General features: G+C 38.5%; 4 protein-coding genes across 15 annotated transcripts; 3 read left to right on the top strand and 1 right to left on the bottom strand.

Moving 5' to 3' along the window:
* Nucleotides 1-4,087: 4,087 nt before the first annotated feature.
* msk (importin-7 msk) lies at nt 4,088-37,865 on the top strand (the record flags this gene model as incomplete). 4 transcript variants are annotated; one of them, XM_069322606.1, is given in 22 exon segments in its annotated part: nt 4,088-4,323; nt 6,337-6,495; nt 8,238-8,394; nt 8,777-8,961; nt 11,193-11,366; nt 12,800-12,945; nt 13,667-13,830; nt 14,514-14,633; nt 15,685-15,873; nt 16,130-16,285; nt 17,211-17,379; nt 22,151-22,231; nt 22,364-22,455; nt 23,430-23,573; nt 24,428-24,592; nt 25,354-25,490; nt 26,333-26,478; nt 27,021-27,089; nt 28,284-28,405; nt 28,849-28,987; nt 32,107-32,250; nt 36,776-37,865. In XM_069322606.1, coding segments are annotated over 22 exon segments (3,159 nt in total), but the record flags the coding sequence as incomplete, so codon positions are not given.
* A 9,605-nt stretch (nt 37,866-47,470) lies between these two features.
* Nucleotides 47,471-72,930, top strand: Cul5 (cullin 5). Of its 4 annotated transcripts, none has more exons than XM_045742517.2 (17): nt 47,705-47,819; nt 49,429-49,626; nt 50,385-50,594; nt 50,829-51,011; nt 53,422-53,622; nt 54,544-54,705; nt 56,912-57,005; nt 58,870-59,000; nt 61,008-61,175; nt 63,411-63,548; nt 63,947-64,071; nt 64,691-64,824; nt 66,097-66,269; nt 68,344-68,505; nt 69,395-69,513; nt 69,843-69,966; nt 71,699-72,930. In XM_045742517.2, exons 2-17 carry the CDS (start codon nt 49,609-49,611, stop codon nt 71,891-71,893), a joined length of 2,337 nt encoding a protein of 778 aa, XP_045598473.1. In that variant the 5' UTR covers nt 47,705-47,819; nt 49,429-49,608; the 3' UTR covers nt 71,894-72,930. The 4 variants fall into 4 exon arrangements, with proteins under 4 accessions (XP_045598477.1, XP_045598473.1, XP_045598475.1 ...); XM_045742519.2 differs by having other exon boundaries at nt 47,795-47,843; XM_045742520.2 differs by lacking the exon at nt 47,705-47,819 and adding an exon at nt 47,946-47,962.
* An 11,850-nt stretch (nt 72,931-84,780) lies between these two features.
* Dbp45A (putative ATP-dependent RNA helicase Dbp45A) lies at nt 84,781-94,162 on the bottom strand. Its single transcript, XM_045742516.2, has 9 exons — nt 94,005-94,162; nt 92,765-92,958; nt 90,918-91,096; nt 90,666-90,831; nt 88,892-89,068; nt 87,450-87,611; nt 86,888-87,064; nt 85,669-85,805; nt 84,781-85,082 (listed from the first exon to the last, which is right to left on the bottom strand). Exons 1-9 carry the CDS (start codon nt 94,141-94,143, stop codon nt 84,938-84,940), a joined length of 1,476 nt encoding a protein of 491 aa, XP_045598472.1. The 5' UTR covers nt 94,144-94,162; the 3' UTR covers nt 84,781-84,937.
* Nucleotides 94,163-94,719: 557 nt separating this feature from the next.
* Nucleotides 94,720-128,155, top strand: LOC123758303 (uncharacterized). Of its 6 annotated transcripts, XM_069322604.1 has the most exons (10): nt 94,765-94,982; nt 100,506-100,577; nt 101,322-101,496; nt 101,626-104,353; nt 104,408-105,910; nt 116,017-116,173; nt 118,621-118,763; nt 122,088-122,195; nt 122,852-123,065; nt 125,491-128,155. In XM_069322604.1, the coding sequence occupies exons 2-10, from the start codon at nt 100,543-100,545 to the stop codon at nt 125,552-125,554; spliced, it is 5,127 nt and encodes a 1,708-aa protein (XP_069178705.1). In that variant the 5' UTR covers nt 94,765-94,982; nt 100,506-100,542; the 3' UTR covers nt 125,555-128,155. The 6 variants fall into 6 exon arrangements, 4 of the variants coding, with proteins under 4 accessions (XP_069178706.1, XP_045598471.2, XP_045598470.2 ...); XM_045742515.2 differs by having other exon boundaries at nt 94,760-94,982; nt 101,626-105,910; nt 116,023-116,173; XM_045742514.2 differs by having other exon boundaries at nt 94,764-94,982; nt 101,626-105,910.
* Nucleotides 128,156-133,710: the final 5,555 nt, after the last annotated feature.

The following is a 133,710-nucleotide window of genomic DNA, read 5'->3' as shown; positions in this document are numbered from 1 at the left end:
ACCTGGCTAGGGTTGCCTGGTTGGGGCACCTGGCTAGGGTGCCTGGTTGGGGCACCTGGCTAGGGTGCCTGGTTGGGGCACCTGGCTAGGGTGCCTGGTTGGGGCACCTGGCTAGGGTGCCTGGTTGGGGCACCTGGCTAGGGTGCCTGGTTGGGGCACCTGGCTAGGGTGGTGTGGTGGTGCCTGACTAGGGTGCCTAGTTGTGGCACCTGGCTAGGGTGGTGTGGTGGTGCCTGGTTGTGGCACCTGGCTAGGGTGGTGTGGTGGTGCCTGACTAGGGTGCCTAGTTGTGGCACCTGGCTAGGGTGGTGTGGTGGTGCCTGGCTAGGGTGCCTGGTTGTGGCACCTGGCTAGGGTGGTGTGGTGGTGCCTGGTTGGGACACCTGGCTAGGGTGCCTGGTTGGGGCACCTGGCTAGGGTGGCTGGTTGGGGCACCTGGCTAGGGTGCCTGATTTTGGGGCACCTGGCTAGGGTGCCTGATTTTGGGGCACCTGGCTAGGGTGCCTGATTTTGGGGCACCTGGCTAGGGTGCCTGATTTTGGGGCACCTGGCTAGGGTGCCTGATTTTGGGGCACCTGGCTAGGGTGCCTGATTTTGGGGCACCTGGCTAGGGTGCCTGATTTTGGGGCACCTGGCTAGGGTGCCTGATTTTGGGGCACCTGGCTAGGGTGCCTGATTTTGGGGCACCTGGCTAGGGTGCCTGATTTTGGGGCACCTGGCTAGGGTGCCTGATTTTGGGGCACCTGGCTAGGGTGCCTGATTTTGGGGCACCTGGCTAGGGTGCCTGATTTTGGGGCACATGGCTAGGGTGCCTGATTTTGGGGCACATGGCTAGGGTGCCTGATTTTGGGGCACATGGCTAGGGTGCCTGATTTTGGGGCACCTGGCTAGGGTGGCTGCAATGCAAATAACATGCCCAAAATTTTGAAAACTGCTTTTACAAACTGGTAAAATTTTATAAGATGCCAAAATCTTTTAAGCCCCTGAAGTTTTTTTTATTATATATACTCACCCCCCCCCCCTGCCTCTCCATTTTCCTCCCATTGCATTTGTGTTTAGTTAAATTGTTAGTTATCCTGCTGAAGGTGCTTGAAGTTTAGCCCAAAGAGAGACGACCAGAAGTGATAGCAGGGGTGACACACTGAAACTCGTTCCCTGAAACATGAATGTATCGGAACAAGACAGTAAGCATCCCATCCATCCAGGGAACACTAGTAAGTCCCACACTAGCAAGCCTAACGATGTGAACCTCCATGATTTTTAAGTGATCTGTTTTGAAAGGGAAGAGAAGGCATATTTTTAACCAGGATGTCATCTTGCACCCAGACCTGGCTCCCTTCCCATGTGATGGCTGCTGTAACTCAGAACTGTGAGGGACAAGGTAGCTGAGAGCCAGCTCTCAGGCTCACTGTAAGCAGGTGTTGGTCAGTAACAGGTGGAGATCCCACATTCACGGGAGTGAAGAGTGTCTTTGTGAAATCCTTGGTGCAAACAGTTGAAAACATCAGAGGTCCATGGTTGTTCAACATCCTTCCAGCAAGCATAAAAGATATTGCCAGAACAACGATGGACATCTTCAAGAGAAAACTAAATAGTTTTCTTCAAGAAGTGCCGGACCAACCGGGCTGTGGTGGATATGTGAGCCTGCGAGCCGCTCCAAGCAACAGCCTGGTTGACCAAACTCTCACAAGTTGAGCCTGACCTCAGACCAGGCTTGGGGAGTAGAACAACTCCCAGAACCCCGTCAAGCAGGTAAGACCTCCAATAAAGAATGAACTGTTTTGAGAAGGAAGGAATGCCAGTTGAAGGCAGTGCACACGTTTCCTGTGGTGGATATGAGAAGACCCAGGAATGTAAATTAAGTGTTGATCCTGTGTTGTTACAATGTCCAAATCTGGAGCATTTACCAGTGTCAAGTTGGAGAGGGAGGGTAAAATAATGTATACTGCACACGGAAAACAGGGCTGCTGGAGAGGCTTAAACATAAAGAAGAATCTATAGGTCAGAGAGATTTAGCTAGCAAGGAGATTGACAACAGAAGAGTTCAGATTTGTGTCTATTTGGCATGGAAAAACCCAGGTACCTAGTTACTGTTAACAGTGGCATTAGGAGAAAGAAAACATTCGTTTGCCTTGTTCGGGTAGAAGGTAGACACAGTAGTCGCTTCTGTATATATTTATTGACTGAGATAGCAAGGTATATATCTGCCTAGCCGAGGTCCTTCTACTCTGAGTCTGTGAGGATAACTGAGGCTGCTGGGAGCATGGCTGATGCTCCTCTGTCTGGCATGACGTCAGAGGCCTACTCGCCTGCGATTGGTTACATTTCAACTGACAGAATTTGAGTATAACAAACATATCCATCCATTTCTCTCCCGCTTTGGAATCAAACCTGGGGTACTAGGCGAGTTGAATGAATCCAACTCTGCTTCCAGGAGTTACAAGAGACTGGATGTATTAATATAAAGCGTGTGCTGCCCCTTTTCCCAAAACTTAAGCATCCTCTCATTATAATACTTTGAAAAATGTAAGGCATTTTATAGTCTGCTAAGATGTGGGGTTTGGAAAACACATGTGCCAGTGGTTAAGCAGATAACCATTGTTTCACTCATTGGTGTGTCAAATTATGCAGAGTTTACCTAGGAAGAGTTGAATGTTTCAAAATTGTTAATGATCATCCATATGTGTCCCACCTTTTGGGTTAGAGATGACAGTTTCCACCACCAGGGACTCTCACATGCCAACAAGGAACACTGGAGAGAACATCACCAGAGTCAGGTTTACCAAAACTACTCAGTAGCAGGGCCTGGAGAGGCAGTGTCCAAGTGGAATGGATTGCAGTAAATTTAGCATAGGCAGGAAGCTTATGATGCTGACTGGTCACGAATGAATCCACCTGGTGGTGTAATTACCCAAGTGTAGTTACAGGATGAGAGCAATGTTCGTGGTGTCCCATCTTCCCAGCACATTTGTCATATAATGCTTTGAAATTACTGATGGTTTTGGCCTCCACCACCACCTCGCCTAACTTGTTCCAATTGTCTATCACTCTGTGAAAGAATGTTTTTTTATATTTCTCCAGCAGCTGTGTTTCATTAGTTTAAATCTATGACTTTACTTACTTGGTTGTGCTTGGGTACAAGTGCCTAATTTGTTGTCATTGGGCAAACTACAGTTTTTCATTGTTCCATCTTTTCTCTTTAATCAAAGTACAGTATGTAGTTTTTGTTTTACCTGTGCTTTCTGGGCACTTTTACTTGGTTTGGAGCAATTGTGGGTCACCATGGTGTTCAAAAGGCTTATGAAATTCAGAGGCCTCCTAGGCCTCTGGGTGTGTTTAGTATGGAAGCAAATGAACTGGGAAGCTGTTGAGGGCCATCCCAGAAAATATCTTGATACTATGCTCACCATTAATCAATCCAGGACAAAAATGATTTGACTGAGCAGTGTAGGCAGGTGGATGGTAACAACCACTGTCTACAGATGCTGCCAGAGTTTGGATCTGATACTATATATGGGCAAGCAGGCTACGTGGTGATGTCCATACCACTGCAGACATTGGTTTGAAGGTTCAGAGGATGGTGTTGATTGCATGTTTGCAGCTCAGAGGTTCAGAACTCTGGGATTCCTTTTACAGGTACTTGAGGTTTACTTTTGCTTCATTTCTTGGTAGGTCCATCCATATACAATACTATACTGTATACAGTATGCAGAAGTCGTGAATATTACTTCTGCCTTAAATACTTCTTTTTAAAACTTTCCATTTATTTCTTCTTATCCTTTATTCTATTAATTTTATTTTTCTCATAACATGTGTAAGAAGTTAACAATTTTTTTATTACAGATTAGGTTCAAATACACACTTTTTCTGTTGTGAATGTCATGTTTACATAAAATACCATAAACATTTGCAACAAAATGTGTACACATTACTAATTAAATAAAAAAAAAGAATAGTTATGCACTGATTTTATCTTTTCCAATAGTTTCATGTAATTCCTGCTCATTGAATACTCTTAACAAGCTGTTGTCATTACAATAAAACTACAATAATTCTAACAAAGTTATTATGTCTGCAATCTTTACAGATGAAAAAAATAATTGGATTTACACCAGCCCTCCTTCAAGTAGTGATGATGGGAGAATTAGATATGCCTGTACGTCAAGCAGGAGTAATTTACTTAAAAAATATGGTGGCACAATACTGGAAGGATGCAGAGTATGAGTGTGGTGAACCCAAACCTTTTCATATACATGAACAAGATCGTGCCATGATCCGGGATGCCATAGTAGATGCAGTTGTCCATGCTCCAGACTTGGTGAGGTAAGGCTTTTTGCTTGTGGGAAAATACACAACAATGAATTAATTACTGAATATCTTTTAATGATAAATATTATGAAGGATTGTTTACAAATGGGATTCCAAAGTATCTGCTTGTTAATTTGTGTACAATCTAATGACCAAAAAAATACAGTGATGCTTGATGAAGGAATGTTTTTCTTGGATTCTTGTCTTGGAAACTTTTGGACCAATACTTTGATTTTCACCTGTTAGTCTCCTGTGCATTGCCTAAACTCAGTTTGCTGGGCCCTTCCGGTATTTCTGTTTTTCTATTCTGGTTTCTCTGATTGCCTTATTTACTGTTGTTGCCATGCTTGTCTTATGATGTCACTGATTTCCACGTTTGTTTCTGCCAGTAAATAAGTGTTTTGTTAGAATTTTTTTTACTTTGTAATGATGTCACTCAAATGGGGAAAAGAGATAATGTACAGTACAGTTGTTATTTTAGGAATAATGATGACTTGCAACAGGGTGAAATAGTTTTGTTGCAAACTATGACACAATAACAGGGCTGGAGATTTGACCAAATCACACATCAGGAGATGAAGAAACAACGTTTCGTCTTTTCAGGTCCAGGACACACCAAAATGTCGTTGTTTCTTCTTCTGATGTGGGGTTTGGTCATCATAATTTTCTTAATTTTGTACATTCTGTGTACATGTTTATTCCTGATAATCGCTATCCACGCCTCGCAGCTCGTGAACCCGTGGGTGTATTCGAATCCACTTTCTGGTGATCTCGGTAATGGCAACCAAGTAAGCATTGGTCTCAAAATGTTGCAAGGTGTACTGAATGGTCTAGATTCTTGGTGCAAGGAAGTTTAATTTTACCAATAGGTTTTAATTTGGCATTTCTTCTGGATATGAGATTTGAAATGGAATTTGGATTAGTCATTGTACAAGGTATTTAGGCCTGGTCAGAGGTCAGGCCATGGAGACACAGATCCTAGCAATCGTCAACAGGTAGGCAAGAGGTAGGTGGTGGTTGGAGCATTGAAATGACTCTGAACTGGCCCTTGATTGTCCTCATTGCCACTGTTTCATGCTTGGATGTTTTGAGGACTTATGTGAGCTATTCACTCTAAGCCTTGTATTGGTGACTTCTTGTGGTGACTTGGTATTTTGGAAAGTTCTTATTTGATGCAAAGGTTGCCTAGAGCCTGGCATGTGAGCAGTTCCTGGATTGACCTTGGCTTCTGGCTTGTAGACAACAAAGGGTCTGCTAAAAAAGCATTTATAATTTATTATTGCCCTATTTTTATCATGTTTAAATATGCTACACATGTAAATACATACATAAGGCATGTGTATATAGTGTAATAACAGCACGAACAGTATGGTGGGAGGAGGAATGTTGGCGAGTGAGGCAGCGTCGTTTGTTGACTGGTGTGTTGGTGGCCACTATGCTGTTTTGATGCACCATACCAGCTTAATGGTTCGTTATTGTGAACAAAACATGCAGATACTTTTATATAACGTGTGTATATACTGTAGTGTAAAAACGGCAAAAATATTTTTGTATTGTTTAATGACCATAATTCAATCACTAATATGCACACCATACTTTTGAGTATAGCAATGGTTCACACACTTTATTATATAAATTTATTACACTACACATTATTGAATAATAATACTACAAAAAAAATCAGACATTGAAATATTTAGGTAATACAGTAATATCTTTGTGGCAATTCCCATCTGATGACTCAGGTGGAGGAGACTGGCCCTGGACGTGTACTGTGTCAGCTCCACAATCTTGCCAGACTTCCTTGCCCTATTGCGGCCAAAATATGTCGCCTACGATTTTTGTTATTATTTATCCCGTGATCAGGGAACACATTTTAACAATCTTAGTTTTAAGATTGTTAATTTTGTTTTGTTTAAGATTTTTTTCCCTTCTATGGAGAAAACTATGTTTTTCTTGAACACAGCGGTGTTGTCGGCTATTATTATCAGCGCCCAGAGATTAAACTAATAATTGGTTATGTTACAGAGTGCAGCTGGCTGTGTGTACATATCAGATGGTGAAACACGACTTCCCAGGAAGATGGACAACTATTGTTGATAAAATAAGTATATACCTCCAGAATCCAGACACAAGTCTCTGGAATGGCAGTCTTCTGTGTCTTTATCAACTTGTAAAAAATTTTGAGTGAGTGTAAATTTAGTTTAGTACATATTCCAGTTAATTTAGAGAGTGAGATTGTTGTGGTTCCAAGATGTTTTAGTAGTTATGGGCAATTAGAATGATGTGGTGGATGCACATGGCATTCCAGTATGAAGTAAGGGCTGCACACTAAATGTGCTGTAATAAAAAGTTATCTACTAATACATTTGTTAAGAATAAGAATGTACATAAGTGCTCAAGATCTAGGTTGAGCTTGGCTTTGTAGATGTGTGTGTGTTCCTTAAGACAGGATTAATAACTAAGACAGTGTGCAGTGGGGGGGGGTTGTTGTTGCAAGATAATGAAATGGTAATAAATATCAGTTATAAACATGCAGAAAAAAGCATTAAAATATGTTTTGCAGAAAAATGTTAAAATATATATTCAAATATATTTGATATAAAGTAGGTAAGAGAAATATATGAAACCTGTCTGATCAGATATTAGTGGTATACAATGACATTGTATGGTAAATTTGAAAGTCTTAAGTTCAATTTGCTAGTCTCTGCATGTGACTAACTAAATGATTGTTGCCATGTGGGAGGTATTCAAGAAATATTTTATTAGAATTTTTTTTTTTTTTATATAGCTCAGTTTGACATTTTGAATGAAAGGAAATGCTTATAGGACAAAGTTAGTGCCAAGAACAGTGTAGGATTAAGACAGAATTCTGTGAATGTAAACTGAATGAGAGAAGAGACAAAGTATATATGGATGGCAAGAGTTAGAGAAAAACTAAAAATGTGAGAATGCAGAGCATGTTATGTAAGATTTCTTAATCTAGACTTTAAGATTGTGACAATGGTAGAGAACATGTTGGGCATTATTTATCTTAGTATGGTACCAAAGTTCCCTAACTTCAGACACTGCACAATTAAAATATTAAAAAAAAATTTTTTTGTTTTTTGGCGAATGAATACTATTTCAAATTGAAAAGTATGCTGCCTTGATCATTTTCAAATCAACTAAATTCTGACTGATATCAGTTCCTGAAATTTGTAGTTACATGTTGAATATTTCTTGTATTCAGAAAAATAGTAAATATGGATGAATGAATGATACAAGTGTTCTCGAACTCGGTATTTAGAATAAATACTTTTGGGAGCGATAGTGCGATGTGTTCCAAAAATCCTTTATATAATGATGTATACCATTTGTATCACTATTAATACAGTAGTAGCTTGATATCAACAATGGACATTCTTAGGGATTTGCATGCAAATCTCAATTTCCTTAAATTTACAGACAATAGGATGGTGCTGGATTCACTCTGGGTGAACCAGAATGTCATGTGATGGTAAGCAGTCAACACGAGTTAGAAATGGGATAAGTGGGATTCGAGTTATTTATAAGGCAGTCTCATAAGCAACAATGTTCTTTCAGCATTCTCCTAAGTTTAAGTTATTTGATTAAAGCCAAAGGTTGGTAGCAAATAGAACAGTTTAGAAATATAACTAATACCACTTCCACATTATGCTCATGTCTAATGTTTTAGTCAAATTAGTTTGAATTTGCCGAGGCCTTTATTTTTGGTTGATAATCTTTTCTGAAGCAGTTATGTATACTGTTTTAGAGACAAAATCAACCTAGAGCAAATCAGGAACACAGTACTACTAGGACCTGTACCTGGGTAGTTTCCAAGACCCTGATACAAAATAAGGAAAACAAAAAATTAGTGCAATGCATTTCATAGCTTAGATTTTAATCATGCAGTTTGGTTTTCCTAGATACAAAAAGAAGGAAGATAGAGGTCCACTGCACGAGGCAATGAGAATGCTACTTCCAATGTGTTATGAGAGGATGGTACACCTACTGCCAGACCCATCCGAGCATTCCACACTACTACAAAAACTCGTCCTAAAGATATTTTATGCTCTAACACAGGTAATTGTCATCAAATTAATTTTGGTTAGAAATGATTAATGTTTTCTATTTAACACTTTCATATTGATGTCTAAAATTATTATTCTTAGGTAGTCTGTAGCTACATATATTGGGAGCTTTTCATAATGTGGGGATTTCCATGTTGTGCCTTGCTCCATATTTTGAAAATGGCAATTTTGCTAAAGTAGAAAATTTAACTAGTACTTAGTTAAACACATTACAAAGTCAAATAAATATTTGTAAATATGACATGTTAATGGCACTACCCTGTAATTTGTTTCAACTCTTGTATGTATTATTTTTGGTCAAAGCATTAGGGGGTTTTCTACTTGTTAGCAAAATATCTGTGAAAATTTTCATCTTTAAAATTTTTTCTCTGCAGTACCACTTGCCTCTAGAGTTGCTGAGTCGTGAACAGTTCACTGAATGGATGGAAGTCATACGGCAAGTTGCAGATCGTCTGGTACCAGATCAGACTTTGCAAGTTGATGAGGAAGAACGACCAGATTTACCATGGTGGAAGATTAAAAAATGGGCTCTTCATATCCTGGCTAGAATATTTGAGAGGTAAGGATGACCTTTTTGTAGGTGATACTTGATCAGGTGGGTTGTGATGGCTGTATTGTATCATTGTGTAAATATTTTTTACTTGTTGAAGAGCATAAAATGTTGGAGAGATATTGTGACCAGGACATTAGGAAGATAATTAACCCTTAGACCGTGCATATTGGGGGTATACAAGTGAAAAATATTTGAATTATGTAATAATAACTTAAAGTTAAACAAGTCTCCAACTCATTGGCTTCAGTGTCGTGAAGCTTTCATCAAAATATCTTCAGAAATTGATTTTAGACAAATTTACAAAAATAAGAACATTTTGTTGATAAGGAGAACAGCTAGTAACTGGAACTGAAGGATCATTCGGTAATGAAAAGATGCAAGCACCTGACGCTCAAAGAATAGTACCGTAGTAGTAAGAAGTGTCCATAAAGTGGATATGCAGTTGATGCCTTTGTATCACTGCTGAGTAATGCATAACAACTCAAATAATAATAAATAACTGTTAATATGCTTTATTTTGTTATATATCATATAAATACATTGTCCAATGTTTATATGTTACTTTCATCAATGTTTAATCAATGATTATCAATGATTTTAGTTTTTTCTCGTTTGTTTATTATCTGATTTTGTTGTAACCTTTATATACTGGAGAATGCATGTTTTCCAAATTATGTGAAGATAGAATGAAATTGGTCAACAAATAAATCAGTCACAACTCCCAAAACTTGGGACTTAATGTTTTTTGACTGATTTGTTCTGATTTCAAACTATTTTCATTGTCTCGAGGTTGTTTTGATGATTAGGGACCATAGTAGGGCATTTTCACTTATATAAAGTATACCCTAAATATATCCCCTAAACCATTATAATATACCTATATTTTGTGTTTTTTGGGGGTTATTTTTTCTTGAATTCATTTTAACACACCTACAACCTTCATGTATTCAAGTACGAATGCCAAACAATGTTAATTAAAATATACAATTAAATTAATGAATTAAAACTACCTTTATTCATGATTGATAACGTCAACTTCAATTATCCCTGAAACTAGAGTTTCAACTTTGAATGGCTTCCAAAATGTCCAGTTTTTGACTGATTCTCACTATTTTGACGTCTGCTCAGCTGTCTGTTCTGCAATCCCTTCAGAATGGATTTTTCATAAACTATACATTTGGAGTTATAATTTTTTTTGTCTAAATTGGCCGCATATTTCAAATGCTCTGTTGACGATTTTTGTTACAGTAAACTATACTGAAAACCTATATTCTAATTTGATGAAAATGAAGATCATATGCTATTCTGAGAGAATAATATTATTAATGAACAATTGGTGATAGTTCATATTTTTTATTCTGAATTGAAAATCTGAAGTTTTCAATATTCAATTCTAAAATTAATTTTGATTCTCTTGTTTTTCAAGTTAGGCTGTGATCATTTAGACAGAGTTGGAGCATTTGCCTAGTTGATTATGCCAAAAAAATTGGAAAGTGTATGTACAAGTTTTAAAAACTTGTGTTAAATTATTTTGTCAAATCATATACTGTATGTATGTATTGTGCGGTCTAAGGGTTAAATGGTTATTTATTTTTAGATATGTGGATCAATATATTTTTAAAATCAACTGCTGTCTTAAGCTATTAGATGTATGGTTGAACTCGTTGCCTAAGCAAGTCAAGTACTTCTTAGGTTTCATGTTCAACCTAGAGCACTTCAAGAATACAATACTACCAGGAGCCATTCTTTGGTGGTTTCAAAGTTCTTGAGACAAAACAAATAACTTGTGCTTACTATTTAACACCATTAAAGGCTCTAGCATGTAGAGCCGTCATGCAATTGCTGGAACATCTTTACCCTGTATTTACCTAAATTTAATAATTTGTTTGTCATTATTATCTGTATGTGTGAAAACAAAGTAATATTTACGTTTTAAACTTATTTTGCTCCTTTTCTGTCTTAGAATGGTGCCGTTTTGGAGGGCAGCCTTATGTTGAATTCTTCCTGGAGGTTTCAAATAATGTTCCAAAGATTTTAATGAATAGCATTATCATGTTTAATTATGTAAATTTTGTAGGGAGGAATAAGGTGTTTGCATTTGGAGGCAAATGTGAAGACTTTGCAAATTCTTTATTCTCATTAGTAATATCTGGAGTACAGTTGTATCGCTGAAAAATGATGTTTAAGCTATAAAATTCAATATTTATGCAGTCTTCCTAAATATTTGTCTATTGCAGATATGGTTGTCCCAGCACAGTAAGTAAAGAATACAAGCAGTTTGCCGTTTGGTTTATCAAAACCTTTACACAAGGCATTCTCCAGGTACTAATGAAGATCCTGGACTTGTATCGTAATAAAATTTACATCTCGCCTCGGGTGTTGCAGCAAACTCTTCATTATTTGGAACAGGGGTGAGTACATAATTATATCACAAGTTCATAGGCTGCGAAAGTGTGTGTTAGAAGAGAACGGGTGTCTCCTGTGAACATTTTATAAATGAATCTCGGTGAATTTGAGAGATGGTCAGTAAAATGAAAATAAAGGTTTTTTTTTTCATGCTTATCAAAATACAGTAAAGCTACATAGTAGTAGAAAATGTGTGGTTATGAATCAGAATTTGTTTAACTTGCAATAAATCCTTATAGCTTTATTCATACTGTATTAGTATGTCCTACTGATAATCCTTAAAATTAATTTTGTTTTTGCATTTTCCTCCACATGCACTGTATATCTAAAAAATTACTTTAGTTTGAAATGTTAAAGTAAAATATGCTTGGCCTGCACTGCCAATTGGTTGTCTAATAAGAGATACCGTGTGATGCTGCTCCTCCCTCAAAAGTGCTATAGTGTTAATTGCTTAATGATTTCCCTGATAATTATCTTTATCCCACTCCCTCAAGATTTGCCATGTCCTGTGGTGATGTCGGGAGAGCATATTGTTTTCTGCTTTAGACCTTGAAGATGGGATGGGCGTAACTATCATTTGTGGTACAGTATATTAGCAAATGATAGTTAGAGGCACCTGGTGGAAATAGATGCAAGGAATACAGTGGGATCAGACCACTCGCTAGACAACCAAAATTGGTAGCAGAGAGAGGTACTGTTTAACACACTTCATAGCAGTGTGTCGACACCTGGAAGAGTGCCAATGAAAGAGGAAAGATCGTTCATAGTGAATGGGGGGTTTAGATCAGAGAAGACAAAAGGCCATTACAGTTTATTAGGGAGACAAATGTACGTATCGAAAAAAAATAATATTGGGTTGTGATTTAACACGAGAGGCACACAACAATACAATGTCAGCCGTGTAAGGAAGACTAGCTAACATGAGAATGGCTTTAAAGAAATTTGGCAAGATTTGTACAGCTCCGGCAGTAAACTATCCAATTAAGCACAAGAAGAAAATGAAAAATGTCAAAAGATTTGCCATGCGATGAGTACCAGAGATAAGATAAGCTCATGAGAAAATAGGTCAAAAGATAATGATTACATTGCATAAGATACTGAAGGAATAGAAAATTGGATTAAGACTCAAGCAGGTGAGAGTGGTAAACAAATGGAATGAATTTCAGCCAACTACCACTGGTGGAATATATTCCCATGACTTAAAAAGGAAAAATATTGGGAGGTATAGATGCACTAGGTACAATAGCTACGATTTAAGGCTGTTACGACGATCTCGATTTCAGTACACACAAGTAGGCCAGCATATTTTACACCAGTGTTAGTATTTTAATAATACTATGTAGTATTTTAATATATAATGGTTATACCATTCTTGATTACTGCATGCTATCAAGAAATTAATCTATTTAAATGACTATATATTTTTTTTTTTTTACAGCGTGGGTCAGTCTATAGCATGGAAACTTCTGAAGCCTCACATGTTATCAGTGGTTCAAGATGTGCTTTTCCCCCTAATGTGCTATTCTGACTCGGATCAAGAACTATGGAATTCAGACCCATATGAATATGTTAGGGTTAAATTTGGTAAGATGTCTTGCTGATGTAAATCTGAAATTTAAACATTCTTAATTATGTTGGACATGAAATATTGTCAGATTAATTTTATCTTCTGAGTAGGTAGCCATTCTTATTTGTAAGGTGAATCATATTAGCTGGCCTTGACCAATTAGGTTTAATTTCATCCGAGTTACATTAGGATTGGCGCTATGATGCAGTGAGTTGCATCCTGGATAGTTTGAAGAGTCCAAATCTAGATATGAATGATCACCAACTTCATTTTTTATCAGGTCATAAAAGTTTTATATATTTGCTGGCAAGCAGTGGTGGGAACTGATTCCATTTGCAATCCACCCCTGAAACAAAAGGGTGATATTATTTAAATGAATCAGTCATTCCTTATTTATGAATAAAGTGCACCTTGCACATTATTTGCAAATGAAGTTTGAATTTTATTCAGGATTAGCTTTTTGCATTTCCTGTGCTTGGAGTGAAAGGGTTAAGATTTAGGTTATATTAACGTTTAGCATCTTGCTAGGCACTGCTCATAAATTTTGCTGTTACAACATTTGAAGACTTATGTGTTTGGTTATAAATGAGGAAAGATTATTAGTACTGTGTAACAAACATTTTTGATTGTATATTTTGTTTAAACTACTATGTATCATATATATGCTATTTTATATCTTTCAATATGTCAAAGTCCCACTAATAAGTCCCACTAATATTGTACTTTTCTTTTGTGCAGATATATATGAGGACCTTGTGTCTCCTGTGACAGCAGCCCAGGCGCTCCTTTTATCTACTGTGCGTAAGAGGAAGGAGATGCTGGAGAAAACTATGATATTTTTAATGCAAGTGTTGACTACACCCAATGTTGATCCAAGACACAAGGATGGTGTTATGCATATGGTAATTGCATATTTAGTCTTACATTATTGTACTAAATAAGCGGATCTATCTTGATTTGAAATGGTTTTCCAGTTGCGAGCTTCTCTTAAATATTGTAGCTTGTCTTTTACACATGATGCTCATGCTGACATGTATACATTGGCTGCACATGGAAAGCTGGGAGATCTAAAAATAGCATTCAGGAAAAAAAAGACAAGATAAATTTGCAATAAGGCTAGTCACTACAGTAGAGATGCTACGTAACACAGTAAAGATGTTACTTAACACAGTAGAGATAGTACCTGAATTAAGAGGACTTGGTTAAGGTACTAGATGGGAACTAAAACAACTAGAGGCATGCTATAAGGAGCTTCCAGTGCGTAGTTTGCAACCCCTTGAATGCCAGCATTTGTTCATAACAATTTTGATTGCCTTACACTGAGATGGGAGTTTGAGCAGATACTAAGATCTTGACTAGGCAATTGGACCAGAATAGCCATCTCTTAAAATAATGCAACCAGCAGCGATATTTCCTACTGCTGGAATGTTATGTTGAATATTATCTTAGGTGAGATCTTTATTAGGGGATGCAGTAGGACCTTGTCTTTTGGGAGTAACCGAGTGTGATAGCTCAGAAATAACTGTAAATTTTAAGGAAAGCTATTATGAGTGTAATTCAAGTTTTCTTCTTTTCCTTTATGTAGATTGGCACAATGGGAGGTGTATTGCTCAAGAAGAAGATCTACAAGGATCAGATGGAAACTATGATTGCCCAATATGTCTTTCCTGAGTTTCAGAGTCCATTTGGCTTCATGAGAGCACGGGTAAGTGTAGTGTGGTATTCTAGTCTTAAATAATCTTGTAAAAGGTTGTAAAATGTGGAGAGGAAAGCTAACAATATTTATTTTGGCTGACTTTACGTAATACAGTACTGTGTTCATTTATTGTTTCCAAAGAAATTCCTAACTCCAATACTATAGTTTCCACCTTTTTTTAATATATATATATATAATTTTATTTTATTTATTTGTGCTGTTTTTGCAATATCTGGAAAAAGTCAATGCACATTGGTTTCAAACTTCCATACTTATGTATGCTGGTGTGAACAAGTTGCATATTATTATTGGGTCATGCAGCACCCTTTTTTTAACTGATATATTGGGAGGAGAACAGCTTACTTGTATGAGGAAAAGATTTCATTTAATACTCGGACCATTTGAGACAACTTCACTTTGCAAGGTTCCCCCCCCCCCCCCTCCCCTGTTATTATGTATTTCGAGGTTGGCTCTAGAGGCTAGATTATGCCCCGTGTTGACGCGGCTAGATGTGCAGTAGATTGTAGTTTCAAAGTGTTATATGACAAAGAGTGCTGGGAAGACAGGACACCACGAGCGTAGCTCTCATCCTGTAACTACACTTAGGTAATTACTTATGATTAATAGACAACTATGCCCATAGGGACATTACTTGTAGGAACTTGCATGTATTGGTCATTGGACTGTGCAGTTTCCACATATTCTTATGTTCAGGAACCAATGTTACAAAGATATTGTTTTTCACCTCGAATATCACCTTTCTTTTCCTTGCCTATGTATTAAAGTACTATATTGCATTGATTATACTTTTGCTGATGTGTTAACACAAAAGGGCTCAAATAATTTTTTGTTTATTTTCCCTTCGTGTTTATATATTTTCACATTCATCATGTTAATTTCTTAATGATTTCCACTCAATGTATGCAGGAATGTGTTTTGTTTTATTGATTTATTTATTCTAATTGTTCCCAAAAATGAATTAGTGGATAGTTCTTGAAGCAGTACAGTATACTAATTAAAATATACCTATTGTACATCTAATGAAACAAAAATCTTTCAGGCTTGTTGGATCCTGCAAAACTTTGATGAGATTAGATTCAAATCGGATCAAAACATTATGGCAGCCATGAACTGTATTCAGAATTCCCTACTCAATGATCACGACCTACCAGTCAAGGTAGAAGCAGCTATGGCTCTTTCAGCTTTCCTCGCCTCTCAAAACAAAGCTGAGAAAATAGTGGAACCAAATGTGAGTGAACTCCATTGTTAACTTTATAATGTGTTTATTGTTGTATCGATTCTTGAGAATTTTTTTCATTGGCCTGTTAATAATTGTAAACTTTAAGTTCCATATTGGTGACAAGTTTCAATATTTTCACTCTGCTCTTTTAATAATGGGCATATGAACATTTGTAAAGAAATGCCTTTTCCTCATCTCATCTGTTTAATAAGTGACTTTGACTTTTGTATCAAGCTAATGAATATGCAATTATTATGATTTCCAGATTAGACCAATTGTTCAAGAACTACTTAAGGTCATAAAGGAGACTGAAAATGATGATTTAACCAATGTGATGTGCAAGATTGTCACCACCTACACTGACCAACTGACACCAATTGCTGTAGAAATGTGTACTCAGTTAGCAGCAACATTCCAACAGGTGATTAAAAGCAAGTTTTCTGTTGTAATGAATGGGTCTTCTGTTACACACACAAATCACAATAGCGTGATGCATCAAATGAACAAATCTACAAGGGATTCGAATCTATGTCCGAGAGCAGCGTTATAAGCAGCTTTACAAAAAGTTACAGCATCTAGGATGCTCTCAGACGTAGGTTCGAATTCTCGTCACGACCCTTGTGGATTTGTTCATGTATCTTCTGTTTTATTTATTTGGATCGTAAATTTATTTCTAAATCCAACTGATGATTACTCATTTTTTTTTACCCTATATTAGCCATGGATAGTTTTCAACATGTATTTAACTGAATTTATCATTTAGACATTTTTTGAAGTTTGTAACTCGGGCAGAATGTAACCAGATATCATTGGGAGTACTGTTATCTGCCTTTTTCAAACTGTATTGGTGAATGACATTAAAAATTTATCTTGAAAATAAACATGCTCAGTTCCAAATTACTTTAGTTTATATTATCTATTTATTACTAAATTAAATTTGTGTGCTCTTTTAGGTGGTGGTGTGCTAAATAAAAATGAGGAACACTTTCTGAAAATGTTAGTTTGGAGGTAATTTGCATGAGTGAGCTAATATTTTGAGGCCATATAATTGGGTATTGGGCCATTCCAAGGTTGAAAATGGAGTATTTGCAGGGCCAATACAAATATAACTTCAAGATGACCAATATAAAGAGCTAACTGGAAGAGTAAACTGTTCAGATAAGGGATATTGTTCCTAGTCCCTTTTTCAACTTAATTACCAACTGCCATTTTTTAAGAGTCCATTATTTAAATTGCTTTGCCATTTTTTCTTTACTGATTAAATTTGTTAGCCATTAAATTTGGCTGTATATTGAAGGTGGTGATTATTTTGTATGCTTTGAAAGCAAGAATTGTTATGCTTCTAGGTCGTGGATGCTGAAGATGGTGCAGATGAGAAGGCCATAACAGCCATGGGCTTGCTTAGCACAATTGAAACCCTAATCAACTGCATGGAAGAGAATCCTAAAATAATGGAACAGATTGAACCAATTACACTGCAAGTTGTTGGTCTTATCCTCACCAAAAATGTGATGGGTAAGTTTTTTTTGCCATATTGCTTTTTTCAAAAATACAATTCCATTACATATTATCAAATTGTTGCTTTCCAAGATTACAAGATGGCTATATTTATTCAATTAAAAAATATAATTATAAATTTCAGGTTATTTGCATGTCGGCTTGATAATTTCAGGAATTATGTATACACTAATGGTAAAGGGAAGATTCTAAATGGATGCCCATCAATTTTTATGAAGTGAAGTTTAGTGCTCTATACTTTATATGCAGCTTCTTGTAACTGGAGTATCTTTGTTAGTACTGAATCATGTTTGCTCATTAAGTTATTGAGAAGGTTGCTTAACCAACTTGTACTTTTAGTGCTTTCCACCTGTTAATTGCAAAGAGACCTTGTACTTTCTCAACATATTAGAATGAGTTCTTAACCTGTCTTTCTTGCTATAAATCACTGTAATTCTAGTACTAGGCATATTACAAATATCTAAATTCTTCAGGTTCTCCAGTATGGATTCCATGCTGGAGAAGATTCCTTATCCTGACCTTCCTAGTCCTAGATTGTCGTAATGGCTTGGAACGCACTCTTGATTGAATTTTTTTTTTTTTTTAAGTAGAAATATCCTTTGTTGATTTTTAACACTCGTTTTAACTGCACCCCTCAGAGTGCTGTTATTTTCACAAGTTGACTAATATGGGTAGTGCGGTTATCATACTTTGATTTAAACTATTATTGCCCGTTGACCAGACCACACCCTAGAAAGTGAAGGGATGACGACGTTTCAGTCCATCCTGGACCATTCTCAAGGCGATTGTGAATGTATTATTGCCTGGGTTTTATACCAGTGCTGCTATTATGAACATAATAGCTCTATATGGATGTAGTGGAGTTTACCAGGACCAACGACGAAAATGCTGCTATCATTTCTTGATTGTGGTTATCGTCGCAGGTGTTGCAACATCAGCAATCGTCATGGTATAAAATTTCATTATAATATATATACTGATATTTATACATGTATACTGATTCATACGGTTTTCATAACTGTTTGGGGTTGTAATCATCAATTGAACATTGAGGAACTATAGATGGCCTATTGGCCTTTATATATAGGAGCTGCCTTATATGGGCCAATTCTTGTTCCCTCGGTTGTCCCCATTGTTTTACATTTTTATAGATATATTCATACATTCATTGTAGGCTTAAATACATGTTTACAGTTCTGTGGCAAACCGCCCCAGAACTGCTAGCAGGCATCCCCCCACAGCCCCAGGAATCCGCAACAGAGGCCCCGGGGCAGACCCGTCCTCCAAGCCCTCTGCCCTTAAAGAAAAGGAAGTCTATGGGAAAGGCAGTAAGAAAGTGCCACTGGTAAGACCCAGAGGCCTTGGCAGGAGGAACAGGCTCGAAAACCTCTTGTCCCCAACCCGAACGGTTGGTGTTATACAAACGAGCAGTCGCCATACGAGACGAATTATCGGCGATTGTTACCCAAAATGCTCGCCATTTGAGGCGATCGTCACTCGAGATTCTGCTGTATCTGTTTGCAGTTTTTCAATGTCTTCTGCAGAGGTAATTTTCATGCTGATTTTTGTATCTGCAAAAGGATGACACAAAGCTGTGACTTGTATTTTTGTCTATATCTGATATGAGAATAAGGAACAGCAGTGGTGCAAGGACTGTACTTCGAGGTACAGAGCTTTTAACTGCGCTCGGACTCGATTTTATTTGATTGACTGTTACCCTTTGTGTTCTGTTCGACAGGAAATTGAGTATCCAGCTTCGCACTTACCAGTTATACCCATGACCTAATTTTGTGTGCAATCACTCCATGGTCACATTTGTTGAATGCCTTTGCAAAGTCTGTGTATACAACATCTGCATTGTTTTTCTTCTAATGCCTCAGTGATTTTGTCTTAATGGTCAAGTAGCTGTGAGAGGCATGATCTTCCCACTCTGAATCCATGTTGGCCTGGATTGTGGAGGCCATTGGTTTCCATGAAACTAGTGACCTGGCTCCTGATCACTCTTAAAGCTGGTTTGGCCATTAAATCACAGTCAATTAAAATTGTTAAAGGTTAAATTTAAAGGTTAAATTCGGCCATACCGTATTAATTCCGTCTGCCTGTGGCTCTAGAGGCATGGTGGGGTGAGTAAGTGGTGTCGGGAGGGTGGGAGGGACCACCAGGGTACAGGAATTACCATTAATTTTAGAACAATTAATCTTAGCCAAAAACAAATGAAATAAGTACTAGTAATTATGTAATAACAAATAAATAAGTTTCCTAAAAGCAATGTGCACAGGCTGAAGTTTCCTTCAAAAATATTTAGTTTTTTCCTCCTGGCGGCCTACGTAACGTACTATAACTGCCCCAAGTGGGCCCGTCCAACACTGGTCAACCCATGTGCTCCCGTCCCTCGTGTTATACCACAGTGCTGCACCAGTAGTGAAATATTTGTTTAAACAACTTTTTTATTTTCATAGTAACTTTAAACATTTATGGCCAAGACTATGTAGCAGCATCAATCGTTCTGGAGCTGTTAAGAGGAAGAAGGTTGTCCTAGCAATTAAAGACAAGTTACGTGTTGTTCAACCAGTGAGGCATCACAGGCAGCCAAATGCCTTCAACAAGTGAGGCGCCACAGGCAAGCCAAGTGCCGTCAACAAGTGAGGCACAAGCAAGCGCCCTCAACAAGTGAGGCGCAAGCAAGCGCCTTCAACAAGTGAGGCGCCACAGGCAAGCCTGTGGTGCCTCACCTTCAACAAGTGAGGCACAAGCAAGTGCCTTAAACAAGTGAGGCGTCACAGGCAAGCCAAATGCCTTCAACCACTGAAGCTTTAGTAGCTGGCAGTCAAAACTAACTTTGCTTAATGAACTGTACAATAATTTTAAGTGTTAATTTTAGTATTGTGTTAGTATAGGTTATGTAAATTGTTAAGAATTCTTAACTTAAAGATGTGTGGCATCAATCAAGAAGACGAACACCAACAAGGTAAGTTGAGGTTTCTAATTGAATGTTTAATAATTATATGTGGCAAGGCAATTCAAATTATGTTTGTAGTATAAAAATAGTTGGAAATGGTCACTTTTGGACTCGTAGGTGAAAAAGTACCATTATCCGAAAAATGTGAAAATCCGGCTGGGGGTCCTTCCCATATAATCCGGATGATCGAGTGGAGACAGTATGTATTGTTTCACACACCATTTACACAGTAACACTGTATTACACACTCAGTACTTCGGAAGTGAGTAATAATCAACAAAGTAGTCCATGGTACACAGCGCAACTTCGCTCTCGTTGCACCAAGTACAGATAGATTTCGCTTCCGGTTTCTTCGTTGTGTGCGCTTGCAAATAACGCACTCACGTACACCCTTGGCATTAGTACCTGTAGGTGTTTTGTAGCCAAGCTTGTAAAACGTAAGGTAGTCGTGAAAAGATCGCTTTGTATGGTTCCCACACAGGAAGAGATTCAGCTAGCCTCCAAGAGTGTCCGTCAGTCAAGAAGAGATTCAGCTATTCTTGAAATTATCTGGAAAACACCACCATGGAAGCTGCTAACACTGTTCATCTATGCTATTTGTATCAGATGCATCATCACTGAACACAGAAAACAATTCATTTATGTATCATCTAAATAAATTGGAGATAGCATAGGTGGGCCAGGGTGGCGCTCAGAGCTACAATTGGATATGGTCGCTGTATCGTCCTCATAGGTGCTGTATAACTTGCATCCGACCTTTGTGTTAGGTCCTTATTGCACCTAGCTTCACCAAAATTATGACTTATGTTCTTCAAACAATAAGGTTTGAATTTCACCGACAGAGCGCGATCTTTCAACACCGCGTCAGACAGCTGTTTCGGAGCCAGAAACGCGTGCGCCACCCAAGGTTGCTCATTCAGTACTAACCAAGCCAGCAGCCCTAGGGCATTCTGGGATTTTTTTCCAAGATGGCTGCCCCTCTCTGGAGGTCCTAAGAGTCCATTTCATACACAACTAACCCCCCACACATTTAGAATGGGTATGAAAAAATAGAGAGTTTTCTCGGTTGGTGCAGTTAAGTGGTTAATATACAGACCTACTCCTCCACTTGCCCTAATTACTGTCACATCTATATAGATTATAATTTGGGATCCATATTTCACTATCATGTGGTATTTTGTGTGGGTTTCTGTAAATGCACCAAATATTGAGTTCAATTCTATTAGGGGGCCATTTATGAACTTCATTTCTTGAATTTGGTTTTAGACCTTATATGTTTGCAAATATGAATGATTTCCCATATTGCGTGTCACTTCTTGTGGGCTTTGGTAGTTCTCCCCCTCTCCACCCAGGTCCAGTGTGTGTTGTTTTGGTAGTGTTTCGTCCAGTTTCGGTAGAAGTACGGGTACGGGTAGTAGTCCAGGTGTAGTATGTACCTGTGTACTTGTTGATAATTTGTATTCTAGTCTTGTGGGTCCCTTCCCTCCCTCTCTCTGTCTGTCTGTCTCTCTGGCTCACGTGTGGGAATATCCAAAGCTCCTCTTTTGGTAAACACTGTACATTAAATTTGTTCCTGATGTCATCCTGTTTGTGTACTGCCAACATTTAGGAATAGACAGGATTGACAAAAACAGGCCCTTTTAATTGGGAGAAACAGAACAAGGGTGGAAGATTGAAACCCAGATGAGACATTCTTTTAAGAAAATACTCACATTATATAGTTGATTAAAAAGTGGAGTGCACAGATGTTCTAGAAACCATATCCTTCCACAACTTCGAGTCATTACTACTGTGAACTTGAACATCCAGAGTGGGGACCAGTAGAAGTAACTGTAAGGCGGGGCGCAAGGAGGCAGTGTTTCGAAAAGTTGTCCTTCACAAGGATTGGGGGTACGTCCCGTGACACTTCAAATAATTATGTATGTAATTATTTTCATGTTAAAATTGATCTTTCACTAGCAAGAACAAATCCAAGAAAGATTCCTTTTATATCTGACACTATTTTTATTTTCTCTCCTTCAGAGTTTTATGAAGAAGCACTTGCACTCATTTATAGCCTTACGAGTACAAGAATCTCTCCAGACCTTTGGAAATGTTTCGAAATGATGTATCAGGTAAGTGCAGCTGACTTCATAAATTTCCCTTTGAGTTTGTTCTGAATGTTGCCTCTTTGGCCACTGGTATTTCACTTTCCACCATAATTGAATGCTTTTAGTGCTAAAAGTGACTTTAGCCACTCCATGCTTTACAGACTTTTAAGTGTGATAGGCAACTTTGTTCTTGTGCTAAAAAAAAAATGGTTTAATATATAGTGGTGCCGTTAAGCCCTATACAGTAATTGTTAATGTATAGCCCCTATTTTTTCTTGCTAGAAATTAAAAATGTAACAAACCAACTTGAAAGTATTGGAAGAAAAGGAATTTTGTTTGACTGACCCCAAAATACTGTGCATATTATGCACAGAAGTTATTTGCTGTACCTATTATATGCATTGGAAACTCGTAAGGCTTTTGATAGGTACTTGAACTACACCATTAATGAAATTTCTGTACATTTTAAAATGTTAATTTGTTGTGGTATAAAGTACATAAAGAGTGCTCCCTTTTTCATTTTGGAAATTAGTGTTGAACCTCTATAGCCTGGTATTCAGTTGCTTGGCCCATTTAGTATTCATTCACTTTAGAGAAACCAAAAATTTTCTGAGGATTGCCTCAGGAAATATAAGTGACAAAGAAATGGAGATAACAAGCAGAAATGAAACTTGCAGAATGGAAGTCTTTATTGACATAGTAATGTGTATCATTTTAAGTGGAATTGCAGTGAGTATAATTATTGACAAGGAGTCTCGGTAGGGACAAAAAAGGGAAACCTATTTATATTCTCCTAGAAGTTCTGTGGGTGGCCTCGGCCAACCAGTGTACGATTTACTTAGTTCACTGGAATGATTTATTTCCATTTACTCTTGTCTATTTTAAACACTTTGCTAATTATTCCATCGCTTGAGCTCTTGCAGTATCTTTTTTTTTTTTTTTTTTTTTTGTATATCCAACTTTTTCAAATAGGTTTTGTAAATTCTCTTATCATGCAGATGTTCCGGAACGATGGCTTTGACTACTTCACGGAGATGATGCCAGCCCTGCATAATTACGTAACTGTTGACCCGGATGCATTTTTAAGCAACGAGGCTCATCTTTTGGCAGTATATGAAATGTGCAAGACCATACTAACGCAGGTTTGTATAACATGACATTTTTATATGTCAATATGTTGAATGTTGGTTGAATGCCAGTGATATATAATTTATTCTGCAGTCAGCCTGGTGTTGTTTGTTATGGATAACACAAAGCATACTTTAATATAGGGCTGTTTTATGACATGGCCCCCCCCCCCCTCCTCCCCAATGAAATTAGCTTTCAATTTTCCTGTGAGTTGGTATGCATGTAGACGATGAGTCAATAACGTGGCTGAAAATATGACCAAACCGCACATCAGAAAATGCAGACATAGCGATGTTTCGGTCCGTCTTGGACTATTATCAAATTGTGTAATAGAAAGAGGAAGGGACAGACAAATAAAATAAGGCAAGCAAGGACACATTTTATTGCTCTTGCACGCTCCCGGGTAACACGCTCTCACTTTCTCTGTTGCAGATGGTATACCGGGCTTTTGGACTTTATATGCTTTTAGTCCTGTAGAGAATTCTATTGGGAACACATTGATACCAAATTGAAAAACCTAGGATGAGAATTGAGATGACAAAGTTGAAAAGAGTATACACTTTTCAGTATTACCGCACGCTCCTGTGGAATGCTAGTGGTGCACCGTGGGGTGGGGTGGCATTCTCTCGCCCAATGTGCCAAAGTGTTAACCAAATGTCAGATTGATGTGAAATTTTAATTTTTGGTTTTTGAGACCAACACAACTTGGAGAAAAATTCAATGGGATTTGATGTTGGGCCCTGTCATAGAATGACCCTATACTGGACTTTTAAAAATGACATCCTTGTTTATTTCTGTGAAATCATGTTCCCTCACTGGGAAAATATTACTTGTGAAGATTTTGGTTATGCAATACTTTATTTTTCAGGACTGTTCGGAGGATGATGAATGCCATGCTGCCAAGCTGCTTGAGGTGGTGGTTCTGCAGTGCCAGGGTCGCATCAACCAGTGTTTGGGGTCAATAATTCAACTGGTAGTAGAGCGACTGCTGCGAGAAGTCAAAACTACAGAGTTGCGCACAATGCTATTGCAGGCAAGTTTGTTTATTTGCACGATAGGTTTGTTTGGCTTTTAAAAATGTTCGGTGTTGGTGGCTTATCTTCAGTCACGACATGCTGTGGCCATTAACACTTGTAGTGGCTTCAGCACATTTTGAGTTTCTAAAGTTAGGTCGGGTATGATAGTGTCCTTGATTGCTTTCATATCTGGGTTACTGAAAAAATTGGCTAAGGTAGGTTTGCCAAGTGCAGTTGACAGGGCTCTGTAAAGTGTGTGGCCATTATGATAAATTCATCAATCTCTTAATGTCGGGGACTTCCTACACTGCTGTTTGAGCTTAGCAACTAAAATATTCATGGATTATTGAATATTAGTAATAGTGACAACAGCAGGGCCTCCCTGAAAGTTCCTATGGACGATACACAGTAAGAGAGTGGCACTCGCATGACTTTGGGGAGTGAAGCCGCATCACCTAGTTTTGACAGCAACAAATTTTCTCATCTTGCAAGACCCAAAGACAACTAATATTGTTTTCCATGATTTTTCCTGTAATCTCATTCTATAACTTAACAAGTATAAAGGATTTTCCTGGCAGTTAAAAACAAAACAAAAAACAAAAAAAAGTGAAGGGCTGATAAATTTGACCCAAAATGCAATGGCTTGGAATTTGTAAGTTTCCTGTATTGTTCAAAGGAAAAGTTAAAAATATTGATTTTTCCCAAATTATGGCAATTTACAGATATGCTGTATTTTTGTGTGTAATTCAGGCTTATCACAGTTAAGTGTTTGTTGCAGGTAGTAATAGCAACACTGTATACTGCCCCAGACCCACTCCTACAAGTTCTAGAATCTACAATGTTACCCAACACAACAATAACTCTTACGTCGCACTTCATCAAGCAGTGGATTCATGATACAGACTGTTTCCTTGGGTAAGTCTGAGTAAGATTGGTTTAGTAGCTGGCTGCACCCAGCATGCTACAAGGCTTGCTTATTTGGTTTTGATGAGCCCAGTAGGCTCTGTAACCTGTACAGCAGTTGGTTAAGTGGTCAAGAGGCAGGACCAAAAAGCCATAGCTCATCCCCCACAAGTATAACTAGGCAAGTAAAAGTTTGCTTCCTTTGGCAGGGTTAATTAAAATTGAGCAGTGGGTCGAGGCCAGAGCCCAGGCAGACCACACATGATTGTAGGTTAGGATAGAGCTAGTTCTTATTCACCAAAGTCACTGATAAGTAAACACATTCATATAATAAGCTTGTCTGACCTATCTACCCCCTCTGTAATATCTATATTTTAAATACATGTATGGATATAAAGGAGGGGCTAATTTTATTTGTCCCCAGAAAGTATACTTGCTGATATTTTAGCCTGTGCTACGTAAACTTTCAAAACTGCGAAGGCATTTCAAAAACGGCCTTTCATTATTTTTAAATTAGCACTGCTATTAATTTTGTTCCAAATTGTTTTAATAGTTACGAGAATTGACATTCCCTTTCTAAGACTGAGGCATTATATTGAGCTGAATAATAAAGCAGGATTAGTGGTTCTTGGAGAATCCTCTGGTAACTGCCTCTTATAATTTTACACCTGTTCAAAGTGTACGAATAACTATAGTATGTAGAACACAACACAAATATTTCACCCCCCCATTTATGAATGATATTGCCTTTGGTTAGAATAAAATAAATGCTTTGCACCACCTCATTTAATGTAATATTGTTTGAATTATGAAAATTGGAAAAGCTGCATTATTTACTGATAAACATTCTACAGACTTCACGACCGTAAGATCTGTGTCTTGGGAATGTGCACATTGCTTCAACTAGGGCCAGAACGCTTGGGAGTTCTACAGGAGTGCCATAAGGAAATTCTTCCAGCTATGCTCTTGCTGTTCCAGGGTTTAAAAAGAGCTTATGCAGGTAACTTTGAAATTTGCTTTGGTTCTTGTCTAACAGTGTGCTTGTTTTTAGGGATTATAATTTTGTGGGGGAGCCGCCGCCACCCCTCCTTCCCTCCCGTACTTGCCATATTTACTTTAAAAAGTTATGAATGGAATTATTGACATTGACTACCTCTTCAATTCAGTCTGTGTTCACTAGTATTCTGAAGGAATAGCAACTTGAATTCCTGTGGCTTGTTTGTTTTAAAGTTTTCACATAACCTCTAGTTCTACTTCTCGGTTAAAATTATCTAGCTTGTCTGCATTATGGTTTTTGGTACAGTATTTTGTACATCATGACCAGTTTGCTCCTGGAACTTCGCACCAGTGTTTAACTCCCATTGTCTGGAACAGAAAGGCTCTACTTAGCTCTGAGTTAAAATTCACAAGGGTTAAAAGGTCTTGGTTTCACCATATTCATGCTAATTATTTTGGTAAAGTAGGTTTAGTGAATACAATGTGTTACTGCATATTGAATATATTGAAGCAAAAACACTTTAACTAATACTTTTACAATTGCAGCAAAAGCCAGTGAAGAGGATGACGATGACGACGACGATGATGATGATGACGATGAAGATATTGAACATGGTGAGATAGTCTTTTAAACCTCCTTACCTCTCTCTTTGTTTATTGCTTATTAATTTTTTAGGTAATATTGATAATGTGAAAGATTGTCATTTATGTATTTGAGCATGAATGGATTGGACTAACTTTGGTATGATGGAGCTCCTAAAGGAAGGCTATGTAAGCACGGGCTACATGCTCTTATGGCCACAAGCACTAGGAACAGAGTTATTTGACACCCACCAGATGGTGATCAGTGCCTTTTTAGTTACAATAATGTACCTCTTCACTAGGGTTATATTGAACACACAACCTTTCAAGATACACTTAACATGCACTTTACTAACATCTGACACTTGTCAGATGGTAAATGTGTCCATGATTTTTCAAATAACTTTGTACTTGACTTATTTAAAAATAATCTTTGTTTACTATTGCATATTCAAATTAGGTGCAGGGTGAGGCTTGAATTTGTGAGCCAGGGAGCGTGTCTTGTTTTCCGACCGTCCCCTGCAGTCGCTTGTCCCTCGATAGAATTCTTGGTGAATCGGATACTTTTGATATCGTTCGCCTTATGCGTTTCTGTTCTTGTATTGGAATCCTTGGTGATATTTAGCGCCCTCTGATTACTCTGCACATTTGATGGTGCTACATAGCCTTCTCGGTTTGGTGCCATCTTTTGAAAATTACTTACTTGTGAACCAGGGCTGGTGGATGTTCAGTTGAAACATTTGTTATACTGTATATAAGAGTTGGTTGGTAAATAAACTCACTAAGATTAAAGAAAGATAAGAATTATGGATGATGATGATGATGCTAAAGACTTCAAAAGATTCCGTTGTATTGAGTTCAGGCTCGAGAAGTTGTAGAAAATTATTGTGGCTCAATATCAAAACAAAGGACTGAGGTTTGCAACACAAGTCCAAATACTGATTAAAATCTACAGACATCACTGTCCATGTTTGAAAATGACTCAAAATGTGTATTGTGAACTCCTTAAATCAGCGTAACCAAAACGCCTTTCCTAACCTTCCATAGACCGATTATATATCATAAAATTTATTGAGGAAAGTGTTTTACAGATTGAAGATTGATCTTGTCGGTTGTGTGCTGTACAAGTCATATACTGGCTAATAAGTCAACATTTCATTCATTGCTTGTGATGGAGGATTTGTTGAATTACTGATGTTCTTGACATTTTGAATATCTTGTTTGCAGAAGTGCTAGAGAGTGATGAAGATGAATTGGATGATAATGGTGATGAGTATTTGGAAAAGTTGGAAGAGAAAGTAAACAAGGCTTCAGCTACAGCACAGTTTACCATAAATACTTGCATACAGGTTTGTCTTACATTAGAAGCATCCCTTCCCCCCTCCCCACATATATTATGTCACTATATAGTAGATCAGCTTCACTATTACTGGCTTGAGTAACACAGTGAGTAGCCAGTGTCTTTGGGTATGTGTAGGTATATCCCTAGGGAAAAAAATGCTTTAAAATTAAGGCTAAAAATCAGTAAACCTATTGCAAATGAAAAACTGTAAGGATTATTAAGTTAGTGTTAATATAAAATTAAGTAGACCAGACTCATAGAAAATACCTTCAAAGCCTCTATAATTATATACTTACATAAAAGTTCCTCTAAATTTTACACTAGTTTTTGGTATTATACCCATTTTAAATGTTCTTAATATTTTCATATTAAATATGTGAATCTTCTGTTATGGTTGCTCACTTTTCATTTAGGAAATTCATAGCAATAATTTTGGTTAATTTGATTCAGGATGATGACGACGATGATGATGATGAGGAAGGTCTGGATGAAGAAATGGATGAAACTGCATTAGAATCCTTCACAACTCCATTGGACAAAGATGACTGTGAAATAGATGAATACTGGGTTTTCAAAGAAGTCATGCAGAGTTAGTTGACATCCATTCTTAAGCATAGTTTTCTCCTCGATATTGTATATACAGGGGTACTTCGGTTTAAGAATTTAATCCGTTCCTGGAGACTGTTCGTAAACCGAAGCGAATTTCCCCATAAGAAATAATGGGAAATGAATCAATCCATTCCTGGCTCCCCAAAAACTTCACTTCAAAGTAAATTTTATATCTATTTCACCCAAATCTACACTACCAAAGTATGTTTAAGTTATTACTTACCCTTGCTGTTGACTCCTGTTGGCATATGGAAGGTGGTGAGTTGGTGGAGAAGAGGAGAGGTGTTACTGTTTGGAAGGGGAGTCCCCTTCCATTATAATGTCAGGCAGTGAAGATTTTTCTGGAGTGCACTCTGGCATGTTTTGCTTGCATACCACTAGGTCCTTGTTGTGGTTCACTGCTTGATTTTCTCACTTTTGCTCTCACAAGTTGTGTCTGCAAGCTCTTTGAGCGTATGGTAAATGTCTGCCTGATGTGGTTCTTGGAACACCATCACCACCTCTCCTTCTCAGTTTGGTTTTCACAAGTGCCACAGCACAACAGATGTCCTGGTGAACTTGGAGGTCTATATTCGTACTGCTTTTGCTGTGAAGACCTCCGTTGTTGCTGTCCTTTTTGACCTGGAAAAGGCTTATGACACGACTTGGAGATACCATATTCTGTCCCAACTTTGTTCTTTTGGCCTTCGTGGTAATCTCCCTCTCTTCCTTCAAAGCTTTCTCTCTCTCGTCGTACCTTTCAGGTCAGACTTGGTACCACTCTCTGCCTCTTTTCGGCAGTATGAAGTTGTACCCCAAGGTAGTGTTCTGAGTACTATTTTTCTGGTTGCCCTCAATGGTCTTCTTTCCTCCCTTCCTACTGGCATCTTCGCTCTTTATGTTGACAATCTTACTCTTTGCTGTTAGGGTGATGATTCACCTCTCCTTCAACGGCGGCTTCAACTTGCGATTGATGCCGTGTCATCTTGCGCCACCAATCATAGCTTCAAGTTCTCTACTACTAAGACTTGTGCCTTGACTTTTACTCGGAAGCGAGTCGTTTTTCGTCCCTGTAACTTTATGGTCGTCCCCTTGAATACAATGATTCCGCGAAGCGCTTGGGGTTATTCTTTGACACTCGTTTGTCTTGGTTGCCCCATATCTCTTACCTCCGTGTTGAATGCTCTAAGGCCCTTAACCTACTTAAGGTTTTGTTCCATACTTCTTGGGGAGCGGATAGCGCTCCTCTATTTGCATTCCTCCCTCGTCCTGTCTAAACTTGATTATGGTTGCCCTGCATACTCTTCTGCTTCTCCTTCTACTCTTCACCGTCTTGTTCCGTTGCACCATATTGGGTTGCGCCTCGGCTCTGGTGCTTTTCGTTCAACTCCTGCCCTCAGCTTGTACACTGACACTGGCTTCTTGTCTCTCCAGGACCGCCGTGATCGCTACAGTCTTCGTTATGTTTCGCGATCCTTCCAACTTCCTCACTCTCGCTTGTATCGTGCTTTGACTTTTACCCCTCGTGTAGTTCATGTTCCTCTTCACCTCCCTCTTTCTGTCTGTTTGACTCGCTTACAAGATTCTCTTTCGCTTCATATTACCAATGTTTCTCCTCGTATTGTTCCATCCCTACCCCGTGGAGGGTCCCCCTTCCCAAATTTTGTACTTCTCTGACCGGCATTACTAAAGCTTCTACCCCTCCTACAGTTCTGAAACGCCTCTTCCTTGAGCACTTTTCTTCTCACTCCCACTCTGTTCCCATCTTCACCGATGGGTCTAAGTCTGCTGACGGTGTGGGCTACTCTGTTGTTTTTCCTAGCCACACTTATATGTGTCGCCTTCCTCTGGAGACTAGCATCTTCACAGCAGAACTTTATGCTATTCTCTATGCTCATCGTCTCCTGCTTTCCCGGTGTCAGTCCTCCTTCGTGGTGGTAGTTGACTCTCGTAGTGCCCTCATGGCTTTAGGGTCCTTTAATCCAGTCCACCCGGTGGTCATCGAGATTCAACATTGGCTGTTTCTTATCTCCAGTAAATTTAAGTCGGTTGAGTTTTGCTGGGTTCCCAGCCATGTTGGCGTCTTTAAATGAGCGTGTGGATGCTGCCGCTAATGACGCTATCCGCACTTGTCCCATCTCACGTGAAGGTATTCCTTATTCCGATTTTTACCCAGTTATTCATGCCTCCATCTTTGCCCGCTGGCAGAGTTGTTGGTCTTCTTTTATTGGTAACAAACTGCGTACTCTTAAAGAGTCGTGTGTCCCAGTGGCCTTCCTCCTGCCACCCTAACTGGCATTGGGAAACGGCTCTGGCTAGATTACGTATTGGCTATACCCGTTTGACTCACGGTCACTTGATGGAGCGCCGCCCTGCTCCTTATTGTCCAAATTGCATTGTTCCTCTTATGGTCGTGCATATCCTTGTTGAATGTTCTGACATCTAGGATGAGCGTGTGTCTTGTTTTCCGACCGTCCCCCGCAGTCACTTGTCCCTCGATAGAATTCTTGGCGACTCAGATACTTTTGATATCGTTCGCCTTGTGTGTTTCTGTTCTCGTATTGGCATCCTTGTTAATATTTAGCGCCCTCTGATTATCCCGCACATTTGATGGTGCTACATAGCCTTCCCGGTTTGGTGCCTTCTATTGATAATTACTTGCTTACATATCAGTTTATGAGGAGTATGTTAATTTTACTCATTGCACTGTTCTTATTTAACGACGTGAGTGTATCGAAGTATGTTAGCCCTCTGATTTGATAAGTCTGCCTAATTCCATTTTTATCATATCTACTTTGGTGAATGTTTAAGATACTTCAAATGTTGGTTAGATTCACAAGTTGTGTGTGTTTTGAGTATGTTGCTCATAGGCCACTGGTCACTTCTGTAAAGATAAGGATGGCTAGTAATTTAGAACTTAGGAGATAATTAGTGGGAAAAATTGAAAGCTGGAGGCTTCTAAGCATTTGCAAATAAATATTATATTGATAAAACTATACTGATTTAATTGAAGATATTTTTGGGTCTTTAAAATAATATTTTCAGACAATGGGAAGAAGACTTAAGTATCATAGTGTGCTTTGTCATATTATCTTAGTGTAAATACCAATTTTTCATCAGGTCTAGAGAGCACTGCCCCAGTATGGTATCAAGCATTGACAGGAAGTCTTAATGCAGATCAGCGGAAAATAATGCTGGAAGTGGCAACACTAGCAGACCAGAGGCATGCTGCAGCTCAGAGCAAGAAGATTCAGCAAAGTGGAGGCAAGTGTATATGACTTTAAATGTTCTTGTTTTCTCTTAATATGCAAACCTGATGCCCAGCAGGTGCCGACTTCCATTTCTGTCCACATTTTTTGGTGTTCCATCTTTTTATTATGTATTGTACAAAAATTCCTTTTATCTTAGGTTATACAGTTTGTACAAATATTCCTCTAGAATATACCAGTACAATAGAGTGGACCCCAACTATAATGCAAGTTAAGTTCTTGGGAAACGGCATGTTATCTAAAAATACACTACTAATCTGAAGGACACAGAAAATAGGGTAAAGTTCCTATTAATGGCAAACTTCATCACAGGCATACTTTACCAGGTTTTAAATTGTGTGTGGGAGGGGGGGTCTTACCTATCAGTGACTGGAAGATAGGGCCCCCCCCATTGTCACTTCAGTATTTTTCTCTCTAGGTATACACAATTTTCAGGAACATGATTCCCTCTGCCCATCACATACCTTTCGTCTAGTGAGTTCACTTGGTTGCTTTTATGTACAATTTCATCAGCTTTCTAGGGCACCTAACAGCTGCGTGGACAGCGCTTCGGATTCGCGGTCATGAGGTTCCGGGTTCGATCCCTGGTGAAGGCGGAAACAAATGGGCAGAGTTTCTTTCACCCTGATGCTAATTTTATCTAGCAGTAAATATAGGTACCTGGGAGTTAGACTGCTTCCTGGGGGTGTGTAACAAAAAGGAGGTCTGGTCGAGGACCAGGCTGCAGGGATGCTAAGCCCTAAAATCATCTCAAGATAACCTCGAAAGGTAATTTTCCCTGTTCACCACAGGGTTGTTAGGAAATAAGAAGCGCAGAGCCCGACGGTTAAATTTACGATGATTTCTTAATGAAATCTTACAATACTCTCTGCCAGCCTGTTTTGAAAACCACTTGTATTATTTTCTTCACTAAAGCCAACAAAATCGATCTTTTTGTATTGTATTCATCCATGTTGGTAACCATGTTTATTATTTTGGCTATCAATTTGATCCTACCCCTGACACAAAACTTCTATTCCATTATTTCCCTAAAAAAAACTCTTGAATATTTTCAGCAATTTATATGGCCCCTATGGCCTGCTGTTCAACACTACTGGAATGATTCTTCCTCCCACACTTCTGACAGATGGTGATGGTAACTTTTCTTAATTATATATTTCACTCTTTCAATTATTTATTTTATCATGGTTGATCTTCAAATCCTCTTTGCATTCTTGTTTCCTGAGACCAGGCTGGGCTCAGGGAGTACAAGAACTCCCAGAACCCTCTCCTGGTATACTTGCATATTCATCAAACTGTTCTTTAATACGTAAGACTAGTTTTATCCTGGAGCTCCTACTGGTACAGGTGGGCACTTTAATTTTGTATATTCCCCTTATATTTCCTCTAGTGCCACAATGTGGCACTAGAGGCAGTGCTCAAGGTCACAACTGCCTCGAGTCAGCTACAATGCATTATGGTCTCTGTTTGTGGTAAGTAGTAATTGTGTGCTTGAACCTCCAAAGAACCTCTGTTCATCTTCCAAGAAATTGATAAAATTTAAAGTTGTTTAATTTAAAATTAATGATAGGCAGTGGCGATCGAGTCTTTCATCTCACAGAGATGAAATATTGTGTTCACTATTTTTGTTAGTGATATAACATACTCTTAGGGAAGACATGATCATCAGCTACAGAATTCTCAGGAATTGACAGGGTGGACAAAGACAAACTATTTAGCATGAGTGGAACAAGTGGTCACAGGTGGAAACTTGTTTTAATAATTTATCATTTGACTTATTTTTACAAAGCTGATGAAGATTGTCATCCTCTGCTGTGCTTGTATTGTATTAAGTATATTATAATACTGTTCATGAATTCAATTGAAGTTGAAGATCGCAATAAAAATAATAAGTACCTGTACTTCAAAACTGAAGCTGGCCACATGAGGCCACAGTAAACAACCAGGACACTTCGTATGACATGGCATGTACGTGTCCACCCCCCACACCCCCCCCCCCCCCCCTTCCCTTCCAACCCACCACACCCCCAAAAAAAAACCTCATATACTATAAAAGGTATTTACAAATGACAAATTTTATAAATTATTTCCTAATATTTTCTTAATTGTAATTTGCTTGTGCAGATGTCACAATAACATGGCTGAAGAATGTTGACCAAATCACATTTTGCAATTTGCTTCATTAAACTATAATTTTTTAAATATTAAAGATTTAGTTGATGACTCGTTGACAATCGAGGTTGTTGGCTGCTTGCCATGTGTGGTTGCGCCAATGCCAAAACGAACTTGGTACTGGCCAACTGTTTTAATGACTGCCAGATCGGTATATGAGGCTTGCGTTACTGGTCTCCAAACCAAAGTTAGAACCAGCAGAATACCAAGATGTTCTTATTATCGAGTAGTTACTATAAACATACGCACACACATGCATGCATATTTATTATCTTTTAAAGTAACTTGCAAATTCAGAGCATACATGTAATAACCCCTCTTTTTTTATTATTATTATTATTATTATTATTATTATTTTATTATATCCTACACGAGTTCATCTGAAGTTTGACTCACTCGCCCCATTCTTAAATAGTTTAAATTGTTAAAACTTGGAACATGCCCATTTTCAAATCCTGCCACGGCCCCGTGCATCTCGACTGTTTTATTATAGGTCCGTTAGTCTCTTTAGAACTTCTCAAATTTGCACAAAGCCAATGTTATGCTGCTTTTAGGTTTTGATGAATTGACATTTTTTAATTTATTAAATTAAATGTTATGCAATTGGTTTATTTGGAGCCATCTGGCCTAGAATTTTTTCTTCCAATCTGGTGACATGAACGGCATCCACGTTTTAAAATATTTGTTAAAAATTTAAATTTCATCCTATCAATCTGGGAGTGGTTTTAAAATGAGCGCCTTTAGATCGCGCACAATGTGAAATGTTAAAATTCCATTTATTGCTCTTATTATTATGGGACTAGCTTTAAAATACGCGCCAATATTCGTTTTGCGCCTACGCACAATACAAATATTGATGTTATCAAACTGAGCGAGTATACACGTTAGGTTGCGGTGTGCTAATTGGTGCTCGTTCACGAGTAACTTTAGGCTTTGCTAAGGAGAGTCACTCCGGGCTTTTGGACAATATATGCATATACACCTGCAGGGAATTTAATTGCGAACACAAAGATACCAAAACGAACGACATAGCACGAGAATTAAGGTGAGAAAACTGAAACGAGTATACACATTTCAGTGTTGCACACTCGCCCAGCACCGCCTGGGGCAAGACGTCAGATTTGCAGGGCACACGCCCACAGTGCAATAGTGTTAATTGAACAAATTAGGTCAACACAACAATAACTAACTACCATTACTGTAATTATAGTGTCACAGAACACAACCACGGATTGAAAAAAATAAACTGTGGAAGCGGGAAATAGTTTTCAGCACTTGTGCTCCTCTCGAAGTGATGAGTACTGCTTGGTTATGGCTCTGCCCTAAAAGGAGCTAAAGTGCTAAATATATTTTTTCATTACATTTACTACACACACATTTCACTTCACATATTTTTCAAATTTACTATTTTTGCACTTCAGGGTCATGTGCTTAATGCTATTGCAGAATATGTTAGTGTCATTAAATATTACAATTTTTGGCAGAGATGTGTAGTGTTAATAAAAAAACACTGGCTATTGGGCAAAACAGGCATAGCCATCTTGATCTACTAGTGTAGGTCTTGCTTTTAATTATAAGATTTAGATATATAATTTTATATATAATGTAGTATGTGTAATGGGGGGGGGGGGGTTATAGGTCATTATCTTGATTGTGCTTTGAATAGTATATTGTAGTCTTTCTGTATATATATACTGTATATATATAAGTTTCCCTTAAGCATCAGAACAATTATTCATAATTAATTTCTGTGGCAGCAGTCTTGGTGGGGACGTCTGGCAGTTCCTTGGATGCACACCCCATGGTAATCTGATACCTCCACCTTCCCCTTCCCTTCCTCCCACATTCCCTGCACCTCTCTTGCTCCCTCTTTAACCTCCCCTACCTCCATCACCACTATCACTCCACATACACACATCATTGTGTACTCATTAAACCACCCTGTTGGTATCCTTATCGTACCATGTTGCTGCCATCACTGCCACCACCACGCCACCAACCCCCTGTTTGTATCGTGAGATATGTCAGCCTGGGATACATTTCTCACTCATCCTTATGCCATCGAACCATACCTAGTTTAAAGTATGTCCATGTATTACTTTATGGGAATTCAGACCTAATCTACAACTTCTGGTGAGTGGAATGTATCATCTTTGTTCTTTGTGCATGTTATCTTGTTAATTGGCTTTCATGTTTTCACATTTAATTTTCCCCCCCCTGTTAGACCCTGGGAGTGAGACTCCCATTCACACAATATCACTTACACACATACTTCCAATTTATAAAGGAGTTTACTAAATTAGGATTTCTTGGTATGATGGCTTAAGATTTCCTTTCATTTTTTCCAGGTTATAATTTTCAACAAACTGCAGTTCCTTCAAGCTTCAACTTCGGTGGATCTTTTGGCTCTTAATGCAAGTGCTCCAAACAGCTTAAGCTGTTTGTTTATTTTATTTTATTTTTATTTTTTAGTGCCTTAAACATATGTTGCAGGCATGACCGAAGAGTCGTATATTTGGACAATGCATCATAATATGTCGTTTTATTCAGTGATGTAACTCCATACCTCACCACCTTGTGCAGGTGCTGCAGTATAGGATGAAAATTTGTCTTGTATAAAGCTCTTTAAGTGTGCACATGTTTCCTTAATACTGACAATAGCCTGCCATTAATCCCTGCCCCTCCCTTGTCAAGCTCCTGAATGATATCACTTATACACTATCCAAATTTTGTCTTCCTTTATATTTTTCTGTATTTTTAGTAGTATTGTTGATTATATTTCCCCCTCTATCACTACCACTTGCAGGGATGTGCCTGGGTTACTGCTTTGTAAAAGTTGTTTAAAAAATTGTTATATACAGGGTCATAGGAATAACCTCTGATTTAAAGTGTTTTCATTTCTCAATGCAACAACCCAGAACATCCTCTGGTATTTTTGTCCCCCCTCCCCTTGGCTTTGTTGTCCATATCTGCTGTCCCTAAACTGGAGCACAGGAATGATCTATGTACAAAAGAGTAGCCCTGCCTCTTGGAGCTGACCACCATCTGATGTTGGTGTTCGGCCAGCTGAGCCACACCATCCAACATGCGGCCTCGAGCTATTAGCATGTGGATGGTGTTGCTCAGTCTAGAAGAAGAGACCTATAAAAAATACAGTTAGTTCTGTAGGTCGGTGGGGAGCGAGGTGGTCCGGGCTGCTCTCCACAATAATCCCTGGAGTGGATTTAGATGATCCTCTCCATCTGTTGAGTTTTATTATGTACCCTCCAGGATATATCTAACTTAATGAGTTTCTTTATTTTTTGTGTAATATTGTACTCTTTAGTAGGTCTGGGTTTAAATATTCACCTTTTACTATTACTCATTACTGTGATTTTTGTGATTGTATGAGCCATTTTACATCTATCACCAATATTATTAAACATTTGTTGAACTAAGCATTATAAAGAACATTCTCTCCCTAAATCTAGAGTGTTGGTAAGACACTGCTGCACTGTTGATGCAGTGTTGACTTTCTATTAAACGGGTAACTGGCGTGCTGTTGAAGACTGCTACGAATATACTTTGTTTTGCCATTTCTAGTGCAATATTTTTTTTTTTTTTTTTTTTTTTTTTTTTTTTTTTTTATACAAGAGAATGCTCCTGCCAGTTCACCCTCTACCTGTTACTTAATGCAATCAAACTTTGCCTTTTAAGATATTAAATACGGCTTGGTTAACAAGTCCCGTTATCATTTCGTTGACGGTATTGTGTGAGGGGATGGTAAGTTCTGGTGGTTTTAAAGTTGATTAGTTTTGTACATAAACCTTTGGCCTGTGATGTTGGCATTGTAGAATTGTCTTACTTCCAATGTAGTAATTGCAAGATTAGAGCAAATGAACAGAATGCCAGACACGAGCTTTTCTAGTAAAATTACTATGCACCGTCGGATGCCTCATATTGTTGATAATATTCGAATTTGCATCGGTGCTGGTGAAATGGTGTTAGCATATTCTTCTGTAACCAGAATAGTTTTCATGCAACAGTGATTGGAGTATATTTCATATGAATGGTTAAAATATCATGTATTAGATGTTGATCTTAAAGGCATGTGTGTGTGTGTTTTGCCACTGTTTCTGCAATATTTGTGGGAAAGTTGGTCATGGATTGGTTTAACATAAAGCACAGGTAGGAGAAAACCTCGTCTGTCAAATATATTAAATGTTAACTGCCTTTGTATTTTTTTTTTTTTTTTTTTTTTTTTTGTTAAATATAATTAGCCACTGGACAGTTTTCTCCTGGTGATTAAGTGGCTCAGGAAAATTGTGTTGCAGCTACATGGTCTTGTTTTGTTGTAAGGATCATCCCTGTTTCACTATGGAGGTGCACACAATGTATGCTGCCTCCACACTATCTAGTCCACTCACTCTGAAACCATATTTGTTGAGCTTCTTTATTATGGCTTATTTTGTGTGTATATGTATATATATATATATATATATATATACCAAGGGTGTTCTGTGTTTCTTTTGAAAGGGAAAAGTAAATTCAAATAATTGTTTATGCGATGGTAAAGTTTAAAATAAAACCTCCCTTTCAAGTCTGCATGGGTGATTTTTGGGGAATCTTGGCACAACTTGTGTGTCCTGTACAGTAACTTAATAGGAGCTCATAAATTGTGCAGTCTTGCATTGTGCAGACTGTGCCGACTATTGATATTTTTGAAGGCCATCTGTGATAATCTTTCTTGGATTGTATTCAACTAGATATTAATAAATTTATATTTTGGACACAAGTTAAGATACATTCACTTTATAAAATGGTGAGATTCTTAACTGTTCTTTGCAAGAGAAAATGAGCATAGATGAAGTGTAGCTTTTATTACAATTGTTGTTTTGCCAATAGAAATGCTCCAACAAATCATTTGAGACTAATTACGCTACATGTATGTTCAGTTCACACAGCACGTTCACATAGGTGTCCATCTGGACCCACAGACATGGTGTTCGAAGTTTTGCTCATTGTATTGTATACCTGCACTATCCGATGTGCTTTGTTCATATAGTGTTGACATACTCTCCTGTTTATGTTGCTCATGTGGTTTTGTCACACTGCCCAGTGTGTTGGTGTTGTAGCATTGTCATACTGTCCAGTGCACATTCCCATTTGGAAGTGTCACAGTGGCCTTGGCCTGCAGTAGCTTCAGCTATGGGCCTTGTAAATACAATGGTTATTGTAAGTAGAAAGAGAGATTTATATTTTTATACAAGACGCCACCCCTGCGGAGACAACTAGCGTTGCTAGTCGCCGCATTGACCTCCATTAGCTGTTGCTATGGGTCAGTGACGTCCCTGCCTCGTTTGGTTGGTCTTCGATGCTCAGTACTTCCAGCACATTAGGGTTACACGGGGATCATTAACGTATATCATGTACATACATAGGCCTTCATCATCATAGATTGCTACCATTCATTATTATATAATAGGTATGTCTGTGGATCTTTGTAAAAAAAAAAAATAAATATTCACCTGTGTGGTTCTTTGAATTATCTCTTTTTTTTTTCACTGTATGAGAACAACAGTTTTGTATCTAAACTTTGCTCTTATTACAAGTAGTAAATGGGCATTCTTAAGTTTTAACACATTTTCTCTTGGTCTAACTGTGGAAAAATTAGTCCCTACCTCTTTAAAAAGTTGGCATTTGCAGAATTGCATTCAGCCTTTGTTTTAAGATCCCTGTAATGCATGTACCATAGATGCATGTGTGTGATTGTAGGGAGATAGTGTGTGTGTGTACTGAAAGCAGAGAGATGACTAGCCATCATGGCGGGGCGTGGCAGCCCTCATGGACACGCGACTATATTAGCGCTGCTACGGGTCGCATTATTTATTTTGTTATTCTCCACTCGTAGGATATTGACCACTCATCATTGTCGCTTGCTTACTTGTCATATCTACCATTATGTGGCGACCTTAACGATTATATGATTTTGTTACTGTCGCCACACTCTTGATGTCTTTATTTCATCTTGTAATGATCATCGTCATTGGCACCTCCACCATCTCATTGTAATTTTTTTTTCATGGTCTTGTTGCAGACACTGTAAGAATCAGTCATGTTGCTTTAATAAAATTAAAAGCGAAAGTTAATTTTGTATTTTGTTTATCCTCCAGTGTTAGGGAATCTTTGGTCTCTTTTGAAATCTTAAGTTTAAAGTTAAAAAGCTCAACTGGCAGAGATGTTTTTTGCAATTGTATAAATATATATATATTTGTTTTCCCCACTAACAATATAAACAATTGTTGACATGAACTTAGAAATGAGTGATGTATATAATGGAGTAGTAGGGCTATGGGATGAAGGTGGTGGGCAGGAAGACTGCCCCTTTGCTGGATATTTGTAGTTGTGAAGAAACTCCTCGCACAGCTTACTCAAGTTAGAACTGTTTCATTAGCTGTGTTTTGTGATTGTAATCTGGCATAACCCCAGAATGTGTAGTATATTGAAGGTATTTAAATTTGTGTAATCTCATGGTATGGTTAGTTAAAATAATTTAGATTGCCTTGTCCTAATTTTTATATGTATTTTGCCAATATCTGTCTCACCCCACGAAAGATAAACTACATTTTTTTCCTAAATATATAGATTCCAAATTATTAGCTAAATGTTTCTCATGACGAATTTGTTTGATTTAGACTGCTATATATGGCCAGCCATGATAAGTAGATTGAGTTTGCTGAATGGGCGATTCCTTTCAGACAAAAGTATATTATTGGTTTGTGAATTATTTGAAATGTGGGTGTGGACGTTACTAGAATGACAACAGTTGCAAGAAATTTGAACTTAATGAATATATTTCTTTAAAGCTGAAAGATATAGTGAAATTCTGCAAAGTATTTTGTATTGCTTTTGACCTTGAGAGAATTCCGGGAGTAGTTCTATACCTCAAGGCCGGTCTGGGGCCAGGCTTTAACTTTGGATAATTGGGTCCAACACATAGCTGCTTGGAGCGGTCCGCATGGCTAAAGAGTACATATCCACTACAACCATCCCCGTTGGTCCGGCACTAATTACAGGAACTTTTTTAATTGCATGTTGTTCATCTTTGTTCCGGCAATATTTTTTTACACATGCTGGGAGAGTATTGAACAACCTGGCCCTCGGGAAGATGATTGGGTGCTTTTGATTTTGAAATAACTAATGATTGATTTTGAAATAACTAATCAACCTGGTAATCTAGGGATACACCATCAGCCTCGCATTGTTCTAGGAGGTCTCACTGTACCGTGATGGTGATGGGTGGACACTTCTGCTGTGTTCTAGAAGTCTTGTTACAAATCGTCGGTTGAGGCAGGCCGAGAGTTCGCAAAGTACCATAGGTCTTGTATATACAAGGAGCAGCCTAGTTAACACAGGTCTGGGGCCAAGACTTTTCCTCAGATGCCCAGTTGAGCAGACGCCATTGTGCAAGGACACTTCAGCCACATTTTCTAAGGAGAGTCCCAGCCTAGGATGACTGATAATGCTGGAGTAAGACGTGCAGTGAAGTTGTATAAAGGCAAGTGGGGGGGGAGGGGACCTTCGACAAGCCGCCGGCTTCCTGTCTTCGTCGAGGCTACTAGAGTTAGTGGCCCTCTGGTAAATCAGGTATGCAAGCACAATAGTATTGAACCGCCTGGTCCTCTGGAAGATGATTGGGTGCTTGCTTCTTGAAGTAACTAATCATTGACGTTGATTGACGGTCGAGAGGCGGGACCAAAGAGCCAGAGCTCAAACCCCGCAAACACAACTAGTTGAGTACAAGCCTGACTTTGGTTACCCAGTGAGGCAGGCAATAGAGCAGTCTGGTGCCTACTGCATCTGGGAAACATTGGTGTGAGCAGTGAAAAGTTACGATTTATTTCTCCTGACATTAGGAATTTTTAATTGGGCAGTGTAGTAGCCCAAGTGAGGAGAGACAATTATAGTGATTTATAGAATGGTAGCCCTCTGGTAGGAGCCACTGGTATCCAGCTACGAGTGTTTAATTGTGGTCTCTTGGTGAGAACCACTCGGTATTGCACTCAGTCCAATGTCCAATTGACTTGCACTATAAACTACTCACTCCTGGTTCAACCTTAACGCCGAGCGGACGTCTGGATACCTCCGCCTGGGAGCCGCCGGCTCATGTCCTGTTTTCGCGTTTTGGCTTTGCTACTGCCGTTTGGCATCCCTCTTATAACGGTCCGATTGTACGACGCCTGGCGCACATGTCGCCTTGGGTCACGGGATTGCTGGTAGATTTTTTTTGGCGGCGTGTTCTGGCTGGTTCTCCCGGCGGTGTGACTGTGTCCGGCGCCGGCTTGGCCGAGAGGTGCCGGGGGGGGTTGGTGGGTCTTGGTGGGCTCCTGGTGTGCCCTCAGCCGTGGTGGGCGGCCGGCTTCTGCTCTGCCGGGGAACACTGGATGACTTTTTGCGTTATAGTTGGGGGCAGAGTTTTGGTTTTGCTACCCGGTGTTCTCTGTGTGGGGCGGGGCCGGTGCTTGTCGCCCTGAGGGACTCCTGGGGACTCCTGGGGCTCCCCATTCATCTGTCTGACTGTGCGTTTATTTGCCGTATGGCATATTAGTTTCTAGTGATTGGCGTCACTCGTTTCGCGTTTTGGCTTGGCGTTTCACCTTTCCAGGCTTCGCGATTAACCCTTCACGGGTACGCCGGGGCGAATCCGATCCCTGGATCGTCGTCGCCCCTATATCAACAACAACTATAAACTACTCTGACGAGGCACCTGGGTGTCTCATTATTGCGCACCTGCAGTCACCGGTAGGTAGTGTGGATTATACCAAGCCTGCAGTGACCATCCACACCAGTGAGTGGAACAGTGATGGACACCATCATCAAGCATCAGTGGTGTGTGGGAGTGACGAAAGTTTGCCCTCCTGACCGTCCTACATCAGGTAGGGAACTAGTTTAACATTGTATAGGTCATAAAATAGGAAATTCATCCATTTTCATAGCGTTTCTGCCCGAATCGCTATGCTTGCTAGTGGCTTTACAAAGATGTAAAATCAATGTTATGTACTCTCATAAACCCAATGTACCTTCGTGTTTATATATATAAATAAATGAATAAATAAAAGGTTCAATCAAAGAGACATTATAAGCTTCAAAGACATTCGAAATATTAGTCTGCCCTCCGAGAAACTCGTAGGTCAACGTTCTCTTTTTCGTTTGTCTAGCTAACGTCAGCAAAACTTTTAATTCTTCCTCTAGGAAGGTTAGGGACTACATTTAAGTTCAGCTCCCTTACTCTTTTTTTTAACCAATTAACTCTTATCCTACGCCTATTCTTGTGGACCTCCCTCGAACCCTAGACCAATCCGCTTTCACACAGCTCCTCGACTTTTAGGCCAAGACCCGGCTTTTACTTTTAGAGGGATTTAGACTAGATTAGGTTTAAAATAGGTTAAGTTCAGGTTATTTAAATTCAACGCTTATTAAAGTGGAAATTCCCCTAAACACACTGCGAATGCAACACCATTAGTAATTGTTCATATTCACTACAGGGCTGATATAGCAACATCAGAGGAAGTTGCTAATCTGCATAATGTTATTAGGGCGGCATCAGAAACCCAAACCTTTATATTACAGGGAACTTCAACCACGAGATAATAGATTGGGTAAATTTAACATCACAAGCAGAAGAACAATTTCTGACCTGGTACAAGAATCCTTTCTCCCACAGCATGTGGCAGAGCTCACTCGAGGGTACAACATTCTAGAGCTTGTGCTAACATCAGAAGAGAGCATGATCAATCATATTTATGTTGAGGAAAATCTCGTGTGCGGGGCAAGTAGCACGGAAGTAGCTGTTGTTGTTGTTGTAGATTACAAACAAATACAAATATTTATTTAGGTACAGTATATACATACAAGGTGAGATACAAAACGTTGATGGATTTATAGATAGAGCTAGTACATACAATGCCTAAAGCCACTATTACGCAAAGCGTTTCGGGCATGAACCAAACTGCGTTATTATATACTGGAATGTGACAAAGTCCATGAATTCTGAGATACTGTAACACCATCAATGGTGTCCAAGAAATGTGTAAGTACTTTATTCATAATGATGTACTGAAAGGAATCTTAGCGAGGTATCCACAATTTACTTACTGTAGGTAATGCTGCACATGACTGTAAAGCTGCCGCCCAGTTGGGTGAGTGTGGAGCACATGACTGTAAAGCTGCCGCCCAGTTGGGTGGGTGTGGAGCACATGACTGTAAAGCTGCCGCCCAGTTGGGCGGGTGTGGAGCACATGACTGTAAAGCTGCCGCCCAGTTGGGTGAGTGTGGAGCACATGACTGTAAAGCTGCCGCCCAGTTGGGTGGGTGTGGAGCACATGACTGTAAAGCTGCCGCCCAGTTGGGTGGGTGTGGAGCACATGACTGTAAAGCTGCCGCCCAGTTGGGTGGGTGTGGAGCAAGACTAGTACCCAGCAAACATTTTCATGTTTTTAAAACATCCTAAAAACGACATTTCATTGTTTTCAGCACGTTTATAATTACGTTTAGAAAAGGTTTTTTGAGAACTTTTATATACAACCTTAGAACGTAAATAATTAACATTTCTAAAAACTTTTTTATAATCTTTTAATTACCTACATTAAAACTTTTAGGGTAAATTAGGGTATAATAATTTTGTAATTCATATCTGAAATAGAAAGGGAGAGAAAGAAAGAAGACATATCTGAGAAAGAAATGGACATCCTATATATGTATGTGCAAATTACAAATAAATAGGGTACAAAAAGAGAATTAAAATATTATATTTATTTAATTAAGAATGAGTAATACAACAAAATATATGTAATAGCTCGAAATATATAGACTATATCTATAACAGAATATAAAAGTAAAAATTTAAAAATCTATAAAAATCTATATATGCAATATGTGAACACAATAGATTTTGTGATCAAGCAGCCTGTGATTCATGTCATGCTGAGATCAGTCTGACGTTACAAGCAGTTATTGTTACTTAAAACTAAAACAAGTAAAATTTTCCGAGTATACATATAACACTATAGTTTTTCTATGACTAATAATAAAAATCTATTAATCAAAAGTTTAGGACTAATTAACTAAAAATAAAAATCTACAAGTGAATGTAAACAGTCAAGTATAATATTCATGTAGAAAGAGAAAGAAAAAGAGAGAGAAGGAAAGAAAGAGAAAGAAAGAAAGGGAGAAAGAGAGAGAAAGAAAAGAAAAAAGTCATGTATAATATTCATATTAGCACCATGCAATATAACTTAGATTAAGTAAAAATCTCAGACATTTTTAAATCAAATGAAATATGAGAGCCAGAGAGAGAGCGAGAGCCAGAGAGAGAGCGTGAGCCAGAGAGAGAGAGAGTCAGAGCCAGAGAGAGAGAGTCACACAGTTATAACTGTGTGACTCACCATAGATGTAAAGTGCCTTGTATAGTGACTCACCATAGATGTAAAGTGCCTTGTATAGTGACTCACCATAGATGTAAAGTGCCTTGTATAGTGACTCACCATAGATGTAAAGTGCCTTGTATAGTGACTCACCATAGATGTAAAGTGCCTTGTATAGTGACTGTTGTGAGCCTCTTGTTGAATCACTTCTGATATTAAAAGATTATTGAAGTGTATATGTATTTGTGTAAATGATTGTATATATATATGTACATATATTTGTAACATTAATAATTGTGTAGCTAGCTTCAAAAGATTGTCATTTTATATATATGATATATGAGTTATATGACAGAGTGCTGGGAAGACGGGACACCACGAGCTAAGACGAGACACCATCTCATCCTGTAACTACACTTAGGTAATTACTTACTTAGCTAAACGAACTATGGGGTTCAGTTCGTGAACCGATTATGTACCTCTGTATCCCTTTCCATCAGCACCCACGGGATGGGTATGGGGCGCATAATAATGAAATTAAATGATAAAAATGCCTATATCAGACGTAAAACCAAAACAAAAGTCACGGTAGGACCCTTAACAGATAAGAATAACCAAGTTATAATTAACGATAAAAGGTGAGCCAACACTGAATGAATACTGTACATCAGTGTTCACACTGTATATAATAGACAGCATCATTACCCACAGAAATGTCTGAAGGAGTTGAAAAGAACGAATTAAGGGATATACACATAACAGGCGACATAATCAGAACAATCTAAAAGGTTCAAAAGCACCAGTTCTGGACGGAATTCAATCTAAAGTCGTAAAGGAACTGGCGAATGAGCTATGCCTACCATCGAAGTTTCCTTTCAGAAAATCTCTAGATTATGGAATAGTTCCCCTAGATCGGAAATACGTAAACGTCACCCGTATTTTCAAAAAAAGGCAGAAAAACTCAGCAAAAACCTACCGTCCGACCAGCTTGACATCACACAACTACAAGCTGATGGAGTGAATCCTAAGGGTAGGAATTATTCGCCATCTCATTGTGAACAATATTGAAAAATCAATGCAACAAGGGTTTGTTAAAAATTGATCCTGCCTTACAAACCTGCTCACATTTTTTGGAAATGATAACCAGCTATTCAGACAAAGGACTTCCAGTAGATGTAGTTTATATGGACTTTGCTAAAAAGCTTTCGGCAGGGTACCACATGAAAGACTACAGGTACATGAAATAAATGGTAGAATGCTAGAATGGACAAAACAATGATTAAAACAAAGACAACAAAGGGTCGTGATTTAAAAGACATGATATCGAATCAAAGAACTATATCTGGTTGTTACAAAACACGAAGCTGAGTAAAACAAAGCGTTATGCGTCTCTTGGTAATGATTGCTGGTAATTGTCTCTGGCACAAGTCTTTCGAAATTCCCGGCTTCAAGTACAGTCGACATATATCAAATGAGAAACATAACTTTAAACCTAAAAAAAATCATGTTTAAATATAAACCTAATAGTCTCTACAATCATATCATATATGTAAATAGTAGTAGTTGAATTTTAGTTATGTGGGCATGTTTAATAGTAACAATGTAGATTTTATGATTAATAATAACATGAGCTTTAATAATATGTCATGGCGGCGTTGTTAAAGGTTTGTTGTAGTACGGTAGTAGTCTCTTTATGTATATTTTCTCTTCACTTAATGAAGTAAAATATTGCAGATCCTCTTCATGGATGTATGAAGAGTCAAATATTATTAATCCTTTGAAGATAGAGCAATTTAAAGGCGGGAGGAGGTGTAATAAGGGCGAGAGTTGCATACGAGGGTTTGTTTACATCTCAGCAGGACTTTGTCACTGATCTGGGCTGACATCCAAGAATTTCTCTTTGTTGCTACGAGTCGCCTCTTATGTCGTGTTTTGTGGCGTAGTTAGTGTCTGGGTGTGGTGGGAGCCAGAGCGACCTGCTCACCTCAGAGTAGGGCAGTATAGGAGGGCAAGGGTGGGTGTTGGGGGGCCAGAGCTAAGTGCCTGGGGTGACGAGGCACAGTTTGTGGCACCTTAGTTCACTCTTCTCCTCATCTCGTGGCCCAAGTGCATCCTCGTGAAGTGGAGTGTGGAGTAGGCGTGCTCAGGCCTTAGCATGTCAGGCTACCAATAGGCGTGGTGGGAGAGTGTGTTGGGTAGTTGTGTTCATTTGATGTGTTACTGGGGTTGTGATTGGTTGTATTCCTGAAGTGGGCACAGCAATTGATGAGGTGGGACTAGTTTGAGCCCAATACCTACATGAAGAACAGCTTCATTCTTGGCTGACAATTAAGGTTCCCAGGTTTGATTCTCAATTGAGAAAGAAAGAAAAATTGTTGGGCACATTTCTGTTTACCTAATTTCTATATTCATCTAGCAATAAATAGTTACTGTACCACACAGCTGTAGTGGGGTTGCATCCTGGGGAATGTCAGTACTTTGATTTTAAAGGACTTTGATACAAGCCTAATATATATATTATATATATACTGTGTATATACAGTACTGTATATATATTATAAGGCCACAGATATTTAATTATTTTGGTCTGGATTTTATTTATATTTGTGTCTATACAAGTCCATTAATTCTATAAAACTTTATTGAAGTAGATAATGTCAGTGACAGATCAACTTGAGTGGTGAATGACAGGTATTGACCATGGATCTTGTCAGTTTATATATTGATTGGGTTAGGCTGTTTGCAATGCAAAATATTTGTATCACTAGCTGGCGAACCAAATACAGTACAGTATATAGTTACCGGTATATAGTTATGAATTTAATTACCAAGTATCAGATCATATACCGTAGCTATATATCTACTTACACAACTACTTAACATGTGTAACACCTCGGTACTCATATAGAGAATCCATGGATGCCTTTTATCCTAGCGTGTCACTTTAAATTTTGTAATGGAACTGTGATTCATAGTAAAGTCTAGATGAATACAGTAGTTTTGGTGAGTTTGGCACTTGAATTATAGTTTTTCCTTTTTCTATGTTTTTGTTGGTGAATTTTTTGTTGGTGATTATGAACAACACATGTCAAACATGTTTCCCCACCAATATTCTCACCAACTGCATGGAAAATCCAAAATAAAGGGGGGAATTTTTTTTTTTTGTGAGTAAATGCCTAAGTGAAGAGTGAATTTGTGTTGCCACATCAAATGTTTTCAAATTACGTTTCCAGTTTCCATTTGTGCAAAATCCCTACCTAGCTCTGCAAAGTTTTAATATACAATGCAAATATTAACCTTGTCATTTGATGGTAAATTTATGGCTTTGGCTAGACAGTGAATTACTCTGACGTTTTTGTATTGTATACAGGTAGAGCTCTGTATAATGACCGTATTGTTGAAAGACTGACATATGAGACTGGAGCATTTTTAGGAAATCGTGATGTTTTACTTGGCTTCCTGGTGATGGGTGAGATCCTGGTGGGCTCTCTTATACATCTGTGACCATGGACCACAAAATGGGTTCACATTATTGGCTTGATCATAATCTTCAGTTAATAAATACAATATTAAGGTTCAGTGTTATGCTATATTTATAGAAATAATATGAAATCAAGTAACTGGATTGGTGGGAGATGCACTATATAAATGCAACTCTAAAAATCTGAGGAAGTGGACTGACAATTTGGTGCTGTATATATGGTGCCTTATCAACTTTTGTGCATTTGTGTTGATGTGTTGATAGAAAAGTGGCAGTGGCAGCAGCAGCACTTCAAGCCATGGGGTCACTGTGGCAGGTTAGTGGTTGTAGAGCACAAAGGTAATGAGCACTAATTGGTCGTAATGTTTGACAGGCGTATTGAAGTATTTCCTAGATTGATACTACACATAGGAAATTTGCAGGTATCTAGATGGAAGGATTAGTATTGGTTTTCAATTGATTTGTCTAGGGTGGTAGCTTCAAGTAATATCTGGCCAGGTTCAAATTCTTCCACAAATAGAATTTTAAATGTTTGATTTAAACAAAATTTTATAACAAACATTTGTTAATTTATTCTTAAAACATATTTCTGTAAATTATTTTTGTTTTAATGTAATAAATTACTTACTTAAAACTATGGTTCCCCTTATCCATTAATATTTGGTTAATATTGTTTATTTTGTACATTTGGATGGATAGTTTGAAAGTTAGTGAGATGGTGGTATGAGGCAATTAGGTCATTGTAGGGGTTATTGCACTCTAGCCATATTAAGCCATTGTTGGTGTAATGTTGGGCTGTCAGGTAGTGATAATAGTACTCTGGTAGAGTATCAGGTCATGGAGTGGGTAGTACTGAGTTGTCTGGTCATTGTATTGGTATTATTGGGCTGTAGGGTTATGAATTAAATAGTATTGGGCTGTTTGTTTACAATGTTAATGATTTAGGTGCTTTACTATAGTACAGTACTGTATATTTAATTTTGGTTCATATCTCATGTTATGGGCAGGGCATTACTGGGCAGTAGCATTGAGAATTAAATAGTGGAATATTAATTTTTCAATTTAACTGTCCAGGATAAAGGAACCGTCACCTTTGAGGAAAAATGGCCGGCAATGCGACCGACCGTGTTGAAGCTTTTAAGACAGGAGTGTGTGAGCCGTGCCGAGTGGCAGGATCTCTTTTGGGCTGTTCACAAAGTTTGCCTTTGGGATGAGAAGGGTCCTCCAAAGGTTCAGAAGGCTTTACAAGATGATATACTAGACTTCATCACTCATGCTCAGGCAGTATGCAAAGCTACAGTGTTTTGTAAATAATTAAGATAATGTAGTGTTTATTTTTTTACAGTGGTAATTTTGAAAAAAGTATGTTTCAGTTGCATGTTATTAAATTATTTAGTATAATTTTAATGATAATATTGAAACAGTTAATCTGCATACTCTTGTTGTTATGAGTCATACATGGCAAGGCATATTAGCTGGGAACATTCTGATTAACAATGATGTTTTGGTGTTGGATAGCGTGTGCTGGACCAGCACGAGGACCAGGCACTTTTGAAGGCATATATCAGTGAATGGCGGAAATTCTTCCAACAATGCAACTACCTTCCGCTGCCTTTCAACCAGCTGGAGTCCGCTCTGGCAGGCAAGACAACTACCTCAGTCTCCAAGAAGGTTCAGAATGATGACTCAATAGTTAGAAAGGTGGGTTCTAGGAGCACCTGTCATGCATTTGCTTGTCACCATTCTTTGAGAATCTGTCTTGTGTTATCCCCAAATTAATAAAAAAAATTGTTTAAATTTTATCATTTAATATGGAAGCTATCCATCATAATTCAACATTCATGGTGTCCTGATCAAGTGGATAGCCCCTAAGTTTTTCTGAAACTGTCACTAGTGCCATATACTGTGAGTGGTATATCCTGCAGACAGTGGAAGAGTATATACTGTATTTCCAAAAATTATTTTCTCTTCTTATTCAGTATTGTTAAACTGCAGTCTCTGATGACAGGAAACTAAAATAAAATATTGGATGTGACATACTTTAGCCATGAAGGATGTGAGAAGTTGTGGGCAAATTATGGGCGCTGAGTGAAGAAGCGCTCATACTTGACCCTACTTGACAACTGCCACCCCCTGGGGGCGGCAGTTGCTGCGAATATAAATTTTCACAATTATTTTGATGTTTCTCATTCATTTCTTCTCTTTTTTGCTGTACTATTATTCAAAAGTGTGTAATTTGTGGAATTTATATACTGTAGTTTAATGTGTGGAACATCTCTGTTTTTCAAAATTATGGGGCTCATGTATGTGACATGTATATTATATTCTACGATTAATCAGACAGTGTTTTTGCTGTTATTACACTATATACACACATTGTACATACCTATCTACATGTTTGTGCACCATAATGAACCACAAAGATCATGTGTTGATAGAGTATATACACAGAACAAGAATCCAAGGTCAGCCTAGCGACCGAGAGCCGAGTGTGGCAGGGGCTGCCCCAAATAAGGGTACATTTTAACATAATTATTTCAGTGTCTGTGAATGGTTTATATCTAGTGTTTTGCATTAATATTTTTCAATAGTGTGTAATATATGGAATGTATATAGTTAAATGTGTGGAACTTCACTATTCTTAAAAATATGGAGCTCATATATGGTGACACACACATTATATTCTTGGATCAACCAGTGTTCCTGTTGTTATTACACTATATATGCTTGTTATATATGACCAGGGGCATTAGGGTGAAAGAAACTCTGTCCATTTGTTTCCACCTCCACCTGGGATCGAACCCGGAACCTCAGGACTACGAATCCTGAGTGCTGTCCATTCAGCTGTCAGGCCCCTTATAACACTAACTCAAAATAATTTCAGTTACCTATTTTATTCATCATTACTAAGTGGTGCTTTGAAACCCCCCCCCTCCCCACCCCCTAGCTGCACAGAGGTGCTGTGCAAGGCTCCTGCATGCACTAGCCATGGTTGCTCTCTTGGTACTAAGGCTCTCATAGCCAGCATGGATGCTGACAATTTTTTTCCAAGATGGCATCTGTTTACAGGAGTCCTGTGACACAGAAAGCGAGCCCTGTGTACCCACGGGGGTTTTGAATCGTTCCCTATACTGTACCTACAAACGCCTCATGGCGCTCTGCGCATCATCAATCTAGTTCCACAAGGCGCTCTGCGCAGTACAGTGGTTAAGAAAGAAAATGCTATAACCTCTCTTGCGCAGAATATTTAGGGCCAGAAGAAAACAGTTTCAGAAGGTGTAACAGAGGGAATACATGGTATTAGAACCAGCAAAGCAAACCATACACATGCCAGAATCATAGTAGCTACTAGTACACACAAAGCTATAAATATATGCAATGTGACACCACTGCAACAACCAGTACAGGGCAGGACAGGGAGTCAATATGCCCTTGCATAACCGACCTCCCTGAAACAACCCCCTTCTTTCCTTCTTTACCCCTGTCAAAATACATCAAATAGGATAACCTGCTTTATCTTTTCCAACATACAGGGACTAAAAATAAAAAAAAACTGGCCTCCTCACAGAGGCAAATACAGTATTTGGAGCTTTCACAGAAACCCATGCAGGGAAAGTCATGGGCAATGAGATCTGGATACCAAAATACTGTATAATCTGTATAGATGTGATAATGTAAATAGGTTTCATGAAAAAGTAGAGTTGTATATTAGATATATATGTATATTAGCCATATATGCTGCTTGGAGCTCCTTAACTCTACAAATGAGATGGTAGAAGTACTGGTAATAAAAATAGAGACAATTTACTAAATTATTATTCAAATATACAAACTGCTAGATGCAACATTTGGGAATTCACAGAATAAATTAATAAAATAGAGAACAGCCTCGATAATCTGGCAAACCCAATACCAGATATTATCTTTAGCAGCTTTTGTTTTGGTCTTACACACTTGTGTAAATCAACAGATGCCATCTTATAGGTGTTTATATTTATCATATTTTGCATGCTGAAATATTTTATGTCAGGAAGCAGCAGGTGTATGTATGCAGCTGTCAATCAATTTTATAGTTTAAAATTTGTACTGATGTATTTTAAATATTTTGCAGTTAATGCTGGATAGTTGGAATGCAAGCATTTTCAGCAACATTAAGCAGCGTTTGCAGGACTCGGCTATGAAATTAGTTCATGCTGAAAGAAATGGAGAAGCATTTGACTCGCAGTTAGTCATTGGTGTCAGAGAATCCTATGTTAATCTTTGTTCAAATTCTGGTGATAAATTACAAATTTATAGAGAAAATTTTGAAAAGGTGAGCTGTTTATTTACTTTTTCCTATTTAGCTAAATTTGTTATTTTCCCTTCATTTACACTTTTCAAAAAACTGTGGACTACGTAAAAGAATGAACTTATATTGGAATACACGTATTTCCACATTGCTATTGCATTTTTTATACAATAAGTTAAAAGGTTCAACTTTTGAAAGGGATTTCATTTAAAAATTATGGAATTATAACTGAGAATGCAAAATTGTCTATGAAATACTTGACAGTATAATTGTAGTTAAGAGACTTTTTTAAGTTGTTCCAAAGTATGAAAGTTATTATCTTTCAATGGATTTTGAATCTTCTTGGATTAGAGTGACTCATTCATAATTTGTAAACCAGTTACAAGTCTTCATTGATTTGAGTTTGGGAGATTTTTCTACCAGAAGAGCTGAAGTTAAGTGAACATGAAGAGCTAATGGAATGGTGAAAAGTATACTAGCACTGTCTTGCTCACATGAAGGTCACTATTCCTTATTAAAATCAATCAATACAAAGGAAATCTGTACATCTGATTAGTTACCCTACCCTCATATAAGCCTGAGTCATTGGCATCCCACTGCAAAATTGCATCACTTTCTTTCATCGGCACCACTTCCATGGCTCTGTTTATAAGAAATAGATGAATTTCGAATCTGGCTCCCAGGTCGAGCTTGGGGAGTAAAAGAACTCCCGAAACCTTCTCCAGGTATGCTCCAGGTATGAATGATGAGAGTAAGGTAAACATGGACAAAATAATGAAGGAATTGTAATGTGAAACAACAGACTTAGTGTTACAGTATGTATGTATGTTGAAAAAATCACTCATAAAATATACTTTTTTTTCATTCCATTTTTGTATAAAAAAGTAAGCAAATTTACCAATTTGCAGTTTAAATTTATTTGATAATTGCTGTCTCATCCCACAGGCGTATATAGAAGCAACTAAAGCATTTTACCGGGTCAAAGCACCGCAGTACCTAGAGGCCAATGGTGTACAAAACTACATGAAATATGCAGAACTCAAGTTGAGAGAAGAAGAACAACGTGGAGAGAAGTACTTAGAATCATTTAGTGGATCATTACAGAATGTAAGTTGTCCCATGCTTTTAATGTTAATGAATTTTTATATTTGTTTAATCCTCTCAACTTGTGCTTGGGAAAACAATTGTAAGGCCTGACAGTATCTTACTTTGAGGTTACCTTCAGATGGTTTCAAGGATCAGTGTCCTTGCAGCTCAGTCTCTTACCAGACCTCCTGGTTGGTGGTCTGGTCAACCAGGCTGGTCAGTACCACAGCTCGCAGCTTGTTGAATGAATTGCAGACTGTTGATCAGGTATCCTTTGGAGGTGTTTATCAAGTTCTCATTTGAATACCATGAGAGGTTGGCCAGTTATGGCCATTATGTTTAAAGGGAGAGTATGCAATAACACGTTAAATATCCTTGCAGCTTAACAGGGGGAAAGTTCATGAAAGGAATTAGATGACTACAGACGTTGCTGGAAATCGTAATTTTCTCAAATTACAGGGAAATATGAGTATGAGTATGATGATATTGAACTGTAGGTATGATAGTTGAATGTGTGTGAGGTGATAGTAAAATATGGGTATAATCACGGTTAAATGTAGGTATAATGACAGTTAAATATGGGAATGGTGATTTAAGTGTGGATACTATAGTTAAGTAAGGGTGTGACAGTATACAGTTTGAAAATGACTATAAACTGATAAAATAAAATTAATGAGGGTGATAAATTCCAAACAAGGAAATTGAATGTCAAGAGGTATAAACAGAGAAAAGAGCATTCAAAAAAGAAATACTGCATCTTAATTTAGTAAGATAAAAAATAACTATTCTTGACTGGCTTCACTGTGGGGCATTTTTGTTTACCCGACTAAAATTGATTTTACTTCCATAAGATCAATCTCTTATCTCAATCAATATAATCAATAAGATAGTTATCCAGATATTTGTTATGGTCTGTAAGCGTACTACGGTTCCAGTAAGTCTACTTGTAACCTGGTGACTGAACCTTTGTCTTAAAAAGAGATTATTCTCAAGTTATCACATTATTGTATTATAAATCATGGGTTTAAAATATAAACAGTGTATGCTGAAAACGTTTTTTTTCAAATGGTCTGAAAAATTTGGTTTTCTGTAAATGAAATTCAAGGGTACACTTATATTGTTTTTGTATTCCATATTTCACATTTTGGGCAGTATTATACAGAATTAATGTAGCCAAATGTAATGAAACCTAAACTAACCAAACTTTAACCTGAAGTAACCTTTACCTAACCATGGATAGAGAGCAGATAATAGCACTGATTATGTAGTCATTCTCAATCCATTACCATAGGTGGATTTCTCCCTGAAGAAAGGTTGTGCACTTGATACATATACTGTATTGCTGTTTACCTTTGTTCATTGATGTCTGGTAGCAGTTTGCTTGGTGGTAAACATCGTTGTACTCTACACTGTATAGTACTTTACTGTCGGTGTGTAACTAATTGAGTACTGTACAGGTATAGTCCTTGAAAGCTTATTTTAGCTTTGAATTATTCTCCAAAAGCATTGCATATTATGTATGACTTATTTAATACTTCATTGCCAAAGTATTTGAAAATTATCTAATCTCAAATTAGTTAATGCTGTATCTGTTTAATGAATAATTATTTGACATATTTTACTGACATTTTAAACTCTTTCTCAATTTATTGTTCCTTATTCAAGGTTACAAACTAAGAAAAGAATATGCTTGGTAAAGAAAGAACATTGTTTTCAGCAGGAATACATATAAAGTGAAGGATATTGAAGAAAAAGAAATAAGAAATGGCATAAGTAGAAATGAAATAGAATGTTAAAGAATATGAGAGCAGATTACAAGGAACCGTCAGTTTGGGAGAGGATAACTGCATCGCCTCGGGTGACTGCTGCTAACCAGTCTACTGGTGGACTTTGGCATGGTATAGATATATTCCTGAAAAAATCCGTACAAATAAAAAGTACAGAAACCCGATTTAAATCAGACTGCAATGAATGTCAAATATTTTTTTATGATTTTGAACACAAATGACTGGAGTTCATATTTTTTTTTAGGTAGTGTTACATTACATAAATATGCAGTTGTAGCTGTTGGCAAATTTTTGATTGTAAGGGTGGGATATAAGCCAAAGATAAAATAATAAGATGACGACTTGCATAAACACAAAAAACGACATCTCGTATTAGTGAGGATTTTCCACATACTATGTAACATTTGATCTCATGTTTTTTTAACTTTTATGTGTTTCAGTTAAACGAATGTTGTGTTGAAGTGTTAGTTACGACCTTCCGTGATACCATCTTGGCCGAGTGTTCGCAGATGATCAAGAACAATGAGACAGACAGTTAGTATCTTCAAGATATGTGTGTGTGTGATATTTAGCTCTAAAATGCTCTTGGATGGCTAGAATGGCTAGCTCAGAGCAAAGTTCATGGTAGTAGACTTGTAGTCAAGTGAGAGATCTCTTAGATTGTTCCCAAGAGTCTTATTTTATTTCAGCAAATAAGGAATTTTCTTGGGTTACAATGACATTACAGGCTGTTTTCATAATTTGCAAACCAATTACAAGTTTACCTTAATTTGTTTGGATGAGATCTTTCTACCACAAGAGCTCATCCTGGATGGACAGTAAGAGCCAGAGAAAAAATTATAAAAAGTATAATAGAGATAAAATACTCTCATGTATTTACCATATACAGTATCTTGGCAGATAAGACAACAATTGACTCATCAAAAAAAAAAAACTCCAAAACAAGGGGTCATCTAATAAAAATAGGAGCATTAAAATACCACTAACCTCAAAATCCGATACAGTCTTTCGTGAAGATGAGTCATCGAAGGTTGCTGGGGTCTTCAGTCTTGAAAACAGCTGTTGTAATGTACAAAGATTTTATTTTGCACTTAAATCCATAACCAATGTGATGTTAAACTAATACTGTAAAAGCATTGTAAAATAAATAAAAGCATCGGAGGCATTTAAAATCCTTGATAATCAATAGCTTCATAGTCTGAGGTGAAGAACTCGCCAAGCACATCTTGAGTCTCACTTTACACTGTTGTCATAGGGTCCCAGTCTGAATCCGGTGAGTCAGTTTTGGTTTTGTCGTCAGTGTCCCACAATAAATCGTCCTCAGTGCCATCTACTGCATTAGTTATACTGCATTTTTTTAAAGATTTTATTACAGTCACTACTTTCACTTTATTCCATGAATTAATTACAAACTCTCACAGTACATTATGTGATGGAGCTCTCGTACATGTTTTGCTCATGTTTCCGATATTTGACAATAGGAACTGGTATGTACTGTATTGTACTGTATCACCATCTCAGTTGTTTGGTGCTCGCCAATCTAAACTCAACCACAGATGGTTATGGTATTTTGAGGTCATTTCTTATATCACTGATTTGACCTAAAACCATGAAACTCGGAATGAAATTTGGCTGTTATCTTATCTGAAAGTTGCCTTATCTGCCGAGATATACAGTAATAAATAAAGAACTAAAGTATTTTTTTCCAGATCTATATCTTCAAAGTAAGTATAATACTGTACCCCTTATAGCAGTACGGGACTATAAAAACTATTCAAGTGTAGTTACAGGATGAGAGCTACACCTATGGTGTCCCATATTCCTAGTTCTTTTTGTTATATGGTGCTTTAAAACTGCTGATGGTTTTGCATCCATTGCTTTCTCACTTAACTTGTTCCACCATTTAGAAGTCTGTTCTACAAGAGAACTTCCTTACCAGGTATATTTTTGGACACCTTTATTTCTTTAGCTTGAATCTGTGACCCCCTTATTCTTGACATTTCAAGTTTAAAAAATTCTTCCATGCTTATTGTGTTGAGGAATAATCTTACCAAAGCATAGGAATAATGAAGCTCACCTTGTACTAAGTTCCTTTCAAAAGTCAGTATTAAGACTAGTTTACTGAAAATCTCATTCCTCACGAACTCGCTTTGGAACTGTTTGTTTAGTATCTCGCACATTTCCTTTTCAGTATCCGTGAGCCTGTTTCCCATTTGTAATTTTAGGATTTTGTCTTTCACTTGGGTTAATGCCATTTAGCTATTATTGGAGAACAATTTTTGCAGTTTTATAGAGTACATGGCAATGATTGATAGTAATCTGGAGTTTAGAGGCAAAAGAATTTTGCAGTACTGGTATGTGTTGACTAAAATGGACAATTTCTTAACTTCATTCACAGAATTGCAACTTATGTTCAAATTGATGGACCGTGTGCCAGATGGAATACAGCCCATGCTGGATGCACTAGAAGAGCATATTGTCTCGGCTGGCCTAGCAGACATGGTGGCTGCTGCTGACACTATAACTCAAGTGAGCTTTATATTTTATTTGTCTTCATATCTTGGCTACCTTCTTAACCCTCAGAGCTCCTTTTCTTTATCTATCTATCTCTATCTTGCATGTCTTGTTCTTACATGGATCATCAATTTCATCTTTATCTTGGATGTATGACTGACATGAAGTAACACTTCGTTTAAAATGGTGACTTTATTTATAATTGCCCTGACATCTTGATTGCTTAAAAGTGACTAAAATCACCTGAATGTGCATTGCTTGATGTGATGGGAGCCGGTCGGACGAGCGGACAGCACGCTGGACTTGTGATACTGTGGTCCTGGGTTCGATCCCAGGCGCCGGCGAGAAACAATGGGCAGAGTTTCTTTCACCCTATGCCCCTGTTACCTAGCAGTAAAATAGGTACCTGGGTGTTAGTCAGCTGTCACGGGCTGCTTCCTGGGGGTGGAGGCCTGGTCGAGGACCGGGCCGCGGGGACACTAAAGCCCCGAAATCATCTCAAGATCTCAAGAAGATGGTGTGGCACTGCATTAAGGAAGCAGCTGCCACTTAATGACATTGTGAGGAGTGGGTGTAAAGAATGAAGGTTGCCTTAGTAAATATATGTGAGAGAGAATTTAAGGAAAGAATCATAAAAGAGAAAGATATAGAAGGAAAACCAATTTAATTTGCAAAAGGTAGGAATGGAAAGAGTCATCATTCGGTGATGGAATTTCTTCTACTTGTGCAGCAATGATCCCATGGGCAAGCAATGCCAAATTTGTGTATTTAATATGCTATATTTGTGATAGAAAGATACTGTAAATACAAGCAAAGAATATAGCAACAACAACAATGTATTTTAGTTCATTACTAGCAAGTACCATAGAAGCAGATTTATAAACTAACTAGTTTATTTTCAAAATAAAATATATGAATTTCTTAAAAGAATACAAGATAAGTTAGTTGTGTAGAAAAACATCAAGAGAATAGATGTTAAAAGTAGATGATCTTTTGCTCCACGGGCTTTATCAAATCTCACCGACACAAGCACACACAACTAATACTTATAAAGGGGGAAACTGAGGAAGGGTGAGGTTAGTGAGGTGAAATTGAGAGATTATGTATTATCATTTACATTTATGAAATATTCTTTTAACAAGAGGGGAGGCAATGTAGAATTTTTCCTTCAATCTGTGTGATAGTGTTGTTGTTTATTATAACTGGAGACTCGGTACGATGCCTCCTAATATTGTTTTTTTTCTTTGATGATAAGTTTGGCTAAAGTTGGCCACCCTCATATTCATGATGCTTGCCACTGTGGAGGACAAGGTCGACGAAAGCTTAGTCGAGGATACAAGTCCAGAGTAGATGATAATATTTGTGGCTCAGGGACCATCTGAGGGACTAGCTCAAAAAGAAATGTTTCACTACACTCAACATAATGTTTTTATGCTCATTTTTTGTTTTTATATTCAAGTGACTGACAGCTGTTTTCCCTTATGTATTACATAAACAAATCAGTACATATAATTCATTGGCAAATATTTTGGTTGCTCCTTCAAAAAATTTCCATATTTAAAATTTTTGGATTTGTCCTGGCAAGACTGGATGGAAGGGCTCTCATCCTCAAGATTATTGAGTTCTCAGAGAAAACTAGACATCATAGATATGATGTGTAAATTTACTATATATTCTCTTAATATATTGGTACTCATATTCTACATTGAGGAATATGAGCACCTCAGGTAAATACAAAATAATTTTTGAATGGGTATAGGTACATGTCATATTTTTTTTATAGACAAGTATTATGAAATTGTTGATATATTTTGCAACTTTGATGTATTGTGCAAAATAATACATAAAATAAAGATTAAAGCATTAGTACTCTCCTAAGAAAAGAGTTTCATAGAATACAATGTTATTTTAGGGAATGACAACTAAAGGGAAGTGAAGTGACTAGATCTGAGTATGTGCAGTGTTACACATACACCCAGGTAGAAGCAATGCAACATCTTTATTATTATTTAATGTTTTCAGGACTCTGAACAGTATGTAGAAAAACTTCTAGACCTGTTTCAACGATTTAGTAAATTGGTAACGGAAGCATTTAACGAAGATCCACGGTTCCTTACGGCGAGAGACAAGGCCTATAAACAGGTTGTCAATGATACACAAGTCTTCAAATTAGAATTACCAAGTAAAACGGTACGTATGTATGTATGTGTATGTGTTACATGGTGTTTAGCTTGTCAATTTTAAACTATTTGTCTTGGACTAGAATTGGGTGAACAAATCCACAAGGGCCGTGATGAGGATTCGAACCTGCGCCCGAGAGTATCCCAGATGCTGCTTTATCGACTGAGCTATGACATGGAAAAGGAGTTGAAACCGAAGTTCTACTGAACTTACTGGATCCTGCAGCCTCTCCGAGGCACAAACCAGGGTTTTAAACAACTCACCCCATGCACTCGAGCTATGTCAATAGGCCGTTCTCCCTCTTCGCCCTTACTTCATTACACACAGAAATCACAATTGTGTGATGCATCAAAAGAACAAATCCACAAGGGGCTGTGACGAGGATTCGAACTTTATGTACACATTTATCATCCTATAAAATAATGTTTATTCACTTACATGCATGTTGATAAGGGATGTAATACACAACATAAGCATGAGAAAATGTCAAAATGTAGTGACGTGTTACTGATTCATTAATGTGTAGTCTTTGAATATTGAATGACATGCTCAGTAGCATATATTTTTCTTAAATATGAAAATCTATTTGAAAATCTATAAGAGATAATGAATATCTCTTTTCTCATTCATACCTTAAATATGAATGTCGTGTCTGCTCTGACTATAACTCATTGATTTGGCATTAAGTATTAATCTGGTTTTGTGATGCTTTGAATAATGTTGAAGTTATAATTTCTGTGGTGAGCCCCTATGGCTCCCAGGAGCTATCAGGCTAATGTGTGATACATTAGAATGGGGCATTAGTTTATGGAGTTCAACCTACCGGGGACCATGAGCCAGAACTTGGCCCCCTCTGAGAGGTGAAGGGAGCAATGGCCCTGGAACTCCCCCCCCCCCTCCCCCTGTGGTTGGGGTTTTTCTTTATCGGCCATCGACCAGGGTTTGGCACCCAGAAAGGTAGGCATAGCAAGGCATCTCTTCTCGACCTGTCTTTGACCTGAGTTGAAGAGGATGTGGAGGAATTGAGTGCTGGGCCTTTGTCTGGTGTGCTGTCCTTGGCTGTTGAAGCTGTTTGTGTCTATCCTGAAGGAGGAGGTGTCTCTGTTCTTTGCTTCTTGCCTTGTGTGCCATCAGGCTGCGCTTGCTCTCTCTTTGGAATCTGCTTGGACCGTTGCTCTTAAGTTTTCGTCGTCGTTTTGTCTGTTGCTGTTCCAGGGTTCGGTTCTCCCAGGTCTTCCGCAGGGTTAAGTCTAGCCAGCCTGCAGTCTATCCTCATGCCCATGACGTTAGGAAGTTTGCTGCATTGGCTGTCATGTTTGGCAATATGTCCTGGGCTGATATTTGGGCACAGGGATTTTGGAGGTTGAACAGGGTCCTGGCCGCCCATTATTTGGTTAATGTTCCTGCTCCTGGGTGTTCCTGTTTTGCTTTCAGTCGCAGGTTGCAGCCAGTTGTCTTGACTTCACATTGAGGAGTATGTGGCGGCCGCTTCCCGGGTAAGTCCCTCTTTTCCTTTTCATTGGTCATGTAGCTCCAGGGAGCCATAGGGGTTTCCCACAGAAAACCAGCGTGAATGTAATGAAACGTCATTTTCTGGGTGAGCCCAGAGGCTCCCTGGTAACTCTTCCGTTCTGACTGACTGGAGGGAGGAAAATTAAAGAAATTATGCTAAAATTTCTTATTTCTGATCTTTTTATTTCCGTTAAGGTTTTTACACTTTTCCAAAGTACTGTTGAGTCTGGAATGCAGTATAAGAGGACAAGTGCTATTTGTAATACTGTATCAAATATTTGTAATCCTTTTCCCCCGTTACTCTTGTAGTATCCCTAGGCCGATGCCTCCCTGACTCTTGAGATTGGCAAATTGGGTATTGGTGATGTCATTGTTAAATATATTAATACTGTTCATTTTCATGGTAGATAACACTTAATTTTTCAGTGCATTTTTTAAGATGTAAATTGTATATTACATGTTAAAAATGCAGTTGTATTGCCCAATCATGCTGTATAGTTTGGTAGAAGTTCTGAATAGTTAATGATAGTACTGTACTTGTTAGCATCACACATGACATTATAGGCATCAGTAATGATAAAGTTATAGTAACTATGCAGATGATACAACACTTTAAGTCTATTACAGGTTGCTTGAATATCACCTCACTGCATATCACTTACCCTAAGTGATCCATCTGATAAAGTACTGTACAGTAGTGACGCATTTCTGAAGCTGCACATTTCCCCACAGAAAGGAATTGGCAACAAGACCCAGCCTGAATCCAAGTGTCCAGAGCTACTGGCGAACTACTGTGATATGCTGCTCAGAAAGACTCCGCTCAGCAAAAAGCTCACCGCAGATGAGATTGAGAGCAAGTTAAAAGATGTGGTATGTATAGTAAAGTGTTTAGTAAGTGTTTTATAGTAATGCTCTTCAAAAAAAAAAATATTCAGGGAAAATTAAACGGCACTAATTCGGGAAATTTAAATCAGGTGGCAGCACTAAATTAAATGCTGTATAGTGATGCTGCCAGGTGATTGTAATTTCTACAAATAACTTATTATTTTTTTAACCTTATCAAATAACATAATAGGAAATACAGAGGACCACTTGTTTTGAGAATCCCTCATGGATGAGACCCGTCATTTACCGTGTGAGTTCATAAACGAGAAAGATGGGAACAAAAGTAAACGAGAAATTTAGAAAGAAATCTAGGGTTGGGTTGACTGAAGTAGAGATTAATGGTGACAAGGTAACATCAGATGTTGATGCATTTTATTCTATAGTTGCTGGTGCTAAAGTATGTGAGCAACAAGGATGTCTTCATGCGGTACCATAAGGCTCATCTTACTCGTCGCCTCATTCTGGACACCTCTGCAGACTCGGAGAAGGAGGAAAATATGGTGGAATGGTAAGTACAATGAATATACAGTACTGTTAGTGGATGGGTTGTTGAGTGGTAGCAAGTAGCAATCTAGTTGACTTTTCTTCGTCCATGGATGTAATACAGTGGAGAATAAGTAATGGTAATATCTTCTCAGAGACAAAATAATATAGGATAAAAACACACACTTGTCTATTTGAAATTTCTGTAAAGAATTATGCCAAGTCTTTTGCACTCTCCTGAGTGCTTTGTCAAGGTCTGAGTATGGGGTTAGGATGAGACTTACATCTCAATGACTGAACATCTCAGCTACCCGTTGAGTAAGTCTCATCCTAACCACATACTCAGACCTTGACAAAGCACTCAGGAGAGTGCGAAAGACTTGGTGTAATTCGTTACATAAATGTCACAAATACATAAGTGTGGGTTTTTAACCATACGGTGGAGAACATCATGGCCATACCCTCTCTTCCATTGATGGTTCTTTTCAATTAGTATAATTTAGGTACGGTTAAAAATGGAAGATGATTGGAGGGAAGTAGAGAAGATGCTACAGTAGAAGCATTTAGGTCACTTGGAACAACTGGTATATGTACCTGGAAATTAGATAAACTATTAAGGTTGTACTATTTCTTACACACTATAGGCTACGAGAGGTTGGCATGCCTGCAGACTATGTCAACAAGCTGGCAAGAATGTTTCAAGATATCAAAGTATCAGAAGATCTCAATCAACAGTTCAAGGAGACTATTAGAACGACTACCAAGTCTAGTGTAGCAGGTAAGAGCTTTTGCAGCTACTGAATTTTGGTAAACTTAAGTATTTTTGTAAGTCACACTCCCTGGAAGTGTTTCAGTGGTAACACATGCTTATGCTTTTGTGTATGTTCCATATTTTTAATTACTGCTTTTCTGAGAGGAGCCCCTCCGGTTCCCTCGAGCTATCGAACTGATATGCGATATATTAGTCTTAGGCATCAGTCAATTGGAGTTCAGCCTACCGGGGACCATGAGCCAGTACTTGGCCCCCTCCCCTCAGAGAGGCAAAGGGAGCAATGGCCTATGGAAATCCCCTTGTACTTGGGGGTATTCCGTGTCTGCCATCGACTGGTGTTAGCACCCAGAAAAGTAGGCATAACAAAACAGACCTAACATGGTAAGAAAATTGAAACCGGAGACCGAACAGAGAGGTAGAACTTCCCCAACCTAAAAGAAGCAAACGTCACACCCCACCACCACTCCTCTTGTCTGCGCAGTCCTTACCTTTCCGAGACGGGGAATGAGGTAGCCCTGGACCCCCCACACCTTTGCCTCTCATGAGGGGGCCAGGTTCTGGCTTGTGGTCCCCGGTAGACTGAACTCTAATTGACTGATTCCCCCAGACTAATATATCACATATCACTCCGATAGCTTCAGGGAGCCTCCGGGGCTCTCCCAGAAAATGGCGTTTCATTACATTCAACTCTTTTTAGGAGAGTTCCTCCTTTTTGACTAGTACTGTATTTAAACTTTTATATTATTGCTTATTTTGCTAAATTAAGCATTTTAAAAATAGTTATCATTCTCTTATTAATGTCAGTATTAAAACTGTATACTCTTTTACTGGACCTCATCATTGCATGCTGAGATCTGACAACCTGTTAATATTAATTAGTATTTAAAGATGTCTTCTCACTACTTGATTCTTAATATTATTAGATTTACTATGGAAAGAAAAATTGCTGGAATTATCCCTTGAAAGCTGTGGAAAGCTAACAGAAAGGACCTATTAATGGAATGGTACTGGAATGCCCACAGTGGATGTTTACAAGATATTAAATCCTAACTCAACTGAATTTTACAAGTAAAGTTTAATTGCTAAAATATTTTAACATTTTGATGTTAAGACAGTGACAGCAATGACAGCCCCTTTCAAAGCTGCTTAGGTCACTAAGCACCAAAATCACTTCAAGGTAACCTCAAGGTAAGATGTGAGATGTGCTTTATTGTATAGGAAATCTAACACACATTGTGCATATACAGTTATGCCAGGTTTTGCTATTTATTTTTGCAGATAATTTGAATATAAAAATATTAAATGCGGGAGCATGGGCAAGAGGAAGTGATCGAGTAGCAGTAAGCTTACCCATGGAGCTGGAGGACTTCATCCCTGAGGTTGAAGACTTCTACCGCAAGAAGCACTCGGGTCGCAAACTTCAATGGCATCATCACATGTCCAATGGCACAGTAAGTGTTCACTTCCCAAGGGTTTTCTTAAAAGTTTGTAACTACAATATTTAGGCACTCGTCTGCATTCAATTTAGTATTTTTCTTGTATATTACAGTAGTTCTGGCAAACACCGGTCCATAGTATTAATGTTTGTTGAGTACAGGTGCACTGGTCAATAACTCTTGTTGAAAAAATATATGTTGGAGTGATGTTGCTCTGAATGTGAATAGTTTTGTACAAATACTGTTGCACTGTTCTACCAGCTTGGGGCTGGATGTGGTTGCACGTGTCTCATTATTTGGAGATAGAGATGTATCTTCCCAACCATGAAAAATACATGTTCACTAAATAATGTAAACTAAAGACATCACAACATTGTACGCAATGAATGAAAGTGCATTACAATATACCGGTACTAACCAAGGGTATAGATGTTCCTTTTCATATGAACTTGGAATGAAGCCTAGATGAGCAAGGTGGTGGTAATTGAGGGAGGAGGTGGAAGTTGAGGCTTGAAGCAGAGATGGTATGTGTCCAGCATTACATGAGGGTGGAACACCAGGCTCTTCTATTAAAGCTCCCAGAGCAGTTTTCTCAAAAGTTTCTAAGTGTTAATTGTGCAAATTTCTCTTAATTCTTGAAAAACTCTATAAAATCTCAATGTATTCTGAGTACTGAGGTTGTAATTTTTCTCTGTAATCTTAATAATTGCTTCAAAATACTGTACAGTACTTGTTTATCTCTTCTGTGCATTATTTTGGAGTATAGATCACTTCCTTTGATATTACTCATTTTGAATGACATGTCTTCCTTTTGTTGCATTCAGTGCCAGTGACCTTGATGTTGTGGCATTAGTGAAGTCTCTGTTAATCAATCGGTCAATCATCTGCAAAGGAGTCGGTCGGCCGAGCGGACAGCACGCTAGACTTGTGATCCTGTGGTCCTGGGTTCGATCCCAGGCGCCGGCGAGAAACAATGGGCAGAGTTTCTTTCACCCTATGCCCCTGTTACCTACCTAGCAGTAAAATAGGTACCTGGGTGTTAGTCAGCTGTCACGGGCTGTTTCCTGGGGGTGGAGGCCTGGTCAAGGACCGGGCCGCGGGGACACTAAAGCCCCGAAATCATCTCAAGATAACCTCCTCTGAGTCCTGGGAATTATTGTGTGTTTGGTCACCATATCAATACAGTAATATCATCATCAGCTTAGTGCATTAGGGATATAATTTTCTTACTCGATATTGTCTGTAATCAAATATTTTCCTTGTTCTTGCAATGTTATTTCCTTAAATAAGACAAGGAGTTTTGATACTAATTTCTATATTTTACTGATTTTCTTTCACAAAAACCCTGAAAGTCAGCAAGGAGAGAAACCAGCTTTGGGCCAAATATTGTTCCAGCCATGCTTGAAGGTTGATTGATCATTTCCCCATGCATATGCAATATTCATAGGGTTGACTTTTTATTTGAGGTTTTCATGCATTTCTTTATGTTGACCTTCTTCATATAGATATCTGGCAAGCTCATTTCTTTAGTGGAGTTCAAGGTTAAAATTCATTCTTTATCCATGAGTTAGACTAAGGAAACTGTGTAGAGTGATAAGAATGTAGTAACCCTACTGCCCTTAACTACTGGTAGCTCATCTTCATGTGAATGTGATGAGCAGTTACCAAGAAATTAGACCATTTTGCTGTTCTCAGTCAAGCCAGCACCATTAACGTAGTTCTTCCTATGGTTCAAATAAGCTCTTAAGTAATACGCGCTAAGCTCATTTTCTTTTTCTAAGAAGACTTTTTCTAATCATAAGCAGTTTCCTTTTTATGAGTGTCAGTTGCATTGGCACATTAGAGCACAGTGAGCCTCTCTTTACATTGATTTGTACCCTAAAACACCACCACTTTCACCTTTGTGAATGTGTGTTTTGTGATGATGTTCATGAACTATAACTGATAACATTAATCACTTTTTAAACTAGATTGTGGCAGTATTGAATTGGGTTATTATTTCAGTAACTATAGTAATATATTTCCATAGATATGTTGAATTGAACATGTTTTTTTTTTTTTTTTATTCTTGATACTCATCCCTGAACAGATAACATTTTCGAACAACATGGGAAGATTTGACCTGGATGTCACAACGTTCCAAATGGCTGTTATGTTCGCATGGAATCAACGGACACATGACAAGATTTCTTTTGACAACCTTCGGCTTGCGACCGAGTTGCCAGATCCTGAATTGCGACGGACACTATGGGTAGATTGCCTATTTTGATAATACCTTGATGTCAGTCTCTGCATCCCCTCATTAATAATGAAATATAATATTACACTTTAAATTTCCTTTATGTCATAGAAGGAACAGGAAATAGAGCTAATGGTAATATGGAACTATAGTAGAGTAACATGAATTATGGAAATTATACATAATTTAGTGAGTGGATTGTGTAAAGTCAAGGTCTAAAAAGTTTGAATTATTTTTGTCTTTACTTTTCATACAGTATTAGTAACATGGTATATGTTGAATAAGGAAACAATAAAAATAACATTATATAAAAAGAAACATGAACAACTGAAGTTGTATTAGAAAAAAAGATTTTTGCTGAAGTGTTGAAGAAATTAACCAGTAAAGTAAAGTAAAAAAAATAAATGTTATAGAGTCATAACCAGATACGGGAAAATTAGAATTAAGTAGGATAATATAATGGTTAAATCTTGATAATATTGAAATACTGGTAATATTACACTTTATTATAAAACAATGACCAGTATTGGGAAGGGAATGCTGGAACACAATATTTATTATTCAAATGATTTATTTCACTATTTGTTCCATAATCATTTAGCTAATCTTTCATGGAGGAATAATTGGCTCTGCCTAAGATCTTGATACAGTATAGTATTATAACATTTGAACACAAGACTAGCTAAGGAAACTGTGGAAACCAAATTTTAATGAAAATTTAAGTTTATTTATTTATTTATATATTTTATTTTTTTGCATGGGACAGTTTGATATTGGACTGACAACCTAAGTGTTGTTGGTGTAGTGGGCTATGTAAAAGTCTTAAATTAGGTCCTTATTTTGTATATATTTATTGTATTTATATATTTAATTCTTATTTTTTTATATTTCCTCCCTTCAGTCTTTGGTAGCATTTCCCAAAATGAAGCGTCAAGTTCTCAGTATGTCTGGGGAGGTGACCTCACCAAAAGAATTCACAGAAAACACACTCTTCTGGGTTAACCAGGAATTTGCCCCTATGTGAGTATATCTCCAGCTTTTATCATCACCATTAACATAAAATTTATTCAAGATATATTAGGCACTGTTGTACCTAAACCATTCAATCTTATATAATGATGTCTCACACCGTTCTTTACAAGTTTCACTTCTGTACCTACACTCACCTTTGGTCTCGGGCATTTTATGAGTGAATTTTTACTGTACTTATCTCATTAAGAAAGATGTCAGTTCTCTTGTGCTTAATGGTTAACTAGGAATGATTTGAATTATTTTATGTAGTTTATCCAAGTGATTGCTGATTTTGAAGAGTGTTGTACTATGTACTGATTGTGATCTTGTTCCAATAGTAAAAATGGGAAGCCTCAGAAACGGGGGAAAGTTAACCTCATTGGGCGACTGCAACTTAGTACAGAGAAGAGTAAAGAGGAGGACAACGAGGGCATCGTGCAGTTGAGAATACTTCGCACCCAGGTCAGTACTGTTACCTCCATCTTCACCTGCATTACAAAGGGAAACAAAAAGGTAAAAAAGTTTGAGGGGACATTAATACAGTAATGGGAAAATATATAGGTGTCGAACTTGTGGAAAGGTATTTTCTCAGAAAGCTGGTTTGTTGCTGTGAAAGGTATAGTGATCTACTTTATCTCCTAAGGATCAGCAGAGTCAGGCAGGAATAATTATGGCATAGATACCACAGGGACTATGACAACCCTACAGGATTATTTCAAATCCTTAAGAGCCATTAGAGATATCAATCCAGCCAGAATAACATATACTCGGGTGAATTCCAATGACAACTAATGTGACAGTCATTGGCAGCTTGCTTCTTCTTATCCTAATGACCATTCACAACAAATCCCTTCTTCATGTCAACAAAAGTTGGCAATACCTCTATGACACAGGACCTGCTCACTCCAATGATAACACGGCCTCGTAGCTGAGTGGACAACGCTCAGGGGTCACAGTCCTAAGGGCCCAGGTTCGATTCCCTGCTGAGGTAGAAACAAATGGGCAGAGTTTTTCACCATGATGCAGTAAATGAAGTTCACCTAGCAGTAAATAGGTGCCTGGGAGTTAAACAGCTGGGGATGAGTGTGTGTGTGTGCGTGTGTTTGAGAGAAATATATGTAGTAACCATAATAGAGGAAAAATATATTGGTTAGAAAGGCAGGGTCCAAGAGCTAATAGCTTGATTCTGCAGGCACAAATAGTAAATACAATCCTGGCTTATGGAGGAACATACAATCACAGGAAAACTTAAATGTGCAGCAGGATGGGACAGTGCAAGAGTGGCACAATATTTACAGAAAAAAAATTAATATAAGCTCAGAGCCTGTGTTTTGAGTTAAGGTTGCATAGTGTTTCCAGTTTGGCACCTTCTTTTGATAATTGTCTACTTATGAGTTAAAGCATGAGTTTTGCTGCCCCCCAGAGAGATATGACAGTTGACAAGGATCACTGTACACTTAGGGGTGTGGCATGAACATGTAAAATAAACAATTAAGAGCTGTATAAATGGACTATCCAAGACGTGGTGTTATGAAGATAATCAACAATGAGTCAAGGAAAGATGTGTAGTACAAAAGTGTGTAAAGTGTAAGATTGAGAAGAGTTTATTGAGATGGTTTGGACATATAAAGACAATGGATGATGTATTTGAGTAAATTTGAAGGTAGAAGGAAGGGAGAAAAGTCAAAGATAATGGATGGACACTGTGAGTGTGTAAGGAAGTGAGAGTTGAATGTGAACAGCATTTGAAAAGTGATAAGGGATAAGGCTAGATAAAATTGATTTAATAGTGTAAATATTTGATATTTTTGTAAATGGCATCTCAGACAGAATTTTACACCTTTATATGTGGAGTTGAGTATGATGGTGCTGGGTCTACATGATGATGATGCAGTATGTTTTGTGGAAGATAGAGCAAATGGATGGGGCTATTTGATATATAATTATATTTTTCTTTCCCTATTTGTTCTTTAACTTCTTTTGCACTCATGCCTCTCCACTCAATGAAGTGGAAAAAGAGTAGTGATGATGATGATGATTTTCATAGTATAATGTAAAATGAAGTGTATATGATGTATTAAAAACTGATATGATGTATTAAGTGTTTAATTTGTATATAAATGGCCTTAGTTGAATGAGCTTACATTATAAATGTGCTGTTATGTCAATCACAAATATACTTGTTGATCCACAGGAGGCAATAGTGAAGATACTGAAAATGAGGAAGAGGATCTCTAATGCACAGCTGCAGACAGAGCTGGTGGAGATGCTCAAAAACATGTTCCTACCTAGTAAGAAACTAATTAAGGAGCAGCTTGAATGGCTCATTGAACACAAGTACATGAAACGTGATGATGATAATATCAACATATTCATATACATGGCTTAGCCGGAAAATAATAGTAATAAGAAGCCATATCAGAGGAAAACCGTCTACGAGTGCAACCTCCCGGCACATCTTGCAGCTGTACATATATCCGAGTCTCTTGTGGCCAAGTGGTTGTTGCAATGGCTGCTGCCTGCTTACTGTCTGGTGGCTGTTACTGTATAAATAATAGTTTATTAAGAGTCTTCATCCTTCTTGGCCAGATAGTTAAATATTTGTTTCTTCTATCAAGCAAGCAGCAAGTCGTGGGGTTCGTGAGTATTGTGTGGCTTGTACAGGCATGGGCTGACAGTCGAGACAGTAACACGAGCCAAGTTCAGGAGTGCTGCCGTTTGCTCGACTAGTAACAGATCAACATTTAAAAGGAATACAATGAATATTTACCAAAATATTTTGTTAATGTTTTATTGCCATGAATTTCCCAGTTCAGGCATTCTAAGACCAGATAGCTAAACAACTTTATTTCTGTTTTCCACACAAAAGTATAGGATTTCCAAACCTATCTAACTCAAATATAAGCTTGGAAACGTCCTACTTTAAGATGCTCTGATAGTCAAGATGAGTTAAGTACTTGTTATTCTGCCAGATTAACTGAGCCTTGAAACTGTTAGATATGAGAGATAATATCAGTTCGTGTTATCATGAGATACAGTTTGTTTGAAGAAAAGAGATTTTCCTTGGAGATGCAGGTTTATCAGTCAGTTTTAGTACTTACTACTTTTAATAATTAACTGAATTGTTATATTTATTTAATTATTACAATTCACATGACTTGAAGTCTCTTCGGCTGAGGTTCATGAAGTATGTGAATGAACCAGGGCAAAGGTATGGGACAAAAGCTCAATCAAAATGGCAGCCGACTTCATTGTGATTGCCAGCTCTGCATACACATGACTATTGAGCCCTCACTTGTGCTTGCAGCATTCTGCAGGTCCTCAGGTAGCTCAGAGATTAATACAGTGTGTGGCTAACTTGTGATACAAATACATATATATTCTGTAAATAAAGTAAATCTTAATATTAAAGGTAGTATTTCCGAGCTGGGTTGTATTGTTTTTACTGTGAAGATCCTAGTTGTTGCTTTTTTGTAATTTGCAAAATAATACTTTTTATAGTATCCTTTTTTTGTTTTTTATCAAGGCAATGTGCTGAATTGCTATTGAAACTAAATTATAATGAAAGCCAAAAAAGTGCATGGTGAATGTATTAAATACCTGTATGAAATAACATGACGTATAAGGTATTAAGACCAACTCTCCAGACAGAGAGACTCACTCTACCCTGCCTCACTGTTCAAGAACCCATGTTAATAGGTTTATCTTGTCTCATGCCAGACGTTACAAGTCATTCTTCTCATGAATTTATCATTTTTGTGTATAATGAAGATGGTGTATATAGCAAGTGCAAAATAAAAACGTGCTGGTGGTACAGCGTGCTGTAGCAGTGGCGAGATGGTGATTAATGGTTTGTGGATTACTAGCTTGCATTTATTGCCAGTGTTTGTGTTTCCTGGGCAAGCATTATGATGTAAACACTGGTCTTCATCTAGTGCCTCACGCATGCTTTACAAATTCTTGTTAGATATACAGTATATAAAATATTCATTGATGTTTTAATGCCAAAAGCATTTTTATTTATATTACAAAATTTCATTGATAAATAGATTTAAATTATAATGCATAGTTACATGGATAAATGCTTGTCAAGAAGTTCCATTTTGACTTAATTGTTATTCTTGTATATAATTGACATATAAGAAGTTTAATTATGATATCTTTGTTAATGTAAAAATTTCAATTTACCTGTACAGATGTACCATCCATCAAACATTTCCCAAAGCATTTAAACCTATTTTAAAATTTCTCATGCTTTAAAAATTTGCATTCTGCCAAATTGTTTAAGTGTTTGCCTTGATTAGACAAGCTTCCTAAGACAAAGATGAAAAATGCAAACTAGCCAAGTAGTAGCCATTGTCATATCACCATGAAAATCGCCTTATATGTGTCCTTGGCACACTCATAATGTACATATTATTATGATAAAATATTACTAATCTATAATAATGTCACCTGTCCAGAAAGGCAAAATATTATGAAAATCATAGTAATTTTTACTGGTATGTTATGTGACATGTTGAACAACCAGGATGGGGCAGCATCGTGTGTCCCTGTGTGGTCTCCATACACACCCTTGTTTTGTCTCCTCATTGTGAATTATCATCTTGTATCAAGTTACACTTTGTTGAGGTCACAGATGTAGATTGATCGTGTATGGTATGGTAGAGTAGAAGTGTTATTTTCATTGGAGTGTGACTGAACATGTTTTGTTTTATGCAGAAGTCTTGATATGCTAGTCTTTTTGATGATAATGAACTAATTATACCTCAAGTAGTTTTGATAAGACAATACCTATTTTGAAAGCTGAATGACATTCTTTATTTAGATTTTACTTAGCTGCTCTGGCACTTTTGCATCAGCTTGTGATGAACAATACAGTGCCCAATGCAGTACCCTCGAAACAGACACAACATATGGTACATGGGCTTCTTTTGAATCAAGTCTTATGAAGATCAAATCTCACTTGTTACAGTAAGTAAAACTCAAGATTGTCACTTGTGTGCTTGTCATCCTAAGTTATAGATAAAACTAGTTTCATGTTTAGGTTGGAAATTCTACAATTAATAGAACACTGAATACCATCAGTTACCCACTAAAGTACTAACGTGGAGTTTAGTGAATGCCAGTATTTCAATTATTACTTCTTTTTCTGGGGGGAACCCCTACGGCTCCCCGAAGCTATCCATGGCTGATATGGATACCCCTAACTATTTTGTATCAGTCGATGTGGGGTGGAGTTCTAGGCCTACCGGGGACCACGAGTCAGAACCTGGCCCCCCTCACAGAGGCACAAGGAGCAATGGTCCATAGAAATACGCATGTGATTTGGAGATGGCAGATATAGAATGCTCCAAATCACATGTGCATTTCTATGGGCCATTGCTCCTCATGCCAATGTGAGGGGGGGGGCCAGGTTCTGGCTCGTGGTCCCTGGTAGGCCTAGTACTTCACCCACATCGACTGATGCAAAATAGTTAGGCTATCAGCCATGGATAGCTCCGGGGAACCTCCGGGACTTACCCAGAAAATGACATTTCATTACATTCAACGCTGGTTTTTTGTCCTCGGCTTCATTTGATAGTTAATGTTGTCCGGATTAATATTATAACTACGTGTTTTGCTTTTTCTTTAACTGCCTTTCTGTGCATTTCATCTTCCAAGTCATGTAGAGGACCTGTACTGTCTACTACAAATTCATCCTTTTTTTATTTTTTGTTTAGTTGCTACCCTATAATTTGTTATCTGCAATTATTGGAATGATAGATTGCTGGAATTTATTCCCATGGCAGAACAGAAACATATAGGTACCTTGTTTTTTACCTGATGCCATTGTTCACCTCGCAGTAAATAAGTACCTGGGAGTTAGTCAACTGTTCTTGGTTGTGTCGTGTTGTAAATAGTTGGCCTAAGGGAACCTCGATAAGCCTAATAGGATTCCGGTCCCTGACACTATGAAATCAAAGGTGATCTATTCCCATCACGGTCTTTCTAACCTCACCAAAATAAGAAATGAATTTAGCCTGATTATGCATCAGCCACATGAGGCTAACTCGTGGGCGCTTAATGTACTAGAAACCTGCCCCTTATTGCATTGTTCTGCTAAAGTCATACATATATCTGAATGTTCAGATTTTCAGGATAATCAGAGATTGTGCTTCTCATCTGTATCTTTACAATGTGAGAGGCTAGAGGTATTAAATATGCCAAGGCTAGAAGATAGAAGAAAAAGAGGCAATATGATCACTATAGTACGTTCAAAATAGTAACAGGAATCAACAAAATTGATAAAGAAAAATTCTTGAAACCTGAAACTTCAAGAGCATGGTCATAGACTCCAGCTGTGCAGACAAAGCTGCCAAAAAAGTTCTAAATTCCATTTTTGCAAACAATGATAGATGATTGAAACAAGATAAATGAGAGAGGGTTGTAGAGGCCAAAACAGTCAGTAGTTGCAAAGAACTAGGAAGATGGGACACCATGAGCATAGCTCTCATCTTGTAACTACACTTACGTAATTACTAAATGGCCTGATAAAATTCTTAGTGAATCAGACTCCAACAACATAGATAAACTTATCTTTTTTTTTCCATACTGACATCAACAATAACTACACTTTTGAATCCTCTGTACCTTGTGTAGTGCTATATGTTAATATTGTACTAGCTTGGCACACTTCATAATTACTGTACTTATTTCCATTCACATTCAGTATGAGTGCTGAGGTGTCACAATTCATATTTGTAAATGCGTGCAGAAATAACCCCCTCAAAATTTCTTAATGACAGCAGTTTTAATAACCAAATGTTCCCATTTTTATTATAATTCAAAGGTTAGATTTTTTTACAAGGCTTCTGAAAAACAAGGTGCAGTATAAATAATTAAAAGCACAGCATCTTATTAAAACAAAATTTGGTTTTCATTTGAATTAAAAAACATTTTTAGATTTGCAGACGAAGTCACAATAACGCGACTGAAAAATGTTGACCAAACCACACACTAGAAATTAAAAAGACAACATTTCGGCCCGTCCTGGACCATTATCAAGTCAATTGTGATGAGACGAGGGAGGCAAGGGGGCAGTAAGTAGGCAAGAGAGAGGTGAGGAGATGGAAAACTTAGAGGAAGATAAGAGCAAGGCAAAAGGTATGGAAGGTAAGGGTGTGATACTAGGAATAAGAAAGGGATTGTAAGAGAAAGATAAAAGGAAGGGAAGGCTTAAGTTAGGTCACTTTTGTTAGAAAGTTTAAAACATTTGAGTATACAGTAATCTTAGAAAGGGAAGAGTTGCTTTTGACTTCCCTTTTTCAGATTATACTCAAATGTTCTAAACTTTCTAACAAATGTGACCTAACATAAGCCTACCCTTCCTTTTATCTTTCTTTTTCTTCATCTTGTTTTCTCTTATGATCTCTTTCTTATTCCTATTATTACACCTTACCTTCTGTACCTTTTGCCTTGTTCTTATCTTCCTCTAAGTTTTCCATCTCCTCACCTCTCTCTTGCCTACTTACTGCCCCTTGCCTCCCTCGTCTCATCACAATCGACTTGATAATGGTCCAGGACGGGCCGAAACGTTGTCGTCTTTTTAATTTCTTGTGTGTGGTTTGGTCAACATTTTCAGATTTGTTATTCAGTAAATAAGGAATTACAACAAAAACATTAAATTAAAATTGGTTTGTTATACAGTGGCTAGATTGACTAATTTCCACTGGGATATTTGAACAGCAAATAAACATTATATAAATACTTTATTTAATTGTTTGCAGAAGCTTTCGTCCTTCCTTCGTTTTTTGAACCTCAACTCAGTGAGAAGGAGCCATCTCCACAAGACAGCTTCAGGGAGCCGCAGATGCCTTACCAGAAAGAGGCGTTTCATTACTAGCAATGCTGATTTTTTCTTGATATCTGTTGGCAACCATTACTATACATCCAGTTTGTTTTAATTGAACATTCACATGGTACCCCATACAATATTGTCATTAAGCCATGTTTTTACTGCACGTTTAGGTTATTTGTCTTTAACCGTGCCAAGTAATACATCGTAAGTGAGCCATCGTATTTTTGGCATGACAATGTTTACATTTTTTGTGGGTGGTCCAGAGCAGTACAGTAAACAAAAGTAGGAGTGTAAGGTGCTTGAACACTTAAAATAATAATAAAAAAGGAACATTTTTTGTGCCTAAACATAAGGACCAAGCTGTCCTATGCTATCTTTGAAAATATAAATATAAAATAAATATACTGTATTTGGTTAAATATGACTGCATTGCTGGCATTGTTAAAGTGTAAGCTTTCTATGCTTCTAACTATTTTCAGTGTCAGCATTAAGAAGAGCAATCAAGTTACAGTACTAAAATTCATGAAGAAACTACCGGTTGTAATTATTGAAGGATATATTTTCTACAATTTTTCATTCCACTTGAACATCTTTAGATAAAGAATGAATACATAAGGTGCAATTTTGGGTTAAATGTGGAAGGAATATGTGGGTAATCAAACATACAGTGACGACTTTGCTACCCTGCCCACACACTGATCCAAATCTTGCCGCACATCACTGGATAATGATGACTTCTCTACTGAGGTTTCCCCACCCACTGAGGGTGCCAGAGTCCCCACTAGAAAGCTTACAATATAAGAACAACAACATCAGCAATGTAGTCATATTTAATCAGATATCCTTAAAGGAACACCTGCTGCCCAAAAATACAAATAAATTATATATATAATATATATATATAATAAATAAATAAATATACTGTGTGTGTGTATATATATATATCTATATATATATATATATATATATATATATATATATATATATATATATATATATATATATATGTCGTACCTAGTATCCAGAATGCACTTCTCAGCCTACTATGCAAAGCCCGATTTGCCTAATAAGCCAAGTTTTACTGAATTAATATATTTTTTCTAATTTTTTTCTGATGAAATGATAAAGCTACCCATTTCATTATGTATGAAGTCAATTTTTTTTTTATTGGAGTTAAAATTACCGTAGATATATGACCGAACCTAACCAACCCTACCTAACCTAACCTAACCTATCTTTATAGGTTAGGTTGGGTTAGGTAGCCGAAAAAGTTTAGTTAGGTTAGGTCTGGTAGGTTAGGTAGTCGAAAAACAACTAATTCATGAAAACTTGGCTTATTAGGCAAATCGGGCCTTGCATAGTAGGCTGAGAAGTGCGTTCTGGCTACTAGGTACGACATATATATATATATATATATATATATATATATATATGTCGTACCTAATAGCCAGAACGCACTTCTCAGCCTACTATTCAAGGCCCGATTTGCCTAATAAGCCAAGTTTTCATGAATTAATGTTTTTTCGTCTACCTAACCTACCTAACCTAACCTAACCTAGCTTTTTTTGGCTACCTAACCTAACCTTACCTATAAATATAGGTTAGGTTAGGTTAGGTAGGGTTGGTTAGGTTCGGTCATATATCTACGTTAATTTTAACTCCAATAAAAAAAAATTGACCTCATACATAGAGAAAAGGGTCGCTTTATCATTTCATAAGAAAAACATTATAGTAAATATATTAATTCAGGAAAACTTGGCTTATTAGGCAAATCGGGCCATGAATAGTAGGCTGAGAAGTGAGTTCTGGCTACTAGGTACGACATATATATATATATATATATATATATATATATATATATATATATATATATATATATATATATATATATATATATATATATATATATATATATATATATATGTCGTACCTAGTAGCCAGAACGCACTTCTCAGCCTATTATGCAAGGCCCGATTTGCCTAATACGCCAAGTTTTCATGAAATAATTGTTTTTCGACTACCTAACCTACCTAACCTAACCTAACTTTTTCGGCTACCTAACCGAACCTAACCTATAGGGATAGGTTAGGTTAGGTGAGGTAGGGTTAGTTAGGTTCGGTCATATATCTACGTTAATTTTAATTCCAATAACAAAAAATTGACCTCATACATAATGAAATGGGTAGCTTTATCATTTCATAAGAAAAAAATTAGAGAAAACATATTAATTCAGGAAAACTTGGCTTATTAGGCAAATCGGGCCTTGCATAGTAGGCTCAGAAGTGCGTTCTGGCTACTAGGTACGACATATATATATATATATATATATATATATATATATATATATATATATATATATATATATATATATATATATTATATATATTATATATATTATATATATTATATATATATATATATATATATATATATATATATATATATATATATATAATATATATATATATATATATATATTATATATATTATATATATATATATATATATATATATATATATATATATATATATATATATATAAATAAATAAATAAAATAAATGTGTGTCAAGGGTTGAGCTCTGGCTCCTTGGTCTCTCGCCTCTCAATTGTCAATCAATGTACAGGTTCCCGAGCCTACTCGACTCTATCATATCTACACTTGAAGCTGTGTATGGAGTCAGCCTCCACCACATGACTTCCTAATGTATTCCATTTGTCTACTACTCTGACACTTAAAAAATTCTTCTAACGTCTCTATGGCTCATTTGGGCACTCAATTTCCACCTGTGTTCCCCTAGTGCGTGTGCCCCTTGTGGTAAATACCCTGTATTTATCTACCCTATCAATTCCTCTGAGAATCTTGTATGTGGTGATCATGTCCCCTCTAACTCTTCTGTCTCCCAGTGACGTGAGGTTAAATTCCCGTAGTCTCTCCTCATAGCTCGTACCCCACAGATCAGGTACTAGTCGGGTGGCAAACTTTTGAACCTTTTCCAGTTTAGTCTTATGCTTGACTAGACATGGACTCCATGCTGCAGCCACATACTCCAGGATTGGTCTGACATATGTGGTATACAAAGTTCTGAAAGATTCCTTACACAAGTTTCTAAAGGCCGTTCTTATGTTAGCCAACCTGGCATATGCCACTGATGTTATCCTCTTAATATGAGCTTCAGGGGACAGATCTGGCGTGATATCAACCCCCAGGTCTTTCTCTTAGACTCTTGAAGTATTTCATCATGCAAATGATACCTTGTATCTGGTCTTCTTCTCCCTACACCTATCTTCATTACATTGCATTTGCTTGGGTTAAACTCTGACAACCATTTGTTCGACCATTCCTGCAACTTGTCCAGGTCTTCTTGAAGGCTCAAACTGTCCTCCTCTGTCTTAATCCTTCTCATAATTTTGGTGTCATCAGCAAACATTAAGAGGAATGAGTCTATGCCCTCTGGGAGATCATTTACGTATATCAGAAACAGGAGAGGTCCGAGTACAGAGCCCTGTGGGACTTCACTGGTGACTTCACGCCAATCTGAAGTCCCATCCCTCACTGCAACTCTGCTTCCTATTGCTTAGGTACTCCCTTATCCACTGGAGCGCCCGTGTGTGTGTGTGAAATTTCAATTAGTATAAATGCGGCAGATACAACAGCTAAGATGGGGCTTTAGAGCTGCACACAGAGCAGTGCAGTAAATCCTGCAGGGTTTTTTATGATTATTTGTCCAACAATTTATTACAATATACTGCATGTTTAGATTTCCACCTTTAAAGGTACTAAACAATTCACGCTATAATGACAATGTGTGAACCTTTGAGTTACAAGTACCAACAGCTTGGCTGATCAATCACTAGTAAAAGCCTAGCCAGAGTAGAACAATTCTTAAATCCAGCCAAAATTAAACACATGGGTTACCTATGTGCTGGAACAATCCTAGGTCCTTTCTGCTGGGATATCCTAGTCCTAACTACAGGAACATCCTCAGCTTTGTCTTAAAGTGGAAATAGGATTTATGTTGAGAAAATCTTTGCAATAGGATGGGGATTGATCCAGTATCCTGGGTAACTCCAGACTAACCTTAACCCATGGAACATGCTATTTATATGGTGGAGAACCTCATCACCTACACCAGTGTTTGTGGGTTATTTGTGAAATGTTAAATAGCTACTATCTTGGTGCCTTCAGGCTCCTAGTGGATCCCGGGTTAAATAATCAATAGCATATTGTGGTCATAGATTAAGTCTTGGATTACCCAGGATTCAAACTCTATCTTGCTCCAAAGATTTTCTCAGATATATCACATTATTGTGGTTTCCTTGCATATAGGGTTTATTTTGCAAGTAATCATTAAATTGCTGCTAAAATAAATAAACTTTATTTATTAATGAGATAACCCAGCTAACATAACTGGATATTGTACTTAACATGCTAATATCACCTCTGCCCAATACTGTTCAATAAAATGAGTGATATACAGAGACTGTCCTGCTCTCTGGACTTCCATTGTTAATTCTGAGTCCAAACTTCCTCCCTCTCTCTTCACACCTAATTTCCAGGAGGCAACTGCATTGCCAATGAGTTGAGAGTTTACTGCTGTGACAAGTTTGTTGTTTTTGTGGTGTGACAAAGACCTTTTCTCCCACAATATTTTTTTTTAATTAAACATCCTGCAATCATGGCTTCCAAAATTACATGAATATCTCACCTAAGCTTTAACTTGCAGCAAACCTAAGAGAAAGTGTGATGTATTTTGAGGAGGAAGTGAAGGTTAGAAGTAGCATCTGGCATCACTTGGATGATTTTTAAGTCTAAGATAATATCTTGTTATTCTCAAAGGTTGAGCAATACATCAATGTTGAAGAGGAAACTGTGTGCAGGGATAAAGTTTAAAGTGATTGTTTTGTCAAAATGCATCACTACAAGCATCTGTTAGATAAGATGAAACAAAAGATACCCTCCAGTGGCACATTGGCTAACCCAGAAGGCCAAGCATTTCCATAAAGAAATCAACAAGTAAATTGTGAGTAATAATGAATGACAGCTGGTGTGGAAGGTGCAGAAAAATATGTCCAAATCTGAAATAGTGCAGGCGCTGAAACCTAATCTAAGACATCATCCCAAGACCCCATAAGGAGAAACACCTTGACCCTTGGCGAGTACCCTTATTATTTAGTGTACAGAATTATGATGAATTTTCAGACAAATATTTTTTCATGAGCGGGAAGGTATACCCGGTTTTCCAGACAAACCTAGTTTTTCAGATGTGTTCAGTTTCCAAAACATTTGGAAAGCAGGCCTCTGTAAGAAGAAATTTCTATTAGTTGCATTCGTGTTAAAAATATTTATTTTAACGCAAGAGCTGTTGATGAAATTAGTAAAATTAATATATTTTTGCAAAAACCGAATGTCAGGTTTTAGACCAAGGAACCTGTGGGCTCTTCCGCACCAAAAAAAAAAAAAAAAGTATTGCAGCCTCCCATTGTTTCCGGTAACTCCAAACAAGGGTTAGCAATAAGTGACCTAGTCGTGCACACAGTATCAGCCCTCCAACTTTGTCTGGCCACTGCATGAAATTTATCACTAATTGATTTGGAGCTAAAGTGTCAGTCCTTTCATAAGCTTTGATAATAAAAACAAAAAAGGCACTCTACATATTAATATAAAATGATAATTTTTGTACCACAAATTCATAGCCATGTGCGTCTATTGGAGGACTAACCTATCTTATCTTTTTTTTTTTTTTTTTTTTTTTTTTTTTTTTTTTTTTTTTTTGCAAAAAATCTGAGAGTAATTTAGTAAGTTTTCTTTATTTTCTTTCAAAATTTAGTAAGGATCACTGATAAAAAAAAATGTTTCCCTAAGGTAAATGTCACAATTGTATTTAAAACTAATTATTATCATTGCGTTAAATTTCTTTTGTGATATACCTGTCTTCCATTAACACTTTCATTTCTATAAATATCTTATCAAGGAGCATACTAAAGGGAATTTTACTAGACTATAACATTTCTGCCATGTACTTCTGGGGTATAGCCCCTTGTGGCACCTTGAGGCTCCAGGGAGCCTCTGGTGCTCACCCACAAACTGGCATTTCATTACACTCAACACTGATTTTATATGTTTACAATTTAATGTCTTTGCTAAAAGATTTAAAATATATATTTATGGTTTCTGACTGACCCTACAATTTTTCCTCCAGCTCTAAGCTATATTCCCCCCACCTTCCTCTATAAAACATTTTCAAATTTCATCCACATAACTGTGATTTTAATATGTAACCTAGTCATGCCTTAAAATAACAAATTACTAGAAAACATGGGCTAATGACATTTTTAGAGGTCTACACACAATATTAGGCTTGTATTTTTTTTTGGGTAGACCTAAGTACAATTATATGTAGGGGATTAAAACTAGTATGGGTCTTATGTAGTGTGTTCCTACAACACTAGCCTTCACACTGAGATGTCTGAAGTACAGATTATTGTTAATGAAGTTTCAGACTAAAGTATCATATTTGTGTGGATTATTTACAGATATATTTTGAAATTATTCAGAAAAATATAAATGCTATTCAAAATATAGCATGTGAAAAATTAATAACAAAGGATTTTTTTCTATAACTACACGTACTACAATATACTGTATATACAGCTATGAAATAGCTGGTGTGAGCATTGTAAATCCAAGGTAGCCAGTGACCTTAATCTATACACTACTTTGGTCCTTGCCTGAATTCAGATAGGAGATAGAGTTTGTAAAAATAGACAAGTCACAAATTTATTGAGTGTGTTTATATGGGTCAGGAACCAGGGAGAAAAATAAGGTACATAAAACAATGTATTGTACTAGAGTATTTTAACATTAGAAAATGATGGGTAAGCAATATTCAATTTTCAGGAATTTTTAAACATTCTAACATTTAGAACATTGTTATCAAGTGCAATACAGTGTAACAGAAAAGATTCTGGGTTACTTTGGGCTACATGAATACTGCAATAAAACTTTCATTAATGGAATGAAGAAATGGGAGTTGGTATGTAAGGGTAAAGCCCAGTCCTGCCAGACCACACACACACCTTCCTCTCAGTCTTGTCTTGTTATTGCTGCCCCCATCTTGTATGCTCTGATGTTATTTGAAATAAATGAAAATTAATTATGTATTTCTCTATCTTCCTTACATTTTATATGAAAATTTACTTCTAAAACTTTGATATAATGCTTATTGGTGTCTCACAAAGGCGATCCTTTGTTTTTTCCTGCTCAAGAAATTATGTTGACTAATATTTAACTCTTGAAAGATTATCATTCAAACAACAGAACTTCATGCTTGTTAAGGGGTTGTGCCTGTTCAGAAATTTTGCAACCATTGTCTTGCTGTATAGGACTGACAGAAAACCGATTACTTACACCAATGACAAGAAAACGTTCTAACAATATCCATTTTTCTTTTATTTAAAAAATAATGTTTTTGCAATAGCCATTTCCACAACTTTATATCATAATTATAACAATATTACTCTAATGAGCAACTAAAGTATCATCAGTTCTCCTTAGTATTATAAAAAACACATTATATTGGGAAAATATTCAACTATGTAGCTCTTTCAATTGTCTTCTCTCTCTGTTTTTTCTTTTTCTTCTCCAACTGTTTGAGTAACTCTGTTCGTTCTTGCCTCTCAGCCTTTCTAAGGTTTTTCAAGTGTTTATGCTTCTTCTTTTGTTCCTCATCAGGATCTCTTTAAAAGAAAAATAATATTAGTGTTTTAATATTAAAAGAGAAGGAGTCATAATAATTAAGGTACAGATGATCTTGCTGTAAACGTAAGCAAACTAATCCACACTTGCTTTCTTCCTGCCAACTTTGCCAACAAGTGGAAACTGCTGCCCAACTGTTTGCACACAAATATTTTGAGGTTAGAAAGAGATAAAATTCCAGACAAAAATATAGCTAGTCACTTTTAGATGCTCTTTTGCCTTGGCCAAGTGAGGCCACTTCCTCACTATAACTCCAGAACTGACTCATCCTTCTCAAATCACTGGATTAATTAATAAAATTATAAAATATTCTTCAGTATGTCAGTTAACAATACTGCTCATGTGCTACCAAAACAAGAGGAAGCATATAGTATTGATCACTGAGCACAAAATACAGTACTGATTTTGTACACTATATGGTATGTGACTGCCACCCACCAAATGACCATTTGTCTGTGTTATTATGCTATCAAAACATTTTCACTCCTAGTCATACTTTTCCTCATCATTCCCTACATCCTTTATACTAAAGCTTTTTATCGGGTAATAAAATCCTTAATACCTCACCTGCCCTCCAAGATGAGCCGTTTGCGTTTATTAATGTTCCGACGCTCATCAAAGTCAGTCTGATCAAGCTTGATCTCTTGCTCCCGGCGAGTTACATTGACTTGCTTCATGATCCTCCGTACCCCAGCCTCATCCACCTGTGCACAACAAATTTACAAGAGCAATTCCATTACAAAAATATAGATTATTTCCTACTACAGTATTTCCAAGTTATGAAAGATTATTCACAGGAGCACCACTAAGTTTAAAGGAACAAGATGAAAAGTCAGAATACTGTAACAGTAACAGAAAGGATACTAATAATAATCATTTAATTTCAGATTAGAAAGATAGCTTATCCATCATCTGCTTTTTAGGAAACTTGTCATAATTTTTTTCTTTGTGTTGCAGTAAAAAATACTTATTTATACCCAATCAAACTCATTCATATATATATTATTCCTAACACAACTTTCTCATGTGTCTAATCTTTTTTATTTAAATAATTCAGCAATCCCACATCTATTATGTTCACCATTAATCTGATCCATAGATTAACAACCTTATTTCCAAACCAGTATTTACCCAGGTCTTTCCTGAATCTACACCTATCTTATACCGAGTCAAGAAATAATTGTTTGCAGATACAGGTAATTTTTTATATATATATATATATATATATACACACACACACACGAGTTGTTACATTCTTGTACAGCCACTAGTACGCATAGCGTTTCGGGCAGGTCCCTGGAATACGATCCCTGCCGCGAAGAATCGTTGTTACAACCAAGTACACATTTTACTGTTGTGTTAAACAGAGGCTACAGTTAAGGATTTGCGCCCAGTAAATCCTCCCCGGCCAGGATACGAACCCATGACAAAGCGCTCGCGGAACGCCAGGCGAGTGTCTTACCACTACACCACGGACACTAAAATTATATATTTGGTTTCAGAGATTTAGAAAATTGATTTCAGAGATACTCATACAAAGATATATTTTAAATGTTAAACTTCTTTCACATTTACTGGTATCTTATCAATTAGATACTAGTCAGTGATAGCAAAAGTTTGTAAACATTGCTATCACTGTTGATATTACCCTATGTAAGTTTTCCCTTTTGCTAATTCTTCTATCCAAATCTTCTTTCAGCACTTTCCATAATTTCTTTTGATATACTTGTTGCCCAGAACTTAGTCTGAATTTGACCAATTATAGAGCATTGCAATTTCTACTTACTTTCAGCTCCATCAATTTCCTTCGTGTTTCTGCCTCAACAGCTAGTAAAATCTTGATCTCATGTGGCGTGATGAAGGTAACGGCCTGACCGGCCCTGCCAGCCCGAGCTGTTCGACCAACACGATGAATGTAGTTCTTGGGAAGGTTAGGGATGTTGTGATTGATTACTAGCTCCACCTTTAGAGAAAAATTTATGGTGCAGTACAGGTACTAATAAAAACAAAAATATATATGCGAGAATGAAAAAAATATTGGCTAGACAGAGAGTGGGGTATGTGTAGTGTACTAGGCCAGTGTACTCATATATATGAGTAACTCCCCATATGAGGATCGGGAAAGAGTACAGCTTCATAAGAAAGGAAGAGATCTTAGATAAAGTCCATAATGCTCAAGAGAATAACTACAAATATAAAAAAGCAGTCCCAAAACATAAGGTGAATAGATTCAATATCGGTTATAAGAACAATGTTAAGTGAAAATCTGGGTATCTAAAATACTTTAAAAATATCAGCAGATAATAAACATATAAACAAATAATTTTATTTATATTTTGCACACTAACCAGGGGAATGTCCAGCCCTCGACTTGCAACATCGGTTGCAATGAGGACCTTTACTTGCGATGACTTGAAGCGTGCTAGAGAAGAGAGTCTTTCTTTCTGGGACATCATGGAGTGTAAGGCCACACAATCTATGCTCAAGGAGTTTAGCAACATGCTCAGCACCTGCCCAGAATCACATATGAGGGATGGGTTAATATTTTATGGAAATAATGACCTGAAACATATAAATATGAAACTAATGATCTATCAGACCTGTAGTATGACAATGTAGTCAAGTTAATGCCAGAGACTGTCCTAAAGTTGGATAATTCTGCCACTACCTTTACCATCAGTATTTAGATTATAATACCAGAAAAAGGAAAGTTAAACTAGGTCTCCTTGTTTATATAAATATTTTGTGATATGTGAGAGAATCTCAGAATATCATCATCACCAAAACTGGAATGTATATGCCATTTTCCAGACATGGACCAAACAATCCCTCACCTAACCTGATTCAGAAACAGAAGTATCCTTGGAATCAATTGTTATATATTTCTTAACGGATGGTGGAGTCAACTTCAATTATAATACAGTATCCTATTTTCTACATAGGTTAGGTAAGGACTGATAAGTTGAAGGGTGGGGAAAAGACAATTGCAATAAATTATATTTACTGCAGTTCAAACTTATGAACTACAATATATCACTTTCAATGAAGCATATTTTATTACTGTGTCGAGGACCGGGCCGCGGGGATGTTGAGCCCCAAAATCATCACAAGGTAACCGCAAGGTAAGGAGTCCTTGCCACTGTAACTATCCTAGGCAATGAATATAATGATCCATACTAGGTAAAGATCAATGATAGTTTAGTTGTGATCCTCTGCTTAAACCAGGTCCTCCACGTCCTGCTCTTCTAGATCAAAAGGCTAAATACTGTATATAAAATTTAAATATCTGAAAATTATGTTCCTGCCTTTACTGAAAAGAATTAGAATTTTTCTCAAGTAAATGCTTTATAGTAGTTATAAAAGAATATACATTCATTTCAACCCATCCTCCTGAAATGATAGTACAGTACCTTTAATAACTATTTAGTACAAAGTTCCAATATGTCATGATAGACCACCAGTAAAGCACTTTTTGTTCTATTACTGTAATTTTAGAATCAGGAAAAATAAAGCTAAAAGTCAAATTTAGATATTCCTAGACCAAGTATAACATATATGTGAACCATATTAGGCCTAAGATAGCATGTATTAGGCCTAGAACTGCTAATAGAGGCTAGGTTAGATCTTACATTTATGTTGCGGTTAAAAAAAGTTTTCAGTTTGTTTAAATTCCATAATACAAAAGTCAACTTTCTGGTGGTTCATCACCACATATTGACACTTTCTACCAAATTAGTATAAGTACTTTCATTTTAGGAGGGATGGGCTGATTCATTTACATATTCCATACCTGTGTGTTCTTGCATGTATCGGTAAAAATTAATATGAGACCCTTCGGTTTCTGTTCAATTTGCCGAACAACCGTAGCAATCATGGTAGCATCTTTCACAATAGGATTGACTAAAGCATAACGTTCGTCCAGCTGCTGAACAGTTGCCTGTGTATTTGTTGACTGCCAGAGAAATACCTAGAAAAGAACCATTTTTTAAATTACAAAGGTTCCCCAAAGCTTAAATGTAAATTTAACCTGTAAGGGTTAAATAAAAGGGTTGAGTACTAGTTAAAATATACTATATAAACAGTTCGCAACAAGAAAAACAATTAAAATACAGTATTATTTATCTGAAATGTATACATATTATAATGTTATATACAGTACTGTATTAAAACTTCAGTGACACATTTGAAGGAACAATTTTTTTACAGATATGTAGCTCGAGCTTCCTTGCCCGATCAAAACCAACACCCTCTTATAATAATCTAGACCAAATTAGATACAAGCTAATAAAGAACCAACTAGAAAGCAGCCTCATTCCAGAGAATTTGGAGTGATATGGTACATGGAGGGGAGATTGTGGCTCTGTGGTAATGACCACCGTAACACTTAGACAGCAACAGGGTTGTCAGGTCTAAGTACCACCATCACTGCCCATCTCTTTGACTATTGGTGTTCAGAGAAGCACTAAGGAAAGCATTAGATGAGGACGAGAGTGCTATATCACCTGCCTGGAGGAACTCCATTTTGTTGTCAGTCATCAAACTGAGTACAGTGTATCTGTAGTTTTGATGGCCAAGAAGCTAGTGAAAATACCAAGCCACAGACAGCATCAAGTTAGTTAATCAACATAAGAGTTACTCAATTATGTTGCTATCTTACCAGAGAAAGCCAATTAAGATCAAGTACTAAAGAAGCAACAGTATCACTTGGTACTACAATGTGGACCATAACAGGTCTACAATACAGTGCTGAAGGATGATGTCTGCGATACGAAGATCACTGCCGACAAATGTATATAATGAAATAGAAAGTACCAATATAATTTTGAACTTAATGATCCCGTATTCACTTATCTCATTTGTTGAGAATACATAGCATTCACCCAGTCCAATTCTCTGTCCATCACTACTACAGTGATCGGCTGAGTTCATAGGCTATTAATGGTGGACTAAGTATCTTATGAGTGAGTAACTTAGATAGGCATCAAAAGCAGTCATCTTCTCAAGGAAGTGACAATATTAATTTATACCATTAGCTTCCAAGGTAGACTACATTATTTCTACCCATTAGGGGTATGTTCTGATTTTCAGGATAATTGGAAATTTTGTTTTCTCAGTATTTCATAAAAAAAAGCCATATGTCCCTTGATAAACTCCTAGGAGAATTGGATACCTATGACATTGCTCATGTTTTTTTGCTCTCATGTTAACAACCTGTATTTTTGTAATATCATAAGACACAGATGGTGCTAAATAGTCTCTTGTAAATTATATGGCCCTATAACAATAGAAATCTCCCTTACACCACCATAAATTTCTTGAAAATTAGAAAAAAAAACTATAAAACGTGTATCTCTTTAGGGACATCTATATAAGGTATAGCTTCAGGGAATATCTAAATATTGTATCCCTTTCTGGGACACAAATAACTTCATCCCTTCATAGGACATAAATAACTAATTCATTACGGGAATATTTAAATACTGTAAGGCATTCCTTCAAGGTATATCTAATTCATTTTAAATGCAAAGGATAGCAAAATTTATACACACACACATATATATTACCTCAGATGTTGCCAGTTCCTTCATTCGCTGGAGCCTGTCTGTAATGGTTGCAGAGAACAGCAGAGTTTGTCTCTTTTCTGGTAGTGATGCCCATATAGTGCGTAGCTGAGTGTCAAACCTACCATCCATCAAACGATCAGCTTCATCTAAAACTAAAAACTTTATCCTGGGGAAAAAAAATTAAATAAAAAAATAAGTACCTTATTCAAAAACACTTATGTATAAATCCATTTTCTATCATATAGCCTTTACCTTTTGAGTGTTAATTCTGGTGAGGTTTCCAATATGTCTGCCAGTCTTCCAGGAGTGGCTACAACTATATGTGGGGACTGATTCAATTCTGCGCACTGAGCCACCCTGTCCAGGCCTCCCACCACCACACTCAGACGCAGTGATACTGGTGATCCAAGACCCCGGAACTGGTCGGCTATCTGTAAATAAGTACAGTAATTATCAAAAGAGGGTGCCAAGCCAGGAAGACTATGTAGCTCAGTTATTGTATGAAAACATCTTTAACTGAGTTGACAAAGTTTGACAAAGTATATTGTATGTTCTATATAAATTAAGTAATAATAATTTAACTGTAAACTTATGAAGTGTTGTCACAGTTTATATGACATGGCAGAAATAGTTACAATATACATGACACTCCTTAAATGTCACTTGAATGTCAAAATAAATTGTTATTAGTACAGACAGTAATATGTTTAATGGGGAAAGAAGAATGTTGGGATACTGGATCATTTAATTAATAGAATTAATATCTTTAATTCCTATTCAAAGTATATAACTGTGAATGCCCGTCTGCATTCTCACTTGGCCTCAGGGCTAAATCCTACTATACCTACTACATGAACAGTAGGATTTAGCCCTGAGGCCAAATGATAGGGCAGACAGCCATTCACAGTTATATACTTTGAATAGAAATTACAGATATTAATTAAATGATTTCTGGATAGGAATATGTACTGCATAGTACATGAAGCTGGCAGTAGATAATGTATTCATAAGCTTACACAACATATTATTACAGCTTCATTCTATTAATGTGCCATCTGCCATCCTGAGACTAGCATCTTAACTACAGAGTACAGGTATTATGCAATTTTGTATGCTCTTCATCAGCTACTTTTTATGCGTCAATGGTCTTTGTCATTGTGGTTGCCTTTCAGTGCCCTTATGGCTCTGTAGTCTTTTTAATCTTTTCCATCTTCTGGTGTGAACTCCAATACTGGCCATTTCTCATCTTTAGCAAGTTTAAAACAGTTGAATTCTACTGAGTACCCCTGCCATTTTGGTGTTACTTCGAATAAACTTGCTGACATCACTGCTAAGGAAGAAATGCACGACTGTCTCATTCCTGGTAAATGGACCCCTTGTTTGGATTTCTACCCATTCATTCTGCCATCTGCAACTGTTGACTAAGTCAATGCTCTAACATTATGGGTAACAAACTGCACACTCTTAAAGGTTGATTATTCCCATGGCCTTCCTCCTACCGTCATAATTATTGGTGGGAAATGGCTCTGACTAGGCTGTGTATCAAGCACATGTGCTTAATTCATGAGCATTTGATGCAACGATGCCCTGCTCCTTAATGTCCGAATTGCACTGTGCCACTTGTAGTCATTTACCTCCTTGCTGAATGTCTAGATTTTTATGATGATTGTAAGTCTTTCTTTCCAAATGACTCTCTGGGTCACTTGTCCCCGCATAGAATTCTTGTCGAATCTGATACCTTTGACGTCGCTCATATTTTTACTTTTTATCTGTATTTTGTACTGGCATTCTGAATGATATTTTGCACCTGAATGTCTGGGTGACACATGGTCTTTCCAGCTTGGTATTTTCTTTTGGTACTGTAATTACACTTACTGTACTTTAATTTTATTATTTTAAATAATTCAGCAAAGAACAAAAATTCTCACAATTTTATGTATAAATATATTTTGTTACCTGTTAGATACATATAACATATATAACCAAACATTTAACCAAAATTAACCATACAACAAAAAATCTGTCTATAAATTATCAGAGCAGCACATAGAATACAGCTGCTTTTAACATTCAAGCAATACAGATGTACAGTTCCTTACCTGGAAAGCGAGCTCCCGTGTGGGTGTTAGTACGAGGCCATAAATTCCAAAAGGGTCAATTGATAGTTTTTGTAAGATGGGTATAACAAAAGCCAGGGTTTTCCCTGAGCCAGTCTTTGCTGCTCCAATGACATCTCTGCCCTCAAGTGCAGGCTGGATGCAATGATACTGAATGGGGGTTGGCTGGTGAATCTCTGGTAAAAAGAAAGAACAAAACTTTATTTTTTAAATGATAAACATTTAATACAGTGTATCACAGAAGACTTTAGGAGTAAACAATAGGACTAAATTGGCAAAGACATGACACCATGAGTGTCATATCTTTGGCATGACATCTGACAGTCCACTGTCAGGACTGCATATTACAACAAATGATCACACACACACATATCTGTGCAGTTGTGGTTGTAGACGATCAAGAGATGTATCAACAGGTCACCATATCTTGGGACATGACAAAAATAATGGATCAAATGTTGTGTAACATTCCATCCCAAGTCAGTTTCTCAGATGTTTCCAATGCCAGAGCCATTATTGTTCACCTATTCAAAGTTTGCCTACTATAGGTAGTGCAGATAAAATGGGCATCGAGTCAACTACCACTCACAGGATGAGTATGGGTCTCTTATAACTTGCAGGATGGGTATGAGGTCAACTATCATTCATAGGATGGGTATGAGGTCAACTATCACTCACAGGATGAGTATGAGGTCAACTATCACTCACAGGATGGGTATGAGGTCAACTATCACTCACAGGATGGGTATGAGGTCAACTATCACTCACAGGATGGGTATGAGGTCAACTATCACTCACAGGATGGGTATGAGGTCAACTATCACTCACAGGATGGGTATGAGGTCAACTATCACTCACAGGATGGGTATGACGTCAACTTTCACTCACTGGATGGGTATGAGGTCAACTATCACTCACAGGATGGGTATGAGGTCAACTATCACTCACAGGATGGGTATGAGGTCAACTATCACTCACAGGATGGGTATGAGGTCAACTATCACTCACAGGATGGGTATGAGGTCAACTATCACTCACAGGATGGGTATGAGGTCAACTATCACTCACAGGATGGGTATGGGGTGCTGTGCATGATAAATTAACAAAACTTTATACTGTATATAAAAAAAACTACTAGCCATAGTCATAGGAAGTATCACTACCAAAAACATCACAATCACGGGTCAACACTCATGAACCAAAGCCCACAAGAGTTACTGACTGAGTTCCCCGAGCTGGTGTATGACCCAAGGCTGGAGGCCCTGAATGTCAGCGTAAGTCTTGCCCTGAGTATCCTCGCTCACCACGTCCGCCATCTTGCCTTGTTTGTAAACATTGGCTGGCGTTACACATGTGCGCATTCGATCCCTGGATCATCAACAACATAATAATTGTATTATCCGAAATTGTACAATAATTCTAAAATATTATGAATTAATTTGAATGTTAAGTACATTTATTATTTTCTAAAGGTTATATGTCCGTTATTATGGCAACAAGATTATTTGTGACTTTGTAAGATTGTACATAACTCATTTGCACCCAACATTGTTAAAGGGCTCATTGTACTATTTTTTTACAAGGGTTTAAATAATAATACAATAAAACTAAATTATATAGCTTCATCAAAATATTATCATGCGACGTATATATAATGGCCCATAAATGTAATGGACAGTGGATGATAATTATTCTCGTTAAGATTGAATTGTGGACAGTCATTTTTTTTAATAACGATTATAGGCAGGCCTCAGAAGCCACAGCTGCTTAATGGAGTAATAAAAACAAATATAGTAAAGTTATAAGTTGTTATAAGCAAAGGAAACTTAATGTGGGCGGGTAGTTCGAACCCCGCGCCTGCGTACTGGGCGAGACGAGAGTGCCACACTGCCACCTATTATACCTCCTCCAGTCCTTTCCCACAGCATAATAACTCCCGTTGGTCATGTATTTACGCCTTGAACTCTTACCGAGGGATTAATAACATTGGAGAAAATATAATATATTAGTGTAAAATATATATATGCGTGTCATGTTGCGGTCAGTGGCAGCAGTGATGGATTCCCCTCAGTGTTGAGTCTTGCCAGACAGTTTAACGTTGGAGGCGCGGGAGGGGAAGACGGCCGCCCTGGGCTCTCCTGTCTCTTCCTCTCACTCTAACCCAACATGTCTGCTATGTCATCATCTGTCTAGCATCATGGTGAGTACTCCGCGAGGGCAGGAATTCCTCCTCGTGCCCTCGTACCTCATTGTTTAATCGGATCGTGAATATCTCGTAGTGATGAAACTCATCCCAAACATCCTGTTGTGAGGGACATGAGAACGTGCAGCATGAACGCCAAGAGAAATTAAAATTGAAATAAGTTTATTGAGGTAAAATACACACAAAGGGATGAGGTAGCTCAAGCTATTCTCACCCCGTTCAGTACATCGTGTTAATACATACATAGACACACATCACAAGCAATAAACGTATTACCAAACATTCTGAGAGATAAACATCTCCATGTCCTACGCCAGGAGACGTCTTGGCGTAATGAAGCCCGAGACAAGACGTCAGGAGGGTGCTGCCCGGTGCGCTCCGGATAATGTAGTCAATACATGGAAGAGCAACTTAACTCTCCGGATATTATGACGCGTTCATACCTTGAGTCGTAATTCGTTCGCATCTACCTAGTGTTTATATTTAACCGTACAGTGCTAATTTAAAGGTGCGATATATTGTAAAATATAATCGGGGAGAGGAAGGGGTAAGTCAAGGAGATCGATGCCATTAAAGAAGTTAATTTCTGCTGCTGCACGAGCGTCTCCAAGGTGGTGTTGCCATAAGCGGGGCTTTATTATTGTGCTGCTGCTAGTATTTGATTTTGTTCATTTATTATGCACTCCATACCCATCCCATGGGCGGCAGCGCACCCCATACCCATCCCGTGGGCGGCAGCGCACCCCATACCCATCCCATGGGCGGCAGCGCACCCCATACCCATCCCATGGGGGGTAGCGGACCCCCATACCCATCCCGTGGGCAGTAGTGGACCCCCATACCCATCCCGTGGGCAGTAGTGGACCCCCATACCCATCCCGTGGGCGGTAGTGGACCCCCATACCCATCCCGTGGGCGGTAGTGGACCCCCATACCCATCCCGTGGGCGGTAGTGGACCCCCATACCCATCCCGTGGGCGGCAGCGCACCCCATACCCATCCCATGGGGGGTAGCGGACCCCCATACCCATCCCGTGGGCGGCAGCGCACCCCATACCCATCCCATGGGGGGTAGCGGACCCCCATACCCATCCCATGGGGGGTAATGGACCCCATACCCATCCCATGGGCAGTAGTGGACCCCCATACCCATCCCATGGGCGGCAGCGCACCCCATACCCATCCCATGGGCGGTAGTGGACCCCATACGCATTCCGTGGGCGGTGGTAGACCTCATGCCCATCCCGTGGGCGGTAGTGGACCCCATACCCATCCCGTGGGCGGTAGTGGACCCCATACCCATCCCATGGGCGGTAGTGGACCCCATACCCATCCCATGGGTGGTAGTGGACCCCATACCCATCCCGTGAGCGGTAGTGGACCCCATACCCATCCCGTGAGCGGTAGTGGACCCCAAACCCATCCCGTGAGCGGTAGTGGACCCCATACCCATCCCGTGGGCGGTAGTGGACCCCATACCCATTCCGTGGGCGGTGGTAGACATCATGCCCATCCCGTGGGCGGTAGTGGACCCCATACCCATCCCGTGGGCGGTATATAGTGGACCCCATACCCATCCCATGGGCGGTAGCGGACCCCATACCCATCCCGTGGGCGGTAGTGGACCCCATACCCATCCCATGGGCGGTAGTGGACCCTATACCCATCCCTTGGGCGGTAGTGGACCCCATACCCATCCCGTGGGCGGTAGTGGACCCCCATACCCATCCCGTGGGCGGTAGTGGACCCCATACCCATCCCGTGGGCGGTAGTGGACCCCCATACCCATTCCGTAGGCGGTAGCGGAAAAGGTTAAAAGCCACAAAAGGGGTCAGGAGCAAGTAATTATAAATAATTTGTTGTTTCGGGGGGACAGGCAACCAGGTTGTATTTATTCACGTTAGGCATATCATATCCCTCCTCCTCCCCCCCCCCCCCGAATTACTGACCCCCCCCCCCCCCAGGATGCAACCCCACAAGAAGCTGACTAACTCTTGGGCACCTATTTACTGCTAGGTGAACAGGTGCATTAGGTGATAGGAAAAGCGACTATTTCTGTCTGTTTGATTTGAACCTTGAATTCTCGATTGCCAGTCGAGAACGAACCCGACTGTATATATATCTTATATGTGTATGTTGTACTTTTAAATACAAATTATTATTATTATTATATTATATGCGCGGAAACCAATAATGAAATGTGCTTTCCGCACACCTATGTTTAGTGTTGTGTGATCGTCAGTTGCATTATATACATTTAGTTGGAGGTGGGGCGGGATCGGAAGCTAGCGTCCGACCCTCTAAATACATTTAGGTACGTACAGTAACCATGAACACACAACAAAGTATATATAAGTTCGGCAAAATATCACAAAGTGGAGGAGCGTGCTGAGACAAACAGTAGCACCCGGTAAACAGTACTCTGAGAGAAGTACTTCAGGTAACACGAAGTACTTCTCTCAGAGAGGATTTATTTTATACCAATAATTTTGCCAGACTGGCAAGACACAGGTGACATAACTCATCATACGAAGTAATGGGTGCCCGGGGTGGGGGAGCAATGATGATGTAGGCTTCCTCCACCCAACAAATCCAGTAATGTTATGGTAAGGGAAATAAGAGACATATATACTCTCCCCATAAGGGCGGTATTCCCGGGAAGCAACACACCGGCGTCTGCTCAAGGTACCCGCACCTTCACGTCACCTGAAGTACGAGAAATAGTGCTCCTAGGGAATTGTTGTAATTACAAGTTAATTATTTTCATGCATTTAAGAGGTGGAGGGTAGTGAAGGGGGGAGGGAACGTGAGTTTTTCTGGAGGGAAGGAGGGTAAGGGTTGGTCACTTAAAGGGTTAGGACGGTTTCCCATTCTCTTAGTAATAAACCTGTTAGGCTTATCACGGTCCCCCATGAGTCAACAGCTGACCTTCCCGGGATGCTACCCACAATAGTTGCCTAACTCCCGGATACTTATATACTTTTTATTATTATTATTATTAATAGCATTATTAATTTCATTATTATGTACCCCATACCCATCCCGTGGGCGGTGGTGGAAAGGGTTACAGAGGGACATAATAGGAACCCGTCCTCGACTAAAGTCCATTCCATCCAGCGGTCGACCCCACAGACGCTGTCGTAAACTTTTACACGCTGTTCATTCAAAACGGGAATTTTCTCAAATATAAATTAATATTATAATACATTAGCATATTGTGCATATATATAGGCGCATATAGTGGGCGCCTGACAGTTGAGTGGACAGCGTTTCGGATTCGTAGTCCTGAGGTTCCGGATTCGATCCCTGGTGAAGGCAAAGACAAATGGGTAAAAAGTTTTTTTCACCCTGATGCGCCTGTTCACCTATCAATAAATAGGTACCTGGGAGTTAGCTGCTACGGGCTGCTTCCTGGGGATGTGTAACAAAAATGAGGCCTGGTCGAGGACCGGGCCGCGGGGATGCTAAGCTCCGAAATCATCTCAAGATAACCTCAAGAAGATAGGCATAGGTTAGGTGTTTAGGTTCTGTTGGCGATTATTTGTATTTGTAGTACGTGGGTGAAGCATTTACAGCGTTGTGGTTCGAACAAAATTCGTCAATGAAGCACTTGTTCCAGAAGTGTTCGAACGTCATCAGATGCGAGTCGTGTGTAAACCGTTTTTCATACATAAACAGGGGGTTTTGGCGGGTGCATGGAATCACTTTTGAGTCTTTGTTTGGAGGACGGGCTGTACAACAGTCTGCTAGGTGAACAGAGCAACCCGTTCTCACACCAGGCTGTTTAAAGCAGCGGCCGTCCTCCCCAGACGCATTCATCAATTTTAGCATACTGTGTATTAAAAATTGGCATGTTTTCATATATAAATTAATATTCTTATACATAAAAATTGTATGTATAGTTTGGCGTAGTGGGTGAAGCATTTATAGAATTGTGGTTCGAACAGAGGACGTGAGCGAAGCACTTGTTCGGGAAGTGTTCGGACGTCATCGGTTGTGAGTCGTGTGTAACAGCTCGTCCTCCAAACAAAGATTCAAAAGTGATTCCATGCATCCGCCAAACCCCCTGTTTATGAATGAAAAGCGGTTTACACACGACTCACAACTGCTAACGTTCGAACATATCCGAAACAAGTGCTTCACTGACGAATTTTGTTCGAATCACAACGCTATAAATGCTTCACCCACGTACTACAAATACAAATAATCGTCAACAGAACCTAAACACCTAACCTAACCTATCCTATGCCTATATATATACAATATGCTAATATATTATAATATTATTTTATACTTGCGAAAATTCCCGTTTTGAATGAACAGCATGTTAAAATTGATGAATGCGTCTGTGGGGTTGACCGCTGAATGTAATGGACTTGAGTCGAGGACGGGTTGTGCGTAAACCGCTTTTCATTCATAAACAGGGGGTTTGGCGGCTAGATTAAAGAGCTTGGATCTTTGTATGCGAGAACGGGTTGAACAGAGACACCTCTGTTCCGGTGGCACAGTTACGGTACTGTACAGTTGGGTTCGTTCTCCACGCATAATCGAAAATTCCGGGTTCGAATCCTGGGCGGGACAAAAATGGTTGGCCACACCTAATGGTGTAGCCAACCATTGGTCCTTTGTTGGCCAAGTTGGTCCTTTCACCTAATGCCTCTGTTCACCTAGCAGTAAGTAGGTACTCAGGAGTTAGTCAGTTTGTTGTGTTGTTGCATCCTGGGCAGGGTCAGTAGTTCGGCCTTTGGGGGGGGGGATGGGTTGGGCATAGCAGTATAGTGGGCAGCCATCAGTCTCAGGAGACTATGGAGTTGCGCTCTGGTTATCGGTCTGGAGTGGCCTCTCCAGGGGGCATAGCCAGGGTAGGTTGATATGGAGGAGAAGCTGTCACCCATGCAGCAAGTCCCTCCTCTCCACGGCGCCGAAAGTCTCCAATGGAAAGGCAAACGCCAATACGATTGGTTCCAGCGCCGTCGCAGGAATTGATAGCTCCGGAATTGACCTCAAAGTTGGTGAAAAAAGGCACAGGGACTCCCAACCCGGAGACGGCCGTGGTCGGGGCCGGAGAAGAACCACCCCAGCAAGGGTATGGACGACCCCAGCCTCCTGAAGCAGAGCCTGGGGGGCCGCACGAGCCCCAGGAGGTGGACGTCCCGGCTGGCGGCTTGTCATAGGTCTCTCCATTTACCCGGATGATATAATATATAGATATAATATTGTTCATAAGTATATATCCGATAAAATTAACCTTTCGAGATAACTTAAATAAGTGTTTTATTGCGACAAAAACATTCTTTGAATAGTGCCGTGTTATTGATCAATAAAAATAACAAATATAACTCTGGCAATATTAATTAAAACATTAAAAGTGGCTTCAAAACTATTAAACGTTAATCAACCAATTACATTTTGCTAAATATTTCAAAAGTAATACAAATGAACATTAGTAAATAACCTAGATACTTATGAAAGCATAAACATTTATAAGATGAACACTTATGTTAACTGTGAATATTACAGGTCGGTGCGACGTGCCCTGTGACGTCACTCTACCGCCATGATACCTGCAGGCAGCTTCCAGCCTGAGATCAAGTATGTGGCCACACTCTCAAATTGAAATAAGTTTATTGAGGTAAAATACACACAAAGGGATGAGGCAGCTCAAGCTATTCTCACCCCGTTCAGTACATCGTGTTAATACATATACACATATCACAAACAATAAACATATTACCGAACATTCTGAGAGATAAACATATACATTTCGCCAGATTCTGAGTGTAGGGTAAACATTGAACCATCTGGCGTATGTTCCCACAAGGGAACTCAAAGAAAATAATTAAGATGACAAATTAATATAAGCTAATTAATTATGAACACTTAACCTGGCATCCCCCTAACGACCGCTCCTCAGTGTAAACTTGTATCCTAATTTATCTAAGCATTAGATATAAAAATAAAGTAAAAGATATAATGGTGAAGATGTCTCAAGCTTCCCGCTAGACCATGAACATCCTTGGTGAGTCGTGGAGTGTTATAATACAGCTTTTACAGGAGCTGGCATCAATACATAATACAATAATACAGACCTACGTGAGAGATGTGTACTCAGGCCGGAGAAACACTCATATTAAACATTACATATTTGCGGCAGATATTTTAATTAGTGTAAAAATAAATTTCCTAGTAAATGCACTCTAGCAAGAAAATCCTCACCTGCTGATTAATGTGATGTTCGGCCTTGGATGTAGCGTATACCAGTATAAATTCGAGGGTTATTGATATAGACACAAGATATATAGTAGGTGCTGCATATATGATCATTTGTTGGTACAGGTTCCGGTGGTGCCGGACGGTGGGTTGCCGGGCGCCGGAGGTGTGGCTGGTGCTGACCTCTGTGACGGGGACACGAGTGTGCCTCACCTGGCAGCCTCACCTGGGCTGGTACGAGGCCACACCTACACCCATACCTTGTGGCCTCCACACCGGCTTCATACTCATCAAAGACAAGGTCCGTTGTATGCTACATTTTCATCCAGTCACTTTATATGTATCAAGCTTGATTTTTTTAATCAGTTTTGGAGATACAGTATCTGTATAACATCAGTAAATGGTAAAGTTTATACTGCTTCTTTGCTAGGTACGTGACGCGATCAGCGGGAGCCTGCAGGTGCGAGAGAGGGACTACAAGGTGGACCCATTCCACATCGTGCCACACAAGTTTGCTGTCGAGCTGTTCTTGCAGTCAGACCAAACTTCCCCTTTCTGGAGCGATGTACCGGAGCTGCGACTGCGTTACCTCAGTTCCGATCACCTAGAGAGACTCGTCGGCTCCACACACAAAGACTCACATCCCTATCACCAGTTTGGAACCCTCGGAGGTCGTAAATGGGTTTCTTCCACCTCACTGATTTACACTGGAGATGAAGGAAAAGAAGAGGGAGCGTCTTCAAGCATTCAAAAGAATTTTGCTAGATCAGATGGCAAGACCAGAGTCCTCCCTAGAAGCTTAACCCGAGGAAGATCTCACAGCCAGCTCCGGGCATCATCCACATCATTTAATAACCTCAAAGACCAAAAGGAAGCATCAATATCATCGCCAAATCTCTCACGTGCTTTCCAAGTTGCTGTTGATTTGTCACATGCTAGTTCAAAGTTCTTGGCTGGACTGTCTTCAACAAGCAGCGGTGTTTGTCTTGGGTTTGAGGATGGCAGTGAGCCTCCGTCTCCAGATAATAAAGAAACACCCAATAACATCAGTCCTTACGCTGCTGGAGGAGAAACTTCACAGGACTCAGAAGACGCCGGTGAAGGTGCCAGACGAAAAAAATCCTTGTTCAGTTCTCGAGATAGATCTCTCCGCATAGAAGACTTAACTGGCGAAGAGGCCTGGAGATGCAGGCGAGAGGCAGGAGCTAAGGGATTCGATGGATCAAATGCTTCCAGCACATCATATGAGGATCTTCTTGCTAATATTTCCTCAACCAGAAGAGCTACTTTTAAAACTGAGTTGAACCTGCTACGATTTGACACTTTGGCACAAGAACGCTTGGTAAAGGAAATATTGGCTCCGTCGGACTCTGATTTTGAAGACGAGGAGGGAGCTTGCGAAGTTAGTGACTCAGACATTGCAGGAAATTACGGATGCGTTATCACCTTTGAAAGTCGCAGCTCTAGCATGGACGACGTTGGGTCTCCCAGAGCCTTGGAGGAAGTGCTCGTATCGCTGACTTCCAATGATAGCCACCCCGAGGTTGTCTTCGAACCATCAAAGCTCCAGCTACACTCTTCTGATGAAGAGCATGATTCTGAGTTCAATCTTGGAACATCCAGCAGTTCTGAAAGGCGACAACCTGAGCCTAAACCAAGAACAGCCATTCCTAGATCATGTTCAGGCCCATCAAGTTTGATAAATAAGGTGCCAGTGCCATCGCCTCCAAGACTGAATGTGAGTCTGGTGTCCGAGACATTAGTGAGTGTCGAGTCTCATAATGAAGGATTTGATTCTTCCTTGGACAGCTCTCAGGTGCATGTCAAAGGCCCTCCGGAGGGGGACCAAGCCATGTCTGATGAAGACATCAGCGAAAGTGAAGCAAGACACAGAGTGACACTTCAGGGGGATGGCACTGTTACCGTGGCAGCGCTGACCAGTGACTCTCGCATAACACCTGACATTGCAGAAGATGATAACTTCCAGTACGAATCTTTAAAGCACGAAGATGAACACATTCCAATAGACATAAGGAATATTGATAGTGAAGACTCGACAGAAGGTGTTGCATGCAAATATGGTGTTCGTTATGATGTGGCAGAAGATGAAGCTTGCAGTCCTCCGGAAAGTGACAAAGATGAGAGTGAAAGAAGCAACTTGCATGAGTTAGATAGGGCAGAATCCATTACCTCTTCCGTGGATAGAGAAATACCTACAGATTCCTTTAGTGCAATACCACTGGAAGACAGTCTAAAAGTCACTGTGAGAGAAGCTGATCTCACAGGCACTAAGAGTGACGAAGATAAAGACAATGAAAGTGACTCGCGAGACCCTAACAGTGATCCTAGTGAACAATGTGATGTGCCAAAGAGCTGCGACCATCCAAAAAGCTTGTTGAACTATAGTGAGTACATTTCAGTTATGAGTAAGTCAACAGAAATTCAAAGTGGCAGTGAAAGTGTCGAGGCCACCTCTGGCGTAGTAAGTGCCACAGCCAGTACTTTAGCAGGTGATGATAGAGCCAGAACTTTAATGGGTGATGACAGAGCCAGAACTTTAACAGGTGATGATAGAGCCAGAACTGTAACAGGTGATGATAGAGCCAGAACTTTAATGGGTGATGACAGAGCCAGAACTTTAACAGGTGATGATAGAGCCAGTACTTTAACAGGTGATGATAGAGCCAGTACTTTAACAGGTGATGATAGAGCCAGAACTTTAACAGGTGATGATAGAGCCAGAACTTTAACAGGTGATGATAGAGCCAGAACTTCAACAGGTGATGATAGAGCCAGAACTGTAACAGGTGATGATAGAGCCAGAACTGTAACAGGTGATGATAGAGCCAGAACTGTAACAGGTGATGACAGAGCCAGAACTTTAACAGGTGATGACAGAGCCAGAACTTTAACAGGTGATGATAGAGCCAGAACTTTAACTGGTGATGATAGAGCCAGAACTTTAACAGGTGATGATAGAGCCAGAACTTTAACAGGTGATGACAGAGCCAGAACTTTAACAGGTGATGACAGAGCCAGAACTTTAACAGGTGATGATAGAGCCAGAACTTTAACTGGTGATGATAGAGCCAGAACTTTAACAGGTGATGATAGAGCCAGAACTTTAACAGGTGATGACAGAGCCAGAACTTTAACAGGTGATGACAGAGCCAGAACTTTAACGGGTGATGATAGAGCCAGAACTTTAACAGGTGATGACAGAGCCAGAACTTTAACAGGTGATGACAGAGCCAGAACTTTAACGGGTGATGATAGAGCCAGAACTTTAACAGGTGATGACAGAGCCAGAACTTTAACAGGTGATGACAGAGCCAGAACTTTAACGGGTGATGATAGAGCCAGAACTTTAACAGGTGATGACAGAGCCAGAACTTTAACAGGTGATGACAGAGCCAGAACTTTAACGGGTGATGACCATGGCAGAAACAGATCATCAATTGATGATAACAGAGACAGAATTTCAAGAAGAAATGCCAGAAGCAAAACATACAATGTCAGTGACAGGAGCAAAACGTTAACAAACAGAACATTCGATGATAGAACTTTTGAAAGTGATGACAGAGGCAGAACTTTAGATAGTAGAACTTATAAAAGTGGTGACACAAACAGAACTTTAGATAGTAGAACTCATAAAAGTGATGACAGAGACATACATTTTTATGGTAGAACTTACAAAGGTGGTGACAAAGGCAGGCTTTTATACGGTGGAGCTCACACAGACGTTGGCAAAAACAGAGGTGTGATAGGTGATGAAAGAGGTGTAAGTTTTGCGGATGTCGGCAAAACTTCGGCAGGTAGTGATGTGAGAAGATATGAGACAAATGGAAGTTTTCTGTCTGGACAATACGGAGGCGATAAGAAGTTGAGGGCTAGCGTTGGTGGAAGAAGACAGGGACAGCACCCACCAGGGTCAGCGACCAGTGATCAGCACCCTGAGAGAGATGCGGAAAGCCACCAACCGCACTTACGGTACGTGAGACTGCAGAATGCCGGCACGCAAACAACGCAGACGAAACGGACGTCGAAAATGGCATCATCGTGGACTTATAAATTCAATGAAGGAGAAGGTGTCACCGTTGGTTCGGCCGCCAAATACAGCCGCTCTCCCCTGCGCAATGGACAGACAGAGCCCCCATTTACACCACTACCAGACCGACTGAGTGGCCCCTGGTCGCAGAGACTTGCCAGGGGCCCGTCACCTTCCCCTGCCAATGCCGACCTGGCTGCCCTACAAAGGAACCTATATAACCTAGTGCAAGGACACGAGAATACAATGTATCTGAGGCAACTGCAGAATGGGTTGCGACATAAGGCATATCTTGCCCCACACCTGAGCCAACACATCCACCCTGGCTCCGTACAAGACCCGCCTCCCCGCCGCCAACAGTCCTCCGTGAATCCACCCCATCACCATGAGTCTCCCGTCAAACATCACTGCCACCATCCACCCGTCCCCAATTACCACCAATCACCAGTCCATCAATCCGCCACACCTATCCACTACAAGTACCCAGTGCTGAACTCTACCTTCGTTCAGTCGTCCTCCTCCCTGGCCTACTTCACCACTCGACCTCACCTGGGGGCGCGGGATGGACCGCCTCCAGGAGACAGAGCAGCAGGGGTCAGTTATGGCGGCAGTGCAAGAGACCTAACTAGGCTCCACCATACCAACACTTTCTTCCACCACCGTGCTGGTAAGTAGACTTTTAACAAGGTTGAGTACACGCAGCATTGTGCTGCTATCCTATTCTACTCCCATATCTCACAGGAGAGTTAGACGTAAGTGGAGCAAGTTTATTGATTGGTTGATGAAGATTAAGCCATCCAAAAGGTGGCACGGGCATGAATAGCCCGTAAGTGGTGGCCCTTTTGAGCCATTACCGGTATCAATATATGATACTGGAGATCTGTGACGCGTGACAGAGATGTCACGGGAGATGTCTCCCGTGGCAAGTTTAAACTGAAACTTGAATATGAGTTACTGTGTATGAGTCAGGCATTTCTGCCATGGAGGTGACTCATCGCACACATCATTTATTCAACACTCCACCGGCTTGTCTGCCATCTGTCGGCCTCCCAGTGGGACACACTAATGACACTGTACATAACTACTGCAGTCATGCACTACCTCGACACACTATATATATAAAGCTATTAACAGACAAAAAGTTTATTTCATAGTTTTTTTGAAAATTAATGTTGAAGGATAAATTAGGATGTTGGAATAGGCTGTGATAGATTTGACAGATTAGTCAGGTATGGATTAGCCTTGTTTGAATTTCGCTATAGGGTGTGTATATACAGTATAATGACCGAGATTTTATGAAGTTAGATTATTGTATATTAGGCTAAGATCCTGACAATCCTTTATAGATTAGATTTCGTTAACATTTTTGTATATAAGGAATAGTTCAATATTTGGGGATTTATTTATGGGTTTGGGATTTGATAATATTTAATATATATAAACACACTTTATATATATATATATAATATATATATATATATATATATATATATATATATATATATATATATATATATATATATATATATATATTAGTATATTTTGGTAGCAGTCTTTCCTGTAGACATATATTATTAAATATGACCGAAAAAGTAAGATTAATAATTCTAACACGAATTTTCTCAATTTTTCGTACATTTCTTTTCACTGTTGGAGGTAAATCAAAAATCAATTCTCCAAAATTCATTTTTATTTCTAGTCTGACGCGACACGAGCACGTTTCGTAAAACTTATTACATTTTCAAAGACTTTAGTTTACAAATACACAACTGAATAGAACTTACGCATCTCCGATTTTATATCTACATTTGAGAGAGGTGGATGGGGTGAGGTGGCATTAATAGGGTATTAATTTCATCAACACAAGACAGAACAAGAGGTGGCATTAATAGGGTATTAATTTCATCAACAGATGAAATTAATGAAATGAAAATGTTGATGAAATTAATACCCTATTAATGCCACCTCTTGTTCTGTCTTGTGTTGATGAAATTAATACCCTATTAATGCCACCTCACCCCATCCACCTCTCTCAAATGTAGATATAAAATCGGAGATGCGTAAGTTCTATTCAGTTGTGTATTTGTAAACTAAAGTCTTTGAAAATGTAATAAGTTTTACGAAACGCGCTCGTGTCGCGTCAGACTAGAAATAAAAATGAATTTTGGAGAATTGATTTTTGATTTACCTCCAACAGTGAAAAGAAATGTACGAAAGATTGAGAAAATTCGTGTTAGAATTATTAATCTTACTTTTTCGGTCATATTTAATAATATATATATATATATATATATATATATATATATATATATATATATATATATATATATATATATATATATATATATATCCATCGGGATTTCAGTTTGAACACTTTAAGATGCGATTAGGCAGTCAATCACATTGCTACCTAATCCAGAATTTTCAGCTCAGCAATGTTGTTGGTATAAACATTTCATCGACATGGACCATCGATATTGTAAATTTAATTTTATAATATATGGACATAAATGAAGATTTTAAAATTCATACAAATTGTAAAATCTGGAGGCGACACCGGATAGAACTATAGAACTACTTGCACGACCATTTGGATTAAGGCGGCGGCCAAGGGATGGATATAATTCACTCTTCTTCCCTCCTCTGTCTTGGCATAAGTAGTTTGCATGAGTCCTCCTGCGATTACTGCAGAGGACTCTAGAGTCAATACATTTGCGTGTGGTCTTGGTGACATCTGCTTTGGCAGCTGGGCTCCGTATGTTGATGATAACTGCTCTCTCACTCTTTTTCTTTAAACAAAAAATAACAGTCCTAAATAAACCTTTGGCTTGTACCAAGGTAATGGTTCACTATGGGACGTCGTTTTGTTGTTTAAGATTCAGGTACTGGGAACAAATTTCCAAGTAGCACGGGCTATGGTGAGCCCGTAGTGGACTTACCTGGCACAGGAGCGGGGCTGTAAATGTTCTGTAGGGACGTCATTGTTGTTCTTAGTAAAACTGTGAGCTAAGAGCTGTTGTCCTACATCTGAAGCCCTGCATAAGTCTAGAAACTCAATTTATTTTAACAATTTATTATTTTTATTCATTAAGATTATACTCATTTATTAATACTAAGTAACTAGCATGTAAGGAACAATATGAACCAGAGGTCAAGTGTGTGCCAGAGACCTCCCCCTTTCCTTCCCCCGCTTATCTATCTATCTATCTGTATGCGTGCGTCTATATATTTATCTATCTCTTTCCCTAGTATTGTGGTATCCCTGTAATGGTTGGCGGAGTTACTAAGTGAAACAAATGTGTAGTAGACACTCATAATCATCCAAAGTTTATTACTGTCCAACTCAGTATATGTTCCTGTATCACACACCATCCTGCGAGATGGGGATTTTTGTAAGTGTTCATATAATCTCTACGGGTAGCCGTATAAGTGCGGGTGTACGTCAATAAAATAAAGTGTAGGAGGGTGTAGGAGCGGCGAGGGTGTGCTCCCCTCACAGGTGGTGTTAACTGATAGTATCACACAAGGGGGGACGGCCGGAGCTAGCAACACCACCTCTCTCATATCAGTAATATCTTCCTCCACGATCAATACAACACTCACCAGAGGTCCCTTCGCGTCCTAGTAAGTCCCTTCAGGCACTATTAGCTGGTCCTGCTAGAGGAGTTTTCGCCACTACGCCATATATTCAAAATTCAAATTCAAAATTCAAATGTTTATTCAGGTAAAGTACATACATACAAGAGGTGATACAAAAATTGATAGATTTATAGATAGAGCTAGTACATACAATGCCTAAAGCCACTATTACGTAAAGCGTTTCGGGCAGGAAAAACATTAAAGTCTAAAACTTAATACTAATTGAGATTAAAGTATAAAATGTGTTGAGAAAAAATAAAAATAATAAAGCCTAGGTACTTGCTGCAGGTTCTTACGGTTGGATTATACCAGCTCAGTTATACTGTATTGGATAGTAAGCCTAGATAATACAGAGAACAGGGATAACTCCTTTCCTTCCAAAGGTCTTGTTTGTGGGGTTGGGTGGGTGGGGGGGTGAATGTTAAGGACTTCTTGGTCATCTCCACCCGTTGTTTAATTTGGGTTTCTGGTGTGGAAACGATCTTGTTATAAATTCTAATTACGCCTAATAAGTAGCCAGGTTTACTAGTGCTGCAATGGAAGTTTAAAACGTCGTGTATATTATGTTGTCATTTGATGTATTGTTTACCAGAATGTTTTATAATAAGTAGCTTTGAGGGATGGTCTGTTCCGCATCATTATTACGTGCGCTTCTTGATATATCTTGCCAGCTGTAATCTCTGCCCCAGGAACCTGTATCACTTTTCATGTAACGCTTCCATTTAGGGTAACTTTGAATATGTCAGTGTGAGCATGTAAGTTCTAACGTACATGTGCGTGTGTTGGCAGTTATGAATGTCCGTATGTTAGTGAGACCTCGTGCCTAGGGTTAGGGTATAAGAGTGACAAGAATTCAGTAAGTTGACTTAATTATGCTGCTCATATCATTCCTGGCTACAACCCGTCCATGTACACGGACGGTGCCAGAAAACTTAGTCACATAATGAGCCGAGGAAGGACCCCAATCTTCTCTAAGATAAATAATTTATATTTATGTTGAACTAGATAAAAAAGGTTTTCATTTGCCTGAGCTTTGTGATCAAGTTACAACTGAGAAGGAGCGTAATTACAATACTGTAGTGGTAGTGTTAGGCTTAAGGCCTATCAAGTTCAAGTATGTTTATTGAGACCAGAAAGAAATACATATCAAAGGGATAGAGTAGCTTAGGCTATTTCTACCCCCCCATTAAGGCCTATCAACTTGTAACTGCGGCCATACAAGGGCTTACACTCCAACCAGCATGATTACTTTAGCCCTGTACATGTCCAAGACTAAAGTACACTCTGGGTGTATGTATACACCCAGAAGCAGAATACACCTTTCGGTGTATATATCTCTGCAGTAGATAATGTTACACTGGTCATGATACAAGCAAGTAAAGGACTTAACAGGGAGTAACAGTTTACAGTCGAATATGCTATCTACAACAGGTAAACTTGGGAGAATTGACAAGGGCATTAAATATATGTACTGTATATTTCTTGAGCATCAGTAATAGAACTGTCATGTGTTCTTTGATTTTTCTTTTGACATTCAATTATATAATGACGTATGACATAGGGTATGTGAATACTTTGGCTATCAAAAGGCTTAAAAGTTAGTACTCACATAGCTGGATGGCTGGCTGGCGCTTGCTCTTGTGCTCTCTTTCTGTTTCTGTCTCTCTCTGTCTCTGTCTGTCTGTCTGTGTCTGTGTGTCTGTCTCTCTCTGTCTGTCTCTCTCTGTCTCTCTCTCTCTCTCTCTCACGAATCTTCATGTAGACTAAGATATATTATCCTACATTGCCTCAGCTGTCTCTTATTTTCCCCCACCCATTTCTTAAAGATAATAATAACATGCGTGAGAATTGCAAGAATGGAAGTAGACCGCACCACTAGCACTCCCACGTCCTACCAGTAACTCTGGGGCCGCCGGGAAGAGCGGACGTACCATTTTCTCTCCCACATTCAGCTCTTTCCTCTGATTTTCCGGGTGTTCTTTGTTTTATCTACGTCCTCTCATTGATTCCCTGTGCTTCTCCCGGTGCTCCCTGAGGTTCTAAAATGGACGGCGGGGTTCTGAAGGAATTAATTACATCTGCGTATTGACGATTTGGTGAAGGTCAGGTGACTGTTCCTCGACCTTGCCGTGCTGTAGGCTAACAGGTCATGCTATATCCTGAGAGCCTTATGGCATTTGTCCATCTAACTATAGCTTGCCAGTCTCGCCTATTATTTTGAGGTATCATGCTTTGTCGTCCTTACTCGACGATAATGATGCTAATACTAGAGTCATGCTTGCTTCTGACATGCTTGCTTCTAATATGCTTATTTGTCTCATGCTTATCTGTGTTATGTTTACCTTTTTCAGGATTACCTGTGTTATGCTTACCTGTCTCATGCTTATCTGTGTTATTCTTATCTGTTTTATGCTTACCTCTTCAGTATCATCCTTGCCTGGGGGCATGCTTATCTGTCATACTTACCTGTGTTATGTTTATTTCTGGCATGCTTGTGCTATGCTTGATGATATCATGAATCATTTATTATGCTTGTTTCTGCGATGACTATTTGTGTCATGCATACTAGTCAGGCACGCCTCTCATGCTTACATGCATCATGCTTACTGTGCCATGTTTTCCAGAGTCCCGTCATGCTTAAGTGTGCCATACTGACCTTCACTAGGCTTCTATATTTCATGCATAATTGTGTTTGCTTATTAATGAACTACGGGCGAGTGAAGTCCAGCTCTGAACGTTTAAGTTCTGTAACATGTTTGACCTTGAAGTCAAACAATATTAGACTGAGGAGGCTTCCTCGACTTGTTCTTTCATTGTATTCTCTTGTTGACAGCTCTTACAGGATATGAGCACTTTGCCATGAATTAATTGCGTGTTAAGTTTCCATTGTGGTCCTATTGTCATGTTTTCTCATTTTAGAGGCCGTCCTTGTCCAGTTTCTATATTTCCCTGAGTATTTTGTATACAGAGATCATATCCCTTCTTCTCCATATCTTTAGGTTTTTGTTGTGATACAATACGACCATTTATTACGTAATTATGATGTCATATAATGTTTTACAGAATTTTAAAATATAGACAAGAACAATTATTTCAATTCCTGTTTCAAGTTTTGTTCATTACAGAAGTGACACCTGATCACACACCTGGTTTCTGCCCGAAACGCTGCGCGTACTAGTGGCTTTACAAGACTGTAATTACCATATTATGTATCCTCACATTCCCAATGTACCTTCTTGTATATGCATAAATAAATAAATATACGTAAATTAATCCTCTTCGTCACTGTCATCACATTCATTACCGGTATTTGAACTACTCCATCCACTCATTTGGCACTCGCAACAATTTGCAGCTGAACAGGGCGATCCATTGTGCTTGCATTTACATCGTGAAGTGGCACATTTCATCTTGCATGAAGAGTGATAATGTGGAGCAGATAATCCCTGGTGCTGCTGGCATGCCGCAAACTTCAGGATAGTAGGAACTATTGTTTACATACCAACCCCACTGTTTATTTATTTATTTTTATACAAGAAGGTACATTGGGGGTTAACAGAGAACATAGAAATTAAGTTGACTTTACATTCTTGTAAAACCACTAGCATGCGCAGCGTTTCAGGCAAGTCCTTAATCCTTAAACTTAATTTTAAAACACAATAATGAACAAGGATTACTAGGTACCTTGCAAGGTAAGGCAAGGTACATTAGGATAACATTTCAGGGTTATACATTGGTTCACTGAAGCACAATATGAGGATCATTTCAAGGAATAATGCAGTAGAATATGTACTCAATACAACAACCATGATATCAGATGATATCTAAGATTACAATGGTAAAGTAATATGGCTTTGTGCAAATATTGGGGGATTGGGTAGCACTAGATACAGTGCGAAGATAAAGCACTAGGTAGAAAACTATGAAGATGAAATTTGGTACTTTTTGGTTTTATTTTTGAATATGGCAAAAGTTGGACAGCTTTTCAATTCATTAGGGAGTGAGTTCCATAGACTAGGTCCCTTTATTTGCATAGAGTGTTTACACAGATTAAGTTTGACTCTGGGGATATCAAAGACATATTTATGTCTGGTGTGGTTCTACATTGATCCTCTATTCTACATTGATTCTCTCTTCTGTGGACTTCCAGCTATTGTTTCTTGAAAATATGTGCGAAATGTGGTACTTGTGAACGAATCTGTAGGTGACAAAGACTCGGATGTAACACGTAATTATCAAAAGGCCAAGCCGGGGAGACAATATAGCACCATCAAAGTTGCAGGATATTCAAAAAGGCACTAAATATCACCAAGGATGCCAATACGAGAGCAAAAGCGCATAAGGTGAGCGATACCAAAGTATCGGATTCACCAAGAATTCTATGGAGGGACACGTGACCGCGTGGGACGGTTGGGAAGCAAGACACCCACGTAGCTGCAGCCACCTTTTCAATGAACATTCGATGACGTAATGCGTTAACAGATTCCAGTTTGGCAGTCAGACAACAGCATTATTGCCGCTCTTCCAGCGGCTTCAATAACCGAGTGTTGGTAACAATCAGAACATGATGTATTTGTAACTGAACAGAGATACTTGATCTACAGTGAATTGCTTGCATTGTCCCTGACCAATTTGGACCTGATTCTTCTGGTGAAAAGATCTATCAGAGAAGACTAAGTTTATTTATGGTGATTATGGGTACTGGAAGTTCGCAAAATAAGATGCCCCTTGACATGCCTTGTGCGTTTCTATATTCTCTTGTTGCAGCCTTCTTAATTTCGCTGCCACTAACATTACGCCTACGAATAGAAAACTGGATCTTGATCTTCGGGGGTCACTGCCGCAATTTTACTCATTCCGTTAAATATATTCTTACCATCCAAAGTGAAGACTTCATGATCCATGTTATCTGCTGTTAGAAGTACTGCAGTGTTTTTATCAACAGTCAAAGAAGCAAAGCCATTTGCTAGCGCCATGTTTATTTCGAAGCGTGTTACCTCTGCAAACGACGAACAGTAAACCAAGATGGCGGAGAACGTCAGTGAGGTTTCTTGATCTAAAGTTGTGGTGTAGCTAAATAGACAACTCTATCTGTAATGGACATAGTAATCCTCTTGGGCAAATACCTTGCATAACGCTCTGCCAAATTGCACCTATTTTTATGAAAGGATCCTCTCCCCCAAATGCTCTTGATAATAGCCAATTAAGATTTGTTAATGTAATCCAGAGTACTTTCTGCAGTGATGTAACTTGGTGATGGATTCCCCGACAGATTCTTCATTTAAACGAGCACTTTATACCTTGGCATTGCATCGGCTGCATTCTGTCGTTTCTTTATTCCAATGGTCTAGTTGTCCGTAAACCTTTTCTGGCGATGCTTTTGAAACCTTTTCCAGCTGCTGCATCAACATCGCTCAGACAACTGCGACTGGATTCATTTATACCGTCTGCTTCTTTGTGTGAAATGTTTACCCTCGCCTGTCCGCTGTCCAGTTTCACCTTCCAGTCGGATACATTTTTAAATCAATTTTGGGGTTGTCCGAATGCGATTTTGTCGGATTTCGGATATGTAATATGGCAATGGTCCCTGAGCTGGAAATCATTTACAAACCTTTGGAAGTTATTTTGCCCAGGTTAAAGGCATATTTGCTCAAGATTGTCTAGACTGTCATGTGTCATGAGTGGACACTACTACTACTACATCTAATTTAATTTAATTTTGCTTCAGAGGGATAGTTTATTTAGCAGCATCATGGAGTCAGCACAACTGTTGTCGTGTGTTGTTAGTGGACACAACTATATAGTTATGTGGAATGTTACCTTTACGTATACTTACGCGAGTCATGCTCACAAGAGTTATACTTACTATTAAACACGAGTTATACTTATAGCTGATATACGCGTACCTGTGTCGTTGTTATGAGTGGCATATATGTGCTTGTTATACTAACATGTATGCTATATTGATGCCATACGTACCTGTTATGATCTATTATCACTGACCTGTTACTTCTCTTATCTCACTTAAAAATCGCTTAACTTCTCTTATCTCACTTAATAATCACTTATCTTAATTATCTCCCTTAATAATTACTAAACTTCTCATAATTACCTGTCACCTATGTAAGTAGAATGTAACAACTCTTGTATATATCTCAAAAAAAAAAAAAGTACTCGAGGCTTCTTTGGGGGGGGGGGGGGTTGAAATAGCCTAAGCTACTCTATCCCTTTGAGATGTACTTTTTTCCTTGTCGCAATAAACATACATGAACTTGAGGTTTCGTAATTATCTGCGACTTGTAATTGTCGCCTTCATAATTGTGATTCTTAAAGTATGTCTTCCATAGTTATATGTAGCTCCATACATTTCCATGTTTCTATAATGTTCATTTCTTTATCGTTTAATGTATTATTAAGATGTCTTAGATCTGGGGACGCATACAGACCGCGTTTTCACACTAAACAAAACTCTCCTTGTTCCTGAGTTCTCTTGTTAGCTCCATCACGCCCAACAAAAACTACCCTCAGCCAGTGTTAACTTATCCACAAACCCTATGCCTTTCCTCAGAATTCTGGCTTGTCCATAATTTTTTAAATGTTCTACGCCTATACATGTTGGGTAGTGGGTTATTGTGAGGTTATGTACAATAGTTATCTTGAGATGATTTCGGGGCTTTAATGTCCCCCGCGGCCCGGTCCTCGACCAGACCTCCACCCCCAGGAAGCAGCCCGTGACAGCTGACTAACACCCAGGTACCTATTTTACTGCTAGGTAACAGGGTGAAAGAAAGGGTGAAAGAATAGGGTGAAAGGGTGAAAGGGTGAAAGCATAGGGTGAAAGAAACTCTGCCCATTGTTTCTCACCGGCGCCCGGGATCGAACCCGGGACCACAGGACCACCCAGTGATCCTTGGGTGGTGAGGGACGTGGAGTAGCCTCAACTAAAGTCATTGTTAGGTGACTTCAGAACTACCAAATCCATTTTTAAATGTTCCTGAACATTATAATTTGTCAGTTATAACATTTAATTTGATTTAAATATATTTAAATGCATCTTTATTTCCAGAGTAACTGCTACTGTCTTGTGCATCCTAAAATAATAAAGTGTATGTAATTACTTGTTTTGGTCGGCAGGTGCAGGTGGGTCAAGTATCCGCAGTGCCGCCAGCCTTCCAGACCTGCAACATCCAGCCTCTAGCCACCTAAGAGTGCCTAGTCAATCCTCATCATTCTCTCACACTAACCCAGGCCCAACACACGCCCACTCTGCCTTTGACGTGATGGTTGGTAGGTGAGTATCCCCCCCCCCACACACACACACACACACCCAAACAAACACTTTCCAGTCAACTCACTCGTGTGTCAACTTTACTTAGAATAATAATAATAATAATAATAATAATAATAATAATAATAATAATAATACTGTAATAATAATAATAATAATAATAATTCATTTGGGAAAAGTACATACATAGATGCAGAGTTACAAACATATTGTTGGATTCATAGAGCTAGTACATGCAATACCTAAAGCCACTAAGATGCATAGCGTTTCGGGCATGGACTTAGAATTATATAGACTTCACTCGCCACAACTTGTGCATCACTTTACAATAATGGCTGTACTAAACAAGTATGGTGAATAGCAGTTTAAATAAAACACATTTGGCATAAATTGAACATGTAGCTTACAGTTTGAATGTTAGTATATATTGGTAAAACAATGTTGAGTTTACCATTAGAGCGGTGAGACACATGGACAAAATATATCACAAAATTAGGATGCAGAGAAAACAGCACACTCGTCTCGCATATTGAGTATGTTTTGACTGCTGCTGCTAGTGCAGCACCTAGTTTGTTGTGCACCCTATACTCATCCTGAGCTGTATCGCAAAAGGAGTACAGAGTGCTAAAAAGATCTTAGCAGTACAGATTTCGTTCTCAACTCGCAATCGAGAATTCAGGGTTGGAATCCCAGGCGGGATAAAAATGGTTGGGCCCATTTCCTATCCCTAATGCCCCCATTCACTTAGCAGTAAGTAGGTACCAATGCAGGTTCAAGTTCAAGTATGTTTATTGAGACAAGAAAGAACTACATCTCAAAGGGATAGAGTAGCTTAGGCTATTTCTACCCCCCTAAGCAACTCCAATGCAAGAGTTAGCTTGTGGGGTTGCATCCAGGAGAAGGTCAGTAGTTCGATCTTGAGGGGGATGAGGACCTGGATATAAGCCTAACATGTTTATATACATTGGCTACTTGTCCCCGAACAAAATTAATTGTTATTATAAAGTTTACATATACGGACAGTCCTTATGAATCACTTTCACATGCTGACAGTTCAGTGGCAGTGACAGGGCCTTGGTAGTATAGTTGAGTTCGTTCTAGACACAATTGTAGATCCAGGGCTTGAATCCCGGGTGGGACAATTGGTTGGGCACATTTCATTTCACATAATGCCTTTGTTCACCTAGTGGTAAGATACCCAGGAGCTGGTCAACTGTTGTGGGATTACATTCTGGGAAAGGTCGGTTTTTGGGGGGAAGGGGCCTCAATATATGCCTAACAAATACAGTATATACACACGCAGGCAGCCTGTCTGACAAAACAAATTATATTTTCCTCCCACATACCCTGTTCTCACATCCCATCCTCATATCTTAGCTCCTGTCTTGTCCTCATATCCTTTCCATATGGATTCCTCCTGTCCTGTCCTCATATCCCTTCCATATGTACTAGAAAATGGCTACTAAAGTTCAACTCAGGAAAGTGTAAAGTAATGAAATTAGGCAAAGGGAGCAGAAGGCTGAACACAAGGTACCATCTGGGAGATGAAATCCTGAAAGAGTCAAATAGAGAGAGAAATCTGGGGGGTTGATATCACACCGAACCTGTCCCCAGAGGCCCACATCAAAAGAATATCATCAGCGGCATATGCTAGACTGGCCAACATAGGAACTGCCTTTAGAAACTTGTGTAAGGAATCGTTCAGGACCCTGTATACCACCATGTCAGACCAATCCTGAAATATCCAGCTCCAGCTTGGAGTCCATACCTAGTTAAACACAAGATATGGGACCAACACAAGCGGGACCAAAGAGCCAAACCTCAACTCCCGCAAGCACAAATAGGTGAGTACAAGACAAAATTAGAGAAGATTCAGCGGTATGCCACTGGACTCGTCCTGGAACTGCGAGGTATGAGCTACGAGGAAAGGCTAAAGGAGCTGAACCTCATGTCCCTGGAAAACAGTAGAGTGAGGGAAGACATGATAACCACCTACAAAATTCTCAGGGGAATTGACAGGGTGGACAAAGACAAACCTTTAGCATGGGTGGAACACGAACAAGGGGACACAGGTGGAAACTTAGTACTGTACAGTACCCAGATGAGCCACAGAGCCAATAGAAAGAATTTTTTCAGTCAGTAGTTAACAAATGGAATGCACTAAGAAGTGATGTGGTGGGGGCAAACTCCATACACAGTTTCAAATGTAGATATGATAGAGCCCACAAGGGCTCTATCCGTACAACAGTTGATTGACGGTTGAGAGACGGGACCAAAGAGACAAAGCTCAACCCCTGCAAGCACAACTAGGTGAGTACAGTACAGAAATTTTGGCTTAGCACTTTCTTCTGATAATGATCTTATCTAACAAGTTAACATTCCAGCTTTGCCATTCTATCATATTGCTGTGTTTGCAAGTGCATACTAATATTGTGTCATTGTTGCTTCAGTGGCAGCAGTGTTGGGCTGAAGGGGCTGTACTGGGATGAGAGTGATAGTGGTGGATCTACGGACTCCCTCATTGATGAAGCTGAACACATCACCACCACCCCACTCGACCCCAACATTTACAATATTTACCCTCGTATCCATGGTATGTCTCCACCTCTAGTAAATGCATAGATCATGCTATATCATGAAAGTATATATATATAGCCATGGCTCGAAATATAAATAGACAATACTGTAATGATATAAAAGACAGAAACACTTCTTTTCATGTGGCTTGTGTGGCACAAGTCAAGAAAATAATTTCTTAAACTTTGAAGTAGATCATGCACTTCTCCACTTATGAGATCTTGCTTTTACCCTCATTTATGAGGTTGTCTTCTATTTTGTTCACTCTTTCTTTGAGATCTTGATTTATTTGGTCCCCTCAATCTGAGGGATCATTGTTTATTTTGACCCACAACTTGAGAAATATAACTGGCCTGATATATTCTGGCAAATATATCAGGCTTTCCTAACCTGATACAGTATATAATAATAATAATAAATATAATGCTCGCTTATAATTGTTTATTGTAATAAATAATAATAATGTGATATATTTGCTAGAAGCGATTTAAAGAACTTGCAACGACCTAGCTATCACTACAATTTGGCAGAGGCAACCGAGAGCTCCTCTAATGTCTTGCTCCTCTCAACCTCTCACTGACGAGTTCTTCATATAAACACGGGCATGCACAACATTCAAACCATTCCATCTATACCTAAAGAGCAGTAGCAAACACAAAGAAGTTGAAAAGAGTAAAAAAGTTAAAAGGACCTGGATAGGTACCAGTACATATAACAACAGCCTTTACATCAGTGGCACATGTAAACAACATTAGATTAGTAGCACATGAAAAGTTGGTAAACATCAGGATGGCATTTAGGAACTTATATAAGAAATGTTTTATGATTGTATGCAAATCATATCTGAGATCCGTCCTAGAATATTATGCATCAACAATGAAATCCACATCTGATAAAGTACAAGAAGAAAATTTAGAATGTACAAAGATATGAAATGAGACTGCTAAGGATAGATAGCTAGAGCACATACTAAATGAACTTAATATAACAAAATTAGAAGGAGAAAGGACCAGAAGAGATATGATCATAACATATATGAGAATACCGACGGAAATACTGTAAACAAATGGGATAGAGGCAGTATTTTCCAGGTTATGGTCAACAGAACAGAGACATGTAAATAATTTAAGGTATTGTACTGTATTCATAATAGTATGGTACTTGTATTATGAGATATACATGGTACAGTTTAAGTAAATAAGTAATTATCCAAATAAAATGCAAAACCAGTACAGTATTGTATACAATAGTTACATTGCACTGGCTATTTCTGGAGAATATTCAGGAGTTCCTATATATCATACAGAATGCCAATATGAATAGAGAGACATAAGATGTTCGATGTCAAAGTAGTCAGATTCACTAAGGATTTTATCAAGGAACATGTGTATAGGATGGCAATATAACACTGTCTGTGTTACAGAATATATACTGTATGAGTTTCTGGACATCATTCAGGATGCCAGTAAGAAATGTGTCCACCTCACTTACTGGTATCCTGAAAGACATAAGATCCTCAATGTCAAAGGAGGCAGATTCACCAAGTATTTTATAGATGGACCAATGACTCAAAGGAATAATGAGAAAACAAAATTTATTATGTTGAAAATTAGCACATGACAGCTGAGAGGACAGCGCTTCGGATTTGTAGTCCTGAGGTTCCGGGTTCGATTCCCGGTGGAGGCGGAGACAAATGGGCAAAATGTTTCTTTCACCCTAATGCCCCTGTTACCTAGCAGTAAATATGTACCTGGGAGTTAGACAGCTGCTACGGGCTGCTTCCTGGGGGGGTGTAACAAAAAGGAGGCCTAGTCGAGAATCGGGCCGCGGGGACGCTAAGCCCTGAAATCATCTAAAGATAACCTCAAGATAACTGTAGCAGGTAAGTGACTAAGTGGAACAATGCAAGTGTGACAGTAAGGTGCAGGTCGGTGTTCCATTAAGTTTCCACGAGTAAATTGTGTTTCTGATATTTAACCTAGCCGGAGTCAATTCCCACTCCTTATTTCATTATAGCAGGAATACCACAGGGATATGTTATGCTTAATGGCACAATTTGTTGTGTGTAGTAGCCAACATCTATCATTGCAGTGGTTGCAGTTTGCACTATGAATATCAGTAGAAATCTGAGAAAGGAATTATCTTTTGGGAGGAAGGGTAAATATGAATGGCATCTCTAGCAATGGTAGCTGCTTGGTCATATCAAGCAAGTGCCAGTTCAGTTTGACCTCAGTTATATAAATCAGTTGCCATAAGTGAAATAATGATGAATGGTAAAATGGGCTAAGTAAATAAAGGTACTGTAAAGTGCTGCAAATTATAATGTGTGGTGTACTGCATATGGGATCATTGCGGAGTAATAGAAAAGACCTGGCATAATAATTATTCTGAAGAAGTAACATGAGATCTTTGAAGGAGGGGTACTGAGAATTGTATGCAAGTGATGACCAAACCACACATCAAAAAGTGAAAAAACGACGACGTTTGGTCCGTCCTTGACCATTATCAAGTTGTGAACGGACTAAAATGTTGTCGTTTCTTAACTTTCTGATGAAATAAAATAAATAAATAATAAAATCAAATAAAACACCAGGAGTCATTTTCTAGTACGAAAGGACATCACAGAAAATTAAGAGAACTGTGAATGTGTTTGGCAAAGAGGGGCTGGCTTTATATGGGAGGTTTAGCATCCAGGGCCGGACTGTAATCTTATTTTACAGCATTTGGAGGACACTGTGCTAAGGATTTCTACAACATCCACATTAATGGAGTAAAAGGGGACAAATTAGATTTTAAGGAAAGATGTGTAGTGATATCACTGAGAAAGATAACAGACCCTGAAATTAATAGTCTGAGAACAGAAGCATGCAGGATGTTATTGTTAGGTTTGTTTTGGCCGAACCAAAGGCTGGGGTCATCCTTGATACTTGATTAGCTTGGCGGCGGAAGATTTAGAGGTCCTGTAAGAATGAATATATTGTAATGAATGACAAGGAACAGGCTAATAATTGATACGTATTAAAACTTAGCACGAGCTGATGGAAATCTGACAATACAATACGCTACTGGAAAAATCTAATAATGGGGGAAAGTAAGCTGACAGAGTGGTAAGAAGAGAGCATGTTAAAAGTGTTGCATAGAGCAGATGTGTCAGGGGAACAGGCACAACACCATCGTGTGCACGTTAAGCCAGCAACCAGAGAATGGTGTAAATAAACTGATGGAGTTGATAAATGGTGTAAATAAGTGCCATCCATTACTGAATTTTGTCTCAAGACTTCACAGGTAATCAGGTTAACCCCATTAACCCCCCAGTCAACAAAAATCGGTGTGTCTACAGATTGGGATATGCCAAATAGAAAGCACCACAAACAGCGAAGACGAAGGACACGTTCACACCAGGGAGGGTTCAGTGCTTGGAGAAGTGAAGCTGATTCTGCTAGTGTAGGTTAGTTACATTAAGTTTACAGGAATAATATGAATTGCTTTATTTTATTATGCATGTTGTGACTGACCATGTGTTATGTAATGTTTATTTTCACTAGTATATAATAGATTTTATTTTCTGCCAAGATATGTTTTACAAATATTTGCTCAGGGTCTACAGCTTTTTTAGTTAGTTTATCTTTCTATTTCATCCACGATGACTAGGGAATGCTTTATTTGGTCATTATCAGAATTGACCCAGTGAAAGACTTTGAACCCAAATAAGATCAATTACTTTAGCCGAGATGGTTACAGTACCAAAATCAAGGTTACACTTTTAATGTGTATTTAGGAGGGTTTACTTTTTATGACAGTAAGAAAGAAATGTTTTGCTACATTTCATACTAAAAAGCATACCAAGTAGTGCCTAGGAATAGTCTATCTTTACCCCATCGCCATTCTACCTCTCTTTCTAAACATATCCCCTCTTTCCCCATCTCCTAATGCCCTCACCGCCTTGCTCTCCCCCCCCACCCCCCTCTTTCATTCCATCTCCCTTATTCCCCTTTCTCTCATCCTTCCCTCCTCTCTCTAACCCCCTCCCTTCACTTCCCCTTCTTCTCTGTATCCTAGTGACGAGAGGATACTCACTCTGCTAACAGTAATTATGTGCCACAGGAACTAGCAGTGGACGTCCATACCTGCCATACCGTGGGGACCAGCTCTCCCCTGGCCAGCAGGTGAAGGTGCTAGCTCCAGGAGGAGGCGTGGCTGTAGCTAGAGTCCTGACAAATCAGAAGTCTTCATGGCAGATAAATGACAAAATTCATCACACTTCTGCTCCTGTTTCATCTGCTTCAGTGACAGTTATCCTATTGAGTGAGCCTAACAGGTGGGAACAAGTAGAGATTTTACTTCTTGAGATTCTTGAGGTTATCTTGAGATGATTTCGGGGCTTTAGTGTCCCCGCGGCCCGGTCCTCGACCAGGCCTCAAACCCCCAGGAAGCAGCCTGTGACAGCTGACTAACACACAGGTACCTATTTTACTGCTAGGTAACAGGGGCATAGGGTGAAAGAAAGTCTGCCCATTGTTTCTCGCCGGCGCCCGGGATCGAACCCGGGACCACAGGATCACAAGTCCAGCGTGCTGTCCGCTCGGCCGACCGGCTCCCTGGCCGCTCTGGCTCTTACTGGGTTATGACACTGGACATATGTACTATAGGTTTAGCACATACATTTTCATTGCCTTCAAATACTGTATTAAACAAAATTCTGTGTTACAGCTAAGGTCCTCTATATATACAGTGTGATGAAATTGCAACACTTTCTGATTTGCATGGGTAAAGGGATGGAGCCTAGTCAGCTCACCTAGTTCACGCTCAGCTAGTAAGCTTTAGCAACCAGCCGGGTCACTCTTTTGAACGTGGACTTCTGCAGGTCTTCCGTGATTGTCTCCCTCCTCTTTCCCTGTTGCATTTCCTTGCCACCCTTGTTAGGCTCTCCTGCATGAAGGGGAAGCTCCCTCAGAACCCCCATTGCACACCCTCTTGCAAAGATGTTAATTAGGTTCAGAGACTGTATGGGTGCCCTTTAATCTTACTTTCTTTGTCAACTGTGTTTCTGTTACCCCATTCATTTGCACACTTCCAATTTCCCCACATGTTATCTACCTAGGACTTACCCCTGTTCACTTTTTATATTATTTACATAATTTGTTATTTTCTAAATTACACTTACTGAGTCAATACTGTTAACTTGTAATTGTGTCCTTTATAAATGTCACATTATTAAATCATTAACTTTCATATGTACCCTTAGAAATTTGTCATATTATAAAAGTTTACCATGGAAAATGCTAATAACTCTCTTACTTATATATTACCTACACTCCCAAAAATTTGTTACCATTTTTAAAGTCACCCTTTAAATGTACAGCTTTTAAGTTGTTCACATTAAAAAAGTGATGACTAAAATTTTTGGCAAAAACTTTCATTCCACGTTGAACATTTCCTACCTCATCTATTAAAGAGAATGGCTTTGTCTGTCTCTCCAAAGTAGGAAGTCAGATGCTTGGAGCTTTTCAGGAGAAATAGTTTGGAGTACAGGACAAACGTAGGATGGTCCGGTTACCTAACAATGATTTTGGGGCTCAACGTCCCCGCGGCCCGGTCCTCGACCAGGCCTCCGAGGTAGGCCTCGGGTACATGGATAGGTCTAAGTTAAGAAATATTTGCATTTATAGAGACTCCCCTTATGTGATTTTCATGGAGTCAAGTAATTACGTAAGTCTAATTACAGGATGAGAGCTATGTTTGAGGTGTCCAATCTTCTTGGTACTCTTTGTCATATGATGCTTTGAAACTACATTACTGACGGTTTTGGTCTCCTCCAACACCTCACTTCACTTGTTCCAACTATCTACCAGAATTCTTTATATAAAGAATTCTTTATCAATTTTGTCAATTCCCATTACTATTTTGTATTTAGTGGACATATCTCCTCTTTTCTTCTATCTTCTTGCTTTGAGATATTTAACACCTCTAGCCTCTCCTTGTAGCTCATGTCTTTCAGTTTCAACAGTCATTTTGTTGCATGTCTGTACACCTTTTCCAGTTTGTTGATGTGCTTCTTGAAATATAGTCACCATACAATTGAGATATAGGCAAATTGGGCCGAAATCTCATTAGGCACACTGTTGGGCCAACATTGTTCTTATGCAGACGAGGAGTCACGATAACGTGGCTGAAATATGTTGACCAAACCACACACTAGAAAGTGAAGGACGACGACGTTTCGGTCTGTCCTGGACCATTCTCAAGTCAATTGTGAATGGTCCAGGACGGATCGAAACGTCGTCGTCCCTTCACTTTCTAGTGTGTGGTTTGGTCAACATTGTTCATATCAAGTGTACCTGGTTGAGTGGAACAGAGGGAGTAAGAGAGAGAGGCGCTGCCATAATGGTGGAATTCAGTAGAACCATAAATAAAATAAAAAAAGTATAACAAGATAGGAAAAGACCAATGGCATTGAAAGAATATCACTACTCATATAATTAGAATAAGTACCATATGATTAATACAACTGACACTTTTGTAATACTGTACATGAAATCCAGGATCTCAGTCATGTTAGACACTGAAGTCACATCATAGTAGCATTCTTCCCCTTTTTCCATCTCATTAATTTTTCATGGCCAACTGACCATCCATGAATTATTTACAATTTAAGGGTTTTACTATACTGTACTCTTTTGAAAATATAAATCATACATTTATGAGTTCCATTATTGGATAAACCTTGCACTATTATGTTTCAGGCTGCAGGGAAGTGTGGTGACTGTTCCTCTGGAGAAGGTCCTACTTGCGTGGCCTAGGATTTGACAAAACTACATAAACTTTAGTTTTACGAAGCTACGTAAACTCCAATACATAATCAAGCAATGCCAATTTGCCATATAAAAAATACAGTATGCTGTATTGTACTGTAGACTGATATTCTTTGTATCATGCAGCCCATAGCATAAACAAATGTACTAACAATTTATCATATACCAGTATATTTGGCCAATTAAGACAAACCTTGTTAATTCTGTTAGTAAATGGGGTTATAATCAAACTGTTTTTCTTGCACTTGTTTTTATTATCCCAGCACACAGGACGATCAGTTTTCAAGCTTTTCTTGCTATACATTAAATTTTGTATAGCAGTAGATCTGGTCAGGAAATTCAGAAACTGGAATGAGAGTCATGAGATGCGAGAACAGATAAGTACTGCATAGAGCAAGAGTTAATTTTAAGGTCTGCTGTACTCTCAGTTGCCCTTCATGACGTCCACACAGTAAGATGTACAAACTTCAAAACAACACTCATGTGTAAGCAAGATACAGCAATGTTAAAATATGATGATAAAACTGATAGATTAATGCCACTGCATGACCAACACTATCATCATATTTGTAAAGTACAGTATTGTGATAAATGGACTAAGGGAATTTAGCTTTTTGTTTGGCCTTAACAAGCTTATCTCTCCTAATACTGTACCATGTGGCTTTAACTTGGCCACATAGTACTGTAACTGTACACAGTTTTTTTCACAAAAAAAGAAAATTACCTTTTGTATTAGGTAAATATACATTTGTTTATTTTTTTTTTTTTAATGCAGTACTGTACTGTACATGTACACTGTATACTATATATGCAAATGACAAGTTTTGTACTTTTTTTTTATCAATTTTTGAATCATTTTGTTTTATCTGTACAGTACTGTACTTAATTTGCTAATGATTTTTCACTATTGAAAAAGCTGCATTGCAGGCTTAAACATTTAAAATTTTCTCATGTATCAATATAAACAATTTAACAAATATTTTAATGTTTCCTATTTAGATTTTAACTAAACAGCAACATCTGCCGATAGAAGCATCATCAGAATCAGTAAATTATATATTTACGATGTTCAACAATTGGCATTCTTAGTGCAATTTTACTATAGTATAATAAAATATTTTGAAGCTTGTCGTACAACAGGGCTGTCAGTAGCCAAACTGGAAAAACTCTTTGATTGTAATATTTTTACTCATTGCCAGGAATTTTATCTTAGTTGTTTATTAAAATAGCTTACACATGAAAATGTGGATGTAATTCAGAATATTTGTTAATGCGTATTATCCATTTCTGAATATTAGAACTGGCAAATTGTACTCGGATATTGAAAGTACACATAGTCAGAAAGTGTAAAATTAAAAAGAACTGAAGATCAAGCTCTTTTTCTTTTTTCTTATATATATACAATTCTTTCTTCATTTTTTTTTTTATAAAATTTATATTTGAATTTATTTTTATGTTAGATTTCTAGTCAGCTAGTAAGTTCCATTTTAGTTAACCCTTTAGCTACATAGTTTGATTTCTAGTGTCAATCATTTTGAGAAGTGCTTTTTAAACTTTTTAAGTGGAAAAAGCTGTTTTCAAGAAACAGGAATGACATCATTTGGGAGTCATGTCAAGTTCATTTCCTTCACTAATATGGGAAACTCTGCTGCATAAAATTGATTTGGGCCCATTATTTTGAGGATGGATTGCACACAGAACCACTGCCAACCATTAATCATCAGCATCTAAAATATAATGAAACCCTATATTTAACCAACTACTAATTTCATCCAGTCTGTTTCCATTCAGACATTGACTCAATCCCCCGTCTGAGACAGAAGCTCTAAAGAAATTGTCATAAATTTGGTGGCAATCAATGACTGCAGATTGCTGACAACCATGTACAGGAACAAAAAAGTCGAGAGAAGAAATGGAAAAGATGGTGAGGCGAGCCAGAGTTTTGTGGCACTAAGTACTGTATGCAGATGATGAGTCACCATAACATGGCTGAAAAAATGTTGACCAAACCACACACTAGAAACCGAAGAGACGACGACGTTTCGGTCCGTCCTGGACCATTATCAAGTCAACTGTTAAGAGACAATGTCGAAACGTCATCGTTTCGTCGTTGAAACGTCATTGTCTCGTCGTCGAAACGTTGTCGTCTCTTTAGTTCCTAGCGTGTGGTTTGATTAACATTAAGTACTGTATGTCACAATTTATTTGGTAAGTAGGGCTGCAATACTTAAGGGTTGTGGTTAAATAGTGTCTTCAATGACACATTTCTTTTGTACCAATAGGTCCATAATGTTTCTCAAGATATTGGAGACATTCATATGATTTGTTAATACTGTACTGTACTATAATAAATTACCAGGAATTGAAGTATCGCTGTATGAAGGGCTACTGATTAGTGATAATCATTCAATTGTACCTACCTATAGGAAACTGTACCTGTGTGGAAAATTATATATCTTTGTATTATTCTGAACTTTTGTAATCAATCCATGCACTTAATACATAAAACAAGTTTGGCATATCGGTCACTTTGTCAACTTAACCTACTGCCATTTATCAATATGAAAATACAATACAATTAAACTTTACTACATAACACATGGAATTTTATCTCCTTTAATAGCTGGAGTACATGCTTTGCAACACATACTATCGACGGCCCTTTGACTTTTACCTAAACATCATCTCTGCTTGAAGAGGTCAAATACATAATTTCTATTACATGTAATTATAATGTGAGACTGTCGAAAGTTTTTTTTAGATCCACTTAAATGCTGTCATCCCAACCAGTTCTTTCCTGTAAAATCTCTGTGGCTCTGTCATAGAAACTAAGTAGATTTGTGACACAGAATCTTCCTGATTAAAAACCATACTGTCTGTCTGTGTTACTATATCATTTCTCTCTAGGTGTTCTTCCCATTTGGTTGTAATTTTTTTTAATGTTTTGACTACTGTACTACGCTCATCAACAATACAGGTCTATAATTAAGAGGGACTTGCCCATTACCATTTATACAGATTGGAACACTGTTAGCCTTTTTCCATATATTGTATCTGCCAAGACTCCTGTATACAAGGATGAGTGTAAATCAACTGATGCAAAATGCTGAGCTCAGATGTCAATTCTCTCAAGTCAATTCTCTCAGACTCCAAGGTAAAACTCCATCTGGACCAACTGATTTGTCCCAACTTAGCTTCTTGAGCATACTTTTCCACTTTATGTACTCTCATGTCATTCTCTGAAATTCGTATTGTGTCTGGTTTTCTGAAAATTTCATTCTGTACAAAAACACACTTTGGAACTGTTCATTTAGTGTTTCACACATTTCGTTTCCATTCTCCGTGAATATGTTCCCCACTTTCAACCTATGAATTTTATACTTTACTTACAAATTGTTTCTTATGAATTTATGGAATAGGTGTGCGAATAATTTTGTTGACACAGTTTACATTTGGTCAAGTCGAGACCTTCGTTTTCTTGCTCTAAATTTTGAAATTTTTCATTATAAGCATTTAGCAAATATTCAATAATCACTGACTTGCATAGAAAATTACCTTCCTGTATTCGTTTGAGTAAAACCTTTGAAATTTGTCCCTTGTCTCCCCTGACGAGCCTGTCCCATCCGCCATCTTTGTTTTGATTTCGTCTGATTTTTTTTCTCTGGTTGTGTCCATGGTTCAGTTGTTGTTTCAAAATTTATTTACAGTATTTTTCTCAACAATCGCCACGCATTACCTTGTATTAATGATCTCGGTACATTTGTAGTATCGGGAGTACCAACTGCCATAATAAGTTTACTTTACCTTTTTTTTATTGACAAGCTTAGGTATACATAGCAATGTGCTAGTGCTACCCTATTCTGTATGAAGGTTAAAAATGTAGATAAAAACTGGCTATAAGTTCATCTAATATCCCCATCTCACAGGATGGTTAGTCATACATGGAGTCAGGAGAGAACATGAAATGCATCAGCCTTCACCAGCAAAATCTGGGTAAAGAACAATAATATCTTCCAGTATTCGTGAGTGTATAAAGTAGTTACAGAGCTCAAAGTATCACATATCATTTCGTCTGACATCATTGATAACAGGGCAATCACAGATATAGTGTTGGAGAATATATCCTATCGCTAGTTTACAATTGTAATGTTCATCATTGGGGGGATTCATTACCTGCAGCCACCTGTCATAGATATAGATATCCCAGTCTAATTCTTGCAACTACAATGTCATACTGGTAAGACGGTTTACATATTGTTTAGTAACAAGTCCAACAGTCAAATTAATATAACAACTAACAATACCCAAATTACGAGCAATAGTAGAGGGGAAGTTCCTTAAACTGGTGTTCACATTGACAACAAACTAAATTTCCTTTGTCATATACAATATATAACTAAAAAAAAGTTTCTAAAACAGTAGGCATTCTCTCCAAAGTTAGATATTATGTTCCTCGCCCTGCCCTAGTTACTCTGTATTATTCACTCATTTGCCTATATCTCACCTATCCATTACGTGCCTCTGTAACCCTTTCCACTACCGCCCACAAGATGGGTATGGGGTGCATAATAACTGAATCTATGCTGCTATGTACAGAGTATTTATGTCTTAAGGCGTTGAGTTTTGCCTCAAGACGAAGCTTGGGATGATGATAATAATAATAATAATAATAATAATAATAATAATAATAATAATAATAATAATAATAATAATAATAATAATGTTTGATTTAAGCAAAAGTACATGCATACATAGATATAAGATTGTATAAATCGAGGGTAAGGCAGGTAAGGACAACAGTACTTGGAGCGTTTTGGGCACAACATGAAACAAAAAGACTTTAAACTAAATGAGAAAAAAAACAAATTGAGGCAGATCAATACAAAATGACAATTATTACACGATGATTGAAATAGCAAAACTATTAACAGAACATATTAATTTTACAGCATAAATGGAAGGAACATTAGGTTCCTTTCTCATATTAAGTATCTTTGTGGTACGAGACACCCAAGAATAATCCTCAAGGTTTCGTTCTCTAATTTTTCAAGCCCTCCCAACTTATATATTGATAGTCCATTGCGGGCTCACCATAGCCCGTGCTACTTGGAACTTTTTGTTTCAAGTAGCGGATCTTAAACAACAACCTACCAACTTTCTTTCGCATAATCCACTAAAGATGCAAGGTTCATCATTTTGACAATTCTGACATTAGCACCATAACCTGAGAGATAACCTGCAACAGCCTTAAGAGTTCTCAGTCTCTCTTTACTGACGACAGTCTGATTACAATACGACCATACAGTGGGACCTCAAGGCCAAGGTAGTTTAATCTGTTTACGTAGTCAAGCTGGGAGCCGTCATACAGTTGCATCTTGCGAACAGTTCCTCTGTGCTTGGGTGGACGCAGATTTAGTATTTGTTTTGTCTGCTTTTGAAGCTTTTGATGTGGGCTTCAGGAGACAAGTTCGGTGTGATATCAACTCCTAGATCTTTTTCTATCCGTTTCGTGGAGGACTTCGTCTTCCATTCGGTACCCTGTATTCTGGTCTATTCTCTTCAACTAGTTTCATTACCTTGTTGAACCTAGTTTTATTAGTGTTGTTTGTAAGCGATGTATATGTAGTTTGTCAGCAAGTTTAATGCGTCTTGTGTTGACTGGTGGGGTCTGAACCCAGAGTGTTTGTCTGTCAGTAGGTCATTGTCCTCCAAATGGTATATTTGGAGGACAAACGGGGGTTAGGATGGCAGTAGCTGACTTGAAAAGAGGAGGAAAGTATCCAGAAGCAAGTGAGGCATCACAGAGAGCTGTGGGGGCAGTGATTAGTGTCATTGGGAGTGGCCTGATGAGTCACTGGCGAGCACAGTTACAGCCCCGCTCCTGTGCCAGGTAAGTAAACTACGGGCTCACCATTGCCCGTGATACTTGGAACTTTTTGTTCCGAATAGTTGAATCTAAAACAAGAACAAAACAACGAGTGCCCTAGGATGCCCTAGGCACCTGAGGCTCTCCCTAGGGGAGGGATGCCCAGCAGCATCAACTAGACCTCTCAGTGTTAGTGGTGTCGTGACCTTTGTCTCTGAGTCCAGTTTTCCATGTCTATGACACGTGTACTTGAGGTCGATTTCGAACCCATTGTTGATGTGACGACTTATATTGAATTTTGTAACTAGCTCATCAAGATTGTAACTTGCTTAGCTAAATGAATTATGGGGTTCAGTCCCTGAGCCCATTATGTGCCTCTGTAACCCTTTCCACTACCGCCCACAAGATGGGTATGGGGTGCATAATAAATGAACTAAACTAACTATGACACGGTCTGGGGAAGCCTATTCTTCGGTTTAGCGTATCCAGGTATGTATAATGTGTATATTTTGGAGTGCTGAGGGTTGAGGTGGGCGTGGATGGAAGATCGTGTGCCAGTGTTGTTGGAAGATATGCATGACCTCGGCAGGGGCGGTGACGTTCATGTTCTGAGTGATGTGTTTGAACGTTGTCTAGTTGTTTCCTTTTATTCTTTTACTGAAACTTCTTAATTCCTGGGTGTGGGTTTTCTGTGATGTTCAGCTATGTGTATGAGATGTGTAGTGTTTTATGTGATCATCGTTTAGGCAGGTAAGGATGTGGTTATGTAGTGTGGTCGAGGTCCCAGAAAAGCCCGTCCTCCTAAGATTTCCCAACGTCAAGAAACTAACGTACTCAAGTGCCCTATCCTAACCTACCAGGGGACCAAAAAGCGGGACAGTATGTCAATTTCGCGAGCCGCTACCATTTTCTAGTACGATGATTTTTGGCCTTAGGTAGAGTGTACGTCAAAATGCAGCGTTCTATTAGGACAGGTTGCATACCTGGCCGTGTCTGTGCAGGTTTTGTGTGAATCTGTTGTGGTAACAGCTGGCGAGGGTATGCTTGGGTCTCACGGAGGGTGTGAATGTGTATCGACGAGTATGAGTGATGAATGATATTGACGCAGTTGCAACTTTTGTGATTGTGTTTTGTAAATTTTTGGAGCTGGTTGTCAATGTCAGCAGGTGTCACATCGTTATATGTGAATGACAGGTCTGTTTCGTTGATGTGTTGTTTAAAAGCGTCCCACTTTGCTCTGCTGTATGAAAGATGTGGCGTCTTTTGTATTAGGATGTGGGTTTTGTGATATGTGCGAACACATCCCTTGGCAGGGATATGTTCGAACCGATGAAAAATTCAAGTGTTTTAGGAGGGTGTCCGCTCTGTAAAGATCAACTCAGGCCTTCCCAAGACCCAAGTTTGAGTAGGATGTGTTGAAGTCTGGTCCCCAGGCATGTAAGCTTTTTCTGTAGGTATATACTCACCTAGTTGTGCTTGAGGGGCTTGAGCTTCGGCTCATGTGTCCCCTTGTTCGTGTTTCACTTATACTAAATAGTTTGTCTTTATCCACCCTGTCAATTCCTCTGAGGACTTTGTAGGTGATGTTCATGTCTCCCGTAACTCTTCTGCCTTCCAGGGACGTGAGGTTTGTATAAGGTCATCAAATATCCCCGTCTCACAGGATGGTTAGTCATACCATACAGTCATATGACATATAGTTGTCATATACTGTACATAAGTACCAGTTAGTCATGACTATTCACATAGTCCTGACATGTTATACTTAACTAGCCAGTTAAGTCATATACAAACATGTTAGTCATAGTCATATCATAGTCTATTGAAAACAGGCGGTACTTTTTTTACCCTTAGGGTTATAAACCCATGGAACTGCCTACCCGCCAAAGCCGTAAATGCCAAAACTGTTAAGTTTTAAAATACAGCTGGAAAACTTTATAAGGGCAAATGGGGTGACAGTTGACAAGCCGCCGGCTTCATGTCCTCGTCCAGGCCACTAGAGTGTGTTGGTGGCCCTCGGGTAAATTCAGGTAAATTTATATTATATGTTGAACTAAAATTTGGTACAATGTACCTATTCACTTACCATATCTGTTAGATTAAGGACCTGGCCGAAATGCTGTGCGTGTTAGTGGTCTTGCAATATAAGAACACCAATGTTATGTACTCTCACAAACCTTGTGTGCCTTCGTGTATATATATAAATAAATAAATAAATACAATACAATAAATAAATTCATAGACTCAGGAGATAACTTGAAACTTGAGTTTAATCTAGTAGCCTG

The sequence above is a fragment of the Procambarus clarkii genome, chromosome 11, assembly GCF_040958095.1.
Source record: "Procambarus clarkii isolate CNS0578487 chromosome 11, FALCON_Pclarkii_2.0, whole genome shotgun sequence".
NCBI classification, from domain to species: domain Eukaryota; kingdom Metazoa; phylum Arthropoda; class Malacostraca; order Decapoda; family Cambaridae; genus Procambarus; species Procambarus clarkii.
The sequence above is the reverse complement of the archived record's forward strand: the minus strand, read 5'-3'. Positions and strand labels throughout refer to the sequence as shown.

Bases quoted from the DNA above. Each gene is read 5' to 3' on its own strand.
- Cul5 (XM_045742521.2), top strand. The intron at 50,595-50,828 runs GTATGCAAAGCT...GGTGTTGGATAG, and splicing joins TCATCACTCATGCTCAGGCA to CGTGTGCTGGACCAGCACGA. The intron at 64,072-64,690 runs GTAAGTACAATG...TACACACTATAG, and splicing joins GAGGAAAATATGGTGGAATG to GCTACGAGAGGTTGGCATGC.
- Dbp45A (XM_045742516.2), bottom strand. From the start codon at position 94,143: ATGCGCACATGTGTAACGCCAGCCAATGTTTACAAACAAGGCAAGATG. The intron at 92,959-94,004 runs GTCAGTAACTCT...TCTTTTTACCAG, and splicing joins ACACCAGCTCGGGGAACTCA to AGATTCACCAGCCAACCCCC. The intron at 91,097-92,764 runs GTAAGGAACTGT...ACTTATTTACAG, and splicing joins CACGGGAGCTCGCTTTCCAG to ATAGCCGACCAGTTCCGGGG.
- LOC123758303 (XM_045742514.2), top strand. From the start codon at position 100,543: ATGATACCTGCAGGCAGCTTCCAGCCTGAGATCAA. The intron at 118,764-122,087 runs GTATGTCTCCAC...GTGTGTCTACAG, and splicing joins TATTTACCCTCGTATCCATG to ATTGGGATATGCCAAATAGA. The intron at 122,196-122,851 runs GTTAGTTACATT...TATGTGCCACAG, and splicing joins AGCTGATTCTGCTAGTGTAG to GAACTAGCAGTGGACGTCCA.